This window comes from Abrus precatorius, unplaced genomic scaffold (genome assembly GCF_003935025.1).
Source record: "Abrus precatorius isolate BTA unplaced genomic scaffold, Abrus_2018 Scaffold2, whole genome shotgun sequence".
NCBI lineage: Eukaryota > Viridiplantae > Streptophyta > Magnoliopsida > Fabales > Fabaceae > Abrus > Abrus precatorius.
Window position 1 is genome coordinate 25,779,181 of NW_020874362.1, and position 144,179 is coordinate 25,923,359.

Consider the following 144,179-nt stretch of genomic DNA (forward strand, 5'->3'; position numbering starts at 1 on the left):
AGTGATGAAATTGTTATTGGTGTGAGGATAATCTATTACGTAGATGTGACTTGAAAATGATGTGTTGGTTCTAAACAATAGCGACTGGTTTTGATTATGTTGCAGTTTACAATGGGTTAGGACAACAATAAAAGTTTCAGTATGACTTTTCTAGCATTTGATGAGTATAAGAATTCTAATCCCTCTTATCTTCCCTTCCCCTTCTTACAAAGCCACCAAACATCTTGCAAATGCAGCTCTACATAAACTTTTTCTATCATCTCCTCCACTAGATCGTTTTTCAATAGAACCTCTACCACCCTTCTTTTTTTTCTCTCTCTTAAGGACTAAAATGTTTGTCGGTGATAATCTCAGGTACTAAAATGCTCGTAAGTGACAATCTCAAAAACTAAAATGCTTGTCAGTGATAATATCAGGGGCTAAAATATCTGACGAGTTATAATTTTAAAGACTAAAATAAAACGAAAAAATATACTATACCATGTACGACGTCATTTTTGCCATATAATTAATGACATGTGTCACTTGACGTGACACGTCAGCGTCGTTTTGTCACGTAAACAACGGCGCATGTCAATTAACATGACATATCAGCATTCTGTTACTGTGTATTAATAACGTCTTGGTTTATGGACTTAAATGTCCGACGGAGATAAAAATCATGAACTAACGTGACATTTTAAAATTTTCAAGGATTAAAGTAAAAATTGCAAACTCTCTTAGAAACCAAAATGACAGTTTAGTCTTCAGTTAATGTTATTATAAAATATTTAATATGCATGTGTAAATATAAGTATATTTTAATTAATATATATTGTCATATCTGTATATTAATATTTTAAAATTTTATCATATTTACGTATTGAGTATTACCCAATACTTATATCCGGGCAATATAATACTTTATCTTCAACAATTTATATAACAGACAAACATAGAAGGAAATATTTTCTTACATCTTCATCGTAATCGTACTTATTATTATTATTATTATTATTATATTTTATTTTTTTCTGAGAAGGGGGAGCCGTGATAATACAAGCACAACTCACAAAATGTAACACTTAATTTTTCCTTTGTCATCTCATTATTATATTATACTGAATTATCCTTATGAGTATTGTCATATTTTTCAAGTGTAGTTCAAAGTGTTAAGTTCATCTTTCTTAGCAATACTAGACAGTAAATCTCTCCCTACTAAGGTACCCCTCTTGTCCACACTGTTAAGAATGCCCCAAAATATCCCCAATTTCCGTAATTCTGGACCATCTATTAGAGATCAAAGACAGGCTAATGTAAAATTCTGCCTAGTCCTACTAAAAATTGATACACCATTGTCAACCTTACTACCTATATTTTCTCTTTGGTTTTGAATGGAATGGCTTTCTTTACATGCTTTGGGCCAAATTTGCAATTCAAATTTAAGTAATCTTCCTATATTGCCATTGCTTCACACTATTAAGTATCCCTGTATATGCTCACCAAATTTGCCCCATAACTAGAATTGATGTAATCTATAGGGCTATAATACCAAATGCAAAAAGGACAAAAGATGATGCTTTGGATTTCAGCCATAACCAAGATTTAGTTTTAATGAGATCCATTATTCCTTCCTTTTCAATCTTTTAGAGTTGAAAAGTGCTTGATTCCCTGCCATTAACCATATGGACTGAATTAAGGACAATGAACCAAATAGATTCCCATATGTTTTGCTTTTGTTTTCTACAAATGAAAAGGCCTCTAAATTGACGTATATGGCGATAGTAGTCATTGGATAAAGCTGCAAAGAAAGATTGCACCGTGAGAGGCAATCCCTCCAAATGCTTACAAGGCTACACTCTTGGAAATTATGGCATAATTGAGCTACTGGCCCCATTCTTGGTTGCTTTAGGCCTATTTCTCTAACTATTATCAACTCACAAGCCCGTGAAGGAAGCCGAGAAGAAACTTCAAAATACAAGACAGTTTTTTTACGCTAAGCATTTTTCCTTGGCATCATAATTATATTGTGCCAAAATATCTTTATGCGCCTTTGCTAGTAAGGTACCCGCCTTACAAAAATTGTCGCATATTTATTGAAAACTACACATTGTTAGGAATCTCCCAAAATATCTGTTATTCTAATTATTATAGACCATGTAGTAGCATTCAAAAACACGTTACTGTCAAATCACCAACATGGTACAAAGTGAAGTGTTGCCTTAATCCCCCATAAAATGTACACTATTGTACACCCCTTCCTTTTCTTTTTCTTTTTTTTTTGTTGATTCTGGACCTAATGACTTTTATCACTTGCTTTGTTGCAAATCGTCATAGCAATTAACATAAGTCTTCCCATTACCTCAAATCAGCTTATATCTACAACTATCTAAGGCATTACTATATCTACTCCAAGGAAGTGTTACCCCACAACAAGCACTGATGCAATCCATAGGGTAATAATACCACAAAAAAAAAAAAAAAAACTGAAAAGAAGGTGCTTTGGATATCAGCCATAACCAAGATCTACATCTGATTAGATCCAATTTTCCCTTCCCTTTTCAATCTTTAAAGCTGAAAGTTGCTTGATCCCTAGCCAACCATGACAACCAAAGGATAAGAAACCAAATATATCACATGTCTTGCCTTTCTTTTGTGTGAATACCTAAATTAAAGACAATTGTGGTAGTAGTCATTAGAGAAAGCTAAGGAATGACCCACCATGAGAGAATCCATCCAAATGCTATTAAGGCTGCTGCGTTGAAAAGGGTTGTGGTGTAATTGTAACTCACTTGCCCCACTCTTCTTTGTGTCAAAGCCCATTTAACCAATAATATTATAAGCACATTTCACAAGTCAGCAAAGGAAGCCAAGAAGAAATTAACTCCGAAATGCATGACAATCTTGCTATAATTGGCATATTCCCCTTTGATCTTATAATTATATTAAGCTGAATTATCTTTTCTATGATTACTTTTATACTGAGTCGTGTTCAAGGTAATAAATTACCTTTCCTAAAATGTGTTCATCGCAGGCTATTAAAAGTCTAATCACGTGCTGCATGAAAGTTAATTTTGGCAGTCATGTTTTAAACTAATTATAAATGACATCTCTTAAAAAAAATATTTATTTCTATTCATTATAAATAATGAAGTGACACTTTTAAAGATAAATCCACTTTTTTTTTTCCATGTTACTTGAATTTTTTTTTCCTTGTATTGTTAATATCATGTAGGCGTGGCGTGACTTTCACCAAACAAAGTCTGTTTTTTTTTAGCATTAAATTACATCAAGCGTGATTTAACTTAGCCCGATCTTGGCCTTGCACTCGATCGGTTATACGAATTTTTTGGATTTAGTCCCAGTTATGACTGCTTATAAAGTAAATGAATGACCAATAGGCGATTGATTTAGATGATATGTGTTTGATTCTATTTAAGTATTATTTCGAGTTCAAATTTTGTCTGCGAAAATATTGTGTCTAAGAAGAATTAATTCTATGGTATACCGAATATTTCTGGTCAATATTTCTGACTAGAGACATTTAATGAATGTTATGTTATTGGACTAAGGAGAATGAAGTAATATTTTTATTTATGAACAACTTTTATTTACACAAATTTAACTTTCCTCTCAACTCGATAAGTAACTTACAATTAATAAAAAATCATTTTAAGAAAATATAAACATTATTATCCAACCACAAACAGAAAAGCAGTTAATATAAAAAATGACCATGATAATAGTCCCGATACATTGCAACATGCCTGGTCAGAAACCTAGGTAGGCAGCACAGCAGAACAAAGCCCAGTTCCAAAATTCAAATATCAATTACAGTACCTTTCCCAAGGTAGGCCCATTTAGTTTGCAGGACAGTAGTACAAAGCCCATTTCTAAATTCGAAAAACTAAATTGACAAAATAAAAAATACTAACTGCTGTGATCATATAATTTGTAATATGGTGCTCTCTCTTTCAATTGGCTTGCATCTCGTGTTTTCCTGCTTCACCTTTATAGCTGCACGCATAACTAATTGCAAACTACCATTTCACCCATCTTTTCTTTTCTTTTCAATAATTAATGTACCGTACCATTAGTTCAATTAATCAGTGTAGAATATGACCTAGATAGGAAATGATAGCTCTTTATAATTTTTAATAACTGGGTATTATGCCTTTTGAAATAATGGTATCATGCTACCTGAGTGCAAAGAGGTGTAGCTCAAGGGTGTTTAGCAAATTGTTTCTTGCCAGAAGGCTTACAATTCAAACATAATTCCTTTGATCCGTTAGCTCCACATTAATTCCCTCCTTCCAACTTTTTTCAGAAGAAAACTTCCTGTGGTGACAATCCAATTGTGACTTGTGCACTTCAAGTTTCAACCTACCATTTCACGGAATTGAGGTCTTAGTGTTGGACAGAAGGGTACCACTCAAATAGAACACAATAATGTGTCCACCTTAGCTTTCCCGGGGGAATTAAATAAGACAAAAATACAGTTCTCTTTCATGTCAATATGCATAGGGGGCACGGCCACATGCCCTGCTAGCCTACCATCTGTTCTATTTTAAACTTCATCATGCTAACCTCCTATAACTAGATTTGCTTTGAGGCCTGATCCCGAAGATAGTTTAGAATTACGACGGCCTAGAATCCAGACTTTAAAGAAGCTTAAAGTAAAAGTTATATTTTTGTTTCATGCAAAAAAAAAAATTTAACTTTTAATTATAGTTTATAGTAAAAAAAATAAAAAAGTAGAAAAATCTTTTAATTTTTTGTATCTTATTTGTCATAAATATAATTAATTTCTTGACTTTTTTAAATTCAAAATTTCATTTAATTCTTAAATTTTATTTTTTTAGCATTAAAATTTATAAAAAAATTTAGTTTTTTTTTAAATTAAACAGTTCTTGAGTTTATCAAATCTGCAGATTGTTATTTTAATATTTTAATTGCTTATAAATATTTTTTTTTATAATCCCAAAGACTATAGTATTAATTGAAAGAATTTTTTTAAAACTAAAGTTAATTAAAACCTACTTAAATTCATCAATGGTATAAAAATGGTTGAACAATCTCATAATTTTATCAACGAGAAAGATTTGTTTAGAAAATATTAATATTAATGTTATCATTAATAATTTTACATCTCAAAATACTCATAAAACTTATTTTTTATGATTTTTTATGTTTTTATAGTTAATTATAACATATGAGTAATTTGAATGAAATTTTTTTTTGTAATTTTATTAATAAAGAATTATATTCACTTAAAAAAATATTTTTTAATAAAATTATTAACATATGCTTTTATTTTATTTTATTATATTTTATAATTTTTTTGAAATGGACCTAATTTTCTATTTTATCTAAGTTCCTAAAAAATAAAAAACGGACCTGTTTGTTTTGCACATTTTTTGGTTATTTTTAGCATAACTTATTGAAAAATTAAGCCTAACTTACATGAAGTTTGCAAGATTGATCGAACTTTTAAGTGTGACTAAGATTTGATTCAATTTACTCTCAAAAGTTAGTTATAAGAGAGGATTGTGTAAAGCTTAATTATAAAATATATTTTAGACATTTGAACAACAGATGACCCAACGTTTAAACTAAAAAAGTTTTAATACTATATTAGTAAATTAAAATTATTCACTTTTAAAAGTTATTTCATAGGAAGAAGATTTTCAAAACCTTATAAACGTTGCACATCTTTGAAATTAGACACAACCAATTGAAGTAAATGGTCCTGATGCATTTTCCGTACATCATGCATGGAAAACATTGCAGCTGTGCAAATCATGTAATTATGCAGAGAATTGTGTCCCTGTAGCTGGCTGGCGCAAACTTTATCAACATCGAGTTCTGTGGGCCAAGTAAAAGATGCAGTTAAGTAAACAATAGAACATTCGTAATAATAGTTATCCTAGTATTAGATAATAAAAATTCTCCTACCCCAGATTAACAAAAATAAGAATTAAAAATTAAATGGTATATAAAAAGAGAGTCATGAATTTAAGTTGTTCAAACAAATAAGTTATTCAAATTTAAATCTCAATTTCTATTCTAATACTAAATTGGGTCTTTTTCTCACATAAAAATGAAAATAAAAATGGAGTTTTCTTATTCTCTGAATTATTGTATATGTTCTCAGCGTAGAGTTGAACGCTTGTACCCATCAGAAAATGGTTATGTTGATTGGTATTATCATTGGTTGTTATTTCATGGTAAGCAGATGCCATACTTCCACATTCAATCACTTAACCCATCTTCCTGTGATACCAAATTTTCAGCCAAACATACAAGATAAGGAAGAATAGTAATTAGATTAAGTACTGTTTAATTGTTACATCTTGGACGATCAATGAAACGGCCAGTTAAATTTATACTTAAACAACAGATGTTACCATTGTCTTCAAAATTGATTAGAAAATTACAAGAGCCAATTGTGGGTGCCAAGATTCTTTGCCATTAGTAAGCAGTTGATGTCACTGTCATTATGCACGCACAAAGCAAAAATCCAAGAAAGAAAGACCCCAGCTTAATAATTTTTGCCATCCTGCTGCCTAATTTTTTTATTTTTAAAAGTTTTCTTTTCAATTAATTTTCATCATACAAAATTGAAAGGCTGAATTTCTTGATTGCATTTACAAATTTTGCACTTGTGATCTTGTTCCATCCTTTGTGTTCAAACCCTTTAGTCTCACAATGATGTTGAGAAACCTTGAAATATTAAAAGCTCTTAAATTCAAGGTTCCGTGTTTGTAGGAGAAGAAACAAAGTAAGCGTGAGCAGTATTTGGAGCTAAAAGTTGAACTTGCAGATTGTAACGATAGATTTGCACAAATTTTCTTCGTGTACGGTTGATATCATTTAAATACTTAGCACGAAAGCCTTCTTATGCGTGTGGATGTCACTGTCATTAACAATCTCATTTCGCTGATAGTACATAACAGTGATTAAAACAATAAAATTGAGATATACAAATTGAGAATAATAGCAAATAAGGAGAACATGTTTTTAATATAATAAATATTTAAAATTTTAATTAAAAAATCGTTAGTTATTAATTATTTAATTGAATTATTAAAGTTGAAATTAAGAAGATGATGAAGTAAATGAAGAAGAGGATGTAGATCTGAATTGGAGATATATTCTTGGGATGAAAGTGGAATGGGTGATTCCGAATTCCTAACAGTTGCAATGTTTAGTACCTAAGCAAAGGACATAAAGGGAATTGAGTTGAGTGATGGAAAGTGGGGACACGTGTGGAGTTTGAAAGAGAGAAGCACGCGCGAAGGAGACAGCCAGGAATTGGGACCACACGGAGTCAACTCTTTCTCGTTTCAATGTTCCCCCTTTTCCGGCGGCTACTTCTACTTTCCCCGTTTCTTATTGCGTACCAATCACACAGTCACACATCACAACAACACTTTTCTTTTCTTTTTTCTTACAATTTTAGAAGCTCACTTCAAATTTGATCAAATTACTTTACCATCATATTCTGTAAAATTCAAATTTAAAGCTCTTTAATTTTGTGCTTTGTCAACCAATTTTAGATTAAAGTAAAACTGTTTTTTTTTACCTAATCTTCTCTCTTTTGAATCATAATGAACTATTAAGTTATTCTTTATTAATCTTTTTGTAAGTTGGGTGAAATATAAATTTCTTACCAAAAATATTTTAATTAAGGTTGATAGACTTACCCATTAATTATAATTCGAGTTTAGCTTTTTGTAGGGTTATACGATTCTATAAATTTAAAGGAATTAAATGCTATTTGGTAGTGTAAAAATATGAATCTTGCTAATATGATAGACAAAGTTTAAAGAAATAATAAATAATTTTTTATTTGAAAATTATGTTCAGAGTGCATTAAAATTCATAATAAGTTATATTGATTATATTTTTTAATAAAAATATTTTTTTATAGTGTTCTTTGAATATTTGTTTTCTTTTTTATGAAACACATTTTAGAAGTTTAGTCTTTTTATTAATATATTTTATAAATTTTATGAAATATTTATTATATTTTATATTTATTTAAATAATATTTTAGTCTTTAAAAATATCATGCCTTTTAATTTTATTTTTTTGTAAATATTTTCTTCATTTTTAATTTATATATTTAATAAGAAAACACATTATTTTAGTCATTCATTAAAGATTAAAATCAAAATTTTTTTATTTTTAGAGAGTAAAATCAATTAAAAATTTTATAAGATTTAAAATCAAAAGATATAATATTTTTAGAAATTAATTCAAGTTTTATTTATTTATTCTTAATAGAAGTGAAATTTTAAATTAAAATTAAGAAATGTAAAAGTTGACAATTGAATTAAGTTTAATAGTATTAAATAAAAATTTTATTATATTATAATATTTTTAAAAATTTATTTATTTTTAATTACTTTTACTAATCTGTGTAATTTAGTTAAAGATGCTTATAAAGAATGTTAGTAAGTATTTTTCAATTTTTTTATTTGTTCATCTTGTTTGAGAAATTGTTCAATTGAAAATAAACTTATGCCGGCAAGTTTAAGAAAATAATTATAGACAAATCTACGCCACGTTTACTATAGAAAAGAATAGTGTAGTATAATTTCCTTCCTAAGCTACAGTTTAATGAAACCATATGTATTATGAGATTCATCAATATTGCTGGAATAGCAAAGAATTTTATTTTTTAATAATGAATATTTCAAGTTCAATATCTTCTTAAAATTATATCGTAGCTTCATAAACTAACTTTATTTAAATATATTTTTTATCAATAAAATAATGCTGAAGCTGAATGTAACTTCCAAAATGAATTTAAAGTTGAAATAAGTTAAATAAAATACATCACATTTAAAAAATATTAAATTATCTGTAAATGAAGGTACTCAAATTCAAGAGTATTCAGCACGCCACTTATATATCATAATAAGTTCACTTGTAAATAGAAAAAAAAGTAAAGTTGAGTATAATTATTTTTAAAATATATTAAAACTCATAAAATATAATATATTGTTAAATAAATTTAAATATTAATTAAAATAATTAAGGAAACTGGAAATTTCCTGACTTATTGATATGGCGTGTTAAAATGAAGGAAATTTTAGTGGCCTTTCTGTGGATAATATGAAGCTGAAATCGGTATACATTTATAATTAAATAAAAAAATAAAAAATCTTACTCCAACATTTAAAACTTTAAAAACCATTATTGATCTTATCCCTTACTATTGAAAGACGTGCAAGTAATAAACAATCATACCTCTCCATAATATCATGCAAATACATTAAAGTTCGTATCTCAGATCCTGTCCTGTATCCATATTTATCCAACCTCAAAACTCCACATCATTTTGTTTTATTATAAAATTTCCGTACATATTAATAATTAATTTATAAATAGTTTAAAAAATTTAAAACTCATTTTACTTTAATCCTAGCTCTTCCTCTATATATATATTGTAAGTGTTTTCTAGCACAAGTTTAATTTCTTTATAATTAGAACTAACGCCAGTTTGTGCATATAATTATATTTAAATTTAAAAAGTTAACTAATTTTAAACATCCTAGGTAATAAGTAGACGTGTGGAGTACATAAAAATATATATAAAAAAAAATTGAACTTACTAAATAAGTGTATATATAAAAACCAAAAGCTAGGGATGGAGACAGTGAAGTAACCCATCACTGAGTGGGAGAGTGGGATGTGCATAATCATGATGGCTGCTCGAAGATAATTGAGCAACTAAAAATTCAACTTTGATTGTGGAGCCAGGTGCCAATTAAAGGCTTCATCTTCATCATATCGCAATGTTGATTGAAAAAGTAAATTACATTCATTTCATTCTGTGCATGCAGGTGTCGAATGAATTGGATTGTTAGGCAATTAGAGTGACTCATAAGTCTTTTAGGAAAAAGCAAACTCACTTTAGAAGCATGCCACCTCTCTGTTCTATTTCACCAATAAGTTTTTTCTACATATAGAAATATGCATCGCATTTGTCATTTTCTCTAAATATTTTGTAAAAGATAACACGTCTCCTATACTACACTATCATTCCAAACTCCCCGGAATAATTCAACTGATATATATCTCAAACGTTTCCAAATTACTTAATGATTTATCACTTTACATTAGAAACTATGTCGGCTCTTTAACATGAACTTGTTTTCACAGTGAGTGTAATGGTTCCCTCAATTCAATTCCTACCAGCAAAGTATAAATATGTAGAAAGCATATAAAAGAAGAATTTCTCTAATTAATTAATATTAGAAAGAAAGAAAAGTCAAAAATAAAGAGATTCACCCAAAATCTACCTACCCCTAAAACTCTTTGTCTACTACATGTATTATTATTAATTGTCTCTAAACTGCAAAGTAATCTGTGTTACATGTTTACTATGTCTAACCGCATTATTCTGCCCACTATCTTTCACCATAGCAGTGAGCAAATTATGATATCTTCACTTTTGATTTTATTTAAATTGTATATTAATTTTAACCTACTAAAAATTAATGTTGCTTTATGAGATTTTGAAACCCGAAAGAGAAAATTTAATTTACATGGATGTTAAGTAAATTTTATCCTCCCTCGTGTGTGATTACTATTATAACCTGAAGATGTATATCGATCAATATTTCGTAAGATAAATTGAGATAAATCTACTTATATTTTCTAATGTGCCAAAAGTTACTCTTCTATTTTTACACACAAAATAAAAAAGAAAGATAATTTTTAGTGTTTACATTTTTTCACAATTTTTAAAATTGCGTCTATTTTTCATTATTTTTAAATTAAAATATAATTAATTAATCGATTAAATTATAAAAATAAAATATCACATAAAAAATTGAAAATTAGTTATCTTCTAAGAACTTTGTTTTTTTCCCCCTTTTTTTTACGATAAAGCTAAGACAAGCTATTATTCTTTGCAAGAATTATGAGTGATAATGTATATTCATTAGTTTTCTAGCTTTTATGTTCTCTTTATGTTCTTGATTGTTATACATCATTTGCACTGAAATTTTTATTTTGAAAATTTACATGAAGAATTATCGAACTACTTGCAAAATTCAAAAAGCATCACAAAAATGTAAGTACCAAGGAATTTTCCCTTTTTATTGAAATAATTAAAATAAAAATAAAGTTCCCATATCTCAAGAAATAAGACGTCCATGTTATTACAAATTTCAGTAAAAATTGACGATTATTTATTTTACTTATAAATTTGTTATTCACGACTAGAACATAACATTACATATAATATTTATATAATTATATTTTATCGCTTAATTTTAATTTCTTGTATACACAAATTTTAAAAACTTATAAAAAAGAAATAAAAAAATTCCTCAAAAAATATTTTTCTATCACTTATATATTAACTAAAAAAAGTTAGAATTAGGAGTACATAAATCAACCACAGATGCCCCCGTTAAATTAGTCTATGAAATAAGATTATATTTTGTTGGTAAATTGATGTTTTTTCAAATGTAAAATTTATATATTTAATATTTTCTAAGATGAAGGCGGTGAAGTAGAAAGTTGTGCATGGCCGGTGAAGTAGAAAGTTGTGCATGGCCGTAGAAGTAGAATGAAGTTAGGGAAGTAGAATGAAGTTAGGGAAGTAGATGTCGTTTTGCAAACAAGCGGCGGAGTACATGCACGCGTGTATCCATTTCTGGAATTTGCATCTCTTGTTTTCCTCTTTTCTTCACTTTTTTCCCCCTCATTTTCCCCTTCACCCATTAACAGCACAAAAACATTTTTATTCAATGCAACTCAATAAAAAAAATCTATACAATTACAAGAGATATTTAAAAAGACCACATATAGAAAAAATTATCAAATGTAAAAATTAAAAATAATATTGTAAAATATGTTATACGAATATTATTTTTAAAATATAAGAAAATTTTCCTTTTCCTTGAAATAACCTTAATTTCTTTAACTTTGTAATAGCCATAATTCAAAACCTAGAGTTAGCTTTCCCCTTCCTACCTAATAAGAAAATTTAATCTTATACCTCAAATGTTAGGAATATAGTACCGTTGATGTGATGTATATGGAAGTGGAAAGATGGTTGATATTTTTTTTTATGAGAGATGAAAACAATTATGATAAATGATGTAAGATTAAAAATATAAAAGATAAAAATATTCCATAAAAAAATATGCTATATAGTCATGACATATATGAATAGAGATTTATTATGTCATTTTAACAAATATTTTATTCAATTAGATAAATTTTAATTTTAATTAAGAAAATAACGGTTGCTCTAATTTGTTGATATGAAAAATTTAACCCTACCCCTCGTACGAACCTTCTTGAATATGGCATTTTTAAGTTTACTGTTTCATCTTTTAATTTATTTTGATGGACTGTCATGCTTTGTTTGGAATGAAATAATTTAAGAAAACTGAGAAATTTTTTTTTTTTGTAGAAAGATATTTTTTATTTGTTTAAATATTATATATTTTTTAGCAAGAAGAAAAGAAAAATAAAAAAAAGATTATATTTATAATTATTTTTCCTTTGTTACCTGTAAAATGAACAGTATTAATGGATGATGAATGACTGAATTTTCTTTCCTTTTTTATTTTAATCTTTTAATATTGAATAATTTTTAAAATAATATAACATACTAAAAAAATAATTTAATAGAAAAATATACTTTGAAAATTTTATTAATTTTACCAAATTAATTTTTTATTACCTTAAAGTATTTTTGATATAATTTATTTATTATTTTACGTATCCAAATAAATAAAAAAAATACTTTTCCTTTTCTTTTTTATTGCTCTTCCAAACATACTCTCAACTCTCAACTCTCAACTCTCAAGTCACAAGTCACCACCTTCGCTTTCTCCCTATATATGTCCTTTCTATTGGATTTGCTTTCCAACCCACTACTCCTCCAAGTCCAAATTCCAAAGTCAGCTCTCCACTACAATATTCTTGCCTATTAATTCAATTTCAATTCCATTTCCAATTCCCATAAACAACATTACACACTTAGTTATCATTACACACTCATATATCTTATCTATAGCCATGCCTGAGGCTCCAAACCACTACCATCTATGCAGCAAGCCAAATGGACAGCTTGATGATGATGGTAGTAATACTAACGTCATCAAGGACAACAACACTAAAGCACTGAAATACATTGAGGACGTTACCAGCAACACTGATGAAATTCAAGAAAGGGTCCTTGCCGAGATCCTTTCTTCCAGTGCACACGTTGAGTACCTTCAACGTCATGGCTTAGATGGGCACACAGACAGAGACACGTTCAAGAAGATCATGCCTTTGGTGACCTACGAGGATTTAAAACCAGATATTGATCGCATAGCAAATGGTGATACCTCCCCAATTTTATGTTCCAAACCAATATCTGAGTTCCTCACTAGGTCAGTATCTAATTATATTATAAATAATTATTATATTTTTTATGTATATAGTTTTACCTCTATTTATTTACCACCTTTTTTCTTGTTATATCTCTTTCTTTCTTTTTTTCCCTCCACCTAAGTCACGTTCATTTACATTGAGTGTGAAAATATTACAAACTTTAATTTTCAACCTCAATTTCTTTCATCATCATCATCATACACTTGAAAATCATACACTCGACCTACATTTTGTAGTAACAAAAATATTTTTCATCCCAAGGAATGTATACAAACGGAAAGATAAATAAAGAAAAGTGTAAAGTAAATACAAAAATTGAGATATAAAAAAACTGCATGTGATAATAATGATGCGGTGTTAATGCAAGCAAGAACCATAATAATATTACATATTTTTAAACAAATTAATTATTTTACATTCATTTATATATTTTTTTAAAAAAAGCTAGAGTTAACGTTAGACAGTGAAAGAGCACAAGAGAGCATTTTTCTGTACGAATGTGAAAGAAACGTAAAAGAAAAAAGTAAAGTGAAAAAAGTTATGTTTGGAATATGCATGATATATTGTGAAATTAAGAGTAACCGATGTATGATAGATCACTGATGATATATTAATTTAATGTATATAGCTCTGGAACATCTGGTGGGGAGAGAAAATTGATGCCAACCATAGAAGATGAGCTAAAGAGGAGGTCATTACTTTATAGCCTCTTGATGCCAGTGATGGATCAATTTGTACCCAATTTGGACAAGGGCAAAGGCATGTACTTTTTGTTCATAAAATCAGAAGCCAAGACCCCAGGGGGACTCCTAGCTCGTCCAGTTTTAACAAGCTACTACAAAAGTTCACACTTCAAGAATCGCACACATGGTCATGATCCTTACACAAACTACACTAGCCCCATTGAGACCATTCTCTGCTTAGATTCTTATCAAAGCATGTATTCTCAGTTGCTTTGTGGCCTTTATCAAAACCACCAAGTTCTTCGTGTTGGTGCTGTTTTTGCTTCCGGTTTCATCCGTGCCATCAAGTTCCTCGAAAAGCATTGGCTTTGTTTGTGTAATGACATTAGAAATGGGAACATAAACCCTGAAATCACTGACTCATCCGTGAGAGATGCCATCATGGAAATACTCAAGCCAAATCCAAAGCTTGCGGATTTCATAGAAGCTGAATGCAAGAAGGGTTCTTGGAAGGGGATTATTACTAGGTTATGGCCCAACACTAAGTATGTTGATGTTATTGTCACTGGAACTATGTCTCAGTATATTCCAACATTGGATTACTATAGCAATGGTCTCCCTCTTGTGTGTACCATGTATGCTTCCTCTGAGTGTTATTTTGGCCTCAACTTAAACCCTTTATGTGAACCAAGTGAGGTGTCTTACACCCTCATTCCCACCATGGCCTACTTTGAGTTCTTGCCCCTTAATGAGATAAATGGACACACCAATTCAGTTTCTCACTCAGAGCAAGAACATTTGGTTGATCTCGTAGATGTAGAGTTGGGTCAGGAATATGAGCTTGTGGTCACCACTTATGCAGGTAAAGTTCCAATTCTGTTTAATTTCAGAAAAGACTATTATTGTTTTTAGAAAAATGCTGATTGGCATGAAAACGAAATCAGTTTTATGTCAGACACACGAAAGTCAAGTTTTTCTTTTCTAAAATAACTTTATTATTCCTCTCCACTAATGTACTGATCACTTTCAGGATAGTGATAGATTTAAGAATCATTAACTTCAAAGACAAAGCATTTTTACTAAATAACATTGCTATTTTTTTAAATTAATGGCCTAATTTGCTTAAACTTTTAGATAAGTATTGAAAAACTAGTCCAAAATGTAAATTTTATTTGATTTCATTATTAACTTCTAATAGTTAACTATTCTACCGTGCATGATCCAAACACAGGCCTTTATAGGTACCGGGTTGGTGATATACTCCGTGTAGCAGGATTCAAGAATAAGGCTCCTCAATTTAACTTTATATGCCGCAAGAATGTGATTTTGAGCATTGATTCTGACAAGACAGATGAAGTTGAGCTACAAAATGCTGTGAAGAATGGAGCTAACCATCTAGCACAATTTGGAGCATCCCTCACAGAATACACAAGCTGTGTCAACACATCCACTATCCCAGGCCACTACGTATTGTACTGGGAGATTAGCATGATTGATAATGGCCAAACCCTAATTCCTGCTTCAGTCTTTGAAGAGTGTTGTTTTGTGGTTGAAGGGTCTCTCAATAGCGTGTATCGCCAAGGTAGGGTATCAGAGTCCATTGGACCATTGGAAATCAAGATAGTTGAGAATGGAACATTTGACAAGCTTATGGATTTCGCTCTTAGCCAGGGTGCTTCCATAAATCAGTATAAAACACCTCGTTGCGTGAAATATTTTCCCATTGTTGATCTTCTTAATTCCAAGACAGTTTCCAATTACTTCAGTCCAAAATGTCCAAAGTGGGTTCCTGCTCATAAGAAGTGGTACCCTTGATTTAAAATAATAATACTAGTAGTCAACCACTAGTATAGTTTGAGAGGAATTAGCTTTAACTGTGATTTATTAGATTAACTCGTATAGGAAAGCCATCAAGATCCATTGTAATCTTTGAAGCTTTTATTTATCCAATCTAGTGTGAGATCTTTTATATAAGGAGTCTTAATAAGCTACTTTGCAATTAATTACTTGTGGACAAAATATCTGCCTAGTAATCAAGCTTTAGAAGAATCATCATTATGTAGTATCTTATAATATATTGCATGGGGGAATAGCAAGTCACTTTGAATCACCTCAATTCAGTAACAAAATGATGAGGTGCAATTTGGAAAATTGAATTATAAATTAAAAGGCTTAAGCAGAATTCTAGTTGAAATGTCACAGTTCCCAATGTCGGGGGGGGGACTTTACTCGACGTTGATGGGCCATAGTAAATATGCAGATGAGTAATGAAAGACTACAATTTGGGTTTGCCAAGTAGGCTCAGTTCTTTTCTTTTCTTTTTCTTTTCCGCAACTTTTTCCCCTCACCATTCTCCCAATATAAGGCACAATACATGTACCAAATCAAAATTCTATGCGTCTCGATCTTAAACACTAATTTTGTGAAAGGAACTTATCATTATCTTAATATACATTTTTTTAAAACAGACTCAGAATTTTTATCTATCCACGTCCTTATTACAACCGAGTCAGGGTTTGTAAGTTAGTGAGAGATGTTATTATTATTATTATTATTATTATTATTATTCACGTTAGAGAGTGAGAAAAACAAGCTTTGATTATTATGTTCATCATAAATGATCATAATTAAAACATATAAATTAATGCATTTTTTATGTTATTTTTCAAATGCTATAATTATGAAAAATCATACATTATCATATGATCTTGATTAATATTTTTTATTTATATAAATTTTTTTTCGCTAGATAGATACATACATTATTATTATTTTTTAAATATTAACCTCAGCCCAACCTAAGTTTAACTATCTAACATACTAAGCATTTATTTTAAAACATTTATTTATTTATTTATAATTTTAATGCAAAAAAGTGAAGTTAAAAAAAAACTTAATTTCGCTAGATATCTTAATTATTGAATAATTTAAAATTAATTTATTTAACTTAAAAAAAAAAAAAAACAAGTCTTTTAGTCAACTGTTGCACGCTTAGTGCCTGGAACGTATTATCAATTTATCACACTCTGATGGCAAAGTTCAGTGCATATAAATGATGATTGGGTTGGCACCTAATTTTGTCCTGCTTATGTTTGCCAGCTATGTTCTTTTGCTCTGATGCCAGCTCTCTCTCTCTCTCTCTCTCTCTCTCTCTCTATATATATATATATATATATATATATATATATATATATATAGACTTGTTGAAGTGGTATATATGTTCTATTTTTTTAATTAGTGGCTTAAATTTAAATTGAATTTATTATAACATTTTTTTTTCTTGAAGTACTAATTTATCATAATGCGAATATTATCGATTTAAATACATCTCCTATAAAATATACTTACACTTAATCTAAACTAAAAAATAAAAAAATTAAGTGTATTGTATATATAATTAATATTAAGGGTTTGAATATTAAAATAATCATTTAAAAAATATTCAATTGATATCCCTATCTTAAGGGATTACTATCTCAATTATGGGATATTCAGTCAAAAGCTAATTAAAATTATCAAAATATTATAACTATTAATTTTCTGACTCATTATTTATTGGGAATACCGTATCATAAAAATAAATTACAAATAATTAATACATTTTGCAAAGTAAATCATCAAATGTAACAAATTAATTCCTTAGAAGTATATAATACATAGAAAAATAAGCATTCAAAAATAAAGGGGTTATTAATATTGCTAACAAATTAAGTATTTTTTTTTAATCTTGGTAAAAGAGTGACCAAATATAATTGTTAACCTAAATATATTTTTATTAAAACTTTGTTTCTTATGTATGTTACAGGGTTATCTCAAAAAATTTAAAAAACAATTGTGAGGATTTTAGCAAACGATAAATACAAAAATAAATTACGAACGCTGCATGTGTTGTAATGTATAAGACGATAAATTTACCGTACTAGTGTAATTTCAAAGCAATTTTATAAGATTGGTATAACTTTTGATTATTTTTTTTTATAAAAATAAGACAAATTGTATGTCTTATATATGACTATTTGTTTTAATTAAAAGGTGAAAGAAGTATATTTTGCACTTGCCATTTTAATGAATCCTGTAATGTGAAAGATCCTGTTGCTACAGTCCTCTTAATTATAATTCAGGAAGGATGATCAGAATAAGTATAAGAAAAATACATATGAGTTTGCTCAAAGTATTAGAAAGTGCTGATAGTTTTATATATATATATATATATATATATATATATATTATAAAGTAAAATGATTAAAATTTTATTTTTTTAAAAATGTCCTCATTAACATTTAGTTTTAATATTTTTAAAAATAAAATAATTGAAAATCAAATAAAATAATTGGATAGATGAGTTACAAATAAGTTATTTATTGTGTAAAATATTTTATATGTGGGATAACATGTAAAACGTCCATTAGAAATAAAAGTGTCATTTTTTAATTTATTTATATTATTATATTAATGATTAAACAAACATTTTTATTTTAAATAATACCAAAAATATTTAAAAATATTATATTGAATAGTTTGACAAAGAAATCTAATTTGCAAATTAAAATTGTTAAATAGAAAGGTATATTACAAAATTAGGTAACAATGTTAAGTTTTCACTGGAGTCGTGTTCTTGCTGGTTGAATTCTCTTTTCTTTGACTGTTGTTGTGTTTGTACATACACATATAGCTATTATGTGAGGTGTAATCAACTAGAGATGTGGGAGATGAGAGAAAAAACAGGAAAAAAAGGGGTAAAAGATTGTGATAAAATAGGGATGTAAAAAATTTATGATTAAGAAAAATTTATACTAAAGTAAGTTTGCGTTTGTTTTTGGTGATGAAAATAGTTAATGCCATTAAATTTCTATCGATGTATTAAATAAAAAAAATAACAGCTTTATCCATAAATATAAGATTCTATTATTGGAAAAGTAAAGTTTTTCCTTCTATCTTTTGGTCAATAAAAGTAAAGTTTTTCTGAGAACATATATGCTGTTGACAAGCCTATTGAAATGCCACTTTTGCATTAGAAGAAGCCCAAGAAAATCCCATCATTTGCGACCTTATTTTTTGTCGCCTTAGGGTATCTCTTGCATTGCAATGTCCAGCATATAATATCATTTCTTCTAAGGCCTTCCCATACTTGAGGAGAAACTTTGCTAGTGCAACTTCATTTTCATAATCAAGAAACCCATGAATTTTCACCACTTTCAAGTGTTGTAGAAAAGATTCCAGAGTTCGACTCTGAGATTCCCAATACAGCTCTCCCTCGGTGATAGTCATGTCCCATAAGTCCCTATTCCATTCCTAAAGTGGATGAAGAGGGAAATCAGAAAGTGTGTTTTGGTGAGCATGCTTAAAATAATAGTAAATAAAATCATTTTATAGCTTACTTTTCTTTCAATCCTAAATTCGTTAAGGATCTTGAGAATCAGACTGTTGAGAGTGGGGGAGTTCTTGAATAGGCATGCCAATCCCGGAACATTACTTTTGTTGAATCCAGTATGCAGCTCTAATGATTTAAGATTATAGAATGGCTGAAAAAGGAGGTGATTATTTGATAGAATCTGCAGCCAAAGGAGGGGAGGAAGGTTATAAATCTATTTTAATTTCACATTGAAAAGGCAAAATATAAAAGAGATTGAAGAAATTATTAATTATTAGCATACATCTCCTGGTTGCGTAACGTCTTCTAAGAATCTATCGTTAAAATAACATTACTCAAACTTTTTTGTTCAGTAACTGCGAAGTAAAATGTTGATATCCTTTAATAAATTAATTAGAATAATTTTACTTATTCTAAAAATATTTTTACACACTGAATAAAAAAATTTAGATGCCTTGATATTTTTAAATGTTACTTTCTACAACTCTTAAGATTAAATACTTTTCCCCCCATATTAGAGCAGCATATACACATGCATTTATAGACTAAGAGCGCCAATTATAATATTAGCCTATTGGAAGAGTTACAATAAGACAGGTTCACAATTATTCCTACCTAATTAATGGCAATAAATTGATCATTACTCTATAAATTTGTTTCTGAACAAGACAGTAGAATATTGAGAAGTTTCATATGTGATTGACAACCATTTCAATGCATTCTTAAAGAGAACATGAACTTTACCTCAATAGTTTGCCTTTCAAGAGTCAAGGAACGAACATGAGACAATCCAGACAAAAAATTAGTGGCACTTTGAAGCTTACCCGTATTTCTATCTCTATCCAGTATAAAGAAACCAACGGAGACCTCATGCAAGAAATTTGAATGCTCAAAAACAGTCTTGTCAGTGACGGCATTATGTTGCCAAAACAAATGTTGAAGCTTGGGTGCATTGATTCTTACCCAACTCTTGTCACTATAGGCATCAAAACACTTTACTAATCTCATTCTTTCAAGTTTAACACATGAGATATCCAAAACTTCTAACTGATAACATTTTTCTAAGCTCAAATCTTCAAGAGCTCGACATCCAACATGAAGATATTTCAACCCATAGCACATATCAAGGTGCAAAATTCTCAAAAGAGGAAAGGATGATTCAGAGAACAAATCAGGGAGAGAAGGTTGTTTGGTCAAAATGACTAGGGAAAGAGACAATGTTTGTAAAGATTGGAACCCACTTCTCATAACTGAAGATGGAGGCAAACGAAAACCTGATTTCAATTTCAAAACCCTTAAAGATTCACTTCCAATAACACATCTGGGAAAGTTGAAATAATCATCCGTGAACACGTCTTCTGTGGCCACTTCAATATCAAGTTCTCTAACATTATGCCTAATGGCACTACGCATCAAACTATTTAACCGTGAAAAACTCAAACGTGCACGAAAACAAAGAACCCTAATGTCTGATTGCTTTTCGCGGATAGAGAGAACTTGGGTAATGAAATCCATTCGTGTAGAATCCAAAGGGTGTCTTGGTTTTTCAAAGTTGGAAAATTTAACATTTTTGGAAGAAGTTTCAAATGGGTTAAGAGTTGTGAAGTCAAGGTCAGGAAAAGTGGTCCACAGAAATTTCCATCTCTTAGAAAGAATGCTCATTCGTGCAACACATTTTATGGGAAGTAAGAAAAGGATATGATGAAGAATATCATCAGGGAGATCACTGATCCGATCCGTGGCTGCTTTAGCTTCATTCTCTACTATTTGGGCAATCTTCTTGCGTTTTGCAGATCTTGTTTCCATTGCACAATCTCTCCCTTTGGTTGCTTCTTCATCAGTTATGTGACGATATCAGTGATTTTTCTGGGGTATGTTTCCAACTCTGTTGTTGATTAATTAGATTTTGAACTTTTCAAAGGTAAACACATCTAAATAGGAGAGTTTGTTTTGGATTTGAAAAACATTCTGTTGTCAAGAGAAACACTAAACCAATTAAAATAGTCTAAAAACTCGGATCTAAACTCATTAAAAATATGAAATATTAACGTGTAATTTTCCTGAACTTTTTTTTACATAGGGGCAGGAATCCATTTAGCATTTAAGTCTTGTCAATTTTTATGTTTATTATTTTTAGATATTAAAATTTTAGTAATTATGATGAATTGCGAATTTTTAATAACTAAATTTCGTGCATTGTATTGTTAATTTAAATAATATTTGTAAAATATATTATATAAATTTAATAAAATTTAGAAATTTAAAAATGAATAAAAATAAACAATAAATATTTTATTATGTTAATAAGATTAAATTAAAGAGATACGACTTTTGGAATTAAAAAATTTGTTATATAATTTTAAAATATAAATTAAAATTAAAATTTAAAAAAGTGAGAAAAATTTAAGTAACTAATACTTAAACTTAGTCTCATTTAATGAGATTTTTAAAAATATTCTCTTTTAAGAATTATGATTACATATTTTATATAGAGGTGGATTAGATTAGTTCTATAAAATTTTAATATTTAAAAATGAATCAGTATTTATTAGCCAGCTTTATTCAACATAAAAAATATATATATTTTATAACATAAAAAAATATTAATTATAAAACATTATATGATTTAATGATTAAATTTACATTATATAAAAAGCTGCTAGGTGGAACAAGTTTTTAAAATAAGTTAATCTTTCTGCTCAATTTGTTCACAATCACTCCACACTACCAAATATTGTAAATCATAATTTAGTCTCGAAACTAAATTAATCCCCTCAACCAGAATTTTCATTTATCGTCAATCAATTCACTCATTTAAAATTATTATTACTATACTTGTTTATTAAAAAAATAGCACAAAAAATATTATCTAGATCTCTAAGTTGTATTCATATAACAAAGGTTGATTTATCCGTACTGTAAAGGAGTACAACATATACATCTAAACCAGAAGGTGCAATCTAAATGCTTCAAAATCTATCCCTATTACTAATACACCAAAGGAAAATATATCCACTTATTAAAGCCATCAGCATAATTGAACAATAAACAATATGTGCATCAAATTTTATATGCTTCACCTTTTATACGATTAGATTAACGATATGCCCCACCTCCGTTCTAAGTGGCAGAAACAATTGTGAAAGATACCAAACTTAAATACAATTTTTTAAATACTGTGTATTAATTAAATATTAAATGTGAATATTTTATTGAAATAAATTTTAATTTTAATTACTAAATAGGAAAAAAAGTCTTTAAAAAATACACTCAAACTGGTTTTTTGGGGTCAACAAATAGAGTCAAAATGGTGTCCTTGTAAAAGTTGCACACACCGCTGCTAGTAAATACATTCATGTGATTTGTGGCATTGCACCTCTTGGACCCAAAAATAAAAAAATTAGAAAGGTGTGAAAACTAACAATGATTTTGAGCCTTTGGGCCTGGGGCCCAAATACACACCTTGAAACAACAAAAAATAAAGCTCTTCTTAGTAAGATAATAGTCATAAGAAAAATGTAGAAAAATTTAAAAATGGATGAAATAATAACTGAATAGAAAGATCAGATTGAGAAGAGAAAAGAAGAAGGAAGAAGATGAGAAGAACAGGGAAACATGAAGAAGAAGCATCAACAGTTTTGGTAGATGAAAATATAAAAATGGATAGAGAAATAGAAAGGTTCCTGAATAGGCTATCGTGCGCGGCCATAGCAATAGCATCCCTCACACTCCTCTTCCTCTTCCTTCAAATCCCTGACACGTGCGTTCCCCCAGACGCACCTTCCAAGCCTCATCTCCGCTTCCCCAAGTCCACGTGCGACTTCTCCACGCGCACTCACGTCCCCGCCGAGAAGAAGAGCCTCCGCCTCTGGTCCACGCGCGACTGGAACAACAAGGTTAATTCATTCTCTCTCCTCTTCCGTCATCTCTCTCTCCTCCGCAACCACTCCAAGGTCCTCTGCGTCTCCGCCGGCGCCGGCCACGAGGTCGCCGCTCTCTCCTCCCTCGGCGTAGACGACGTCACCGGCGTCGAGCTTCTCGACTCACCACCCCTCGTCAGTCGCGCCGATCCGCACAACCTTCCCTTCTTCGACGCCGCCTTCGATCTCGCCTTCACCGCGCGCTTCGACGAGGCTTTGTTCCCGGCGCGTTTTGCTTCCGAGATGGAGCGCGTGGTCAGGCCTGGCGGCGCGTGCTTTGTTCTCGTCGCGGAGTGTGGAGTTGATGAGGTGAGAGAGGTCGTCGATTTGTTTAGGAATTCGAGGCTTGTTAGTTCTAGCAATGTTACTGTAGTTGGAATGAGAATGACTAGTATTCTTATGAGAACTAGAAAAAATTCAACATGATTGATTGTACCTTAGATCTTCAATTTTGTTTCTATTTATTATTTTTTATGTATGTAAATTTGTTTTTTTGATTTCTTGTATAGATTTTGTGCACATTTTTGTTGCCTTTTGGTTTTGTTCACTGCAGCATCATCTGATTCCAATGTCTGTTTTGTTTCACTTGAAAGTGTTAGAAAAGTTTTGCTATGTGAATGAGTGTTGTAATCAACACTTGAATCTGTGTTGTATGGGCTCTGCTAGATGTATAATAGTTGATCTTGAGGTAAAATAGATGAAAGTGTCTTTTATTAACTATAGCTGATTCTGATTGAGATTGATTTTGTACTTAAACTTCTGTTAATTTCTTTTGCAAGTTATAAGAATGATGTTCTTAGTTTTTCTTTTCTTCATCATCTATTTTATTATCAAAGTTGTATGCATTAGGGAACTTCGCTTAAGAAAAAAATGTTATTGCTATGATTTTTTCATTGCATCCTTAAGTAGTTGTAGCATATGAATTGTTGGTGCATCATACTCGATTCTGTTGTTATATAGATTGTTCTAATCCCAATTGGTTTGTGGTATGCATCAAAAGTTCCAGTTTTGTAATTTAGTTATGAGCCTCTGGTGTGACCTTGTGGTTTATGTGCGAGACAAGCTCCTTTTTGTGGATGGAATTTTTTGATGTGGTAATTGCCAAATCTTTTTTTCGTATGTTACACTAGAATAAAATGATGATTCAATCAATCCATTTTCAGTATGTTCCAGTTGCATTTTAAAGAATTAATCCCGAGTTATAGCCAAATGTCATGGATATTTGATCAAAGTGTGGTCTGAACTTTGAGGTGTCATTTTGAGACTTTTAAGTCAATTACTACTTATTTGGTATTGTAAAAATTCCCATGCATTATACGGTTGAAAGGCTTCGTGAATGAATCGTGCTTGAGCTTTTCAACACGATGGCACGATTTATGTGGTCATGACTGATGATTAATCCTGAGTGGCAAGGGCAAGTACTATCATTTGAAAGATCCAGAAGTTTTGTGCTTTACAGAAGCTTGACGTGTGGTTTTCTTTTGATGGAACCCCAATCGTAATGTGCATGGGGTCCAGATTTTATGAGGATATCGCTGGATATGTCTTCTTTTGCAGATGTTCTTAGTTTCCTAGTGTGTCGATTTTTTCATTCCCATTTTATTCGCATTTGGTTACTAAAGTGCGGCTGCTAATAAACTCTTTAATACTCTTTTTAACACACATTAACTTTTGATTTGAAAATTATAAAAATATGAAAGAGAAATATTAATTTAAGGGTAAGAAAGAGTGAAATTTAAATGATTATACATTAAAAAGAGTTTGTAGCATCTCTAATGTGGGAATGCCTTTTCTCCAGAAAGAAGAATTGCACATTGATATGCTCTGGGAGATAAAATAAAATAAAATTGTTTGCATATGTCTTTGGCGTGGGTAAGTGGCCAAGTTATCCATTACTTGATGCTTTCTTGATTTTGGAGGTGGCATGTAGGTTAGGCTTCAGGCTTGACAGTGGACACGTTGCCCAGTTTTTACCATAAGATCCATAATCGATACATAATAATTGTGCACAATGTACAATCGACGAATGAAAAAAAATCTGCCAGGTTATACGTGACAATGGGTAAGATGGTACATGTCAGGTTTTATATTCACATTTTAAAAACATATCCTTATTCTCGCGTGAATAACATCAATATACGCATCCTTCCTTACGTGTTCAGTGTACTTGTCCTCGGATTTATTACTTATATTTTGGTTAATTTAAATATCATCTGTTATTTTATATTTGTTTGACAAATTAATAAGACCTGAATACTTTTAAAATACTAATATTAATGATAAAAAATTAATAGAATGAGTATTAACTAAAAGTAAAATATTTAATTTAATTAAAGAAATTATGCACAGATTATTTAAGTCCTAATTATATAGTATTATAAACAAACGTTTTTAACTTAACTAGAAAAAAGCGATATTCATATATGTACTCGTAAGTCCTAATTCTATTTTATAAGAAAATTTTTTAATTTCCTTATACTTTGTGCCTATAATTCTTCTTAATTATTAAATAAAAAATATTAAATATTTTTAAGATAATACATCCATGTACTTTTCATTCAATACTTAATTTATAAAGTAATATAAAAATTATTTAAAAAAATAACAAAACAAAGCTCATTTGATGAGTAAACATGTTATACTAGTGCTTTTTTATTTGATAATTACTTTATTAAGTTTTATGAATATCCGCTGGGACATATATAATTTTCATCCCTCGTCAAGGTGGCAGAATAAGAGTGAAGAAAAACAATAAATGAATTAAAATTAATACTAATTAAATGATAAAATTACCTGTAAGGGTGTGTATAATAACTATTAGTTAGTTCATACTCTCTTTTTCCTTTTTGGACCGATTGAAACTGGCAACATCATGAGGCTGGGTTTCTGTATGGTTTGACGAGGGTAGTTAAAGAGTAGTGTTTTTCAATCAATTAAATTAAAAGTGCGATCACTTACTGCAGCACATGCCACCTAGCCAGTCACACTCAAATTTAAATTCATGATCAATTTGACATACGCAAAGTTGTAATCATGATAAAATAGCGCACACATTTTAAACCTTTTTTTTTTTGTATGCATACCAAATAATCATTTAAGTGATTAAGAAATGACAAGATGATACGGTAGACTATGCCTAACTAAACTTCTCCAAATTGTGAAGCATTTGGTAGCTCTTCTTTTGCTAATCTATTTTAAGCTACTAGCTAGCATCTTCTTGTATACTTCCCAAAAGAAAAATCAAACCAGCAAGTGCTCACATTGCAAGGTTTTAGATCCACCGACCTTTGCTAGAAAGTAGAAATGGATACTTGCCCATCATCTTGAACAACTAAAACAATTCATGAAAATCAAAGGGAACAAATAATCTATTGTATGCAGAGGACAACGCCTTTTTCTCTTTTTTAAATTCGGCTTTGCTAAAATTAATTTCTGTACACCGTTAAAAAAACGAGAGAAAAAGGAAAATAGTTTTCTACACGTCAAGATCATCATATTATTCTCTGCTTTCTTTTAATATGAGATAGTTCTCTCCTTCATTACTTATCTAAGGCATGAAATCCTACTGGACAACACTCCTCAACAAGGAGATTACTATATGAACATCATTACAAATGGACCATGTTGATTATAAAAGTAAAACCTCCATTTACCAAATATCATAAAGCTACATTCAAAAGTTTTATTTTTATAACTCAATTATACACCTGGACATCATCTCAAGCTTAATATACATATTTAATAAGTTATTTCTTGTAAATGTTATTAGGGATCGTCTGATTAGAATTTTTTATTTTTATTTTTAATTATAAAATGTGATCTTATATTTGTTATTTCCTAAACAGTGAAACCAGAACAGGAAACACAGTAGAGAGAGATGAAAGAGCTTATATTCTTACAGGAGTTAGATTCTTATACTCACAATACATATTTATATAAACAATTACCCCACAAATATCTGTCACTGAATTTTTGCCAATATCTGTGTTCCAATATCATTCACTATTTACTTCCCACACTAATTGTAAGGAAGAAAAAAAAAAAGAATTGAAAAGAATAAAAAGATATTTTGAAAGTAAGGAAAGAGATATTAGATTAGATTAGTAACGAGTGTCCCTTTTCCGTGTAACCCGAATGTAGCAAAAAACAGCAGCAAATATGGCAGTAACAAGGCCACCAATGATGACACCTCCACCTGCTACTGACTTGTCCTTTGAATGATGCTTTCCATTTCCAAGCCTTCGAATTTGTGGAGCCTCAGCAGCTTTAGATTCTCCATCTTCCTCTAATGGTGATTCAGTAGCCCCAGAAACTTTATGATGATCTTCAACTTCATCATTCATTTGATCATGAAGCTGAAATCCTATTTGAGTTTTATGCTCAAAAGGGTTTAACACTGGGAGTGGTGCCCGTGCCTCAGACTCTTGGGCTATGGCTTTAAGCACTAAGATCTGAGCAAGTAGAAGAACAGCCAAGCCAAGATTGTTCATTCTGAAAAGAAAATTGTGTATTTGGTGCAACTACTTTTGATATGTTAATAAACTGAGACTAAGGGTTTTAGAGAAGAGACTATGTAGACTAGAGTGAGGGTTAAAGAGAGCAAGTCCAAAGTGAATCTATGGTTACATATATTCTGACGGAAAAGCACACGGGGTGGAGGGGTTTTAAATAGAAGGGTATGAGGTTGAACAAAGATCCATGTACAAGGGAATGGATGGCTATGATATGATCTTCTATGGGTGAACGTGTGGCCCATGAAAATGGGTCCTTTGCATTATAAATTATTATCTGTGAAATGGGGAGTTTGGCTTTAGCATTGAAGATAGATAGCTGGCCGTCTTTTAATTCAATTTAAGATCACAAGCATTTACTTTCTAAAAACAAGTAATATGGACCAAAACTCTAATTTTAGTACATTTATTTTAGTAGCAAAAACACAATAATTTCATGGCCGTAGGTATTGTCACTCATCACCGATTCATTATTGGATTATATGGACTATTATTAAAAATGTTATAATACTAATGTATTTTCAAAAGACTTGTACCTGATTATCTGAACATTTTGCCATAATTTTATTTGTATAAATTTCATTTTTCTGTTAATCCAGTGATATGGTGGCCCACAGCTAAAAGCTTCATTCAATTTAACTTAGTCCAATCGAAAATACCTTTAGGATAGGACAGGCATGCTTGTCTTGTAAAACCACTCATGACCCCTTCTATTTCAACTCCAGATTCAAAAAGTTATTTAATTTACAGTTTCAAACTACTAAAAATTAAAATTGTTATGATATTATATGCTATTATTCTTATATTTTTACTTGCTTTTTTTTAATCTTTTTTATATACACATTCCAAAACTATACTTAAAAAATTAACATACAAAAAGACAGCTAAAAATTAATATCTTCTTAAATTGATACTTTAAACATTTTTCTTTATTTTGTGTGTATCAGGTTTGAAAAATGAATATTAATAATAAATTATATAAATAGTCAAGATTAATTTTACTGAAGAGATAATTAATCTTAATCTTTTATATTAAATCAAATTACCAAAGTTTTTTTTTTTGCGTGTGTGTTATCACACTTACATAGCATGCTTCATATGCCATGCAATTACTAGCGGCTGAAAAGTGACAAGAAACACTGGTGTAGGGGATGCCTGCTAGCTAGGATTGGAATAACGTACAAATTGAATATTTTATTTTTGACATGCATTTTTGTCAAACTCCGATATAGTGGAATAGTTATGCATGGAAGGTCCCTCTGTCCTAATTTCCCTTTCAGGGGTTTGGAAGAAAATGAAAGGAGCAGTTGGCATGGCACTGTATGAGTATATATGGCTGGAAATTAGCAGGTGACAGACAGGTGCATCCGTGCATGCATGGATTGATCTCCTATCGCTATCATCATATCGATTATCAATTCAATTCTTTAGGCATTACATTAAACCCTCCAATGGTTCTTAGGCTGTGGACCTTATATTAATAATAAGTCAGAGTTACATGTAACTACTCATTAGTCATTTTGGCCTGCGTAAAGGAAATCCTTCACTAATCACTATAGAATGCTTAGAGAATGTAGTTTGCAGTTGAAATAATACATAAAATATTAGCACAATGAAGTTTTTTCAAGAAATGGTAAGTCGTGTTTTTCATTTTTCTAATTTTCTTGTCGACATAATTGTCTTTGTTTTTCCTAATATGCTTTTTTCACTAATCAAACTTACAATATCAGATATAAAAAACAATTTCTTGACCAACTTTCATAATTCACCGATGCCCCCACCTCCCCCTCCCAAATTTTCAAACAAATGGGGTGGTGAGATTTCCCTTTTAAAAACAAAATGCCATGGTTTCAACCAAGAAAAATTGTAAAAAAAGAAGACACATAATCCCATGGCGGTAGGATACGAAACCATATCCATACATGCCTTACACAGTCTATGACCAATTGATGCCGGTTGTTGGGATATATCGAAATGACGTAAACTGAATTATGTGCTGTTAGACACTTAGATTATTATACTATTTTATGATAATTTATCGTTTCATACATATAATGTTTATGAAATTATGTTATAATGACAATTTTCTTTTCAAGAGAGTATGAATATTATATTTGATAATATTTAGTCACTGAATAGATCATTGGAGTAAAAGTACACAGTATAAAATTCCTTTAAATGGAATTGATTTTTTGTTAAATTAAGGCGGCAGGGGAGTTACTTTCTTATCTTATGATACATGGTCCCAAGATTCAAGATTTCTTGGACTTCGATCAGAGTTCCAAAGAGTTTATGTTAATTATTATCTGTATATGACTATTATTTATTTTTTAATCATATCATTCTATACTTAATCTTTAAACAGTTCAAATACTTATTATAAATAAAAATACTAATAATAAATGTATTTAAAAGTAGGAAAAGTAAATTTTAATAAAATATATGAAAATTTATATTCTCCCTTTCAAAGTAAATTGATTAAAAGAAGTACAGCAAGTAATAATAAATGCAGCTCATATATGACTGGATTACATTTAGTTTAGTTAGAAGTCGGCGGTGAACATTGACTGGTTATGCATTTCTAGGCTTTTCCACATACCCAGCAATTTATATTGTGCACCGAAAATCACATCCACATACCCAAAATTTATATAAAAAAATTAAATAAATAACTGTTACTAAATTTTATTTTATTTTTTCTTACTCATAGTTCCTGGCATTGAAATTTTTGGCATTTTTTAGCTCATTGATGCATGGTCTTGGTGGCTGTGACATGAATTAGTAAATATTATATCATCTCACAACATCTTTCCAATCCATATCTTAATCCTATATTAATTAGAAGGATTATTCATATCTTTTCATATTATTATTAGAAGGATTATTAAAAAGATATTATAAAATGATTTTCAGATATTCAATGAATTATGATTCCTTTTGATCAATTCTTGGGATGCTAGCTGCTCCACATGTTTTGGGCTTGTGACTGAAGTAGAAGACATGTTACTTCAAGCAAAATGCACTCACGTTCTCTACCACATTAGATTCGAGTGGGCCGTCACTGACTGGGCCCTGTCGTGTTTGTTTGTCAGTTGCAGCCCAAGCAAGGTACTGCAAGAGTATCATTTCAGGGCCATGACACATTGGGCTTTGTGTTGGGTGGTGGTTGTGGTGTCTTATGAGACTCTGATGTGTCCTCTTTGTGTTGCGTGACTTGGATATTGGTTTCTCATCGGTAGTTGAAGAGGCAGGTTCAAGTTGTAACTCTTACAAGTAGTTATGAGAGATAAAAATAATTATGAAGTTAATTAGATCGGTCTCAAAAGAAAATAATATGATAGATTAAATAAATAGATAATAACTATTAAGTTAATAACTTCAACATTTATTTATTTATTTTCTATATGCTATACTTTTTTTTGGCACGTTTTTATTTTAATTTAGTTAGATGATGATTTTTGTTTTAAATAAAGGTTGGTGATTATTTATCAAAATATAAGTATGGTAGAGATTTTTTTTTTTTTTTTGTCAAGAATATGGTAGAGACATCTAGAATTGATACTGTCGAGTAGGCAAAGCAAAATTACAAGGTTCCATTGAAACGATTCATGTCAAGGGCTAGATTGTCGAGGATGATTGAGAAGTTAAATTGAGTGTTTGAAAAAAAATGTTAATTATATCTCTTAGAACTAATTTTAAGGAATTAATAATAAGATTTTATTAAAATAAAATTATTTATTATATTTTTAGTGAAAGTAATTATTATATTTTTTATAATTTTTATTTATTTATAATACAAGTATTTTTTTTCAGTGGAGATAGTACTCTGAGTTAAATAAGATTATTATGGCCGGTAGGTATTTATTTGTATTTATAAATTTAAATTAAAATAAATCTCTAAAATTTAATAATTTAAATCATTTTATTATATATTATGTATATTTATTTTTAAAAAATATCTGTATATTTCACGGTGATTGAAGTTTCCAGGTGCAAAAAATTGAAAACAATCATGCATAGTGACTGATTAAAGAGGGTGAACATCAAAAGAAAAGCAGTCAACTTCTTGGTTCAAATTTGAAATAAATCTACTTTTCTTTAATTTCAAATTTCTCTCAGAGAAGACAGATTAAAACATTTGCTAAACATAAGACTTATATTACTTTTTATAATAATAAATTTCTCTCTATCCCAGTATCATATCACTCATCTACTCTCTCTTTCTCTTTTTCTCTTCTCTTCTCTTTCTATCTCTCTTTAAGTGATAAAAGAACACTTTTTTATTGTAAAAATAATATTTATATACACGATCATCAATTCAAATAAATGAATGATTTAACTTAAATCACGATAAAAATAATAAAATAACAATTTTGACCTTGATCCATTTCTCACCACCTTACTACTACCATCACTATATTTCATGAACTTTTGCTTTTCCGATCACATGGTTGGCTAGCTACCTCTCTCTATTTTTGCTATTGCAGAATATTTTCGGATTTAGATGATCTTCAATGACAGCAAGAACTGTACATTCAATCACAAAGTAAAAATGAAAAAAATAATAAAAAAATTATTTAAAATTCCTTTAAGCAAATTTGAGCAATTTAAGTGAATTTTATATTTTCTTTCTTGACTTTTTATTTATCCTATCTATCATGTAAATATATTCTCCTCTTTCCATGTATATATATATATATATAATTAAGTAAACTTTTACATAAAATTTGTATTGTAATAAGAAAGAATTTGAATCTAATATATTCATATATAATTCTTATGATGCTTTCACCAGTCTTATTATTCACCGAACTTATATATATTATAGAAGTTACTCACAGTATTAATGTAGTGTGTATCGAGGCATCACGATCTAACTTCTTGTCTCTTTACCACGGAACATTGGTACACGTACAAATCCTATTTGTGATGATTGTAAGGATTGTTAATTGCTATTTGTGGTACGAGTGATTTATTCGAAATATTTTATACTTATTAAATTAACTAGAATAGAAAGTAACGAAATATTTGACACTCATCATGAATGAAGGGGAAGAAAAAAAAAATCCACCGTAAGAAATGAAGGTTTGGTCCCAGTGAAAGAAAAACCGATAATGATAACCAATGCGCAAGGCGAAACAGATAACACAAGGTAGAAGCCGACAAAGGGCATTTTCATTGATGAACTCACATCAAACTAATAATGAGGATATTTTGGTGAAGAGAGGACCCGAGTAAAAGCAGTGTACGGTGCTTTTAAAAAAGTTAGAAAATTGATGAGATAGGAAGACAAGAAAAATATATATATGAAAAAAATAAAAATAAAAGTAAAACAAGTAAGTTGCCACTTTAACTGATAAAATGAATTACCGACCGATTCTTTAGTCGACGAAGTTCAGTAAGTTGAGTAAACAAATTTAGATTCATAAAAATATGCTATAGACAGGTAAAGTTTAGTTTTTCATATATAATCATTTAATTGAATTGCGTTAAAATAACTCAAATTTAATCTCAATTTAAAATTAAAAATTCAAACTCCAAACTTAAATTCAAGAATTTAAAGTCTTATAAATTTATATTGAAATTTATTATAGATCGAAGCAAGTCTTATTCCTTATAATTGTACTTTAACAAAAATTATTAATTATCATATTTGGTGAAATAATAAAAACTAATGTTTGCATAAATAGTTGATTTGCAAGTTTATATAATAATAATAATAATAACTAAGTTGAAATTCCAAGCCAATATTGTCCTTCTTGAGAGTAAGTTTCTCATAAATGTAATTCTTCGATCAAGAGTTCGACAAAGGAAGAGAGGCAAAACCCTATATCATATTGTGAACCCAAGCCATGGTGTGACATTTTATTTTCTTAATAAGAATTGACTATTTTCTATTGCGCAGTTAATCGTTCTTATTATATAGTGCCATTTATAAACTATAAGGTTTTCTGAATATCTCATGTTGGCCATAGAGTGAAAAAGACAGAAGCAATTTGGTTCGTTCTTTAAGTTAATTAAGGTGTCCATATTTTCTTTTCTTACTATATAAGGAGAGATTTTTTCGATCTTTCATGCTGGATAGGCGTTGTACCTGATTTGATAAAAAGTAGATATAAGATTTGAGGATGACAATTGACAAGTGAACCGAAGGAGCAAGAGATGAGGTTACCATAATAGATAATAGGCAGTGCAATTAAACACTCTAAGGATTAATCTTAAAAATAGGCATATAGTTTTTATACACAACTAATATTAGCAATTTCATAGTCAAATTTTTAATTCTTCTTTTAAAATATTAAAATAAAGGAAAATATTTTTTAAAACATAGATTATAAAAATATATATTAATTTAAACAGCTTAAGTAAGTTGAATTTAATAAAAAAAGACAATTTTAAGATGTTACTGAAAAGAATTAATATAATAATATAAATGGTGATTTGATATGAAAAAAACTAATATACAAAATTCAATATAATGATTATATATATATATATATATATATATTATTAAAAAAATTTATATTTTACTTGAATTAAATTAATATGCATATTTCTTTATAATTTTAAAATTTATCTTGAATATGTTCTTTTATTTATACTTGTAATTTTTATTTCAATTTAAGAATTTCCATTCAATGTATAAAATACTAGTTAAAATAAAATTGTGGGAATAGCATTGTTGTAAATATTGTCAAAAAGAAGAATTAAAAAAAATGTCAAGATCTGTCGGCTCTTCACTTGAATAGATTTGTTGCTGAAAAGAAAAATTGAAGAAGAAGCAATCGATCGACGGAGTTAATATGCAGTTAATCTTAAAATTAAAGTGATAAAATTAAATTAATTATAAGTAAATCTAGCAACTAATGTGATCCTATGATCTTATCTTATATTGATGGCGTAGTATTAAAGTTGACACTATGGTTCGCTTATTATTAACACGATTAATACTACTTCCGTGTAAAGTGATTACTAAGCTTATTCTTCTTAGGCTTATAAAATATACCTAAAAAAATGAATAAAACATCTAGAAAGTTGTCAATAATCAAGCTTCAAAGCTGTGAGTCTTTATTTTTAAAAAATTATTGCGTATTCATAAGCACGTAATAAAATCACATACCTATTAATTTTTTAAAAATTATATAAAAATAATATCAAATTGTTAAAAAACTTTGTGTTGAACATGATGAGAAAGAATTTATAATAATAGTTTCAAGTCACAAAATCAATAGCTATCTTTATAAAGATATTTGTTTCTACACGAAGTTGCTATGGGTTGATAACGATGCTTCCCTAAGATATAATGAAACACTACGTCTAAAAAGAATTGTGAGAGTGATTCCATTTTAAATTAGAGAGCATTTAAAAATGTTCTAAAATCTTGTGTTATCTAATGTGTTGCATTTAAGAGAGTGGTTGTTTAAACCACTCTCAAAAGTTAATATTAGAGAGTGGTTATATGCGGAACTGCTATTCAAAGTATAGATGTTAAGATTAGGGAGCGGTTCCATGCGGAACTGCATGCTCTCCAAATTATAGGTGTAAACTACGAATTTAAAATTTAAAATTTATTTCTTTGTGAGTTTTTTAGATCTGTTGCAAATTAAAATTAATTTATTATTATATTTAAATTTTAATTTATAAGTCTGACATTTAAAATTTTTTTTTATCACAAATTAAAATTAAATCTTGAGTTTATACAGTGTGTTAACCAAACAGTTCACATCTGCATAAACTAAACACAAGTAAGCAGAGAAAAAAAGAACAAATTAATAGGACAATTCATCGTTAATAAAGAAAAAAAGAAAGAATGAATGATTCATCGTTAATAAAAAAAAATAGAATGAATTGTGAAAAATGTACCTGTAGATGAGAAAAAAGAACAATTTTTTAGCGCACAAGAGATGAAGAAAACATAAAATACAAAGAGAACCTACATACATAAAAGATATGAAAAAAACTTATAAAAGTAAAAGAGACCAACTTTGTTAGTAAGACGAAGCGCCAAGAGATTCATGAGTTAAGCAAACTTTACTTATAAAAGTTAAAGACTTTGAAGAAAAATTGATAGAGAATCACTATTAAAAATACAGATTTGAGAGCTATTTAACGCTAACTGTTATCTAAAGTATAACTTTGGAGAGCAATTAAATGAGAGCGGCGTTGAACCGCTCTCAAAAGTTTATAAAAGTTAAGCGAGCTTTATTTATAAAAGTTAAAGATTTTGGAGAGTAACTCTCTAAAACTAACTTTAGAGATAAGCTAATAGAGAACAGAAGTACAAATTTGAATTTGAGAAGTTACCACTCTTCAAAAGTGACTTTACAGAGCAGTCAATAGAGAACTGCTCTTAGAAATATATATCTGATAGCGATTTAATGCTAACTGCTCTTTAAGGTATAACTTTGAAAAGCAATTAACAGATAACAACTTTTAGAAGTATAGATTTGAAAGCAGTTCAACGCTAACCACTATATAAATGTATTGTTATAGAGCGGTTTCTATTAACTCCTATCTAAATTAGGTGCTTCAAAAATTCGTTTCTAGTGACCTTTAAATCTCTTGTCTAGCCATAACAAGAAATTTTCTTTCTTAAACTTGAAATTTAAGAATATTCAAACTCATAAGTTATACACAGTAAAAGTTCGTTACGTGTTCAATAACAAGGATTATTTATAGTTAATGATTTAAAATCAAGAGATACTATTGAAAGTCATATCATTTTACTTGAAAATCATGTTTTTAAAACCAAAAGATATCTTTAAAAGCTATATCCTTTCACTTGAAAGTCACTTATTTAAAACCAAAAAATATCTTACAACATTGTACATGAACCAAGACACTTATTCATAATTAATAACTATTTCATCTTTCTTAATTATTTAAATTATTTACTTTTAAACTTGTAAATATATTTCATAAATTATTTTAATAATAAATATATTTAAATTATTATTTTTTATTATACGTCCATAGTAAAATATTTTATTTATTTTATTATATGTGCACTCCACGCAATGCACGGACACTGTCATTTTGATACTTTGATACACAGCTTGTTTTGCTTATGGTATTCGCACCATTTATATTTATATATATCACTCGTAAAGAAAGTGTGTAAGCAACTCAGTTGGATATAAAACTCCCCAAAAAATCAAAGTTTCTTTTTAATGATCATTGAAAGGAATGATAATTAAAATCGTACATAAAATATACCTAGAATTTTTTTTATAACGAATGAAAAATATTAAAAATGTATGAGTACCTTATTCTCGGGTGTGCATATATAATTTTTAAATATTTTATTATTTAATGTAAAAATTAAGATAAAAGAGAGAATGTATTCTATTTATTTATTACGTGAGTCACGAATCTTAATTTTTTTAATACAGAAATAGCTAATAAAATTAATTATATTCTCCTCTTTCATTTAATTAATCAATGTATAATTTTTGTCCCTTAATAAATTTTACTTAGTTTTAGTTTCTTTAATTTCACAATTATTATAATAAAGCCTAATTTTGAAATATGACTATAATTTAATATTTTTATTATAATCTTATATTATCACAATGAAGATTTTTTTTAAAAAAATCTTCTTTAAAAGAAGTCAAAAAATTAAAAATTATATATTTTCTAAAGTTAAGAAATAAAGTATAAAGGGATAGCCAATGATTAAAAATTACAAGTTCCTATAATTATATAATTTATTATAAATATACATGTATTTAACCATAATTTATAAATCATTTTTAATTAATGAATCTAATTTTTTATTTTATAAGCGTTATATTATAAAATGATAATTTTAAAAAAAAATTATCCTCAATAAAATATTTTAAAAAATTAAAAAAGTCCAATCTCACCACTTTGTATGAAAAAATTTAAATGGTAAATCCCACATAATAGATTTTTTTATTCATGTAAGGCAAAACATCTAATCAAATATAAATTTTATTTTTATACACTTTTCTTTCTACATTTTATCATTTCTATTAAAAAAAAAACAAACAAAACATAAAAGAAAAGGTAAGAAAAAAACATGAAATTTGCTGGCACCATAAAACTTCTTTAGTTTAGTTGACAATGTCAAAATATTTATTAACAGCAAGAACCAAAACAGTATATATATATATATAGAGAGAGAGAGAGAAAGATTTTCATATAAGAACTAAATTAAAAATTAGTATAACATATAAGAATAAAAAATATATTCAAACCTTAAAAATATAAACAAAAGCGTAAAAAAGTAAGATAAACCAATAGTTATGCTTAGATGATAAAAACTTAGTAGCAAAAGATAATGCATTCGATAATATATGTTTAAGTATACTCATCCATCATTGTCTATAAACGTGCTAAAATTGATGTGACCTACTTAATGACCATAGTGATAATTAATTAATTACTAAAAAGCAACAAATAATATAAAGTTAAATGATCACCATCCTGATAAGGTAAGGAATTTTCAAATTTTGATCACAAGAATCCTCATAGGCCCACAGTGTCAAACTTTGTCATTGCGCCAAGGCAAAAAATGCAGCCAGCGACAGCAAATTCTGTTACTCAATATATATATATATATATATATATATATATATATATGGAACGGAATTTTCTTATAATGATGTAAGTTTAAAAACTCTTACATTTAATTTAAACTTTTTATTTAATTTAAATTTAATGAGTTATAATTTATTAATTTATTTATTATTATTTTTAAATTAAATAAAATACTCAGATTGAATGTATAAATACTGGTGTAAAAAGATCATTCTCTTATATATATATATTTGTATTATTCATTATATTTTTATTTCTTTCATTTTTCTGCTCATTTTAATTTCACACCGTAGATAATAATTTTCTTAATCTTTTGTTTCTCTCTCTCTCTTTTATGAACAGTGATATTTTCACATTCTTTGTTGGAGTGTAAAATAGGTCAAAAAAGATAAAGATGTCGACGAAAGTTAGTTTAATTAGTAAGAATTAGATTCGTATATCCTAAGAACTTGAGTTCAAATTTCATTTTGGAGGTGAAGACTCTCTTGATAGGTGATCTATAAATAACTCTCTAAACATTATTTAAACCTTAAACAATGCCTGACTCAAGCGAGTCTGTGAAACCTAACTCATCTAAATTTTATGTAAAAAGAGAAGGATAGGAAGTAAAGAAAATAATAATAAAGATGTGATAAATAATGTGACAAGACAAAATTTTAAAATAAATATAAAAAAATATTTGAGATTTTTTTAATTGCGAGTGTAACTATTCATTCTTTTTTCTTCTATAAAAGCCACCCTTGTGTCGTGGCTTCAAACAAGCAGGAAGTACGTAGCAGCATCTCCTTTTTCGCTTTCATAGATATCAGAGAACTTTGGAACTCGTTAAGGTCTTTTAAAGAAAACAACGGCAGTAGCAAGATGACCACTTCCAGCAAAAACATGTTACTAAACTATGTTCCAGCTTATGTGATGCTCCCAGTAAGTCATGCACATAACTAGTGTGTTTCCATGATACCATTTTATGTACATATGAAACAATCAAATAACAACGATGCACATAAACAAACACATGCTAATTAACATGTTTTATTGCTTTTGTTTCATACAACTTTAGCTTGGAGTGATTTCTGCTGAGAATGTCTTTGAAGACCCAGATGGGCTCAAAGAAGGACTCTTGAAGCTACGAGGAGCAGGTGTTGATGGGGTTATGGTTGATGTGTGGTGGGGTATCATAGAACTGAAGGGGCCTAAGCAATATGACTGGAGTGCCTATAGGCGCTTGTTTCAACTGGTTCAGGAATGTGGCTTGAAACTGCAAGCCATCATGTCATTCCATCAATGTGGAGGGAACGTAGGAGATGTTGTTAACATCCCAATTCCTCCTTGGGTACTTAACATTGGAGAATCAGATCCTGATATCTTCTACACCAACCGATCGGGTACCAGGAACATAGAATATCTAACCCTTGGTGTAGACAAGCAGCCTATTTTCCATGGAAGAACAGCCATTGAGGTGAAATGTGTGAATTAAAATTACCTTTCTAATAACTAGCATTCATGCTGTCAATTCATGCATTACAACAAAGAAGTATAATAATAATAACATGGCTTACTAAAAAACTAGAGAAACTGATTGATTGAGTCTTTGACTGGCATAATCCTACCCCACAAGATGCTAACACTATCAGCCTTGTTAATCCTTTTTTCACCAATATTACGTGTATATGAAGTAAAAGATCACAAAATAAAACAACAGAAATAAAATGAGTAACATACGACAAAGAAAGAGAAACAGATTCGATCTATTTGGTTCAGTTCAAGTTATTAAATAAACATTTATTGTGTAATAAGATATATTGCAGACAACTTCTAAATGTATGGCTATATGAATAATTATCTTGGTTATTACAGCATGTTTAAACTTGCTGCTGTATGCAGATATACAGTGACTACATGAAGAGTTTCCGAGAAAACATGTCAGATTTTCTTGCATCTGGGCTTATTGTAGATGTTGAAGTTGGACTTGGCCCAGCAGGAGAGCTCAGGTACCCCTCTTATCCAGAAAGTCAAGGATGGAAATTTCCTGGTATTGGAGAATTTCAGGTGAGTCCGCCCTCAGATTTCAAGCAAAATAGTTTCAGACCCAAACTGGGATTTTAGCACTTGAAAACATCATCATAAATATGAAATTCTGCAGTGCTATGACAAATATTTGAAGGCAGATTTTAAAGCAGCTGCAGCAACGGCTGGCCATCCTGAATGGGATCTGCCAGATGATGCAGGGAAGTATAACGACGTACCAGAATCTACTGGGTTCTTCAAATCAAATGGCACATATGTCACTGAGAAAGGGAAGTTCTTCTTAACTTGGTATTCTACCAAATTGCTGAATCATGGAGATGAAATTCTAGAACAAGCCAACAAAGCTTTCCTGGGCTGTAAAGTCAACTTAGCGATCAAAGTAAATTTCATAACACCTCAATTAACAGTCCACAACATTTTCTGCCAAATAATTATTAACCGCTACGCGGTAACAGGTATCTGGAATCCACTGGTGGTACAAAGTTGAAAATCATGCTGCTGAGCTTACTGCTGGATATTACAATCTTCATGATAGAGATGGATACCGTCCCATTGCAAGAATGCTGTCTCGTCATCATGCCATCCTTAACTTTACATGTCTTGAGATGAAGGACTCAGAACAAAGCGCTGATGCCAAAAGTGGACCACAGGAACTTGTCCAGCAGGTAATTCATTACATTTTTCGTTAGTTTCATGTTTGCTCTTCTTGTTAAAGATGATGCCTGGCCAAGTGTAATTTCTGTATTGTAGTGGTTAAATTGCCAAACATGAATACATGCACAGGTCTTTAGTGGAGGTTGGAAAGAAAATATCCAAGTTGCTGGAGAAAATGCACTTCCAAGGTATGATGCCACTGCTTACAACCAGATCATACTGAATGCAAGGCCACAAGGTGTCAACAAAAATGGCCCTCCAAAACTAAAGATGATCGGATTCACGTACCTTCGTCTTTCAGATGACCTACTACAACAATCAAATTTTGCTATATTCAAAAAATTTGTGCTGAAGCTTCATGCAGATCAGGTGAGAAGCTGTTATGCATGCACTTAAAAGATAATACTTTTGAAATTTCTTCAGTTTCATAATTACCATACTGCCAGCTAATCCTCTCCCATCAAATTGCAGGATTACTGTGCAGACCCTCAAAAGTACAATCAGGCCATAACACCATTGAAGCCACCAGAACCAAAGATTCCCATTGAGGTTCTTCTTGAAGCAACTAAACCAACAGCCCCGTTCCCCTGGCTTTCAGAGACAGACATGAAAGTTGATGGTTGATTTGCCAATTTGACGTGAGGAGTAATTAAAAAAATCTGCTGGAAATAATATCTACTGTTCAGATATAAATAAATCACCCAGTCCCCCACGTCTGCGATGCTAATAATAATGCAATAATGTTGCAATGTCTAAACATCTAGATATTGCTCGGGTGTACTTTTATGTGTGCTTTCCTATCCACGAGTTTAATAAATTATGTTATCAAACTTCCATCTACTCTGATTATCACAACATGAACATCCATAGTGCTGTATGAAGTGAAAACAAATTCTTAATATTTTTAATATTATATGGCTCAAATGACTGTAAAATATATAAACCTTGAGTAGGGGAGAAACCCAATCACACGTCAGCTTTCAAAGACATAGTTTTAGAAATAATGAAATGCCTAACATATGATATGAGGAGAATGAACAAGTTAGAAAACATGAATAATTAACCTTTTTGAGACATATCTAACTAAAGGAAAGCCAAAATTTATTACACATAATAGCAATGCTTCTTGGGCATACTTAAGCTACAATTCATGTTAAGTTTTATGACATTTGGGCTTATAATATAACAATTATTCCATTGCTAAGTATTTAAACTCTAAAAGACATTATTTTCTTAAATTCCCTGTCTTTCTCAAGTTTTTTTTTTCTCTAAAAACTAAAATCATATTGCAAGTTAACATAAAACCTTCATATTCATTTTCAGAACACAATTCAGTATTTTCCAGGTATGGGGACAAAATGATTTTTACCTGCAAGATCATTGAAGTGTAGCCGGCATGATTTACTCATGTTCAATGGCAATTCATTATTTCCGCTTATCTCATACATGGATGAATTTCTTAGCTGCATTTTGGTCCAGTGTTTCATCGTTTTATTTCAATTCTCTATTCGCTCCATCCATTAACCCTATAACATTCTTCTTATTTATCTCCTCCATTCCAACACGTCTCTTGTATTCTAAATCCTTCCAATCTTTGGTCTTTTCATCTCAATTGTTACCATAATAAGGTACTAAGGATGCATTCGGTTTGTGAAAAAATTTCCTATTTTCATTTTCTGTTTCACAAATAGTTAGAAAAACGTCACCTTATTTCACTTTGTTATCTGTTAAAATAGAATGGCGCATAAAAAGGAAAATAAGTTCACATGGAAAAACAATATAACAAGTATTAGAGAAATTACTTGGTAGTGGCTACTATGATGCAAGAGAAGAACATCTAGAAAATGATATAGTAAATGAATCTATATTTATCCATCTATTTGAGCACAAGACAAAGTGGCTGGTATGTTAAGGCAGGGTGTCTGGTTGAATGAGAGTTTGGCAAGCTTGGTACAGCAGCCAGGAAGGACCTGACTTCTTGTGTATAGGTATGGATAAGTTGGGGCTTCTCGTATATAATGTGAAATATTCCATCCAACAAAAGAATTGCATTCTCCTTATTTTGAATTCTATCTACTACTTCATCAGACTTCCATAAACTCACCAATATCCACCACATGAGCATAAGCCATCTCTAAAATGATGAAACCTATAAATATCTCGCATGATAATCTCCCGACTCGTGATCTTAGAAATCATTTTTATTACTGTGTGGCAATCGCCACACACACGAAGATTCTTGGTTATTCTGATTGTGGTTCCTGGACAAGTATTAATAAGTGCAAAAGCAAGTGCCAATCTCTCGCTATGATCCCACAGCATCCTCTCCTTTATTTCTTCCTCAACATCATAGAGAACTGAACTAGTGTCGGGCTTGTACCCAGCTTTCTTGAGCTGCTCATTCAAATCTTTCAATTTTGCATAAATATTGTCGGACTGTTGATGGGTTGTATCTCCAACAAAAAATTGATGAACAGACTTATTTAACTCGACAAAGCTGAAACTAGGTGGTTTCCTCAATCTCTTTTTTTTCACCAATTCCCTAACCTTTTCAACGTCCTTCCACTGTCTCTCAGCAGCATAGATGTTGGAAAGGCAAACATAGCCACTCACTCCATTAGGATTCATTTCAAAAAGCTTCTGAGCTGAGATCTCTGCTAACTTGACATTCCTATGTAATCTGCAAGCAGAAAGAAGAGCAGTCCATACATCTTCATTAGGTTTCCATTTCATATTTTCTATAACTGCATATGCCTCATCTATGTACCCTGCTCTGCCAAGTAGATCCACTAAACATGAATAATGAGTGGGTCCAGGCTCCACATTATAGTCTCTGGTCATACTATAGAAAATTTGTTTACCCTCATCCACTAATCCAGAATGACTACAAGCCGATAAAACTGAAGTGAAAATGCCCTCATCTGGAGCAATATTTTTATCTAGCATTTCATAAAATATGGTGATGGCCTCTCTTCCCCTCCCATGAATTCCAAATCCTGTAACCATTACTGTCCATGAAGCCAATTGTTTTTCGGGCATCTCGTAAAAAGCACAACGGGCAGAAAATAAACTTCCACAGTTTGCATACATGCTAATAAGGGCAGTTCCCACAGCAGTATTCACTCCATAACCCTTTTTAACAACATATGAGTGAACAGATGAACCCAATAGCAAGGCTGAGATTTGATTACAAGCTCCAAGCATAGAAATCACACTCACTTCATCAGGAATTGCACCTCCTATAATCATTTGACTAAAAAGTTCAAGAACTTTAAAAGCATCCCCACGCTTTGCATAGCCAGAAATCAAAGAATTCCAGGACACGGTATCCTTCACTTTCAAATTTTGAAATAACGTCTTCGCACCAGACAAGGTATCACATTTGCAGTACATGTCAATCAGAGAATTCATCAGAAACTCATTACACACTTTACCACTATTCCTAACAACATATCCATGAACCACTTTTCCCATCCTTAAATCCATAAGATCACCACAAGCACAGAGAAGGGCAAGCAAGGTGGTCCCATCTCCAACAACACCAGCCCTTCTCATGCGACCAAAAACTGCAAAAGCATCCCTTGCCTCACCATTCTTCACATGCCCCGAAATTACAGTGTTCCAAGAAGTTAAATCCCTCACAGGCATTTTATCAAACAGCAACTTCGCAGTTGCCATGTCACCAAACTTGGAATACATCGAAAGCATTGAATTACTCACATAAATATCCAACCCCAACCCACCAACCAGCACCAAAGCATGAACCTTTCTACCAATTTCCCGAACCAAAAGGTCACCACAAGCCTTTAGAACAAAAGGGTAGGTGAAATTATCAGGCTTTTGTCCAAAACTGAACATTTCACGGTACAAAAAAAGGGACTCTGAAGGACACCCATTACAAGCATAGCCCCTGATCATGAAATTCCATAAAAATGAACTCTTTAAGATTATTTGGTCGAAGATGAGTTGGGCCTGAGGCATGTGGCCGCAAGAAGCGTAGCAAGCAGAGAGCTTGGTGGCAAGGTAGGTGTTGTGGAGGAGTGTGCCGCAGGTGGTGACGTGGGCATGGAGTTGTTGTGTTTGTGTGAAGGATTTTGAGTTGGCGAGTGATTGCAGCAAGGTTCCACATTGTAGGGAAGAGAGAGGAAATGGAAGTAGAAGAGTGGTGGGGTAAGAAGGTTTGGAAAGAAGGGTTGTTGTCTTGAGTTTTAGAGCGACACTCACGGTCTCTTTCATGAATCATGAAAGAGCAGGAGGGCAAACACAACCTTAGTAGAACAAGTACCAGGAGTGAAATAAAAATGTTGTTTAAAGAAAATGAAAACATAAAAGTGGAGATGCGGGGTATCGATCCCCGTACCTCTCGCATGCTAAGCGAGCGCTCTACCATCTGAGCTACATCCCCATGATATTTACCAATGGAACATTATTCTACTCTACATTTCTGAAATTTTAACAAAATATTACTTAGTGTGTCTGATTAATGAGAATATAGGATAAATGCACAAAGTATGAATGTAAAATTAAGAAAAAATAATTAAGTGAAAATGAGAAGTCAATTAATTATTTGTGTGTGTAGGTATGAAAGTTTGGTTAGAATTGGATCTTTTAAAAAGCAGATCTGAAATTTAATGTAATCTAATAAAATTGTTTGATTTTACAATGTTTTAATTTTCATTTAAATTCAAATGTTCTGTAGTTTAATATATCATATGAATACTTCTATTTTTAAGAAAGTGAAATAATAGTCAAACATATTTTAAATATCTTTTAGAAAAATCTATTTTTGAAAATTTTATTTCTTGCAAAAGAATTTAGTTGAAAATTAAAAATTTCCGACACCAAACATCACCTAGGTTGTTATGAGTTTAGAAAGAAGAAAAAATTAGGAGTCAAGAAAGGCATATAAATATGGAGTAATAACTAATAAGGCATAAGAAAATAATTATATCCAGTGAGATAGATTCTATTTTGAGTTTTTGTTACGCAACTAAAAAGCTTAGGATTTTTCATTAATCTAGATTTTCTCCCTCTATATCTCAGCCGTTTATTTCATGTGCCCAATACTCGGAACACTCTTCTTCCCCGAGTTCTAGAATTTTGTCCCAAAAATTAAGTTAAAGTGGTTTATACAGATTCTTTCATTGATGTATCATCGATATCTTCTTGTTCTAAATGCTCCCCTAAACGTGAGAACTGCCTACACATAACATAAACATATAATAAATATATTCGAGAATGGGGCTGAAATTAATTTATAGTTGTCACAGTTGTTGCCATACCTGTCAATTGTTAAACATGCTTAAAATACGATCATATGTATTCCTAGTTTTCAGGAATTAATATTCCAAACAATAAATTTGCTACTCACAAAATGAGACAAATTTCTACTACTTCAAAAAATAAAATAAAATTTGACGCCTAAATTATTCTTGTAAATAAATAACCTGAATTGACAGAGTCGAGACGATTCTTCGAAAAAAAAAATCCCTAAAGTAATTAATTCCTCAAAGCAATTGCATAATAATAAACGAAAAACTCATTTTGAAAAAATAAAAAGATATTATTTCCATTCATGACGATGGCAAGTCAAGTTTTATGATTCAAATCAGTTTATGTTGACGTTTTAATTAAATAACTACGTGAATGACCATCTCTCTTTGGGTGAAATTAGTTGGACGCATGTTTTCAACTCTTAAAATAATAATCGATAATGTGTTATTGATATTTGATATTTTAAAACATAATTTCCCCCTATAGTTTAGAGAGAGAAAATTAGATAGCAAGGGAAAAAAAAATATCTGTACATAGAATAACTAATAATAAATGTAAATTATCTTCTATTTTCCCCCACAATACACATTTTGCCCATCTAACAATTGTTCTTTCATATTACAATTTACAAGTCTCAATACAAAAAGTTAATGTAAAATCATTAATTGAACCGGATTTAAATTAATAACAAACAAAAGTACATTGATCATAGCTGGGGCAATATCGTGTAATTATATAAAGTCGTGGTGATTGACAATAAATAAGGAAAGTAGAAGGGTAATATAATGAGAAACAAATTAGTGTGGTGGAAGCATCTAAAAAAGTAAAAACATAAATGTTGGAGGGTACGAAAGAAAAAGAAGCATCCGATACATGACATCATGGGTGTCCCACATTGTTCTCCCCACGTCCCTTTTAGGACTTTCAATGCATCGTTGTCTTTCTCTCTCTCCTCTGACGCCCCCTCCCACCCAGCACAGGAAAGAAGCTTTCGAATGATCAAAATTCTCAGCGACACAAATTCTTGCATTGGTATTCCAATTCAATAATATTTCAACGGAACAAAAAATCAACATATCAAGCTCAAATTTTAAACGTATATTCAACCCCCCCGTTTCGTTAATTTTACCTTTGCATGAATTGGGTTCTGCTCTCACGTACGTAACGTTCATTTGATTGGTTCTTTGCCAACGTTGCATTGTATACATATCTTATCAATATCAATCCATTGTTCTGCTTCATCAAATTTTCACATGTTCTGATTCTCTCTCAATATATTGCCACATTAAATCCAACCCGATTCTTGAGTTTCTAAGATCCTGTGGAATTTCCAATCTTCGTGGGTTTGTGGAAATATTGAGCGATCTGCGAAGTTTGGATAATAATATTGGAAGATAAAAGCTCTGAGAAGGTGCAGAGTCTGAGCTTCGTGTCTCTTTTTTTTTGTGGTTGGGTTTATAATTAAGTTAGAGACTTGAAAGGAATTTTCATGTTCAATGAGAGATGAAAAATTGCGTTTGGGTTGGTGAAGTTGAAAGCAATGGAATTGACAAGACCCAGTTATGCGGTTGCTTATGTCATTCTCCTTTGTGCGTTGGCCCAAGGGGGCTCAGAGGGGAAGAGGGGGAAGGAAGAGGAGATTTTTAGAGATGGTGGGGCTTTGTCATCATCCATTTATGTACATGGAATTCAGGTATAAGAATTCTATCATTTTGTCTTTTCTTTGGAATTTCTCAGCTGGTTTTTTGTTTGTTCATGATCATGCTCAGTTTCTTCTTTCAATTCTCAATAATCTCTTACCAAAATTGTGGTTTTTAATTTGACTCTCATATTCTTCTGTTTGGTTTGATATATAGTGATTGGCTAATTAATTCCCAACCAAGTCTTTGGTGGGTAATTTTGTGTTTTTTGTTACCTGTTTGTATGTCAAATACAAGGTCTAGGATCACTTAATTCTGAATTTTGTTAAATCTGCTTTAATTTACCATTTAATATGTTATTATTGCTGAAGCATATTTATAGAGAATTTGCGTCTATTTATCTTTTCAAAGAAGGAACTCATAACAAATTACACACTGATCAGGTTCAATAACTTCAAAATCCTTTCATTTTTATTGCATGGCTAAACAGTAGTGTCATACTATCATACAAGAAGGATCTCTGCATCTTCTTTTTTTTTTTGGAGAAAAATATGCATATATGTTTCTATGTAGCTAAAGTCTAAAGAATTGTAAAAATAACGATAGTGTTTGCACTCTTTTACTTTAATACGAAAACTAAATATGTAAGATGATACAATCATATATAAAACAAAGGTCTTGTCTTTGTTGTTGATACATTGATTAAAAAGGACCGTGCCTCTACCTGTTGCCCCCACATTTTGATCAAGCGTGACACTGACAGTGAAAAATTTCAAGTGATGAAACTATATATGGCTTTGTAAATTATATAACTAGACTATTAAAATTATGGAACATGTATTTAATATTTTCATTGCACTGAATGGTGCTTTTATATCATTTGGTTGATACAGGTAGAAAATGCGTGGAAACATTGCAGGAAAGAATTGATAGAGAGAAACAATGATGTCAAAGATTTTGACTTCCATTCACTGGAAGGGAGCAGTGACATGAGGTCTATTCTTTCAATACAAAATAGCATATACCAAGCAACTAAGTCTCTCCCTCCCGTCATGAAAAATAAATTTTTGGACTGCATAAAAACAGGAACAACTCCTTCTGCTCCTGTTTCTAAAGAAAAGGGTAGCTCTAGATATTTGTTAACAAAGCATTCTAGATCAACCTTAGGTGTGCAAAGTGGTCATGGAAGAAATTTGATTGCTGATTCACCAAGCCCTTCTGCTACTCCAAGTCATAATCCAACATCACCAACTCCTAGTCCACAAGCTAGGGATATACCACTCCCTCCAGATATGTTTGTACCATTTCCACCACCATCACGTGTACCACGTCCTCGTCCTCATCCTCCTCAAAATTTTCGACCTATAATATATGCTCCTATTTCTTCACCACCTAGCAATGATGCCAAAAAGCAACATAAAGTTCTCATAGGTTGCATTATATCAGCAGTTATAATATTGATAGGCTTGGCTCTCTGCTATCGTGAGGTCAGAAAAACCAAAGTTGACAAAGATGACAGGCCTTTGCTTGTATTAACCTCAAGTGATTATTCTGGTGGTATGCTTATGTGTTCTGCTCTCTACTTCAATTATTTATTTATCATCAACTTTTCTGAACTCTATCACACGTAATAAGAACTCAATAAATAGTAATTTTCTATTGAAAATTATAATATTTAATAGTATCAATGCATTAAATTCTATAATTTTCAATGAAAATTTATTATATACAAATTCATATTATAAGCAATTTTTCACAGAATAATAGAAAAATTTATTTATAATATATAACACTTAAAAAGACAAAACTCTTGAGTAACTGCATCAATTTCTTGAACTTAAATCTTTTAGCCACATCAAAAAATATTTCTTGAACTTATATCTTTTAGCCGCGTCAAAAATATTTCTTGAACTTATATTTTATAGACACATCAAAAAATACTCAGCATTCTTACTTCCAACTCTCTTATTTTTCCTTTACATTTAACTTACAAATAATCAATGAATTCTCATGCTTTCTTTATTGTTTTTAGCATCAATGATTTCTTAAACTACTACAAGTTTCAATATATTATTCTTCTATAAGATACACTTCTAATAAATAATCAATTCCTCTTAAAATGTTCAATCATCTCTGGGCATATGATTGTAAAACATTACACAATTTACACTTGGTCCTTCAATCTATGCTTCAATGTAATTTTTTTTTCTTCAGGTTCACAGAAGATTGTTCGTTTGGGAGATGATGACAAGGAAGAATCTTGCATTGACAATGAAAAGAAACTTTCTAATGTTACAAACTTATCCACTAAGGATGGAGATAACAATGCTTCACAGGTTGAGACAAAACCATCAGAAGGTACAGGACAAGTACCAGCCCCTCCTAGTGGAAAACCAGCCCCTTCACCTCCTAGCGGAAAATCAGCCCCTCCACCTCCTGGACCGCCGCCGCCGCCTGCTGCTCCACGACCACCACCACCTCCAAGAGCTGCTCCTCCACCTGCTCCTCCCAAACCAATGGGAGGTAGAAATCAAGGACCACTTCGAGCTAAAGAAGGAAGTTCTAGTCAGAGTGATGCTACAAAACCAAAACTAAAGCCATTTTTCTGGGATAAGGTTTCTGCAACACCTGATCAATCAATGGTGTGGCATGAAATCAATGCAGGGTCATTTGTGTAAGAATATTAACTCTTGGAAAAGATGAAACTTTCATTGAATTAGCAAAGTAAAACAAATATAACAATGAGATTGCTTTCACTAATTTATGTCTATGACAACTTAATTACCAGAATCAATGAGGAAATGATGGAGTCTTTGTTTGGATGCACCAATCAGAACAGAAATCAACGCAAGAAGGATTCATCTTTAGATAATACAGTGCAGTACATTAAGATTATTGACCCTAAGAAAGCACAGAACTTATCAATTCTTTTGCGAGCTCTGAATGTGACAACAGACGAAGTTGTTGATGCTCTGATAGAAGGTAATTCTCTTTCTCTCTCTCTCTTGGATGTAAGGGAACGGCCATTAGTTTCTACTGAAATTTTTAGCCTCCTTCATAATCCATATTCGGATTTCTAATTTTTAGCCTGTTTACATTGGCAGAAAAATCACTCAAATAAGTATCCATTTGTTACGACCTATAATTTTTATGTTAAAATGCGATAAAAAAAAAGATAAACTTTACATGAAATTTTTTAACTAATATACATGTTTAAATAATAAATTTATTTAATAATAAATTATTATATTTATTATATTTAAATAAATTAAAAAATATTTAAGTCTTTAAATAGAATTAAGACACAATTGAAGTTAAACAAATTAAAATTGAAAAATAAATAATAATATTATATTATAATTCTTTTTATTTATAATAAATAAAAATTACTTAAATATGAATTATATTTTATTTAAAATTAAAAAATTATAAAAAATGTAAAAAAAGTAAAATAAAAAATTTAATATACAATATATATATATATATAAAATAGAAATATGTAGTAAATAATATAAATAATATAATTTTAAATAAATTATATAATAATATTTTTAAAACTTGTCACGTATCTTTTTTTATTGGTATAAATTTTTTTGGTAAAGTATCCATTAAAATTTTTTTAGAGTACTACAGCACATAACTAAAAAAAATTATTTTATGAATTTTTAATATGCACTTATTAATTTTCTTGACATAAAGTTGATATTTCTCTAGTTTTAAGAAAGGTCTTATGTCACTGTAAGGACGCTAAGTATTGTTTATTAATTATTAACATTATATGCTTTCAATTTGACATAATGCATGTTCTATGGTTTTTCATTTATATACTTCAGGAAGTGATATAATTTTACTGTGCTAATGGTTTGTTGAATGTGCTAGGACTCACATATTGAAGTTAGATTTGAAAGGGTCCTTCCTTTCATTATAATTTGCTTCATTAGTTTTAGTATTAAAAAATGTTAACTTCAGTCATATAAGGCCTGAGGATAGATAATAACTAAAAGTAATAAATGATAATATTTTACTAAAAATATATTTATTATCTTCAGAGTATAACAGTATAATAACTTTTATACTTTATAATAAAAAAATATTACCTTTATGATTAAATTCTGCATTAAAGATTAAGATTAATAAAATCATTAAAAAGACATCAAAAACGTTTTACATGTTACAGAAATTATCCAAGATTAATATATATTTGCATTTCACAGCATGAACTACAATATGTTGATTGAATCAGGTAATGAGCTTCCTGCGGAGCTCACCCAGACGTTGTTGAAGATGGCACCTACGGCAGAAGAGGAACTGAAGCTTAGGTTGTTTACTGGAGAACTGTCGGAACTAGGCCCAGCAGAGAGGTTCCTCAAAGTGTTGGTTGACATTCCATTCGCTTTCAAACGTCTTGAATGTTTGATGTTCATGTTTATCCTTCAAGACGAGTTCTCAAGCATTAAAGATTCCTTTGCAACATTAGAGGTGAGACTGAGGTTATTGAATTCATTGAACTAGAGCGAAATGGGATGATTTTAATTTTCGTTGTTTGAATTCTTAAAACAATAATAGAATGAAATAGGACATCACGTATTGCATTTGTTTTCATTTAATATCTCCTTTTTCTTACCTTCTGGCCTCTAATTACGGTATTGTATGAAATGGCACTGTTTTTATTAACATTTTATTATGAAAATATTTAAACTATTAAATGATAATTTTAATTCATTTATTTCATTTCATTCTAATTCATTTTTAGACACTTATCATTAATGACAAAACTAAAAAATCGTTTAAAATAGAGTGACCAAATAAAAAGGACACCATTAAAGAATAAATTAAATTAAAATATTTAAATTTTTCTATAAAATATAGAAAATTAAAAATTTAGGAAGCAAAATCCCCCGTAAAGATATTAACTTTGCTCCTTTTTATTATTAAATATCTAAATACTACCTTGAGATTCTTAAATTCACCTTGACTCAGTTTTTGTAATCTTATAACTAAATAATGATTATAAGTATACTTAAAGTGTAATTATTATTTTTTGAATACATATTTTGTTACGTTGTATTTATATTTAATTTTTCTTATTTTCTATCATTTATTTTTAGTTTGGTTATCTCTCTTTATTTGCACTCGTATCATAAGTTGCAAGCATTTATAAGACAAGGTTAACAAATTAAGCTCTGCATGCTTATGACTGATGAGTTTTTTGGCAGGTTGCTTGCGATGAGCTCAGAAAAAGTAGGCTATTCTTAAAACTACTTGAAGCAGTTCTGAAAACTGGGAACCGCATGAACGATGGAACCTATCGTGGTGGTGCCCAAGCATTCAGGCTTGACACACTTCTAAAACTTTCAGATGTAAAAGGAACAGATGGAAAAATAACACTCTTACACTTTGTGGTTCAAGAGATCATACGCTCTGAGGGTATAAGAGCTGTTCGAACTGAGAGAGCAAGCAGAAGCATTTCAAGTGTGGGAACAGATGATTCTGATGAAGGTAGTGAAGAATCTATTGAACACTATCGAAGCCTTGGCCTTCAAGTAGTTTCAGGTTTAAGCGCTGAACTTGAAGAGGTGAAAAAAGCAGCACTTATAGATGGTGATGCACTCACTTCTGCAGTGTCAAAACTAGGTTATTCATTTGTAAAGAGTCAAGAGTTTTTGAACACTGACTTGAAAAACATTGATGAAGAAAGTGAGTTCCAACGTTGCATGGAGAAGTTTTTGGAGAAAGCAAAGGAGAATGTGACATGGCTGGTGGAGGAAGAGAAGAGAATAATGGCTTTGGTTAAGAGTACTGCAGATTACTTTCATGGGAATGCAGGGAAAGATGAAGGTTTGCGTTTGTTTTCTATTGTCCGTGATTTCTTGATAATATTGGATAAGGTATGCAAAGAGGTGAAGGACACAACTATGAAGCCAGTGAAGGCTTCTAACAGTAAGAAAGAGGCTACATCAGTGCCATCTTCTCCTGACACACGCCAACAGTCACCACCACCAGCTTCTGACTTACATAGAAGATTGTTTCCTGCAATTGCAGAACGGAGAATGGATTACTCTAGCTCTGATGATGATGATGATGATGATGACGAGTTTTCAACATAGCTTTGCTATTTAGATGTGGTTTGAAATCACCTAGCTCCATTTCATAACTCTTTTTTGTTTCTCTAATTAAAAAATAACAAGAAAATTAAAAGATTTGTCAGCCTTTTTTTGTTGGGTTTGTCTAAGTTACTGGATAAGATAAATAGCTTTATCTTAAGTAGGTTAATGGAATTTTCTTTATAAAAAATTAAAAATAATAATAATATAACTTTTAATATAATGTCTTAACTTTATTAATATACTTAAGATGATAAAATTTATCTTATTTTTGGGTAACCTAGACAAACCCTTCTTTATTGAAGTGTTATCTTTTAATTGGAGGAACAAAAAAGGGAAGATAGGTGATTTGGTTCGATGGTTATTTAACTGCTTTTGAAAACGTGTTGTTCTACTTCATCAGATGGCAAGTGTGGCTGCCTGCAGAGTTAAGGAAACAAAAGCCTAGCTTGGCAAAAAATTTCATGTGTGATATAAGTTGCCTTTGCTTTTGTGAAGGGAAATGTATATTATAATAGCCTATCTGAGTGGACTCCTGATTAATGTTAGTTATCCAATGTCTAGTATGGTGTTCCTTATCAAACTATTGAATTTCTTAACCTTATTTGGAACCCCGGAAACAAAGATTACAAGAACATATGAGGAAGGGGGAGTACAGATATGAATTTCTTGTATGTTTTATTTCTCTACTTATTTGATTGATGTTGTTTTTGTGTGGGGTTGATGTCGGAACTTTGAACATTAATGAGGAAGTGAAATAAATAGTTCATGACATCAAATCACGTCACTGTGCAAATTTCCTTCCATGTTCATTTATTTTAAATTAGCATGTCAACCAAATAAAAATAACAATTGAAAGGGAGAATGTTGTTACTTAAAAGAGAAAACTTTTGGGTGTGATGTGTCAATTTTCAATTGATGAAATGGAAAGAGATGTCTAAGGAATTAAGAGGTTGTTTAGTTTTAAATTTTAAATTTGCTTTTGTTATCAGCAATGTTGCTTTTTTTTTTTCATACCTATGGGATGCAAGCACCTTGGAAAGAAATAATAGAAATTAAAAAAAAAGGAGAGAAAATAGTTAGACATGTGACAAGAAAGAAGGTAGAGTTATGTGTGTAAAACGAGTGTAAAAATTATGATGTAAAAAAGTTAAGATTTTTTTTTTTTTGTTTCTATTAGAAAATTGTAATCATTTCCTAAATTTACTATTGGAATAAAAGGAAAAAAATACAAAATAATTTTTTTTTTCTGCAGACTATGTTTGCTAAAACAGATTAGTACTGAGTTAGTGAATATGAGGAAAGAGTTGTCATCAAGAATATTTTTACGCAAAGAAACATTTAAAATTTTCTTTATTTAGAAAACCAACCCTTTTAAATATGGATCTATTTGAGAATTAATTACGAACAGGGAAGTGGTTAATACCTGTACCTTTCATTTAAAAATGATTATCTTAAATTGATTATATAAATTTAAAATTATTTATATACTTTTTTTAAATAATTAAAAATTTATTACATCATCTTTATGATTATATATATCAAATTTTATATAATTTAATTATTTGTAAGTATATCATTAAAATTTGATGCTTTAAAAATATAATATTCATTTAAATAAAATAATGCATAAAAATTATTAATTTTATTTTTTTGTAGAATTTTATAAAATTGATTTACTTCATAAAAAAATTAAATTAAAAATTAAATGGATTAATTTTGTATTTTATAAAACGTTATTACTATTATATATAAATTAATAATAACTTTTTCTTAATATGTATATATCATAATATAGTACAAGATATATACATATTAAGAAAAAGTTATTTTTTTCAGATATTCTAGTTGTGGATTGAACTCTTCAAAAGCCTTGTACCAATCTTGAAGACTAACATAATAAGTTAGTTGGCTACAACTGCTGTAAGGAGCATTCAACAAAAGTAAGGATACACCCTTTTGGTGATTAGTGAGGAATCAATCAAAGAGAATTACTAAGCATGAAATGTTGCTTTTGCTCATCCTATCAGAGCTTCTTTTGCCAAGCACTCTGCTTCTTGTGGATCCTTTATGTGCCTTATAAGAAAAAGTTATTATTATCACTATTATTATTTATAAATTACTTAAATAAAAAAAATTAATAAGAAACTAGTGCTCACTAAGATGGCCCACATTCAAAAGCCCACAAGTTTCAAATAAACAGTACCCACTAGAAAGAAAGCCTACGTTTTTTTTTTTATTTTCTTTTTTGTTTTTAAGAAAGCCAACGTTGAAACATCAGTTCTTTCCGCTAGCTTAATCGCTAAAGTAGCCCATTTTGGCCCAAAAGAGAACCCAAACTCAATTTTATTCTCAGCATCTTTTACCTTTTTTAAAAAAAAAAGTTATTTCATTAGATTCAAGTAAAATAAAAAATATATTTATTACATTAAATTCATAAAAATATAATAAGTAATTATATTTCACTAAAATTTTACACGTTCCATAAAATTAAAAATACAAAGCATAAAGGCTGTGCCAGGAAGAAGGCAGTGATGATACGGGCATCGATCGTTTGTGCTCTCAATTGTGTTCTGACAGCGTGTTTCCTCCGACGATAGAAATGAGTTGAGTTTAAGAATTATTTAAGTTTCACTTGTTAAATATTTAGTTAAATTTATTTATTTAATTAACTAAATAAACAAGCTTTTATATATATTAACATTTTAACGAATGTAAATTTAAAAATTATTAATCAAATTAAAATTAAAATTTAATTATTTATATATATTTTTTTATAAGTAAAATTTTAGCTTTAAATATTCGATCTAATTCAACTCATTTATACTTTTAGTGAGTTCTACTTCTGCTTGTAACTCTATTTTTTCTCTCTATTTTTTTTTTTATCTCCATGTAATGTCTTATTTTTTAAAAGTTGCTTAAATTTTATTTTATTATTTTTTATGAGTCCTATAAAAGATCACTTCTTTTTATTTTGCTACTTAAGTAGCTCTTGACTCTAATCATACAAATAGTTAAGCGCCTCTTGTTAGACGCGGTAAGTCACTCCGCTTCCTCACTTTCAGGCGCAAATTGTGTGCTGGAAGCGGTGCAGGTCACCATTTTTTTTTCTGATTTTTTTTATTTCAGTTCTTTTATTTTACATTTGATTGGATTAAAAAGAGAAAAATTAAAAATAAATTACAATAAATAAACACGGTACTAACTTAAAATAATATTCGCAAAATGACAATAAATTAAGTATCCGCAAAAATAACATAAAAGCAAAAGTTAAAAAGATTTACATTGCTAGCTTCAATGAAAAAAAAAAAAAGAAAAAGAAAAGTAAAAGACCCCTATACATATTCCTCCTAGCTGGATAGGGTAGTTTGGTCTTCTGAAAACTAATCCCATTTGTTGCCCTTTTTCAGCACAAGAAGCATGAAAGTCTTCTCGCAAAGCCACATTTTTTTAAAAACTCCAAAAGCACTAAAGCAGATACCTTACTCATTAATCCATAGGAGCAGTGGCAGAAACGTAATATGCAATACAGAATAGGCCATGAACAAAGCAACAAATCCCACCAATGGAAAGAAAGTGATGGTGTGAGAAACCACAGGAACCATCTGACCTATTGTTTGACATGGTCCCTATCACCAGCATGGACAATCCAATGGCCAACACCACCCTGATCAACAATAACACAATCAAAAGAAGAAAAGAAAAACAATAGGTTATATATTCAGAGTGCATTTAGATGCATAATTTATTTAATTATTTTTTAAATATTTTTTTATATGATGACTTATGCGATAAAATTTATTAAAATAAAAAAAATAACTTATGAAAATTATAAGCTATTTTTTATAAACAATTTCAAACTTATAGTAGAGAGAAAGATATCACACTACCAAGTTAAAATAAGGCAAGCCACTGAGAGTTGCTTATTGGGGGGAGCCTTATCAAACTCTTGTTGAGAACAAATGCAAGTGCAGCCACCTAGCAAATTGGCTATAGCATGGGCTAGTCCCAAAAGCACTGCTGCAGCCAACCCCAACATGAAGGCTTGATGACTTGGCTCTTTACACTCAAATATCCACAATCTTAAGTGCTTAACCTGTTTGTTAAGAATAATTATTGGAGCTTAACATAGAAGTCACATAATGAAAGTTGTCCTTATACACATATCTTAAATGCACTTCAAAAGTAGTTAACTTTAAGCATACCTTATTTTGTGCTACTTCAGCCTCGAAGCCAAGAATCCCAGCTGCAACATCCATGATTAATATCAGGACACACAGAAAAATGCCCACTACTCTAGCCATTTGTTGGAGAAGTGCTCTTCTTCTGGTTCTGGCTTTCTTGTTACTAAGTTTAAGATCAGAAGAATGGGAAAATAGATGTAGTGGGGGTATTTATATTATGTAGTTATAATATAAAGATTAAAAGAGAAAGTGTACAGAATGAGATTGGAAGGAGGTGGGTTAAATGAGTAAAAGCTCCTTTTGTCCCCACTGTGCAAACTTTCAATTTGCTTTATTGTATACTTTCTCTTCTTTTTCTTCACTCTTGGATTCTTTAGACGGAGATGCTAGTAAAGCATAGTAGAAACCAGCTCATACTTGGCTATAGGCATTTACTTAAATGTGAATTGGTGTGTGAGTTTCTTGACTTGTTTGAATCACACAAATCGAAAAGCATTTGATTTAATTTGAGTTATAAAACAATCAACATTTGACGACTAGAAGGATTAGTTGCTGTGAAGGTACTTTCTCAAAAATCAAATAATTATATTATAAGTTAATTGTCTATTCAAACAATGAAAGTTACAGTAAAATTAACTGCATTCATAACTAATTAAATAGAAGTAGATTTCTCAATATATACATAATAATTTAAAAATAAAATCAAATTGATTCTTATTTTAGACATTTCAAACAACAATAAAATTTTATGTTAAATAAAGTCATTTACATAAATCATATGATATTATTAGTTTCAATTAAAATTTACATTTAAAGAAATTAATTATTTATTATGATATCCCATTAATAATTTCTTTAAAGTATTTTTATTCTCTATTCTTTTATAGAAAATTAAAGACCACACATTCATCTTAACATTCTTAATTTTACTATTCTTGTTTAATACCTGTCACTTAAACTGAATTATTTGTTATAATTAGTGATTTCCAAATTATAAGCCTACACAGTATGTAGATAAATCATTTATTTCTACAAATATAATCACAAAATTTGATCAATTCTAATCCTAATCTAACACATTACATGAGGAAGGGTTTTAACTATCATGCTACATGATAAGTTACATCATTATATGCATTTTTTTTATTTTTCATTAAACTGGTTTCTTTCATTATTTTTTAAATATGTTATTTATTTTTCCATTTTTCATATTTTACCAAAACGGATCTATGTATCCTAATTAATATAAATACTAAGCAACTATTTTAAATGTTATCGAGTTTAAATATATTCAAGCATTGATATATTCTATAATAGAGAACATCATATCAGGAAAAATATAGTTGTAAATATTATTGTTGTTGTTTTGTATTATAAAAAATTAAATATATAATTTAAAAAGATAATAATAAAATATAATTAATGTTAACAATACTTATTGTGTTTAATTTTAGTGCAAATATTTTTACACTGTCAATCAATTAAAATATACTATGCATATAATTTTTATATTAATTATTACAAATATAACAACATTTTATTGGGTGACACTGTAAAAAAACTTTTATACTATAAGTATATTTAAATTAAATTTATACTTATATAAATATGTTATATAATAATTTTATAAATAAAATATTATAATCATAAAATATAATTTAAATTTTATTTTTATATATACATAAATATTTGTTAATATTCATTATATTCTTTATTATATATTTAATAATTGATGTATTTATTATTGAAATTTAGATAAAGAGAAGTTATTAATCAAATAATGATTAAACTATAGTTTTACTTATTTAGATACAATGAATACAATTTATTTTTAGCAGGTTTAAATAAGACAAATTATACTAATAGACACCTGTCTTGACATAATTAATTCAATTAACTAATTTTAAAAAGTATGCATATCTATTCAGTTAACTGATATTATGGTAAAATAATTATGCACTCAATAATTTTACACAAACATAAAATTATTTTATTAACAAATTAGATTACTGCGGTAATAAAATTCAATAACTCCACTAGCAAAAAAAAAGTTCAATAACTCCATCAATAATACGGATTCAAATTTTTTTAAAAAAAGTACTATTAAAAGTTATTAATTTTTTTACATGAATTAAAAAAATCTCTATTATTTTTTTTCCCCAATCGTACGTCTCCTTAATTAGTCCAATGCTCCAAGAATATTGAGAACACCTGTACCTAAAACAAGATAAATTATAGACCATGCATATATAAAATAATAGACACGATATCTCATGTTATAAAAAGATAAAAAAAAATGAATTTAAATCTATGATGTAAAAAGATTTAGTATGGTATGAAAGAGAAAATAAATTGTTTTTTTTTTTCGAAACAGATATCAGCTAAAACGACAATTTTTGTCGTTGGATTGGTGTTGAGTTAGTGATGAGGAAGCATGCATGCATGAAGTATAAATAAAACAAAGTAACTCAAAAGCAGACTTAAAAAAGATCTACAATGCTTGCTCCAATTAAAAAAAAAGAGAAAAAGAAACAGATCCACGTATAAGTAGCATATTTAACTTGAAATTTGTGGTGACCAAAATTTTTTGCCAAAAATTGTGACACTAAATAAAAACAACTTGAACTATGGTAGAGATACATCATAACATTCATATGGAGAGGGTAATTTGGTCGTTTAAAAAATGATAATGTTCTTCTTTTTTATCGTATAAGAAGCAGGGAAGTCTCTGACACATTTTGCAAATCAATATTTTAGAAAAAGGTCCAAAAATACTATAGAAGAAATGAGTGAATTTCAAGTATATATCTTACTCGAACCAGTAGCAGAAAGTAAGTAATACACAATACAGAACGGGCCATGCAGAAAACAACAAATCCCACCAATGAACAGCAAGCGATTTTTTGAAAAAGCACAGGAACCATTTGACCTGTTGTTTGATTTACTCACTGTCAACAGCAAGAATATTCCAATGCCCCACACAATCCTGGAAGACAACATAATCAAAAGGATGAAAGAAAGAAAGAAAAAAAAGGGTATAAATAATTTATTGAAATATCAACGGTAATGATGTTCCTTTGATTTGCAAACTAGCAGTAGAGAAAGAGATACACTACCAAGTTAAGATAAAGCAAGCCAATAAGAATAGCCTAAAAAATAAAAACTTGCGAATGCAATTGTAGAGACCCATCAAATTGGTTACAACATGGGTTAGTCCTAAAAGCAATGCTGCACGCGTCCCCAACACGAAGGCTTGATGGCTTGGCTCACGACACTCAAATATCAATAATCTTAGGCTCCTAACCTGTTTGTTAATTAAGACAAATGTTAGAGTTTATCATAGATTTCACATCATTAATCAAAATTGTCTTTGTATACATATCCTAAATGCACTTTAGAAATAGAGTTAGCTTCAAGCTTACCTTGTTTTGTGCCATTTCACCTTCCAACCCAAGAATTCCAGCTACAACATCCAAGACTAAAATTAGGAGGCACACAATAATACCTACTTTTTTACGCATTTGTGGCCAAAATGCTCTTCTATCTGTTCTAACTTGCTTGTTAGTAAATTTTAGACAGAGTATACACTGGAGAAATAGATGTAGTGAGAATATATGTACTGTATAATTACTATAGATAAATATTAAAATAAAAGTGATGATATATTGAAATTGGGGGAAGGCAGGATAACTGAGTAAAGGAAAATATTTTATGAATAACTAAAATTGATAGCCAAAAGTTGTTTTTAATTTGCAAAATATTTATGAAATTTGTGTATATTTAAAAAAAAAATTAGGAGAAAAATAAAAAATATTATATATAATAATACCTATAATATGAATTTGGAGAATATTTATAAGATTTGTGTACATTGCAAAAATATAAATCAGGAGAAAAATAAAATTGATATAATAATAATAATAATAATAATTGAACATTATTTTATATCATTTGCATTATAAATTAGTCAACATTTGACGATTAGAAGGGTAAGTTGCTGAAAAGACACTTTTTTCAAAACCAACTAGTTATGTAATAATTTAATTGTGTAGTTAAAAATTTATTGTTAAAAAGTGTACATATACATTAGTGAAATCAAGTTTTAAATTTGCAAAACCTTCAAATGATCAATGAATTTTATCTGGTTTTAATAATTTATTTCTTATCCTTAAGAAAACTAAATTGAATATTAAATAATAAAAGAAAGTTAAAACCAAAAAGCAAAAATAAAATCAAATTAGTTACACAGAATAATTTGAAAAATAAAACCAATTCCTGTTTAAAAACGTTTCAATCAAAGAATTTTATTTATACACTGAATTATTTGCTAAATTTAGTGTTTTCCTAATTCCAAACATACACTGTGAAGGCGTAATCACGTATTTCTAAAAATATAGTCTCAAAAATAGTATCCTTCTGAAAATAACGATTTAATCAAATCTAATCGTAATCTAGCATATTATATGACGAAGAAGGGTTTTAAATATCAAGCTACATGATATGTTATATCATTATATTCATTTTATTTTTCTATAGCTGCTTTCGTAAGATTTCCTTTTAAATGTGTTTTTATTTAGAAGAGTCCTAATTAATAGAAATACTAAGCAATTAAGATAATAATTATTATCATCATATTAGAACATAACTATAAACCAATTAATTGTTTATTTATTTGGATACAATAAATTCAATTTTATTTTAGAAGTTTATGATACGAATTTATAGCACATACTTGTTTGGATATAATCAATTTAATTAACTAATTATAAACCAAATAAAAGGTATTGATACACCCTTATTTTTTTATAATACACCTAAGTTTTAGTATCGAAATCGGTATCATCAACAAACTAATCATTTTAGTCCTAATTAATGCAACTATTAAGCAATTAATATAATTATTAATATCATATAATTTACATATTTATCAAGCAATCACGTATACATTTACTTATTTTAATTCAATCAATGTAATTTAATTTTAGGAGAATATAAATAAGAAATAATATAACATATACTTATTTGGACATAGTCAATGCAATTAATTTATTTAAGAAAGGTATACAATGCATAAGTATTTGATTAACTAATATTATGGTAAAATATTATTACCCTCAATATTTATTTATTTGTGAAAAACGAGAAGCAATAAGTTCACTGTAGGCTTCTACCAAAAAAAACAAAAAAGAAAGAACACCAAGTATTCTTTGCAAAGATTCACCATCTGCTTAATATTATAGATTACAGTTTAGGGTTTAAAACACAAGAAAATATTCTTGAGGGGTGAGAATAATACTTTAAGAAGGCTAGTAACACACTCTTTAAAATACTTATTAAAATTTATTAAAAATTTAAAAAGTATAAGAGAAAAATATTAATTTAAGAAAAAAAATGAGATTCATATAAATTTTGTAGACTTTAATAAATTCTAATAATAGTAAAATAATATGTTATAAAATACGTGTTAAATAATGTGATTCTAATATTACTCTATTACTTTTAAGAGATAAATAAAGATGATATTGGGCAAGTTGAGATTGTCTCTCTCCCAACAGTTTTTATTATTTTCATTACACTTCACTTCTATTCTTATTGATTTTATAAAACACTTGCCCCATTAAATTTTAAATCTCTCTTAAAAATAAATAATAAATTTTAAATGATAAATTGGATATTTTTTTTGTCAAACTTGGATTAAGATAAAATATTTTTTTTTCTCTTACAACTTTTTCTGCAAAATTTTTTCCAAACTAAATGAATGTAAATAATTGTATATTAATATTTTTACAAGAAGATTTAAAAAACTGAATTACCATACTTATAAAAAAAGAACTATTAAAATTTACATAGGTAAAACTGTGAATGTCATTACACAATATATTATTTCAAACTACTTTTTTAGATTTTTAATTTTTCAGCGACGCTATTTTTGTCAGTGGAGTAAAGTTAACCAACAACGCCTGAAAGTAATAGGCTCAAGCATAAAAAGGATGAGATGATCAAGCCCAATAACTATTCAAGTTCTTCGACGCTACAAAAGCTACAAAGCCCAATTCACCAAAACAAACATTACCCAAGCCTGGGATGATCTAAATTCTAATGTTACAGACTAGGCCGATATGCTTGACCCAGAAAAGACTGGGCCGAAATGGAAGTGCAATAAGTGCATCAAGTCTTGTACAAATCACCATCACCATCACCATTTTTTACCAAAAAATGATAGTTGCCAGAGGACAATGTTTGTAATTGTTATATACCAAAAAGAGTGAAAACATCATCAGTCAAATAATAGAAAAAGTCTGGAGAAGTTAGAAAAATATCCCATAGAATAACAAAATAAAAAAGTTACTTTTCTCTTCCATTTTGCAATGAAATGACTACTAGGAAACGGCTTTGCTTGATGGGAGTGGGAGGGTGGGATCTCACATGAAGCGATGGAATTAAAGGAAACAACCTTGGCTATTTGTCACTGCTTGGTGTCCCTAATAAATATACATTATACATGTCTTGTTAACTAATACCTTCAAGTTATTGATTAAGAGATCAATAAATAATTTTAAAATTATGGCAGCGTTTATCCGAGAATATGATAAGAATGCATTAGTAACTTTTATTTTTAACTTGTGATTATTTAACTTGTGCTCTACATGCATTTAATAACACTACCTAATTATATAACATCAAAAGAGCTGGAGTTTTCTTATCATATACTTGATATGTAACTTACAAGGTATGGAAGAGGAGACAAGGAGATTATATTAACATGGTTACGTTACTATCCACAACTTAGTGAAAAAGATGCAAATGGCTTTGCAAGAGGCAATAAGAAGATAGGAAGAATAATATATTCATGACAATTTCAGTAATATCGAAAAAAACATCTTTGGGATCGCATGAAAAGAAGGCAAAAGGATAAATGTGCAAATCTATTGACCTTTTGTATAAGACATAGCAATATATCCGTACACTGTAATAATAATAATAATAATACAAATTCAATGGCAAAACGTAATATCCGATCTGCCGGATTCGAACCAGCGACCTAAGGATATCTATGGTGAACCACTACAGTCCTCCGCTCTACCAACTGAGCTAAGGTCAGTTTGAAAATGGGCTGGCAGCACTAAATTATTCACGTATAGATGACTCATTTGACCAATTAGTAACGCCCAATATTAGAATAACGACAGCTAATAATACTCAACATTATATTTTATTTTTAAAAAAGTACTTTAATAACAGTAATATTATATCTATTTCCACAAATAAAATAAAAAATGCGTAACCAGATATACATACACCATATGATATTAGAATAACGACAGCAACTTTACATATTTGAGCTTCATTTGAATCGATAGCAGATGAAAACTCCCCATATTTAAACCAGGGGACGTTAGAATACACAGTTTAATTAAAAAATTAATAAATTTTTTATATGATAATTTATACCGTAAATTTAACTGCAAAATTTATTAGAAATATTTTATTTTAATAGATTATATTAAAAAATAATCAAAATTAATTAGAAATTAATAATAAAAATCCTAATTTTACGTTACGGGTTGTATTTTTCATAAGAAAAGGGTGAAAAAAGTTGGATAAAACCTGAAAGATTGAGACTAATCTTAATAGTAAAAGTAAATTAGTAAAGATTCTGACTCAGTACGACCTTAATGGCGAAGTGTGACTGTCTTCATCTTCATTGTTCTCTCTCTCGTCTGAACTTTTTATCCTTAATCTTTGTCAACCCCCTCGTCTCGTCGCCGTCACATCCAACCCTTTTTTTTAACCTAAAATTAAAAAATCTATGCAACTCCTTTTTCATATCTTTAAGGATTTTTTTGCGTCGACAAGACATTAGATATTCAACCAAGATATGTTAGTTAATATTTATAATTTTTTAATAATACTTATACCGCTTCAGACCTTTGTTTTGACTAACATCAAAGTGTAGTCTTAGTTGTAATACCAATCTAATCGTATTTATATTATTCTGTCAATCTTTCGAGATTTTAATCAAAATTGTGCTTAACACGGATTAGAACTTTTCTTTCACACGAGCTTTATGTTAGTTGTTAGATACAATCTAAGTTGGAAACCGTCACAAATTTTTCCCTCAACTAAATCCCCGTAAGCATTCTCACGAAGATTAAAGTAACAAACTAGCAATCATATATTTATTCACTTGGAAACCAAACACCTGAAATTCATGAAGTTTGATTTGTGAAAAAAATTATATATTTTAATTTTATCGATTTCTTTAAATGAATTAAATTAAAAGAATTTAATCTTAATAAGTATTTTTAAAAATTAAAGACTTATCTTATTTAGGACTTCATCATTATTCACTCTACTAATATATACATATTAAAAAAATAAAGAGTTGAGATACTTGTTTAAAAATATAAAATATAACTTTATATTCATAATTTATTATATAAAAATTTCATGACTGGACAATGAAAAAACACATTTTAATATAAAAAATAATTTTAAGTAAAATATTATCAAAATCTAACATTGAACGTCGACAGCAGGATTCGAACCTGCGCAGGCATAGCCCAACAGATTTCGAGTCTGTCTCCTTAACCACTCGGACATATCGACGCATTCAAATCTGTAAATATTGGTTAACAATATTATATAGTAGCCAGCACGACGTGTCATTGAACTGGCGGGTGGCTTGGTGGGGCAACGATTTGTATTGGTCCCGAAAGAAGCACATGCCAAGAAAAAGGTTTACATGGTAAATTTGGTCAATTACTTGATAGTTGACACACAAAGAAAAAGAAAAGAAAGAGAGATGTGGGGGCACCAAGGCCACTAAAATATTGAACTCTGATGGTAGCAATGCACATAAATAAAACACTTGGCAGCAATGGAAATGGAACAAGCCAGATATAAAGCTTAAGTTCTAAGTTTTATTTATTTTATAAAAAAAATATGACTTGAAGAAAATAAATTAGAATTATTCATAAACTAAGTTGTTATTCAATAAGCTAATAGTAATATTTTTGCAGGAATGTCAGAAGGTTCGGTGCTATATTATGCTGTAATAATATGCTATACACAACAAAAAATAAAATAAAACATTAATTAATTTTGTTTTGCTTCTTACTTGCGTTGTGTTGTGTGCTCTTTCTGACTCACGACCCGTCCACATATATTATATATGTTAGTCTTCTGTCTTTACATGGCTTGTTGCTTCTCATTCACTTCGAGCTTTGTCTTTGTTGTATATCTGTGGAGAACCACATTACTTATGCACCAATTGACTAACACCCCATTACAAGGACCTGTGTTTGTGTCCACTTTTGGTTTGTCTTCTTGTTAGTCTCAGAATATGATCTTTGCATCAGTGTTATTCCTTCTTCCTCTTCCCTACCCAGTTTGGCCTTCTCATGTCTCTCCCTTCCTTGGATTATCTTTTGTGTAAGATAAGTTCCAGAAAGTCAATTAAAGACATTTTAGTGATTTGTTTTGTGTTTCAGTTTTTTCATTTATTTGTTTTAAGTTATGGAAGCTTGTTGCTGCAATCTTGAAGTGGATGTAAATGGAGAAGAGACCTTCATGGTGGACAAGGTAATAAACCTCCTCACTCTATTCTTTCATGATTGTTTCAAAACTCTTGTTTTTGAAGTTCTTGTCATTTGTTTCAAAACTTTGTTGGACAGTGATTCACTTTTTCTTTTTTCTTTTCAGTTTTGCTTTGTTTCCACTACTTTTGATGTAAATTCTCAATCTTTTTAGAACCCTCTTTTGTCTTGTGTTTGTTTATAGGATCTACACTATAGCATAGTTGTTGAAAACTTTTCATTGTTTTGGTTCATGGCTTCAGTTCATGCTAAATGTTGCTCTCTCATGAATTTAGAATGATTATGGTTCAATGATTTATGCTTTGTAATTTTTAATTTCTCTTTCTCGATTCTGCTTTCTAGCTTGTAGTAGCTAGCTACCCTTGGTGGTAACTTTATGATTGTGTAGCTTTCCGCCCATCATTAATTTGCACCTACATAGCAGTGAGGTGGGGCAACTTCTGTTTCCCTTTGTCCATCCTGGCAATAATTTCCATCGCCATTTTCACAAAGCCACAAGCATGAGTCATTCCTTTTCATCTCTTGATTTTGTTTTATTTTTTTATGTTGCATGTCACATTAAATGCTCCTGCTATGGTCGTCTGAGCCTTTAATGTTGTTACCTTCATTTTGTTTGTTTTATTCACATTTTTTCAGAGGGACCAAGGGTTGCTTTCAAGCTATTTATTTCTTTTCTATATCCTTCCATGCTAGATGATTAGTAGATAGAGATCTTTCTGCTCACCCTTATTTACAATTTATTGTCTTTAACGACTCCAATCCATTCTTTTGGTTTCTGAGCTTTAATTAGTGTAGAACTTTGCTTTCATTCTCCACATTTTCCCATTTTGTTTTTTTACTCAGTTTCTTTCCTTGTCTATGTGCTCTAGTGATTCCATGTTTTTGGTGGGTTATTTTGGTGCTCCATTTAACCATTTGTCACTGTAGCTTTCTCCACAATAAAAAATTTAACTTTACAGTTGTTGGAATTTCTTTGTTATCTAGTTGTTCCTAGAGAATTGTACATTACTTCTAAAATCATCTTTGTTTTACGTGGGTACTTTTGCAGACAGTTATTACTCAGTACTCAAGCAAATTTGCTAAATTATTTGGAAAATCTAGTAGTGGTTGCACTGGAAAGCTTAAAGTGATATTCCATGATTTTCCAGGAGGTGCAGAAGGTTTTGAGCTTATGTTAAAATTCTGTTATAACAATGGAACAACCAATATAAGTCCCTCCAATTTGTTTCTTGCGCGTAGTGCTGCTGAATACATGGACATGAAGGAACCTGTTGCTGATGTTTCTAACTTATTGGAACAAACAGAAAAGTCACTCCAAGAGATTAGCTATTGGACATGGTCAGAACTTTTAATTGCTTTGAAGCAGTGCCAGAATTTACTGGTGGCAGATTCTTCTGTGATGGTAGAAAGATGCTTGGACTCTGTAGTGGGAAGGCTGGTTTTGGCTAGTGAAGCAAGTCCATGTCCATCTACTTCTTCCACAGATAGTTCTTGGATTCGGTTTTCGTGTGATTCTAAAAGTACTGAGAGTATAAAGACAAATTTCTCTCGTTCAATATGGTGGTTTGAAGATCTCCTATTTTTGAGTCCGTTGTTGGTTGTAATGTTGGTTAAGTCAATGCTTTCGCGTAAGTTGGATCATGTTGTCATTGGCAGGTTTTTGCTCTATTATCAGAAGGCAAAATTTCCCACTTCTACTATGGATGAGAAGAGCAAGATAATAGAAATGGTGATAGATATGCATTATGAAATGGATCAAAGTTCTGTTTCTTGCAAGATTTTATTTGGGATTCTTCGGGTTACTTTGGGTTTGAACATAAGCAAATATAGCAGGAATAAGTTGGAGACTATGATTGGTTCCCAATTGGATCAAGCAACCTTGGACAATTTGCTTGTTCCTTCTCCTTATGGAATAAGCTACTTATATGATGTGAACCTTGTTTTGAGATTTTTGAAAGCATTCCTGCATCAGGGAAATGGTCTAGTCACCCCAATTCAGATGAGAAAAGTTGCTAGCTTAATAGATTTGTATATAGCAGAAATAGCCCCTGATCCTTGTTTGAAAACTTCGAAGTTCTTGGCCCTTGCCACGGCACTCCCAGATTCTGCTAGAGATTCTTATGATGAGCTCTACCATGCAATGGACATGTATCTTGAGGTAGAGTAATTATTTCTAATTAAAATTTTTAAGTCTATAACTTGAGTAATATGGCTAACTACTTGATTAAGAAAGAGACCTAAATCTTTTTATTATATTCATTGGAAACGCTACTATGATATGGGTAACAGTCTCAAAAATTTACCATAAACCTGTCTAAAAACTGAATTTGACTATGTATTGTTGTAGGTACATACTCAATTGTCACAAGAAGAAAGGCTGAAGATATGCTGTGGTTTAAATTATGAGAAGCTTTCCCCTCAAACTTGCTCACACCTTTCTCAGAACACAAAATTTCCTTCAAAAACTACAGTTCAAGCTCTCATCTCTAAGCAATCTAAGCTAAAAAATTTACTCCATGTTACTCCTAGCACAACTCCGTGCAATGATTCACCATGCAGCTCCAGTGGTGCTGCTCAAAAGGGAAAGAAAGACAAAATCAATGAACAGGTGGTGTTGTATGCTGACAATTTTGATCTTTCAGCTGATAATGAGAAACTGAGAGCACATTTGCGAGGAATGCAGTGGAGGGTAATGGAATTAGAAAAATTCTGTAGGAAAATGCAAGTACAGATGGCAAAGATTACGAAATCAAAAGGATCAGGCCATAGCTATGCAAAGTCTTTGCCCAAGTTCTGTTCATGACACTTCTTTTTTTGGATTTTATTTATTTTTCCTTCGTAATTTTCATATCTGTACAGCACAGGAATGAGTTTTGTGTGTCATGTAGTTTTTAATCTTTTCTGAGTAACTAAGGTTGATCCGGTAAGAACAGTAATATTGATTGTACAGTCATTAAATAATGGAAAAGACTGCAAAGAATTTCACGTTACAGTGTGGACCTAGTTACCTGATTTTCTCAATAACCCTTTATCTTGAATAATCCACCATGCACTTCTTAGATTACTTTAAAAAATGTCTTATGATTAATAATACTATAAAATGTGATAAACCACGTACTTGTATGAGCCGCATGCTGACCACATTTTTTATAAGAGGAATTCTATTCCTACTTAATATTTTTACAACCTTTTATACACTTGAGAGGTAGGAGGAAAAGATAGAAGTCAAGATCAAACGAGCAATCTAACATAAAGATTAGAGAAATAAATAAATAAATTGTAAAATATATATCAACTCTTCATCATTAAATTTCCAAGTATCCCTCTTAATTTAGAAACATGATCTTTGAAAGATCACTATTCACTGTGTTTTGATTTCGTTGTAACTTGTGAATCAAAGTTGACCCGTCACTTGTAAATAGAAGTATGGCCTGCCAGATGGTTTCACATCAAGTTTTTCAACCAATAAAATTATGGTTTGTTCGCTTGCCTCTAGATGAAGACAACATAGTAGTTGACACACATAAGATACAAAGTATAAAGGTTAAAGTCGATGACCAGAGGGGACCACATAGTTACAGTTATCACCAGCCACCACTACCTGAAAATGCAAGCGTGCATGATGACTTTTAAGAAAAATCTTATAAGCTGATTAGTAAGTATTGTAATAGTTGAGTACACTCTTGAATCTTTAAATACTATTTTGGGTGAGATATCTTTTTAGACTTAATATTTAGGATGAATATATAATTTCTTTATGTTGACTCATTATTTAGGATGAATAATTTCTTTATGTTGACTCATATTATTCTAGAGCAATCACGCAGATTAGTTGTAAGATGTGCATGGAGGTCCCATGCGTTGCAAATTAGTAATAATGCAATTGATAGCTCAATAGAAGGGTGGTGCTGGCCACCCTCTCGTCTGCTCCATGCCATGCTTGTCTTTATCAGGCGTAACAAAAATGACCCACATAAACTAGCCCAAAGTACATTAGCATCGTCACAAAATAAAGCTACTAAAGCTATGCTACATAGTGAATTAAGGTTTAAAATTCCGGTTGTAGTCGTTGCACTTATCATATATAGTCTTATGCAATTATTGCAACAAAAAATGCCACTCTTGCATCTATAATTTAACATGTAGACATAAAACAAATATACGTTCAATTCAGTTGATTTTTTAAAAATAGTTACTTTTATTTTACATGGAACTATAAAAAACGGTTTGTTTGTCTCAAAATAACCAAATAAAAGTATGCAAGCATAATAAGTTATATATCGTTTGGCCTCATGTGAAGTGAAACATTGTCTCAACAAATGAATATAAATATATAATATAATGTCTTTTCGTCTAACGATCGAATATTCGTACAGGGAGGGCATGGGAGTGTCAAAGACAGCACATGTTTTTGTGGGGCTAAGTATAGAAGCAACTGAAATCCCATTTAATACATTGGACCATTGGTGAATGTTTTCTTCCTTTTTCTATAGTTAATTTTGCATAAAGCTGAAATGCCCCGCGTGGGTGATAAAGGAACACATGTTAACAACCGTCCTTCTCTTAGATTAGAGGTACAATTAGAGGCCATTCGTGTTGGTGGGTCTCAAATCCCACCGCCATAATGGATATTGCACCACCCTTTTTCTTCTGCATGCAATTCATTTGGAAGTTCCATAGTGAAGTCCAATTTGGTGGTCATCTCCATTATATTGGGTGCATGATGAACCTATAAAGGTTGAAATTATTGGAAAAGAAATTCTTTCATTCTCTGCTTTGTGTTTTTGTGCAAGGGGATGATACAATAATGTGTCAAAGTTATCAACCTCAAATCTGCAAATAATGAGTAAACCCTTGTGGCAGGTATACTCATCGATTCCACCTATTGGGCCACTCCCTCCTTTGTTATCAAATGTAACATTCAAATTCAATAGTCTCTAATCTATTGACTAAAAATAATTCAATACTCTTTTAATTATAAACAACGTAAATTTTAAATATTTAAATAAAAATATCACCAATTTTATATTCCATGGATGCTCTAGCCAGATTTTCCTACAGAAGAAGATGCAAGCTATGTCATTTTCTGGTCACCCTGTCCCCTTGGCCTTATTATAAATCTATAATGAAGAGGGTGAGGGTTGCTAGCTAGCTAGCGTAAAATTCAGGTTTGTTTCCCTCTGCAGTGTCATTGTGTCAACGTCCTAAAAGTCATCTACATGTGCCGTAACGAAGAAGACACACACAGATTAAGAAAACCAAGTTGGAGGTTAGATGAAACTAGTTAATATAAACCTAGTTCATTATGCACCTGTAGTTTTCTTTATTGAACATTGCGTATTTGCATGTGTCATGAGATCATATGTATAGTATATATGATATGATATGACTAGTATCATAATATTGTGGCAACCAAGAATCCCTGGCGAAGAGATAAGAGTAGTACATTGTGTTATGTTTCCCTTAAACGCTACTCTTCTCCCTCTTTCGAGGTCTCTACAACATGTACATTGATTTTGTTAACCCAACAACTACTACCATCTGACAATAGAAAAATGTAAAAAAAGATGACTTGGAAATTTCGAATTCAACGTGGAAGGCTTATTATGTTGTTGACTCTCCATGAAGTCTCACATTAAGCCATTAGTCAATACTGCCAAATTTTATGCATGGATCACGGGCAGTCAATGCATATATTTAGGACTAAAGTAAATTTAAAGACGACTTTATTTTAATAAAAATAAAATTTTAATTTTGATACACTATTAATATAAATTTTTATACGGTTAATCAATTAAAATATTCTATGAATAGAATTTTAATATTAATTATTATAAAAATAATTTTTTATTAATATAATATTTTATTATTAAGTAACACAGTATAAAACATTGTTATTGTTATTGTTAGTGCGTTTAAAATAAATTTTAAAAAATAATCTTGTAAAGCTAAATTGTAATTAATTTTATTAAGTGTTCGTTCTACCAAATTTGGTTTGAAATTAAGAATCTAAATTGGAATTGGACCTACAATTTTGTAACAATAATATTTAGAAGTTTTTGTTAGAATTGAAATTATAATTCAAAAGTTTAATTCCATAATGCAATAATTTAAACTAACTTTTCTTTTAATTCTTATCTTTTATCTTCAAAATTATAATTTTTAACTTTTAAATTATATCACGATTGTCATTACTAACATCGTTGTCATAATTATTAATCCTAACTATCGTTATTACTATTATTACTATCATAATTATTTGTCAATTATTATCACCATTTTTTAATAGTATCATTTATGCATGTATCTATCATTGTTATTACTCTCTTCTTTCTTCACTAACATTATCATTATTATCAACATTATGTCCTTATTTTATCATTGCTATTACTCATGATGTTAGACAATTACAAAACCTCTATCTTATCTTTTATTATCATTCTTATTAATTAATTAAATATTTTTATTTACATATATCTAACACAATCTTACTTAAGACTACCTTTAAATTAAGATGTCAAAATAGAATTGAAATTCAACTTAAAATATAATAAATCATACAACCTATGATTCCAAGACAATTTTCATTTTGATTATCTTTTACCATTGCGACGGAGAACAGTAGATCTAATTCTCCATGCCCTCCTCTACTTATTTTAAAATGGATTTAAGATCTTTAATAAATTCTGTGTAGTTTAAAATTTGTTTGAATTTAATTAAAAAGTATTGACAATGTAAAACTTTTATACTGTTATTTAATTATAAACTATCTTATAAAGATTAGTAACTTTTATAATAATTAATTTGAAAATTATATTAATAAAATATTTTGAATGATTGATAAGATAAAATTTTTTATATTAACAACAATAATTCATTAACATTAAAACTTTTTAGGCCCGTTTGGTACTAAATTATGCTTTTGTTACTAGTAGTATACTAAAGGTCCAATGGCCCATGGACTACCGCCTCTACTGTGAACTAATCCACAACTTTGTACGTTATCGTACAATCTGGAAGGAAGAGGGCTTGTCATGCGAAGAGAGTGGCCATGGCCCATTAAACAGAGGCAGTTGCTATTAGCATCACCCTTCTTAGCTTCAAATATGATCCAATTACGTGTTGGGTGTTAACAATCCAAGAGATCTGAATTTGGGCCTTCTTAAACTAAGCTACACCACAAACAATAATTTGGCAAACGGAAAAGGTTCAATTTTACCTTTCGTCTCCAGCAAAGGTTTACAGCTCAAATTCACTTTGATCTTGCCAAAACATGCTAAAAATTGATGAGCAATGCTATTTAGTACGAACAGTTCTGTTTCCAAATTTTATAAATTTAATGTTAACTAAATGATTAATCGCAAGAGAATGTTTGTTAATATTATCAAAATTAAAACAAGTGAATCAAGGATATTTAAACAACACAAATGTGACCTTGCAATTTGGCTTTTTCTTCTTGGAGTGGACATTTGCATAAATTGCAAGGAATAATATTTGTCGACCTCAAGAAAAAAAGAAGGGAGTAATATTTACAAGTGAGACTGTTAGCTTGTAGGATATGTTAGAGAAATTTGAAATTAGTTTAAAAATTTTCAAGTATGATTATACGATACAACTTTTTAATTTAATTATTTATTTTAAAATAAATTCATTTGATAAAAATATTAAATGATGTGTAAAAATATAACTCATACTAGGTGTAAGTTGAACCTTTATATGCATATGTATGTATATTTTTTAGTCTTTTATTGTATATTTTCTTTTTTATTTTAAAATAATTTTAAAATAACTAGAGAACGGAAAGGAAAATGGGAAGAAAATTATCCTGTGATAAAAAATTATATTTCGTGTTTTTATTGAAGAGGAATCAAATTAAAGAAAAAAAAAACATGAAAAAAAGAAAAAAGTAAACCGATTGCGATAAAAGTAAGAAAAAAAATTATCTGAAACCATATTAGAAAAAACTTTGCTCTCATTGGGAAGAAATTTGTTTGGGAGAGAAGAGTAAATTTTATTTTTTAAAGAAAAGTACTAAAAATATATGGATAAGATAAACTTATATATATATATATATATATATATATATAATTTATATGTTTTAGTTAAATAAAAGGTTTATATATATATATATATATATTATTTTTTTTACTCTCTTCTATATATTCACCTAAATAAATAGATTTGTATTTTCATTTTTTATTTTTATCTATTAAAATAATTTTAATTAATTATTATTTATTTTATTCAAATCAAGTGCTAAAAATAAAGATGAGGAGTCTCTATTAAAAAAATATTTAGAATCTAAATAAAAAAAATGAAAAAGAAAAATGGATAGATAACTCTCATACACATGTCGTGACTAAAATATTATATTAATGCTGTTTTAACACATTATTTGTGTGTTTAAGTAATTATACTATAATAAAGTAAGGTATTTACTATTTAGTCCAAACACGCATGTTAAAAGTATCATTGCTCATAATATTAAATTTAAACCAATTCAAATTTGCACGATTTTGTTATTGTTAGGTAAAGACGTAACAGGATATGTCGTATTCTCGTATCACATTTCGTGTCCGAGTAGTTAAAAATTGTGTATTTATATTTATTATCAATTAAATTCATTTTCTATAATATTTTTAATTTAATTTGTATATTGCAAAATAGCCATGTATATTACGTGAAATACTTACTAATGTCGTATTAAAAGAAAGAGTGATATAAATATGAAATTAATAGAATTTTTATTACAAAATTATAAATTTTGTGATAATTATTTTTTCATAACATGACAAAAATTAATGTAAGATAATCTTGTTTTCAGTTATGACAAAATGAATTGGTAAATTTAAGATATATTTGAGATAAAGTTTTCAGAAAAAAAAAAAAGATGGGAAGATATTTTTTAATTTTAAATTAAAAAAATTATATATTATTTATGATGACAAATATATTATTAATATATCAAATTTTTGTTAATATATTAATTTATATTTTTAAATTTTAAATATATTTATTTAAAATATAAATTTATGTCTTTTTCTTCTTTTTTTCTCTCTTCCAAAATTTTCTTTCTTAAAGTATTTTTGAGAAGAAGGATAGAAATATGATATTTTCGTGTAGCAACCGGACAATTGCAAAGATACAGCGAAAAACGTTTTTAAGAAAAATAAGTAGAATTGCTACCAAGGTTTATCAAAGAAAACTTCAAAAAAACTTAAAATTTTAATCTTTAAAAACAAAAGTAGATTCGGGAGTCATTCACGTGTAAGGGAGGTATTAGCACCCAACAACATTTGTTTAAATAACAGTTACCTCAAATTAATTATACAAATTTATTATAATTTTGAAAAGTATTTATTTAACCCTTAATATGCAATACGTACATAAAGTAACCAGGAACATTTCATTCCTTTTGAGCTTTTGCCTATTTTTTATAATTTGAAAGAAGAATGGTGCATTACATTCATGGATGAAAGAAAAGAAACGGGTCTTCGAGTCATGTCATGTCATATACACAAGTAATAACGCAAATGAACAGCAAATAAACAGTAGGATGAGCTATATATCTTCCCGTGAATCCTACATACATCTAAAAGTCACAATCTTATATCCTCTTTCGAACTAAGGAATTCGACAAGCTAAAAGCAGCAAAAAGAAAAAATAAAGGGTATAACATCAAAGAAAAAGAGTATTACCAGGATAAGTATATGGTATCTGAAGGTTTGGAGAAGTTGAACTGTGAATCTCTACTTATGAATCGAGTAAATTTTTGTATGAGATGAAAGAAGAGGAAGCAACTTTCAAAATCTTTCGCCCTTTATTTTTTTCGGTTCCACTTTTCTCCTTTTTCTTCCTTCCTCCTCTTCTAAAAAAAGAAAAACCCTTTTGAAGATTAAGCGCCTTCTTAACCAAGGCCAACGTAGGAAACTTCCCATTTTTCTCCTGCAGACCAACCTCTTTTATGCAGCTTAATTTTTAGTTTCCTTAAAATTAAGCATTGTTCTTCCATTTTTAGCATTTTTTCCTTTTTTTTCTTTTCCGTGTCACTCAAAGAACTCATAGGGAAAGGGAGTGTTCGCATGCAGTACGTTCCTTACCCAGTCAACTTTCGCTGCTAACATCTCCACAAAATCAGGTTTTTTTGTCCTTTTGGGGTTATTTTAAAAAAAATTACCAAATTAGGACTGCATAGAAACAAATTTCCGGTCTGGAGTGGGGAAGCCACGTGGCAAAAGAGTTGTCCAGATGCCAAACGATACCAATTAAATGAATTTTTTTTTGAAATAATTTAAAACGAATCAATAGGCGGGGAAGAAAGAAGACACGTGTGCAAATTCTAGAGTGTTAGCTAGTTCAGAGGTGCCTTCAGTATCAGCTGGTGCAGAGCCGCCTTCAAGATAACCCTTCTTTGAAACACTTTGGTAGTGCTCTTAAATTGTAATCCAAATAAAAAATGAGAGCACAAGGAATCATATCTTTATTCTTTCTGTCAAGAAAAAAGATAGTGGACTAACTGTTATTTCTATCAGTTATTGAAAAAGCCCAACACAAGAAAAAAATGCATGTTGGGTTTTTAAAACAATTTAAATCATTTCAATAATAATCAATTTGATTTGTTTTATCAAGAAGGTCTACCGTTCAAGTCCGTATAGGCCTAATATTTCTACGAATACTAATAATATTTAGTCTCCAATATCTCTCGTTACTGATACTATTACTAAATATTACTAGTAGTATTAGAAATAGAATAGAAAGAATTCTTAAATTTCTATTAAGAATATATTAATATTTGATAAAATAATACTAATATTAATATATTCGAATACTAATCCCATTTTTTTTGGAAATAATTTAATTTTTTTATTTATTTTAGAAAAAAAATTTCTATTTAGAATATATTTCATATTTATTATTTTATAAATATTCATTACTATAATAATCATTAATAGAATAATCATTCTCAAATTTTCATTCAAATCGACTAATAATTAATACTAACCCAGTATATTTTTCACATTTATAGGAGTCATTTATGTTTCTGCTTTAGAATATGATTTTTTTCGGCATTTCTAATAATATCAAGCAATTAGTAATTTTCTTCCATTTATTTTGAATTATATTTATTTACCATTTATTCCACGAGGGGCCACGATACATTTCGATGGAATCGTGGGTTTTCTTATTAATTTTTTTTGTGGGCCGCGATTATTTTGGATGTGGATGGTGGCTATGATATCTTCCAAAAAGAAGAGAAAATGGTTTATTTTTTTGGTTGGGGATTTGGATTTCTTGGAGAAAAGCATCGTCAAATTTTCAAAGTACCTATGAAAGATATTGGTGCATCAAAATAATGCCAGAAGTTCAAAGGGATATTTTGACTCTTACCCCTACTTTTTATCGTATTGTCTGATAATGAGCAAGGAATAAGCGATATCGAGTCAAGAGCATGTCAATTTCTATATACTAGAAAAAAAGATGGTGGATGTAAGAATTCATATCTAATCGAATCATGTCTTTCAAGTCGCACGTTGGTTTTTACCACATCATTTCAAACGAAGTTTTATCATATCGACCTGGACGTTTTCGGGATGCCCCTAATAACCAACGAATGGCAAGTGCTTTTCCTTGTGTGGATCCTATTTCAATGGGAACTTGATGAGTCGATCCGCCTATGCATCTTGCTTTTACTGCTATATCGGGAGTTACTCCACGTATTGCTTGACGTAAAACAGATAGTCAATATGTTTTTGTCTTTTGTTGAATCTTTTTCATAGCTCGATAGATAATTTGATAAGCCAATGATTTTTTTTCCATATTTCAGAATATGGTTAACCAACATGTTAACTAATCGATTACGATAAATTGGATCAGATTTTGCTATTTTTTCTTCTGCAGTACCTCACTGTGACATAAGCGTGAAAGGGGGAATCCATTTTTTTTTATAACTTATAAGCTCAAATAATTTATTTTGGCTTTTTGGCCCTATATTGTAGGTTAGATCTCGAAAGATATAAAAGATCTCCCTCCAAGCCGTACATACGACTTTTATCGAATACGGCTTTCCACAGAATTCTATATGTATCTATGATATCGAGTATGGAATTCTGTTTACTCACTTGAAATTGAGTATCCGTTTCCCTCCTTTTCTTGCTAGGATTGAAAATCCTGTATTTTACATATCCATACAATTGAGTCCTTGGGTTTTCAAAATATTCTAAAGTGCTTCGAATCATTGCTATTTGACTTGGACCTATTCTAAAAAAGTTGAGGCATTTCGAATTGTTTGTTAACATGGACAAAGTTAAGCAAAACCTCTGAGATGAAATCTCTTAGTATATGAAAGAGTGAAAAAGTGCTTTCGTTGTTGCAAAATAAGAAGACTTCGTAGCTTAATGCATGTATTTAATTTATTCGGAGCTATTAGAGCGGGATCTACTTTTGGGGAATATGAGTCAAAGCAATAACAAGAATATTTCTAGTGGAACATCTTTCACAATCCCTGGAGAGATAGTTCACTAATATACTGAGGGATAAGTATTTCGATTCATTCACATCTAGATCATGAATGGTTGGAATTCATATTATGCAAGGAGACATTGCTTTTGCTAATTCAAATTGAAAGGTGATATAAAATCGGTCTATTTTCGGCATCATAGCCATAGTTAGCGTATTCATCATAGTTAGAAGCTTCAGCTCCATATCAAGGTCACGGTCAATATCGTCACTATCATCAATATTGTCACTATCATCACTATCATCAATAAGAAAACCTTTAGGCTTGTTATCCAGGAACTTTTTCAGAAATACTGTAATGAAAGGAACATAGGAGTTTGTCGCTAGGCATTTGACCAAATAGGATCGTCCAGTTCCTATAGAACCTATCACTAAAATACCCCTAGGGGGTAGGGCTAAGCGGAGCAAAAAGAGTTTTCCATGAGATGGAAAATGAAAACTATTAGCCCCCACAGGATTTGTGAATAAGTAATTGTCTCATAATGAGCAAGGAATATCTGTCTTTCTGCTAAACAAGATGTATTGAACTTATAATGCATTAGATACTTTTTATGAATGTCAACTAAGTATCATAAGTAAATTGCTCTCGGTTGTTCAATCATTTGATAACCAAAGTTATTTTTTGATAAATGATCATTATGCCTCTAGAAGTTGAAAGAATTACAATCCCCATGCCTCCTAAAATTTTAGGGATTCGTTGATAATTAGAATATATTCGCAGACAAGGTGTACTGATCCGTTTTAAATTTAAAAAACTTTTATATGATCATTTTTTATTTATTCTATACTGTAGGGTTAAAACTAAATAATATTTATCGTTTTTCCTATGTTTTCTGACGTTTTCAACAAAACTCTCTTGTAAAAGTATTTTCACAGTGTTTTCGGTGATGTTAGTAAATGGTATTTGAACCATTTCTTTTCTATTCATATCAACATTTCGTATATAGGTTATTATGTTAACAATGGTGTCCTTACTCATGATAAACGAAAATGATTATTGCTCCTTACTTTTAATATAATCAACATGCTCGTTTTTTTAATTTTATTTTTTATTATTTCATTTAGATCATTCGATATTAATATGAAATAGATAAAAATTGTTATTTCTAATACTTAGAATAATTACTACAAAAGGGATATGTGTGAGATAGAATATATTAATTAATCCATTTCATTACAAAACAAATATAACCATATCACGGTTTTGCCTTATAATTTTATAATACCTCGAGTGCAATGAAACTATTTTAGTGAAATTTAATTGTCTCAATTCTAGTACGATTGCACAAAAGATTCGAGTTCCTTTTGGATTTCCTTCTTGATCAATGACAACTACAGCATTATCATTATAATGAATTAGTATACCATTTCTAAGGTCATATTTGGTACTGCTTCCCCATCTTAACTCGTTTTTATAGTTTGCATACTTTTGTATTACCTCTTCTTACTGCTGTATTTATGTTAATGCACTTTCCAATGATATGTAAGCAAGGCATTTCTGGTCCTTTATAGTAAATATGAATGATAGATATGTGTAATTAATCATTTTTTATTTGGGGGAGGAATATATTTCATTGCTACAAATATGGATTATTTAAAAGAATAAGACATGTATTTGGATATTTTCCTTGAATTTAACAAAATTGGATTATTATTATTTTTTACATACACGAATAGTTGAAGGGAATTCTATAAAGATCAGAAGTGATCAGAGCTGTAATTGGTCCACGTGGCATAGGAATTTGACCATTTAGGGCGCGACTTCGTCTTCCTTTCCCCCCTTCTTTCTTCTTCTCCGTTACCGTCTCACATTGCAGAAGTTTCAGACTGCCGGAGAAAAATAATAGAGCATTATTAGGCACATTTGTTGGCTTCTGGTATTCAAATTTTTGAGAAAAAATTATTATAAGGTAAAAGAAATAATAGATCGAATATATTTTAGTTTTTAAATATGAAATTGTATGCATGTAATATGAGATTGTGGTGTAGGTGAAGACTTTATGGGTGAGTGGGTGGAGCTCGTGAAGAAGATGGTTGAAATTCATAACAGTAGCAGCGGAGGTGCACAATTTATTTTTTGTTTTTAAATATTTTAAAAATTAATTTCTGTATTCTATAGCAAATAAAATTTTAGATAAATTGTATTAGAAATTATATAATATAATTTTTGTTGTTATATAATTAGTTGTTTAAAAATGTGTTATATAAAAATTATAGTACTCCATAATATGTATTAATTATTAAATAATAAGAAAAATTCTGATTGTAATAAATTGGTAAATCAAGAGAAAAGAAAAAAAAATATAAATATATATAGTTTAAAAAAAATAAAAAACATGATAATGAAAAAATATATATGGAATATAGTGAAAATATTAAATCATGAATATAGGAGAAATAATAAATTTTGACATTTTGATGATAGATTGATATATACAAAAATTTGTGAAATAAAAAAATAGTTAGTAATAAAAATAATATTTAGTTTTTGAAAAAGACTAAATACAATAATTTTTATTAAAATTATTGATAAAAATAATATATACAATTATATTTTAAAAAATAAATTTATTAAAAATTAGCAATAAAATAGAATAAGTATGTCATCAAATTTATTTAAAACATTACATATTTACTTGAAAGTTTATGATTTAAAATTCTAGATAAATTGTATTAGAAATTATATAATATAATATTAAATATTTATAATTTTTTAGTTAAAGAATGTTTTCAATTTAAATTTTAGTAAGTAAATAATATATTTTAATTATTAAATATTAAGATAAATTGTTATAGTAATTAATTATTAAATTAAGAGGAAAGAAAATTTGCTATTAAGATATACGGTTCAGAAAAAAAGCAATAAAAATCATGGTAATGAATAAAAAGTATATGCAATGCAATAGAATGGCCGAAATAATTGAACTGGAGAAAGAATAAATTTTTTATATTTTGATGGTAGATTAAGATATAATAAAGAATTTGTGACACAAAAAAATTAGATGTAGTAAAAATAATAATTAGTTTTTGAAAAAACTAAATAGAATATTTTTATTAAATTTATTGAGAAAAAGAACATATACAATTATATTATGAAAAGAAAATAATTATAAACATATGTAAAATATCATATTCATAAAAAATAGTAATAAAATATAATAATGATGCCATCAAATTTATTTAAAAAATTACATATTTATAAATAAATTTATGATTTAATTATTTATTATAATTATAAATAATATTTAAAAGTTGTTAAATTATTAAAAAAAATATTTAATATAATAATTAAATGAAATCATTTTTTAAGTTAATTTAAAAATTTGAAATTGTTATAGTTAAATAATTGTAATAAAAATTAGGTAATAATGAAAAAGAAGATGATAAACTTGATAGAATTTTTAATTTATTAATTTTAATGTACATAATTTCAGTTTAAGTTGACAAATTTCATTTTAGATGGCATCATCTTTATTGCGGAGTAGGGTTTTAAATCCTGGCTCTGAGGATAGTTCATTATTGAGGTATATCAGTTTGTTCACGTATCGGAGCATATTTGGGATAAACGTTAGCACCCAATTTTGAAGGTGAGAAGGAGTCACTTCATATCGGCTGGCATTGAGGGATTCCAGTGGAGATGCTTCCTCATCTTACCTTAGCTGGATTTACTAGAATAGCTCAGTTGACATTCTTTCCTATTAACCGACATCTTATTACAGCCTTGGTAGAAAGATGGAGGCCAGAAACCCATACCTTCCACATGCCTCTTAGAGAGTGTACTATTACTCTTCAAGACATTGTTATTCAAATAGGGCTTCGTATAGATGGAAAGACAATGATTGCAGTTGTAGGAGGTAATAGGGCACAAATTGTGGAGGACTTGCTTGGTATAAGACCACCTGCTAATGCATTTCTGTGAGTAGTTTGAAGTTGAGTTGGTTGGACCAACACTTTACACATGTTGCAATGCATAATCATAATAAACTTCAACTTACTCATTTTGCTAGAGCTTATATTCTGAGGTTGATAGGTGGGTTCATGTTGGCTGATCATTCCTCTAGCAGGGTCCCAGTTAGGTACCTTTCATTGCTAGAGGATTTTAGTATCACAGGAGAGTATAGTTGGGGAGCTGCAGCATTGACACTCCTATACCAAGAGTTATGCATGTTGACCAATATTGAGTGTTTTGGTATTGGAGGATCAACCCCATTACTTATGATGTGAGCATGAGATAGGTTTCCATTTTTACACTCTAATAATCTTGTCCACACACAACTAGATCTTCCTTATGGTGCACGGTATTTTCTGAATGATTGTATTTGTAATTTATGAATGACTTTTCAAACTCATGTCACCCTGATTTTGATTTATATGTATGTCTTACAGGTGGTTAGTAAGTCAAAGTTTTGTGAGACAGAAGAGAGATCTCGCTTACTACAGATATAAGTTTAATCATCTAAAACGTGATGAGGTATTTTGTTAATATACATTGATAGAACATTTTCACAATTGGTTAATTAATATTCACAACAAATTTACTATTTTGCACGAATTTGAAAATGCAGATTGTATGGCAATCGTATAGTATGAAGTTGATGAATTCTTTGCCTGCCATATGCACTGAATGAGCGAATATTTGGAGGTTAGTTGTGCCACTTATATGTTTTCAAATTTGTGAGTGGCACCAACCTGACCATGTAATGCGGCAATTTGGGATGGTTCAACATATTGCTCGTGCTCCATACCAACCTGACCAACTACACAATATTACTTTAAGAGGAAAAACTGGTGAGAATTGGTCGACCAAGTTCAGAGGCATAGTGGAGCTATGGGACATGCGACTGGCTTGGGTCATGACTAATGATCTGCAGATTGGTTTATTAAGTTCTAACTCTGAATATATGCGGTGGTCACTTCCCCTTTTGCTAGAATGCAGAGACAACATTTATTATGTCCTACCACAGTTTCCCTTCCACCCTTCCCAAGCCACTCAAACATCTTATTTTCACTCATCACAATACACTTCACAACCTCCTGCATCTCTATTTGACGGTGGTCAATATTATGTCCCCGAGGATAGCCTCTACATGACACCTCCTCCATATAAGCCATCATACTTTACACCTGATGCACTGACTATAGGAGGTCATCAGAGTGGGCAAGGATGGGAAACATCATCAATAAAAGTAGGTGCGAACCATGGCATTGATCTTAATGCAAAATTTATTGTTGCCACTAATGCGGAGGTACAAGATGTGTGTCGTAACTCTCATCGTGAAGCATGAGATCGTCGTCGACAGTGCATACTCACACCTCATGAGGTAGGGTATCTAGACCAATCCTTGGATTCATATTGATGTCTTATTATTTATTTATTTATATTTCTTTATGTTGCACTTTTTATTAAAATTACTTGTGGACGAACTCTATCTATAATCGATGTTGCTATATTAATGGAAGAAGTGTTATTTAAAACATTAACAAAGAAATATGTGCTAATACTTCAATAACATTCAATAACAAGGTACGTTAATACTTTAATAACACTTCAATAACATTAACAACAACAATTTGTCGTGGAATGCAACATACTCTTACATCTAGTGATGATTAGGATCATCATGTTGAGGACATTGACGTTGGTTGTGACCAGGTTGTCAACACAACCTACATCTTTGTCGTGGTTGTGACTCGACCCAATCCATTTTATTCCTAATTCGAGTAGCTTTTGGTCTTTCTTTATCTCGTGCTTTTTCTACATCTGGTACTAACTTCTACTCATTATTTTGTAAAATATTATTTTCATTACCAAGAGCCACCATTGAGATGAATATGCGTTCACAATATACTGTAAAGTACAAACAGGATCCATAAATTGCCAAAAGTCTATACTCATATGAGCACAAACAACTATGACATGTGAGCATAGATATCAAAATGCCTTAAATTTCCCGCATTCACAATAACGTGTGGATAATATGACTGTCCACTTATGACCACCCCTTTATGTCACTGGATTAAAAGCCTCCTTAACCTCAAATCTTGTTCTTTGTATGTCATACCGCCGAACTGGATGTGAAGATGCTTCTTGTTGATTTTTTTTTTCCATAACTTCCATTAATTTTCGACAGTATCTTCCTCCATTGTTAACCTCATTCATTGCGGTTTCACAACGCTTCTCAAAATACTCTACCAATCGTGCATACATAGCTTTAACCAAGGCAGTAATAGGGAGGTTTCTTGCCCCTTTCAAAACTTTATTTACAAACTCAGACAAATTAGTAGTCATGTGTCCATAACAACATCCTTCATCATCATAAGCCAAGCTCCACTTTTCCTTTAATATATTATCTATCCAAGTCTGAATTTCAGGTGATTGTGATCGAAATGTACTAAGCTTAGATTCACATATTTGTTTCGATGGTGTATATCCTGCATTTAACAGAAAAAGGTAGAATGAATTAAGGTTAAATATTCAAAATACATTAAAACATAAATGAATTAAATGTTTAAATACGTACCTAATTGAATTAGTTTTTTTCTTTAACATGGTATTTTTGAATCATCGATTGAAATTGCTTGCAATGTGAGGAATGCAATAAACATGATAAGCATTTAGAGGTTGCCAACCAATATATAAGTTAGAGACTGCACCTTTATACTTTGATGTCAATCTGAGATCAAACAAAGCCTTGCCTTATTTGTCACATTTATACGAATCATGGCTAAGAACCATTCCTATGCATATAAGGTTTCTTCTTCCACAGTGGTAAACGCAATGGGAAGCAAACAGTTATTTCCATCTTGAGTTGTAGTAATTAGCAAAGTTTGTCGGTACTTACCGTACAAAAATGTTCCGTCAACCTGTATTATAGGCTTACAAAAGTTGAAAGCTTCATGACATTGCTTGAACGACCAATACAACCGATGAAAAACTCGATATCTATTATCCACGATGTGACCTTCAATATAATTATTTGTTTCAATTTTGTATACAGATCCAGGAGCATGTAATTCCATGTACTCTAACCACCTTGATAATGCAGCATAAGATTCCTCTCAATCACCAAATACAATAACTATTGCTTTTTGTTTTGCTTTCCATGCCTTCTTGTACGAAATTGAATATCCAAATTGACCACTAATTCTCTCTTGAATTAACGAAATAGGCACTGATGGTTCTTCTCTCATCATACCTGCATGTATGATTGTAACAATAGGGGAGTTTTTCAATTTGTTGGGATGTAATAGTACAAAAATTAGTATATTTTTTCTATTTCAAAATAATAAATTTAATATAAGATTTGACATACCAAGAATGCATGAGCAAATAAATTTGGAATCCAACTTTTGGTGGTCTTGAGAGATTGAAGCATGTACGCACGTATGGGCACCACCTCACTTTGTAATTTTTCACTTGTCTGCATTTTTTGGTAACGATGCTCGAACTCTCCAGGGACATCCACTATTATAATTGACACACTTCACAATATATGTTGTTGGTTTTGACTCCAACACAAAAAAATTTTGATGTTTCCTTATGGCATAATGTTTTATAGTCATTCTTATATCTTTTTTAGTGTCAAATAGTTGTCCAACATATAATGCATCTCTTTTCTTCCATGATTTCGCGTCATTCATACCAAGAAAATGTAATTCTTGATCAAGTTGTTCCCAATTAATATGACTGTAATCTAAGGTTATATTCCAAAAAGGCAATGTAGTTTCTGCATTACAATAATTCATTCGTCAAATTTATACCCTCATTAACAATTTATATATTATTACAGACGTAAGTTATGAAAATCTATCTTTTAAATCACTATCTAAAATCATACCTCTATGTTGTTGTTGCGTTAAACTCTTACAATACTCTCCATATTAATCATTGAATCACAATCATCATCTGTCTCAGTATCAGAAAAATTATTTAATGAAATATCTTCATATTCATCTGTAGATCGTACATTGTAAACTTATATTATTACTAGTATTTACAGTATCAATTTTAAAAATTTAAAATTATCAACTTCATATTACCTTCTCTTGTTGCATAATCATCATCATCATCACTTCCATGATTGAGTGAGAGTGATAAATTCACTTCTAATGGACATGCCACAACAGAAGATGTTTCACCGACTGCAACATCGACATATATCTCAACTACATTCCTATGATGTGGTTGTTGACACGCACTTATCATGCAATCTATGTCTTCATCGTCACATACATCTAAAGTTGTATAGTATCGATCATTTGTCCAAACTAAAATTTGTGAAATTAATCTAGAAATTACGTGACAGCTAGACAATTTTAATTTTGTGTAGATCTTCATTTTAAACATCTCAAGTGTGATCCCTCGTTCTATCTTAATCATCTTTTTCTCTCCTTCAAAAATTATACTCTCATTTCTTTCATATATTCTACCATTTGAATATAATATAACAACATTTTCATTCATCCTACATTAAAAATAATTCAAGCTTATTTAAAAATTAATTTATAATATAATAAAATCATATTTAAAAATTCATTTGTAATTACAAATATTTAAATATTTAATTTTTAACAATATATTTTATCTGTCTTATTTTCAAACATAACAAAAAAATTAAATTACAACATTAACACTTAAAATATTATCCAAATATAAATTAAATATTATTATTCAAAAAAAAATTCTTAATAGCAATTAAAAATAAATTATATATTTATAATGCTTAAAATCTAACCTTATTGCTCTATGATTGCTATTTTTTGCCGAGCTCCACACTTGCTATTCGTTCCCAGCTCCACGGTTATTGTGTGAAGGTTTCATATTTATACACATTTAAATTTGAATAAAAGAATATATCAAAATTTTTATCCATCGGTCACACTAGAGTCGTTTCTGTTTTGGATACTACTAAACTCATCCCAAACATGGATGACACAAGTTCCTAAGACTACATGTGTCAACATGTCATGAATGTCGACTACTAATGAGATAATACTCTCACATTTGGCCACGTCATCACATATGTCGTGGACGATTTTGTTGCCATGTTATCCATCAATCCCATACCAGGAATTTATTTTCAGGCAACCCTAATTTGATAATTTTTTTTTTAAAATGACTCTAAAAAAGTAAAAAATCCCACAAAATCAGCCTTAATTAAAATGTGCTAGCCGTAATACACAGCAAGGCACCATCTTATCACACACTTATTTTTCTTAATTTTTGTTAATTGTTTTGTTTTATTTTAATTTCTAAAATAAAATTCAAGTAAAATTTAAGTATTCACATTTCGTAATAATATTTAAATAATAATTCTTACATTTCATCTCCTTCTACTTTGATCATTAAAATATCAGCTAAGCTATAATAAAGTTTAACATCGTACTGATCGTTTGGCAGATACATTTATACAAAGTTGGAAAGGGAAATTTCGTTGGTTGATTTGGACGGATTGCTGCCCATGATTTTCTTTTTTAAAATAATTTCTTCCCATCAATTTCTGGTTCCATAGATATGTTCATAACTATCTGGACGATAAAAAAAATTTATAAACAAAATCACATACCTGCATATAAATTTGTAAATAGCTGATAAATATTTTTAAAATAAATATTAAATAAAAAGTTGAAAAATCCCTTTATATATATGCATACAAGAATTTAAACTATTAAAATCTTTTAGGATGGCAAAAGAGATAAGTTGAAGCTAAGTTTATGGAGGATATTGATGCCGTCGTAATGCAAAATATGTCCTGGTGACCACTTACAGTTCACCAACTACGAGTTTTTAGTTATTCATGTGTTTTTATTTGTTTTGGGTCACAGTATATTGATGTCTTGATATAGACATTTAAAACCTTTGTAAAAGCTGAAAAGAGAAAAAAAAAACGTTTTGTTAACGAAAGAGATGAGTGACAGTTAAGTTTACGGCAGATGCCACGTTAAATACAAACGTTTGACGCTATAACACCGAAAACGAATTTAGGTACATGATGTCGACATTATATGAGAATGATCCCTCTCATGTTTTTCTCCCCATATACAATGTATTGAATGAGACACCCTTTGCTATGTTAGAATAGAAGAAGTAATTTTTTATTATTAAATTTTATCATAAATAATTAAAATATATAAATTGTGAGTTATTTAAAAAGACATATAACTTTTTAAAAATAATTATAGATTTTTTTTAATTTTAATCATTATGTATGATTATTTAATTTATGTTAACTTTCTCTCTCTCAAATAAAAAACTCTTTTCACTAGATACAATTATTTTTCTTCTCCATGTGTATATACAACCACACGCCCACCTTCTAACTAGTCCCTTTCACTGAATGAAGATAATTTGAATAGTAATACGTCGATTATATAGCTTGTACGATAAACTATGTTGGTTAACTTATCTTCTAGAACTATATGTTGAATTTAAAAAGTGAATCTGTTTGTTATAGTTATGAACATATAATTACTTGCACACACAATTTTTAGGTTTGATTTGTAAAGTTAATTACAGAAAAATAAATGATTTACCATGGTAAATTGTTGTAATTTCTTTAATTTATTTTATAAGACATATTTTTAAAATACTTTAATAGTTTCTATTATAATATATTATATATTTTTTATAAAATATAATGATGATAAAATAAGTTTATACCATGAAAAAAAATATCAAAGAATAATTTTGAGTAGTTCAAATTGTTCTAATAAGTTTTGCTATACAAAATAAATGTATTTGGAATGCAAGTATTACTTAAAATATAATGTATACACTAATAGAAGTTAGTTTGAGTGGTAAGCAACTTGATATTACTTAAGTAAAGTGTTTAATATTATTTAAATAAAGTTTCAGGTTTGAGTCTTTGTATATGTAAAAAAATTTAATAAAAAAAAAGAAAAAAAAGTTATCATACATTGTTATCTAAAGTTTATTTATTTAAAGAGTGGCTATCTAAAGTATAAACTATAAATTTAAAATTTATTCTTTTGTGAATTTTTTATTATAAAATAAAATTTATTTATTATTATCTTTAAACTTAAGTTTTATGTTTAATATTTAAAAAATATGTGAATTTTTTTATTATAATTCAAAACTGAATTTATTTTTATTTTTTTGTTGAAACTCAATTTTGTATACTATGTTAACCAAACAGTGTATAGTGTATGTAATAAAACACGGGTAAACTAAAAAAATTAAAATAATAAAATGTTTCATTATCAATAAAAAGAAGAAAAAAAAGACGAAAAAATAGTATATTTAATTATGAAAGAAATAAACTATTAGTAGAGAAAACATAATGTGAGTTATCCTTATATGATTTTATAAATTATAAATTATTAGTTTTTTAAAATTTTAATTTATGAGAGAATAATAATTACTTTCTAAAATTATCTTCAAATAACGATTATATTATTACGCTCGTAATAAAAAAATACATTAATTCTAGTGGCTATCAAGCTATTACTTGTATGAACAAAATATTGTAATTAATTGAGTTACTCTACTACTTATCATGTTAGAAGAAAGATAAAAAGATGTTAACATATTAGTGGATTATTTTTTTCTATGTAAAGAATTATATATGTTGCAAGTTTCTCTATTTTTATTTTTATTTGTATAAAAATTTAATTTAAATAAAAAAAACTACACATGCAATCGGCTGACTTGGAAGAGACGAAAAATTGAATTTAAAATTTAAAAAAAGTACATACACGTATAAAACAATTATAAATTTATTAAACTCTTAATTATAACTTGTAATTATTTGTGTTACTCTACTGCCTATGATGTTAGAGGAAAGAGAAAAAAAAAAATTTGTCTTAGTTATGTGATGTATTATATATATTGCGAGTTTTTTTTTTCACTTGTATAAAAAATTAATTCAAATAAAAAACAACTATACATGCGATTGACTGATTTGGAGGAGATGAAAATTTAAATTTAAAATAAAAAAGCATACAAAAACGTGTAAAACAATAATAAATTTGTTAAACTCTTAATTATTATTATTTTCAAATGACGATGATTATACATACCATACTTTAACCTCTACATCTCACACTTTAGAGGAATAAAATCATGAAAAAATTCTATCAAATAATATGCCTATAAAAAAAAAATATTTTGGCTTCCAAGATACAGTTTTTAGTTCCGTCTCTTTGCTATTAAATTAATGTCATCTTTGACACTATAAATAACTAAATCTTCATAATTATTAATTGAGATCCCTGTGTCTTTGAGGGCAATGGGTTCAATTATCAAGGACCGTATGCGATTCTTCGCGGAGCTATCTGGGGCTCCATGCCCATCTCCATGCTGATATGTGCATTGAGAAATTCTTGCAAGGTTCATAGCTATTTCCACGAAAGGTTTTGGAAAAGGAGAATGTGTGATTCCATCTTTGTTCATCTTCTTCCATGTTTCATTAAGCAAATTGTGGATGTGTTTATAAGCACTCTCTTCGCTAACACCACTTTCACGCATGTAACACAGAATCGAGCTTGCTGCTTCACCTCTGTTTAATTCCGCCTACAAAGTTACAACACAAGCAATTATCTACTTAGAGTCTCTCCTATCTCAGTTGCACCTCTAATTTTAAATTATTAACTATCCGTTTAATATAAAGTTAGATAAAAATTAATTTTAAAGTATTTATTATGATAAAAAATGTGTTTAAATAATTTAATTAAAATATGTGTAAAAAAGTTTCATTGTCATTCAATAATAAATTACATGGTAGGAAGAATCATTGATTTTTATAATAACTAATCTGAAAATATTTATAATGACAATTTATTAAAATTAAGCTCATGTTTAAATTAATTTAAAGCACACATTTTTTTTGTTAAAATATATTTATTTATTTTAAAAAAGTAAAGTTTAATTTTACAAATTTAAAACAAATGGGACCATGCATGGGCATATTGTAACAAATTAAAAATGGCAAGGTTATGCAAATCACCTTTGAAGTACCCAAATCATTGCAAAGTCGAAAAATAATGGATGGTGTCTTCAAGAGGGCATGGTAATTGTCCAAGGATTCAAGTGCCTCTTTTGTTATGTTGTGATTCAGCAAGAAATAGGCATGGGTTAGTATAACAACACCTGAGACTGATACCCACGCATTCTTCAGGTAATCGTCAAAGTTTGGCAAGTGCTTGTCCCGGCACCACTTGGCTTCTTGCAGGAACGCTTTCAACATTACAGTCCACTACACAATTGCCAAAAACAAATATTAGCATGGCGCTAACTTGTAGACATGATTAATGAAATTAATAATTATGATAATGGATTTCATCCATTCGTTCTAATAATTTCATTTGAAAAATGTTTAGTGGGTGTGTGCACTTTGAAGAGATAAGAATAAAAGAGAAAAATATATATAATGGGTGATGTAATATGACATTAAAAAATAAAAAGATATAAAAGATAAAGTTTAATTTAGTGCACTATTAATTAATTTATGTGAATGTAACTTTAAACTCAATTATTACAAAAGTTAATGATTTTTGTTGATATGTTAATTCAAATTGAATGAAAGAGTGCGGTGTTAATTTGCACATACTGCTTTGGTGAGGTAGGGAAGGATATCTTGTTCTTGCTCTTTAAGCGCGTCATAAGCAAATTCATTGACAGTGTTGTAGAGTGCCAGAAAGCATATCTTCATGTAATCCGGCAGAACATGAACTGCTTTAACATCCCAACTGAGAAAGAGAAATTAAATAATAAGAACATCAATTAATAGTACAATGAACATTATGATGAAGAAAATAATAATCTAATTTAAAACGGTGTTAATGAACAAACAAAATTACCTTTCAACGGCGGCTGTGAAAAGCTCTAACTCGTCTAAGGTGCCGTACACATCATAAACGTCATCGATCGTAGTTATTAGGGAAGTGATTTTGGTTAAACCTTTGCGGAGATCACTGAACTGAGGTTCAAAAACCATTCCAACCGTCCAAAAGAAGCATTCCATTAACCTATCTCGGCTAAAGCTTAACTTTGAGGCCAGTCCCATCCCTTTCCACCACCTTCAATTCATTAGTATGGAGTTATTAATTAAACTAGAGTTCATGTACAATCATGAAAATATACATTAATTTGTTTTTATTTAATAAATTGTTGGAAAATATTCAAAACTAAAGACCTTATGATATATATAAAAATTAACCAAAGGTTGGAAATTTAACAATTCGTGATTACAAGAGTGATTAATGTTTGATGTTACTGCTTTTTATTTTATTTTATTTTTTTCTTTGATAGGTGTCCCTATAAGTGGAAACGTAGTTAAATTGTGATGTAACTGTGTCCATACCTGTAGTTAAAAGAAAAAGACTTGTTAATTCAGTCAAATATACTTGTTTTTTATATTTTTAATATAAATGATAAAACATGCATAGTTTAAGGGATTAATTTGGTTAACCTCCTCAAAATAGTAGATTAACTGAGATTTTTATATTTATTAACGACTAATTCGCTTGACTTTTCATCAAAATGTGGATCAGATTTCAATATAAAATTGAGACAGATTCGCTTATCAAACTATATGTTTTAAAAACTAAAATAATTGAAATGTAGATACTTAAGTTATTTATTATTATTAGTCTAATTAAAAGTTTTTAAAATAACTTTTTGTAAGGTGGACCCGCCAACCCGATAATTTACTTTTCATTTTTGGTGAGTAGCTTGTGCTTTATAGACACACTCCTAAAAAGTTGAGTTTATAAATTTGAGCGCATTTTAAAAAACAACACCACTAGCATTTTTAAGTAGAGCCGGTAAAATGGGCTAGGGTTGGGCCCAAAAAATCTATTAAATGGGTAAGTTTGAGTTTTAGAAAATAAAGCTCAAAATTACCTTCAACCATTTTAGTTCGGTCTAAATAAATCCAGTACTTGATAGGGTTTTAATCAAGTTGTCTCATGCGAGTTCGAGCAGCCCGTATATATATATTGAGATTAAATCTTAAATTTTAAAGAATTTGAAAAAGAATATATTTTAGTTTTAAAATCTTAAAATTACAAATTTAAATTATATACTTTTGCAGCGCTATAAAAACAATTAAAAAAAAGAAACCAGTGGTCTTTTACAACTTAAAAAAAATAGTATAATACAAAAATTAGACATAAAAAATAAGTGATCTATTAAGTTTTTGTAAAAATAGCTTAACATGATATATTATAAACACTAAAAATAACAATAAAAATAATAATTTGTTGTTATAAAAATAATAAAAAAATGACATATTATAAAAATAAAAATTATTTGAATTGTCGAATCAACCTGCATAAGCTTGTAGCCCGTATAAAATAAAGTTTGAGCAATAAAAATATATTTGAGTCCGCTATCCGTATCAGGCTGGACCGGGCCGGCTGCCCTTTTTACAGCTCTATTTTTAAGGGCTATGCGCACGTGACGACCCTTAAAACATGCAACATAAAGTTACCTTGACATTTCTTGGAGATCATTTTGCAGTGTTGACTGCACAATGTTAAAATCCAATTTGGCAGCTTCAAGCAGCACCCCGTTTGCGTTCTTTCTTTTAGCATAAGATTCAACATACCATCGTGCTTCAAGCCTTTGGATTCTAAGATGCAATGGAAGCTCCAATGCATGATTCACTTCCTCTACGAGGATACTGCTGCTTCTACCTTGGTCGAGGTTCTTAAGGTGAAAGCTAGTGAAGGCCTTAGCCTCATCCAGAATCTGTTCTCCTTCGTAACCCAGAAACGATGCCTCGTACAAACTCAACATGCCTTTTACATCTTTGCTAAGACTTGCCTTGAAATTACCCTCGTCGTCCTTGAACCTCTCAAATATATCTGCATGATTAAATAATCAATTGGAAACTCAATTTTGTTAAAAAATATTTATACTTTTCAACAACAAAAATTATTCGTTAATTTCTTTACGAGTCTTATTTTAAACGTCTATATTTTCTTGGTTGACATCTTAAAAATAATTAAACTATTCTCACTTTTTCTATTTACTTTTTCATCCTTTTAATTTTTCTATTGTTTTTTTTTTTCACACCATTGAATGAATCATGACTCTTACCCGCAAGAAATGATTGCATGATCGAAAATCATATGGTCTCAAAGTATATGACGCATATAAATTGTAAAATTTAGACATGGGAAGTTGAACAGCAGACCATATGTTCCAATCGTACAAAAATTTATCATTTTTTAACCTCTCTCTTCCCTACAGCCACCCACACCACCCCAAAGATAAGACTATCACAGCACAATTATTCCACAGTCCCCATGAGCTGGGGAAATGTACGGAACCATCTTTCACCCTTCCTGGTCCTGCCATCAAACATGGCTATTGATGTAATCGTAATTTAATTTAGTTGGCATTTTATATTAAAAAAATTATTTGAAATAAACATAAAAATAATATATAATTCAATTTAATTTAAATATATTAAATTGAATTAAATTAAATTATTTTTTATAAATCAATTTGATCAATTACTTAATTTTCATTTTTAATTAACTTATTCATATGTTAAATTTAATTTTATTAATCTGGTACGATTTAATTTAGGTATTTTATTCATTTTAAAATTTTTATATTATTTTTATTCGCATATAACTTTTCACATAATAATAAGTGATTTAGTCATGTTAAAGATCCAAGTGAATTTATTAAAAATAAATAAATAAATTTTCAATATTTTAATATTAGTTTAATAGTTTAAAATGATTTGATTGGGTTTATAACATCTTTAAATTATTTATAATATACGCATATACCTGTTGTGACATCATAGCCATATTCTCTGAGGAGCCTGAAGCTTAAAGCAGTTTCATGCAGGCTTCTGCGAACAATTGTAGTATTACATCTTTCGAAAGAGAGAAACCTATCGAGTGCTTCTCCTATTTCCTTTTCAAAGCGGTAGCTAAGGCCTAGTCGTTTCACATCATCAATCAGCTCTAATTTGGCCCACATCTCTGCATTTTCATCCATAATCATTGCCCTCACTTCCTCATGCAGCTTCCTGGCCTTGTCTTCATATCTTACATCCTATTTATTATTTATATAAAAGAGCAAGTCAGGTGAGTAACATAGAAAAGGGTCAATAAGTCAAATATATATCTAGACTCAGAGACACAAAATATATATAATAAGATGATTTAATCACCGCATAGTCAGGCTTCAAAGACTGCAAAAATTCGTAATTCCATAGGTTAGGCTGGTAATTGGCTGATTTTCTTTGAGAAACGCTTGTGGTTGCGTCACATCGGAGGGGGGAAATAATTCTCTGTGGGAGAAGATTAGGCCCTTTGGGTTTCTCAAGTTTGCCAAAACAAGCATGTGAAATGAAGCACGAATTGAGCAACATGGGACTGACGTGGGTCATTTTCTTAGATTGCTGATGCTTGCAACTTGCAATTGATGTTGGGGGTGATAACACACGTATATATAGCCACTATAGACCTATAATTTAATTTGTTTCACGTTTTATGTGTGTCACTGTTTTATATACAAATGTCAAATTCCACTAAATTCGCATCCGTGGACGTTTAATCTAAATATCATCATCCGCTTCACGACGGTACCTGTCAATTAAAACAAAGAAATAAAAAAACTTTCCTAATCCACGTGGCTGTCAAGAAATATACGGAGTATAAACAAACAAAAAATGTTTTGGTATTATCTCTCGTTTTATTTATAAAATAATAATTATCAATATTTTTTGTATTCAGACTATGAAAAAACAAAAATTTCATTTCAAATTTATTATTTACATATTCTCTTTATATGTTTATTTATCGATTGTACCATTTGTGTTATTAAAGTAATTATTCTTTATTTGTATAAATTAATAAATTTATTTAATACATAAAACACTAAGTTATATTATATTCTTAAAATAAAATATAATTTTATGATATATGATTATTTTTTATTAATTTTATAAATTATAATTTTTTTAAAAAAATATAACACAAAAATTGAATTTAAATATTTACATCATTTCATAATTTTTATAAAATACGAGATTAATTAATTTTATTGTTAAATTTTTTAATTATCTTTATAATATGTATATTAAATTTTATATAATTTATATATTTATAAATATATTATTTAAAATTTGATACTTATTTATATTTTAAAATATATATAGATTGAAATTATGTAATATAATAGATATTTATTTATTTTATTCTTATATAAAATTTAATAAAGTTAGATTACTTGATAATAATTATTAAATTTATATTTTTAAAAAATTATTAAATAATATAAGTATTTAAAGAGTAACATGGTAGGTACATCCCACACTTCCAAACTAAATCCTCTATAAATTCGTTTATAGAGGATAATCTCCGTTATTTATGACCGGTCATGTTCTCAGTGTGCTGGCATGTCTCATCGTTTCTCTTATGCCTATTACCTTTTTGAGCTTCTATCATTTTTGGCTGGCAAAGCAAAACTATCGATGATTTTGTTTGGTTTTGGTAACTTTTTTTAAAAACAAAAGGTGTGTTGCATGTAATGTCCTAACAGAACGACAAAATTAATTAAGAAAAATATATTTTAATTTTTTACAGATAAAATATTTTTTAAATAAGTTATAGGAGTCAAAATTAATTTTTTTAAAAAAATCTTTAAAATAAAAAATAAATTCAAAAATATTTTAAAAAATATTAACACTTCCAACATAAGTTTAAATAACAGTTGTTTTAGATTAATTAGATAAGTTTATTATAATTTTAAAAATATTTATTTAATTTTTAAACAATAATTTTTGTTATTTTTATCTTTAAAAAAAGATAATTTATTTATTAAAATATTAATTATTTAATAAAAGAAAATTTTAATTTTAATTTTTTTACTTAATGGTTCAGTTTCACAATTACCTATTTTTAAATGTGAATGTGAAATTCAAAACTATGTAATTCTATTAAAAAAATTTAAATTAATTGATTAAATTAAATTTAATAAAAAAATTATTTTAAAATTAAATTTATTTTTCATAAAATTATAATATTTGAGATACAAAATAATGCAATTAAACATATATTTTATGATAAATAATATAAGTACAAAGGAAGATCACAACAAATTGTTAAAAATATTTTTTAGTTTAATGAACAAAAATTTTAAATTATACTTAAATTTAAAGATTTATACTAAAAAGAATTTAACACAGTGTAAAATACATATAATCCCTTGTGACTTAATTGTTAACCGAAGATAATGTAAATTATATATTGATATCATAAAAATAATATAAATAAATAAATTTAAGTAATTAGATATCTAATTATTTAATTTTCAAGCTATTTAAATATAGAATTAATTATATTTAATGAGAAAATAAATATTTAAAATAAAAATAAAAATCATATTTAAAGTGATTAGTAAAAATAATTATTTAATTAAAATAAATTAAATATTATTTGATAAATTCATATTACATGAAATCATATAAACATTTTAACAATTTAAAATGCTAAAAATTAAAAATACTACATAATAACGTTACAAATCACTGTATTAAAATAATTATTAACTTAATTCAATGAATTGATTAATAATTAAAAATCTCTAAACCAATATATTTTAATTAGTTAAAAATAATTATTTAACTGATTTATCTCAATTCAATGAATCAATTTTGATATGCTTTAGGCTACTTATGACCTAAAAAATTATTTTTTTTAAAGCTTCTTATTTGGTATATTTTGGATCATTAAATAGCTCAAAAAAATTAGAAAAAAATTGTTGATTTAGTGCATTTTAGGCCACTAAACGTTTAACAAAAATTCAGAAAAAAAAGAGTAAAAATGCTCATAATTAAAAAAGTTCAGATTTTAGAAGTTTTTAGGGCATATATTTCAAAGAAAAATGAGGATGGAAGAAAAAAAGGTAAGGAAAAGTTTTTATGGTTGGAATGATAGGTTGAGGGAAAGAAGGTTTTATGGTGGTTCTAAGAGAATTAGGAGAGAGAAAGAAAAGAGAAAATGTAGAGAGGAAAGGAGCAGGGGAGGATGATGACTAGAGGAAGGGAAAAAAAAAAAAAAGATAAAGAGAAAAAAGGAAAGGATCTTTAATGATGATTTGGAGTGATGGGATAAGAGCTTAAAAAAAAGAAAAGAAAGAGATCTACTCTAAAAATATTAATGACAATGATTTAAAAGTGACTAACTCTATAATTTTAGTTATAGCAAACCCAACATAGCAGTTTATAATTTTTATTTATATATTTTTAATTATATTTATACTTTCTAAGATTACAATTTTCTTGCATGAAACTTACATTAATGATGTATATTTATTAAAAATTCACAGAATACTAAAATACATAAGAGAAAACTTACTTGTAGTTCTTAAATTTTTTTCTTTATATCTTTTGTTTTTAGAATTAGAAAAAAGTTAAAAATCTGATCAAAGTCTCATTTTAATGTTAAAAGTGATTTCTTAATTTTTGATATATTTCCTGTGATATTTTTATTTATAATTTTGAATCAAATCTGAATTTTCATATTTTTTAAGATAAAATTTATTTTTCTTAAAATACTTTTGTTTCTATTTTACTTTCATAAGATTATATTTTAGATTTTCAACAAATAAAATATAAAAGTTTTTAAATAAAATTTAAGTATTTGTACGTTCTTATGAAAAAAGAGTTATTTTCTAATAATCTTATATCGCAACAAACATTGTAAAATGTTAGAAATTTAATTATTTATCAAATACTTAAATAAATATATTGTTTTTTTTTTCAAAATACAACATAATTTGAATTAAAAAAAAAGAAATAAATAAACTGAGTTATATAGTTTTTTTTATAACATCAAGAAAATAAACAAATAGAAGAAAAAGAACTAACTATAACGGTGATCTAAGATCAATTCTCAAAAGTACCAAAACAAATTTTGGAGGACTCTTTTATACTATATTTGCACTTAAATACTTAGCTCCCTAAGTAGCCAAATTATACGCAACTAAATTGATTTCTCTAGAAATGCATATGAAGTCTACATCCCAATTTCAAGTTCTCATTTCTTTGATTCTCCAAATAACATCCTTATGCTTATGAGTATTATCGCTATCTACCCAAAGACCTTGAATTGTTTTCATCACCTCTAGATAGTCTGATTTACAAATAACCTTGCAAAACTCTTCCTGCCAACAAAGATGTAATCATTCCTCAATAGTCAGTAACTCGGCTCGTAAAGAGTCATCGGACCTGCCACAACTGGAAAAATCGCCCTTCCAGCACCCTACTGCATCACGGACTACTCCACCCATACCCATGACATTCAAATTACAAATCCAACTCCCATCAACATTTACTTTCACCCAAAGAGACTTTGGGGACACCATTGTACATTAGCCAATTAGATCTTGTTCTTTTCATGATACACCTTTTGTTGGGTATGATTCACAGCTATCATCCTACAAACATGATGAAGAGGCCATCTATTATTTGAAAAGACCATATAATTCCTTAATCTCCATATCCACCATAGGACTATCACCAGTCAACTAGCTTCCCAATGAAGTACAATTGAGCGAAACCATGCAACAAAATCCAACGTGAAAAATGAAACTCCATATGCATGCCAAACCTTATGAGAGTAAGGGCAGTCCTGCAATGCATGCAAAATGGTCTCCTGCACACATGAAAAATGTGAGCATGCACCATTTGATGCTAAATGATGTATAAACCATACTTGATTAATAGATACAGTCCTATGGAGACCTTGCCATAACAAAAGCTTAACCTTTTTAGGAACTTTCTGTAACGCCCTAAATTTTGTAATATAGTTTGATTATTAATATAAATGTTTACGTGAATTTTCATGCGTTATGTATTTATTTTATATATATATATATATATATATATAATTATATGTTGTAATGAGGATATATATGTGGTGATGTAGGCTAGCATCAGTGTGTGTGGATGGTTGGAATTGGATTGAAAAATTTGGCTGAATACCCTGCACCGAGAGATGTCTCGTTGTAGCGAGAAGGTCCTGAGAGGAAGGCATGAAATTGTCGCCTTGTCACCTCGCTGTAACTACAAAGCAACAATTTGGGATGCATTTTTTGGTACAGTTTTATTGTAGCGAGAGAGTCTCGCTGTAGCGAGAATCTACAGAAACTAGGATATAGTTTTCTTTGATATTTTTGCTGTAGAGACAGGGAGCGTTGCTACCGCGAGAGTGTCATGAGCAGAAGGGTATTTGAAGAGGTTAGTATTAAGAAAATTAATTTTCCATCTTCCTTCTTCAAAATCTCTTAGATTCTCTCGACCCAAAACCCTTTTTCACCGATTAAATTACCTCCAAAGCTGTTCGTGAGTTAGATTGAAGGTTGGATTCATGTTAAAAATGCTTGGAGGTAAGTTTCCACGGTTAGGGTTTACGATTTCTCATCCTCATTTGCTGTTTTCTCAGTTCTCCTTGAGTTCTCATGGGGTTTTCATGTGTTTTAAAGACGAAATTCGTGCGGGTATTCCTTTTCATCGTTGATTCATGTGTCTTTAATCTGAGGTAAGGGAGGATTCTACTTATCTTATTATGTTTTGATTATCATTTATTTTGTGAAATAGGTGGCTGAAATAAAGAGTAGGGAGTGTGTGATTGATGAAAATTATTGCATGGTCTGATTGTGGGGTTGACATACCCTTGATTGAGAATATAAATGTGAATGTTGTTGAAAATAATGTGCAATAGAATATGGGCACTTGTGTCGTGTGTTATAAATGAATGTGAGTCTATGTGCCATGTAATATGAATGAATATGGGTCATGTGCCATGTACTGTAAATACATGTGGGCAATGTGTGTGCCGTATGCGAATATGAAAATGTGAGTGCTATGGATGATTTAGTGATACACTGGAGGTATGGAAGATGAGGACGGTAGAAATACATTGGGGAAGAGAGAGTGGTGGTGACACCAACAGTGAGCGTGAGCGCACCACAGGCTACACACTTTACTCCTGACCAGACCTCTGACCACTGCCTTTATAGAGCGACTCGTGACTGTCCACATGGTATCCGTGAGGCGAGAGTAACCAGCGACCATTCATGGTGTGAATCTGTGATCACAGGGCCACAGTGAGCATGGCTGCATGCAGTGAGTGCACGTGTGTAAAATGTTTTGGTGCCGTGAGTGCATCGGTTGTGAATTGAAATGAATTGCTGAACTTTGTTATTTGAAATTATACTTGTGTAAGGTGTATTATGAATAATGTGAAGCATGTGTGATGTGAGACTCTATGTTAATTATGTGTGTGTTGGGTAGTGTAAAGTATTCACCCTTACATTTATTTTTCAGGTAACCAAGACGATCAGCACCGGACTCAGTGAATGATGGATGAAACTGCTATAAGACTTAGGAATTTATTTTGAAAATTTTGATGTACTCATTAAGTCCTGTAGCAATGATTTGATGCAAGTTGTAACCATCCTTATTTTAAAATATTTTAATAAACCATGTATAGGAAAAACTATCTTGAAAGAAATTTTATTTTCTCCCATTTTCTAAAATTTGATATTTAATGAAATTAAATTTTTAAGGTGTTACACTTTTAGCTTCTAAATCAATTTCCACACCCAATCTTGTGGAGTAGTCATAGAAGATATAAGATACTGGTAACCTAATGCCACGGTGTACGTGCCCGAAACATCACCATCCTAAGCAAAGGAATCATGTCCAATCCAAGAAGAAGACCACTACAACCTGTTGATACGATCCACAATTTCTAGAGAAAGATAAGTATGTAATGAATTAAATTGCCATGAATTATCCAACTAACAGTGAGCAATTCTCTTATCATAGTCACTTATGTGGACATATGGCACATGACGACATAACAGTCCAACACCCAGCCAATCCTCATACCACAAAGATGAATTACTTGAAGCAAGATGTGGGTTAATCCTTCCCAAAGATATGACACAGCCTTGACAAGACTCAACCAAACCTGTGAAGCTCCACGCATTCTCTTGGCACAAAATATGGATTCACGATCAATCCTATTGCACACTAATTGAGGGACCCATAAGGATTGTATGCATTACACAGGCAAGAAAGTGATAGAGGACTTGATAAGACATAACTTCCTGGCTTTGTTGAGCAGCTTACCCTTCTAGGAGGCAAGCCAATTGGTAACCTTGTCCACAATATGGTAAAAATCAAAAGTCCAAACTCGTCCTTTAATCATGCGAACACCCAAATCTTAGGAGTTAGTCACACTTCTGAGTTGCAAGTTACCAGTGCAGTGATACATTTTACTACCAATACTCTTGTAAAAATAACTTACAAAAAGGTTCTATTAAGAGAAGTAAAAAAGGGAGAAAAAAGTAACAATTAAATGAATGATGCAATAAAAAATTTTTTATTAAAATTTATTATATCTATAAAACACTTTTTATTGCATTTATATATTTGTATCAGTTGGGAAAAAATCATATAAAAAGAAAATAAAAATCTAAAAATTCAGCTAAGAAAAATAAAAAGTTTTGCTTAAAAGCAAGAGAAGCGAGAAAGAGTGCGTGGGAAACAACTACGTTTTTGTTTAAACGAATGTATGTTGGAAGAATGGAACAAAAATGTACTATATTTAGATGACTAAACTAGCATTTTAGTCATTGAGAGAGTTTGAGTCCAACATTTTAATTCTTGAGACATTTAAAATATCACGTTAGTTCGCAACTTCTTTCTCTGTCATGTATTTTAGTCCCTGACGTTAGACCCTATTAAAAAACTGTCACAGAAGGCTGAGTTGTCATGTTAAGTGCTACGTTAGAATCCCAGTTGGCAGCAACGACGTCGTTTTGGAAGCTGGCGTGGTACAAATAATTGCAAAACGATGTCGTTCATTGAAGTCCCTTTTGCCCAAATTGAATCACATATTTCCTCATTGTTGTCGAAGAACTCTACCCTAAGTCCATGTAAAATCTCACCCAAATGCTTGTTCATAGTTGTGTTTAGGGGTGAAATATTTAAAGATTGAAGCTTGTTGCAATGGAAGAAGGGTCAACAGATGGAGAATTCAGTAAAAAAAAAAAATTCTTAATTCATTGAGTCATTTTTTTGGTTTGGGAATGAAGAACTCTAACTGTTCAATTTTAGATTGATGAGAATGTGGCTCGCAAGATTATCAACCACACGTTTCTTCGTCACCCCAATATAATTTGTTTCAAGGAGGCAAGGACTTTATTTGCTTACCTATTGGATCACTTTGTATTAAATACTCTATATAACTAATTATTTGATCACATTTCAATGGGGCTTTGATTTTGCAGGTGGTTTAGCAATAGTAATGGAGTATGCAGCTGGAAGAGAGTTATTTGAAAGGATATGCAATGCTGGAAGGTTCAGTGAAGATGAGGTTGATCTTTGAATTTTCTGGTTTATCTCACTCTTTCGGTTTTAGTGCTATTAATATTGTAGCCATATCTCACTTATTTTCCCCTTTGATTGTTCAAGCTAGATATTTCTTTCAGCAGCTGATTTATGGTGTCCATTATTATCATGCCATGGTATAATCATGCTTAAGTTCTTGAAAAATTATTGGACTTTCTATAGTCAAAACTGTACAAAGTGAGAACTTATGCTTTTACTCTTCTTTTGCAGCAAATATGCCACAGAGATTTGAAGCTAGAAAATACCCTCTTAAATGGAAGCCCTGCACCCAAGGTATTGGATTGAATAACATCTAGTTTCTATGTTATAATAATATGTTCTTTAGCCTTTATATTTCTGAATGTTTGTTATTTGTGGTTTAATCGTCTTTGCTTCATTCACGACCCAAATCAATTGTTGGAACTCCAGCTTATATAGCACCAGAGGTTCTTTCCAAGAGGTTAAACATCTACGTATAATGAAGTTACTCATTACTTAGAATTGACAGGGACTTAATTGCATGAATAATAAATCAGTTAGGGATTTTGACTTAATTGCAATTATTTGTGCCACGCCAGCTTCCAAAACAACGTCGTTGCTGCCAACTAAGATTCTGACGTAATACTTAATGTGACAACTCAACCTTATGTGACGGTTTCTTAATGGAGTCTAACACCAAAGACTAAAATGCATGATGGAGAAAGAAGTTACAAACTATCGTGATATTTTAAATGTCTTAGGGACTAAAATGCTGGATTCAAACTTTTCCAAGGACTAAAATGCTAGTTTAGTCATATTTAAATGGAGGGAGGCTAAAAATGGGCGGTGCGTTGGAATGAAAAAGACGCGTGAAAGAAACGACGTTTACTACTACTCTCCAAATGTCAAGACATTATTCAAATGTTGTTATCCTTTAACTAGCTATCTTTAAACAGACAATTCAATAATATCAACCACAAAATACAATAAAAATATTTTTCATTTTAATTGACTATATTTTGTCAAAACTGAATCTTTTTATGAATTATAACAAGCTTTATATTCACTTTTAAAAATTCTTTCAATTTAATCCAAATTAAAATTATTTAAAAAATAATAATTTCTCATTTATTCGTACCGATTCACATATTTATGAAATTAAAACTATTCAATTATTTTTAAAGAATTTTCTTTTAAAACTATTTTTTAAGAATTTATTTATTATTTAAAATTGCTTATAAGTTTATTTATTTTATATTAATTAAGGTTTCTTTTGTATATCATATCTTTTCATATAAGTTTTATGTTTTATATGAAAAATAAATTTTAATTAAAAATAGTACAGGTGACAAAATAATTTTTCTATTATCTTCTAATTAAATTTTTCAATAAAATATATATTCAATTTAATTAATTTAATAGCTCATACAATACATATATATAATTTTAAAATAATTATAATTTAATAATTAAAAAATAAATTTATATTTTATAAATAATTATATATAATAATAAAAAATTTAAAAAATAATTCTTAGAAATTTGTTTATTACGTAGTTTTAAGTTCAAATTTCATAAAATATAATTATATTAAATACTTTAAAGAAAATTCTAAAGAACATCTGTAGTGTAGATAAAAAAAAAGATTAATATTATATTTTAATGATTTTATTTTATAAAATCGCGATGATAATATAATTTTGTTAAATCCTCTTTAACAGCACGTGGTGTTATTACTTTCAAATGAAATGAGTGTTATAGTAATTTTTTAATGTTTTTTATGCATTCTTTTATCATTTTAATAAAAAATTATACATTATAATTTAATTAAATAAACTTATATTTTGTGAATATTAAGAAAAACGTTATTCTTTATAAATTTATTTTTTATGAACGAAAATCAAATAATTTATAAGAAATTAAAATAATGAAAAAATTAAAATAAATATTACAATATTAAAATATCAATTCTTAAAGTAGTATTTCATAATAACAAGAAAAAATAAAAATAAATAAAAGCTAATAAATTTGAACACTACTTCAAGTGACATTTTTTAAAAAAGCTAGTAGCTAAAATTACATCTACAAGTTCCTAAAATAATTCAATCTTATCAAATGGATTTATTTTGATCAAACAAACACTTAAGCTTGTAAAATAAGCTATTAACTAATTTGAAATGGTACTAAAAGTTTTACTCAATGCGTTCTTGATTATTAAATGGGGACAAACACTCGTCCCACCAACACTTAGTTTCTTGCACGAGTGCCTTTAATGTCTTGATGCTTAAAATTGAATTAATATATATATATATATATATAATACAATGTTAACATATAATCGAGGAAACATTTAATGGTAAAGTATATTTTAAAATTTTAAAAATATGGTTAAATTAAATTATGATTTTTATTTTTTTTAGTTTTAATTTTCATAAATTTGATTCTTTTTAAATTATCATTATTTGTTAATAATATAACATGTATTTATATTTATCGCACAATATGTCGTTTTAAAAAGTACTCTAAGGTGTCATGTCACGTTACCACCATAAAATAATAAAGTTTAAAAATAAATAAATTTTATAAGTATCAAAATTAACAAACTTAATGCATTAAAATTTTAGTCATATTTTAAGAATAAAAAGTATATTCAAGTCAATAATTAAGTGCTAGCTATGCATTAACTTGGTGTATTTAAAAAAAAAACGTTGTGCATGTTTTAATTAAATTTGACGTGGGTTTATATGCATTTGAGTTTTAAAAAAATAAATTTAAACTATATAACCAATAAATTAAGTAAAAATTGATAAAATTTGAAAATTTTTATAAAATGCAATGTTAGAATTTAAAGGAGAAAATTTAATACTTTTTTTTAGGTGTAACTTAATAAAAGTAGTGTATGCTGTGGTAACACTTGTACAAAAATAGAAAATAAATAAACTAAATTTCTCTTAAAATTTAAAATCAATTTATAAGCATCAACTTTTGAAAAGTTAAATAAAATAAAAATATATAAATTAATTTTAACTAATAATTATCTTGTTTTTATTTTTATTTTATAAATATTTATTGATAATTTTATTCGAATTGAACATAATGAATAATATAATGTGATTAAAAAATTTTAAAAAATAAAATAAAAGATAGCTAAAAATAGTGTATAAAATTGAAAAATCAGAATATTCAAGATACATGGTTCTCCCTTAGTGAAATGGGTTCAATTATCAAGGAGCGAATGCGATCGTTGGCCGCACTATCTGGGGCTCCATGCCCATCTCCATTTAGGTATGTGCATTGAGAAATTCTAGCAAGATTCATTGCAGTTTCCACGAATGACTTTGGAAATGGAGAATATGTGACTCGATCTTTGTTCATCTTCTTCCAAGTTTCATCAAGCAAACCTTGGATATTGATGTAAGCACTCTCCTCACTAACTCCACTTTCACGCATGCAGAACAAAATCGAGCTTGCTCCTTCACCTCTATGTAACTCCGCCTACAAAATTACTTACAACATCAATTAATTGCTTAGATGTTCATGACCTTAATTTGTTTTAATTAATCCTACAAAATCACCTTCGAAGTACCCAAATCGTTGCAAAGCCGAAAAATAATGGATGGCCTACGCAACAGGTCATGGTAATTTTCTAGGGAATCAAGTGCCTCCTTAGTGATGTTGGGATTCAACAAGAAATATGCATGGATCAGTATTACTACACCAGACACTGACACCCAGGCATTGTTAAGGTAGTTGTCGAATGTTGGCAAATACTTATCCCGACACCACTTGGCTTCTAGGAGGAATGCTTTCAACATTACCGACCACTACAATTGAATTAGGAAATACATTAAATCGAAATTAATTAATAATTACTCACTTATATAAGGGTTTATCTTTAATTATATATTAATACCTAAATGATTCATGTTATTCTAGTTAATTTTAATTATATGGTTGAAATTTCTTTGTTTCACAAACTCTCATCTCGTTCTAATGGAAGTAGATGTTACCGCCTTGGTGAGGTATGGAAGGATATCATGTCCTTGGTTTTTAATTGCGTCATAAGCCAATCCGTTGACAGTGTTGTAGAGAGCTAGGAAGCATATTTTCATATACTCTGGCAGGACTTGAACAGCTTTAATATCCCAACTGAAAGAAGCACCATTATTTAATTAGTGTACTAACAAATTAATAATTAAGTTTATGAAGAATTGATACAATTTTCGAACAAATTAAATAGTTAATTACCTTTCTACAGCTTCCGTGAAAAGTTCTAGTTCATCCAAGGTGCCATAAACATCATAGACATCATCAATTGTAGTTATTAGAGAGGTAACTTTGGTTAAACCTTTACGAAGATCACTGAACTGAGGCTCAAAGGCCATTCCCATGCTCCAAAAGAAACACTCCACTAGCCTGTCCCTGCTAAAGCTTAATTTTGGAGCTAGTCCCATCCGGTTCCACCACCTTTCATAAATTGGTTTTTAGTAACAATGTGATCAAATTATTCAAACATGTAGAATTTAGCTTTCCTATAATAAATTGTTGAAAAGTTATTATATCAATAATGATGTGTCACTTATTATCTTTATAAAAAGAATAACTTTTAATAAATGCTCAGTTTCTTGTCACCCTAGAAAGGTGAGAATAATGTTTATCAGTTTCTTGTCTTTTAGTTTGCAGCTTTAAGTGAAGTTTCTTTTATTTGCTGTGTTGGCCACGAATGCAGTCCTGTACAACATCCAAGGCTCAATTGCACTAACTATTGTTATTATCAGATTTCTTTAACCATCTTCAATAATGTCAAATAATTTATTCTTTTAACCCGCAATTTAGTCCCATCTTTTAATATTAATACAAAATTATAAGTTAGAACTTTTAAGACTCTGCCTTGTGGGGAATATAAAATAGAATGTTGTAGCAATAAACCATATTAATTAATTAGAATTAAATATAGCTTAATTCAGTAATTAATTTCTAAAAATATCAGTTTTTTAGTTTTTATAAAAGTTTTATTCAGATAATTGATCAAAATCACATTTTTTAAACATATGAATTAAAAATGAATAAATTTTTTTATAAAAACTCAAACAAAAATTTGACGATAGTCTTAAAAATTAATTGCTTAATTAAGCTAAAAAATATTTATATGCTCACTAAAAAAATGCATGGTATACATATAGTCATTTTTAAAGATGTTAATTTCTCACCAAACTCAAAAGTCCAAGAGGAATGTTATATTTAAGGTCTCAAAGTTGGAGAGTTTTTCATTGTACATGTGGGAATGGGGTTAAATATCCCTATAAATAGATTTGGAAACTTCATACTCCCCCTTTTATGGAGGCTCATCTCCGATAAAATGTTAGAATAGTTTTATTTATATAAACATATTTGTAAATTTTAATAATTTTTAAAAAAAATACATTACATTTAAAATAAAATTTAATGGTTTCAATCTTTTATTATTTTTAGTAATTTAAGTAAAATATCAAAGAAAATAATTTAGAAAGCCCTTCCCACGGTTCCAAATACTACTGAATTTGGAGATTCCCGCAAAAAACGCATAAAAACGAAGAATGAGAATGGGGAAATAAATAGCCTAATGTTGAATTAGCTTTCGTTAGTAAGTATATAATTTTTAAAAAACTTATTAGTATAAATATTTTAATTTTTTATTAATAATATACTATTATATTTATATTATAAATAATTTTAACTAATACAAAATATTAATATATACCATCAATACACAAATAATAATTTAGTTCAATCTTTATTAGTATAAGCTTTCAATTTATTTAGTAAAAATTTAATTTTATTAACAAAAATTTTCTTAACACAATAATTTTTTGTCTGCTAACGAGTGACATTTTTTTATTGTACGTTTGAAAAATGGGGGTAGATCTTAGCATGTCTGGATGAGTGGTTTTATAATAAAATAAATATTTTTTAATATTTTCTCATTAAAACAAAGCAATTTTTTTAAAAATAAGATAAACCAAGCATACATTAAGTTTAAAGAATAAAAACGTGCTTTTTTGGGGGAAGAATGAATGTTTTCTGAGTTTCTATTTATATGTTTATCGAACAGTAAAAAAAAATTGTGACTTTTATGTAAATAAAAATTTAGACATCCGATATTTTATAACTATATTGTTTATAATATAAACTTGATTTTAATTAATATCATTTTTATGTAATTAAAATTATCTAAAACCATATATCTATAACTTCTCACTCAAATAGACCATTAATTTAGTCCATATACTTGCAATTTAAGGAAATTTAAAACTTTGTTAATAATTTAATAAATACTTACATACATTTCCGGCACAAACTTACCCTGACATTTCTTGAAGATCCCTTTGCAACTTTGACTGCACAACATTGAAATCCAGTTTGGCCGCTTCAAGCACTACCTGGTTTGCATCCCTTCTTTTATCATATGCCTCAATGTACCACCGAGCTTCAAGCCTTTGGATTCTACGATGCAGTGGAAGCTCCAAGGCATGTTTCACTTGTTCCAAAACAATACTACTGATTCTATATTTGTCAAGGTTCCTTAGATGGAAGCTAGTGAAAGCCTTGGCCTCATCCATAATATGTTCTCCTTCATAACTTAGAAAAGATGCCTCATACAAACTTAGCATTCCCTTCACATCTCTTCTAAGGCTTGCCTTGAAGTTACCCTTGTGGTCCTTGAAGCTCTTAAATATATCTACATCATTATAAACATGAATGAATTCATTGGTCGATTTTACATTCTACTTACCTGACCTAAAGGATTTAACTTTTCTAAAGTGAATAGACTTGTAAAAAAAATTGACTTATATACTGCTGATTTAGATTCAGAATATCTTATAACTATAACTAACTTTATATCAGTGATAAACAAGTTCTCACTCTTTATCTTTACATTTTTCTACTTTAAGAATTAATTAAGTTCACCTCCTAAATATGTATTTAATGTCTATAGTGTGTCTATATAATATACCTTCTGAGACATCATAGCCATATTCTCTAAGGAGCCTGAAGCTTAAAGCAGTTTCATGCAGGGTTCTATGAATAATTGTGCCATTACATCTTTCCAAAGAGAGAAACCTATGAAGGGCTTCTCTTATCTCCTTGTGAAAATGGTAGCTCAGGCCCAAGCGTTTCACATCTTCAATCAGCTCCAGTGCTGTCCAAATCTCTGCATTTTCATCCCTAATCATGCTCCTAACTTCCTCTTGCATCTTCCTCGCCATGTCCTCATATTTTACATCCTATTCATATATGCACAAAGAGCAAATCACGTGTGAGTACAATACATATTGGAAAGTGAAAGGGAGAAAATTAACTATCTATTAATTACCGCATAGTCATGCTTCAATGATTGCAAAAAATCGTAATTCCACAGGTTTGGTTGGTAATTGGCTGATTTTCTTTGAGAAACGTTTGTGCTTGCCATGCAGCAGAGGGTGGAACTAAATCTACACACAAAAAGATTAGTCCCTCTTGGTTTTCGATGTAGGCCAAAATTAACAAGTGAGATGGATGGAAACTCGATCAACATGGGGCTGATTAGGGCCATCGTGTGTCTACGGTTGGCTCACCCTTGCAAAAGTGAATTAATGCATATGATGGTGGGGTGATCACATTTATTTATAGCAGCCAAGTATTAATTAGTTCCGATCAAGCATCAATTAGATCACGTTTATTTGTGTTTGGTATTTTATATATGGAATGGCTACTCCAGTTTCAATTTTTTTTTATTTTTTGTTTTGTCTTGAGAGAGGGGAATGGGGTGAGGGTTAGTGCATTTTACGGGATATGGAGATCGAATCTCAAAGCCGATGCATGTGTCCATGTAGCTTTAACAACCGAAGTATTATAAAATAATGTTAATTTCAAATTAATGGCTATAACCAGTGCAATACACTTTTTACTTTTATAATAAAGTAGAATGGAATTAATGCAAGCCACAATATTATATAAACTCACCTTAACAACGTACTAGTTATTACTCACTCCAACCGCATTTCCTCACCTTAACATACTTATGATGTTCCACAAAAACATGACATTCTCTGCCTTTGAACCACCATTCATCAAACCGCACACAATACCACCCGCCTGTTTCCACCTCAGTCGCGCCTCAGAACTCCGGCCGCCATGGACTCCCCGCGCCATTGCACAAAAACCATCAAGATTCCGTTACAATCGTCTTAAGAGATATGTTCACAGTACACTGTTTTAATTGACGTGCTGTTTCATCCACTTTTTAGAATTTTAAAACATTTAATTTTATCATTTATTTTTTTTAAAAATAAAATAAGTGTATTAAAATATACATTATTCGCATTTCTTATTATCTTGCCGAGAAATATTTTTTTAGTTTATTTTAATTTCAATTTATATTATTTTCCTATCTTGTTTATTACATTAATAGCATTATTTATTTAAAAAATATTTAGTTATAATATTTTATAGATTTTATTATAGTGATTGCTTGTCATTTGAATATTATATGCACTTTATTATTTTGATAATATTTTCTTTTTGTGTAAACTTAAAATAAGAATATTTTTATCACTTTGACACGTAAGATAATAGTCAATTATTGACTAAAACTTTTATTAAATGCAGTATTAAAATCAGACTAAATTATAATATGTTTTTAAAATAATAATATTGACTATATGTAGTGTTCTTTTTGTAATATTTGTAATGCCTGAGTGAGTGGTGTGGTTGTTGGAATCTCGCAGACAACATGTGCGAATCGAAAGAAAAATGGGGCATTGTTATAAATGTGCGTGAAATTAATGACTATAAATAAAGTCTAAAAAGATTCCTTTCCACTTGGAAAAAAATGATCAATGATTTTTAGGCAAGAACGAATTTTCCTTTTAGCGTACAAGTTCAGTAAACAATTCAACAAGAACTTCGTATGCTGTGTGGATAATTTACAAACCAAGTAATTTATTACATATGGGGGTGAGTGAGGCACTAATTATCATATCTATTAACAGAGAAGAACAAAATTGAAAATGAAAATGGTTGTCTTTGGGGTGTAAGATCCTATTTGTTTCCCAAGTCATTAGGGCTTCGATTTTTCTTTGAAGATACATATCCTTCCTCAACAATGTTTAAATTTTCTAAAATTTTATTCAAGGATCAAATACAAAATTTTGCATGGAGACAAACATTACCAAATAATGGTAAAGAACCCCAGCTATTTCTTAATTTAAAGGTAAATCTCGTGCTCAAAACATTATAATATATTCATGGATCATTTAATAACTTACCATAAATAACATATCATTGAGTTAATATTTTTTAATGATTTTTTTCATATATTTTTTAAAAATGTTCTATTCTCTTTTAACGTGTGTGTATGTGTATACATATATATATATATATATATATAATGATATAAAATAATGTTTTTTTATAAGTAAAACTTAAGTTACTGTAAGAATTACTATAAAAATAATACTTTATTAAATAATTTTTTATAAATATTAATATATATTATCAATATATGAATATCACTCTACTACATTAGTTGTAATTATCAATCTTAAAAAAAAATTCAATAATTTAACTTTTATATGACATAAACTGTATTAAAAACTCATTTTAGCATTAAATAATTTCTTCTTGATAATAAATGATAATTTATTTTGTAGTGTCAAGTCATACTCATATAAATACCCTCTAGGACTTAAAGTATAATTCATTCAAGTAGTAATAAGGGAATAGTCTAGGTTTCGTTCAATGAAAATAATATAAAAGAAGAAAAAATAACAATGAAATTTAAAAGAAAAATTGTAGTTTATTTTTAATTCTCATTTTTTTAATAAAAATATTATATAATTTCTTCTACCTTTCTTTTTTCTCATCTAAAGTCGAACTCCGCGGTACATACAAATAAGCCCTATGGGGTGCGGGTTGCAGAGCAGGTAAGGGCCTCGTTTGCTGACCCAAACAATAGGGCCTTGTTTGGCATGAAAAGTGAATGTCTTTTTGTTTTTGGTCCAAACATGAATGTCTCAAGGGTTAGTTTGAAAGAAAATAATGCTTACTTCTCGCAACATACATAGACATACATAAAACTAAATAATATAATTAATAAAACGATGACGTAAGAAGGAACCAAACTTATAAATTATAATAGTGAGAATTATTTAGTGTTAAATGTATTTAAATTAATTATTTGTTGGTTGAATAGCCGTATTTTGAATCATACATTTCCCAGTGTTTACTTCTCATCAATGCAGTCTAAGATGAATGGTGGTTGATAAGTATGGCTACTGAGAAACGTCTCTTTTCTTTTACTTACATACACAAACATGCATGTAAACGAAAAATCAATGACACTGTTACTACTTGGAGAGTCCTAAGAATCTTTGGGGGAGGTTGAAGAAAAGAAGACAAGGGAGCAAGTAGCAACATCCAAAAATCTTAATTGACCATTTGCTTTTCAATTGTCATTTATTTGTGTCCGTGACTTATGATTGCGTTTGCTTCGACACGGGTATTTGTCTGCATTTGAGGTTTTAGACGAGGTAGATTCTGCATGCTTATTGCTTAGGCACCAAAATTCAACTCGCCTCCTGTTACCTTTTTTTTGTTATGTATCTTATTCGCAGTTTTATAAACGTGTCTTTAAAGTTAATGAAAAGTTATTTTATTTCTCATAATTTTTTTTAAAATATATAATTTATGGAACTTTTTATTAATTTTGTATTTATTACTTTAAAAAATTATACAACAATGTATCAGAGTTAAATACGTCAAACGATAAGACCATTTAACTTTTCTTAAATATAATTTCAAACTAAAACTGTGACCAATTGAAAAATACAGAGTTGAGTCTAATTCATTTGAAATATTTCCCTAGAAAGAGAGAAAAATTAATTATTTTTATATAATTAATATAATTATATATTAATTTAACACTAACTTTATTAATATAATTAAAATATTATTTATTTTAATAAATTTTATTAAAATAAATTAACGATTTTAAACTATAAATAAATTCTTCTAAATATATCTTAAAGATGTATATGTTATTCTTTCTTTTATATAAACATAATCTTTTATCTCTTTCCCTCTGGTATTTTAATTCATTTAAGTAATAAATAATTAAAATGTTATTTTTTTAATCTTTATTCCTCTGTTTCATGTTATATAAATATAGGGCGTGAACCTCTGCGAAACCCTGGTGGACAAGACATGTTGACGTCAACAAGCATGCGCTCGATCTCATTTTCAATGTTTCATCTTCTTTCTTTCTCTCTCTGCTCAGTTCATGGATTCCGCACAGACTCATGCATATACAAACATTTTTCTTTTTTCTATTTGTTTTTATTTCAAAGAAGGTTAGTAACATGTTTATTTTAATATATTTTTATTAAAAAATATTAAATATAAAAAATATAAATATAAAAATAATTTTTCATTAATAATAAAAAATATATTAAAAATAAGGGTAGTAGAAAACATGTTATTCTTTTTCTTTCTTTTTTTTTCTAGTTGGTGTACTGGGTCGTAGCTGTACGATCAGGATCAGATGCTGCGTCATGCAAACCTACAATGATGTCATTCACTGTTCTAGTATTGATCATTTTTATTCGTTTTTCAGTATTTAAATAATTAAATATTAACAATATACTTGTTTTTATCTCTGTTTTCTTTTCATTTTTTACATATAGAACTTAAAACTATATTTTAAAAATAAAAAATAAAAATTATCTCTTAAAAATCTTGCAAAAACATTTTTAAATTTTAACCTCTTGTGCAAGTAAAATATTGAATTAAGTATAAATTGTGTCTTTGATGTAACTTTTATGTTTTGTTTAAAGTTTTAAATATTTTTATGAGAGATAGTTTTATTTAAATTAAAAAATTATAATATTATTTTTAATATGAAATTTAATATGTGTTTTAAATCTATTTATTTTTAAAAGTTAAATATAGTTATTGAAACTAATAAGAAAACTATTATTTAATATTAAATAGTAATAAGATTCTCATTTAATGAAAATTTTAAAATTAATTATGTAAGTTGTTATTAGATAAAAGAAATATTAAGATTTCATATATAAGTTATTATCTACATCTATATTTATATGTAAATTTGACTATGTTTACTTATTATTTTATATATTTATAATAAAATTTATTACTATTAAACTTTAAAATGTTTATAGTCATATATAACGCTGATAATATAAGTGAATAAAATTAATATTAGTAGATGTTAAAAATAGAAATAATAAATTGATCATAAATTTTATTTAATAAAATATTATTAAAATGATCAAGATGAATGGCGGTGCATGTTAAAAATAGAAACAAAAAATTAGTTATAAATTGAATTTTATAAAAGTTTATTGAAAATTTTAAAATGCTTAGAGTAATGTATAATGTTAGTAACACACATGATTAAAAATGGATGCTAATACATTTAAAAAATAAAAATAATAAATTAACTATAAATTATATTTAAAAAAAAATTATTAAAATTTTTAGAATACTTAAAGTTACATATAATATTAGTAACAAGAATGATAAAAATAATGTTGTCACATAAACTATCATATAATATAAGATTCAACTTCTGTTTTTATTATCCTTATGTTTTATTCTAGTAAATTTGGTATAGATATAAGTTGAGTTCTGATATTATACAAACAAAATATAAGATTGTATACTGATTCTTTTAACATACGTGTGAAGGTAGTGGTTTGAAATATACTTTATATTTAACTAAGTTTTATTATTTTTGAAATGACAACTTGTTAATCATGTATGTTACACTATGTAGTTATAAATAGACTAATATGAATAAAATTATGAAATTAAGCATGCAGGTCCTAATTTTTAAGACAAAAAAGTTTATTTAAGCTATTAATTTTAAATTTAACAATTAAAATTTTATTATGTTTATTTTTTATGCAAATGTGGCAACTTTGGTTGGAGTTAACATGAATGCAATAACACAATAACACGTGAAACTCATGTTTTATAAAAAGAGTAAATAATATCTTCTTTTGCACTGAGTTATAGAGTGTTACGTTGGATACGGAATATATAAAAAAAAAAATTGTTTACATTGTTTTCATATTTTTATTGCTTAATTTTATGGATTGGTTTTCAGAAATTTGTTTGTTTTTTTAGTGTTTTCTTTATTAAAGTGTAACATGGTTTTTCTTTTATGCAAATTAATTAATTAATAGATAAATTTAACTTTAAAATTGTTTAATTCAAGAAATATATTTTATACAGCATACTAAATAAACGATCTTTTGTTACATTTAAAAACAATTATTTCTAATTTCCTTTCAAATGGAGCATAAACGTTTCTAAACAAGTGGCAATAATTGAATGGGCATTAATAAGTGAAAGTAAAATAAATAATTTAGACATTTGGAGCATACAAGGCCTAAAGATAGGAGGAAGTAAATGATGGGATTGAAGGACTGGTAATCTTCTGCAGAAGAAACCAAATGAAATAATGGAATGGTGGCGTGATGGGAAGATAGTGAATGCTGAAAAAGAGGAACCCTATTTTCACAAGTAAAAGCTTCCCTTCTGACGCTTATGTCACACAATTTTGCAAATTTTGGCATTCAGTGTGTTGCATCAAAAGGCCCCATATGCTATTGCCTTCGTATCATTACATCACCCTAATAATTTTACCTCTATTCCCACACTTCCATAAAACTACTGCAACATGCTACAATAAACCATCAATGCAAGGTTAGATTGTCATTTGTCATGGTGAAAACTCAAGACACAGTTCGTATTAAATAAAAAAATATTTGATTATTTTTATTTTATAAACAAAATCAAAGTAGTACTATGCAACTTATTATTTCATGACATTATATTTTGTTTGCTAAGTTATAATATGCTAAAAAAAAAATTTAGTTCATTTAATTTAGATTTATATAAAAAATTTATCTTAAAAAATTTCAAATTAATTAATTAAAATTGAAATAAAAAGACTTAGTTCAATTGCTTTTTAATTAAACCTATAAAACTTTATATTTTTACTCAAAATCCTTATAAATTGAATTAGTAACTTATTTAATCTTCTAATATGTACATTACTTTTCAAATCATTAAATTTTCTGAAATTCAAGAGTTTTATCTTTTAAAAGATATTTTCCTGTCTTATAAAATTTTGTTAATTTATTTTTTATATTTTAAAATGTTAACATTTTCAAGTACGATTTTAAGTTTAAAATTTATATATAAAAAATTATTATTAAAATTAACTTATTTTGATATTAATATTTTTTTTAATAAATGGAATTAAAAATCAAAACAATAAAAGTTACGGAACTCTACTAAGAATCTAACTGCCAATAAGACTAAAAAAAATTTAAAGACAAAAGAACTTCTTAAAAATAGAAAAGGAATAAATTCTTATAATCTTAATTTTGCTAACTCCTTAAATAAAATTATTCCTTGTATAATATATTTATAATTTAAAAAATAATGTTTTACCCATAACAAAGATTTATGTCATGTATAATGAGTTTGTATTTTTAAGAAAATTATTTTTTAATTTTTTTCTTTGTTATAGATATACGTCAGAGTTGATAAATATCTATGGTATGATATTTTGCAGAGTTACAACTGGGTAACATTGAAATGACGACTGTGCATTCTCGATTACAGTTATTGTACAATACGGCAAAAATCAAAGCACGTACAAATTTACGATATTACCAAATTGACGGAAAACAAAGATCAAAACAATATATTTTTAAAAATAAAAATTCATTTTTTATTTGTGCTATAAAATTTTGAATTGGACTCTCATAATTAGTTATGTATTGTAAATAATAAAAAAATTAAAAAGTCAGATTAATTTCGTTTACTTTAAAGAAATTAGATAGTATTTTTGCATTATACATGTATCATTAAATTAAAATAATTAATTTTAAACATATTATTCAATTATTTTGAATTTAATAGATTAAATATTAAAAAGTGTCTCTTTATTTAAATTAAAAAAATATAAAATTTTAATTAATACTGAAATAAAAAAAAATGACATGAAATAATATTTTTGTGAAAAATTAGTTAGCATGGCCACTTTGAGTAACTGCGTTGGTACAGTCCAGCTGGAAACGCCGTCAGCAAAACCAAAATCGAGATACAAACAAAAGTATGCCGTGAAAAACTGAACCCCTAACGTTCCTCATTTCAAAATTTTAACCACATCCTAGTTGTTCATATTTTTTATTATTAAATAAATTTCACGAATCATGACAAACAAAAATGAATTTATCTAACAATAAATTATTTTAGGGTTCTAACATTTTATCAATTCTTAAAGATTATTGTGAAACATGGAACCGAGATGCAAGAGATGCGCATGAGCGAACAGTATTCTTACGCACGGTGATGACATGAATTGTTGGCAGGAAAAAAGGATGGAAGGCTTGCCAACAAAGGCAGAGCTTTTCATTCCAACTTGGACAAGTACACCAATCACAACTCTATTGCCACCTTCACTTTCTCTATCCTTCCAACAATGCATCTTTTTTATGTCACCCCATTTCCCATAACAAAATATTTTCAAATATATAAATATTATTAAGATTTTGATACGGTCCCATTCAACAGTGAAAACGAGTGTATGAACTTAACTTAAGAGGGCTGAATCCATTTGAATGTTAAGATGGGGATGATTTTGATGTAAACATTAATGAGAATTTGATGACAAGTATGTGCTAATCCTAATGAACTGAAACTGTAGTGGGTGACCACACTCACGGTAGCTTGGGAGCATCAGCAATTGAGAAGAGGGAAATAGTGAACAGCTTTGGCCAGCTGTTACCGGCTCCATTTGCTTATTCTACGCAAGACGCACCACATCATCTCTACTTTACGTCCTTTTCTTGGTATTTGAATTCCATCCTGGCATCTGACGTGGCACACTCCTCCATTATGTGTAAACCACCTTCTTTCACAAGCCATTCTAAATACAATTCAAAATTATTTCTTTTTTTTCGCTATAAAACCCCCAACCTGTGTCACTTCTCCACTCAGCACCGCACTTCAGTTGCTCAGAGTAGAAGTGTAGAACCTTCACTCTTCTCACTGCTTACTTCCCTCTCTCTTTTCTGCCACAAATGTCTAAAATAATGTCTGGGTTTTTGGGTTTCTTTGTGGGTCTTTTGTTGTTGGTGGGTGCGGCTGTTGCTACCTCTGCCAAGTTTGATCAACTCTTCCAACCAAGTTGGGCTTTGGACCATTTCATTCATGAAGGAGACCTTCTTAAACTCAAACTTGACAATTATTCTGGTAAAACCCCCCTTTTCTGATTACCAACTTCAAAATGGCAACTTTGAACCTTATTTATGCCTTTTATACACTTTTCAGTGATGTTCAGAGACCCTTTTTTATTCAAAGTTCAAACTTCTTTTGCTTGTAATTTAACACCCCCCTCCCACCATGATAATGTTGTGTTTCTGTTACTGTAAAATTGCTTGTTTTATGTTAGTTGTGGATATTGATACTGGCTGGAACATATTCAGGTGCGGGTTTTGGATCTAAAAGCAAGTATATGTTTGGGAAAGTCACCATCCAGCTCAAGCTGGTGGAGGGTGACTCTGCTGGAACTGTCACTGCTTTCTATGTAAGCGAATGAAAATTATTATTCTAAATTAAATCATCTATTAAGGTGTATTATATTTAATCAAGAAAGTATAAAATATTGAATAATCATATTTTAATTTAATGTTTCTTAACAAATATTATGTCTAGTTATGAAGGTGATATTTTGTGGGATATAACCAAAATTAGTTGAATATCAATGCTATCTGGCATGTCAACGTGGAGTTAACCATTCACTCATTAGTCATCTGTGGAGATGCTCTACCTCTGGGACCTTATTCAATGCATATAGTTCAGATGTCCAAGGCGTCCTTCATTTGCCAAGTGCAACGATTTTTTTTCCGTGGAAAGGCTAATAATACGGCTATTAGTGGCAGCTACCTACTACTTTTACCCCGTCAATTACTTTACATCCAATTAAGTTTTGCATTTATTTCTATTGTCCCAGATTTTCCAATCCACGGACCAAGGCCTAATTAAATTCAATTGGGAACTTTATTTTCACTATGATCAACGTAATACAGTGCTGGGGGATTATATTGTTCTGTAGTTTATTTGACTTTTTACCTTTTTAATTTTCTGTTTCAATTATTGTGGAATCTAAATGAGTCTGACACGGTGATTTATTGATGTGACGTAGATGTCAACGGATGGTCCAAACCACAACGAGTTTGATTTTGAGTTTTTGGGCAACACTTCAGGGGAACCTTACTCAGTTCAAACCAATGTGTACGTGAATGGAGTGGGTAACAGGGAGCAAAGGCTCGACCTTTGGTTCGACCCCACCCAGGATTTCCATACATATTCTATATTCTGGAATCAACGGCAAGTTGTGTAAGCACCCATTGTCCTTCTTAATTGATATACTGCATGAATAAAAGGCTAAACGTAAATTTAGAGTTTATTTAAAACCAATGAAATTTAGTAACGAAAATAGATAAAAGAAAAGAAGGGTGTAAAGAAAACACATTTCTGAAAAGCTGTAAAGGAACACAAAATTGCCTGCTTTTTCCGAGTAGTGGTTGAGTTATCATTGGATTGGTTCTATTGTGTCCCCGTTGGGTCACACAAAAATAAACCCATAGATAAAGAGATGGAATCTTGCACAATTCATGCCAATACTCGTAATGGGTCTTTTGCAGAATACGTAGGTACATTTATGTCTTCTGCTCCTGGCGATAGTTTTGGTCCTGTTGACATCATTTTAAAAAAAATAATTATATGGTGCTTGTATTACTTTATTTATTTATTAATTTTAACTATTTTCCCTTATAGGGGTAGTACTCAAGTGCACCAAAATCAATCAATTGTACAAATATTCACATAAAATAAAAATTTATATAGGATATTTAATTTTCAAGTTTATGTATTAGTGGATCAAATTATGATGTTTGAAATCATGATCAGGTTTCTAGTGGATGAAACGCCAATAAGGGTGCACTCAAACATGGAACACAAGGGAATTCCTTTTCCTAAAGACCAACCCATGGGTGTATACAGTTCTATATGGAATGCAGACGATTGGGCCACACAGGGTGGTCGTGTGAAGACGGATTGGAGCCATGCACCCTTCATTGCCACCTACAAGGCCTTCGAAATCAATGCCTGTGAGTGTCCTGTGTCAGTGGCTGCGGTGGATAATGCTAAGAGGTGTAGTAGTAGTGAGGATAAGAAGTATTGGTGGGATGAGCCTAATTTGTCTGAACTCAGCTTGCATCAGAGCCATCAGCTTATGTGGGTTAAGGCCAAACATATCTTCTATGACTATTGCGCTGACACTGCTAGGTTCCCTGTCACTCCTGCTGAGTGTGTCCATCACCGTCACAATTGATCATGTCTTTTGTTTTAGATAAGGGAAGTAATGAAAATAGGATTGGGGGATAAATAGTGGTTGTTAAAAAGTTATGGAACATGTCCTTCATGTTTCAGATTGTAATATATTTGCCGCATCATAATGTGAAGTTTTAGTCTTTCTTCCTGTACAATTTAGTTCAACCTAATCCTAATCGGTGTGTATAAGTTATTTTATACTATAAATAATCTTATTTTAGGCAGATTAATAAGATTTTGTCTGTAAATTTAGGAAGTTATATAATTTTTAATAAATTTTCTAATTTTATTAATCTAGCTGAGGTAGAATTATTTATCCTTTTAAATAATTCATACACAGGGGACAAGTTTAATGGGTATTGAATTGGGTGAGGTAAATACAATAATATATAATTTCTACTTAAGGATATTGAATTGTCTTGGGACACAATTTAGTGTCTTAATCGTACTAAAGGGTGAGTATGGAAAATTGTGTATGAAGAGATAATATCGAAGAGAAGGGAATAAAAAAGATAAGATATATAGAATGGGGTGTGTCAAGAGAGCACAAAAACGGGTGTCCAAATTGGAACCATTTTAACAGGTTCTATTACATTAGATTTATTGAGGATTGGAGTGGCATTCATATTTCAAAGACTCCACATTGGCTTCGACTTGGCAATGGGACCACAAGCTCACGGGTTGGATACAGATTGACTTGCGGGGACCAAGAGAAAAGCATAGGGTTTGTTGAGAAGGAAGTAGGGAGTGGAGACAGGATTGTATTACTACTATGTTTGGAGGCAAGCAAATAATAGTTAAAAAGATTAAACGGAGCATTGTGTTGTGGACCAAAAAAATTTAAGGATAGAGAGGACTTTGCTTTGTGGGTTTGTTCGTATTTTGCAACCATTTTTCTTTGAAAATTTCTCTTCCTATCCAAGGTTTTTGCAACTATTTTTTAATAATTAAGAGAGGTAGAAGGAAAAGAGGAAAATGTGAGATAAGATAAATACTATGATGAAGAAATAAAGAGAAAAAATTTATACGAAAATGTTGTCAAAATATTTTGCTGGAATCGAATAACTTTTTTTGGGGGGAAACAATTGATCTCTTACTGAATTCTCAGCAATTTTGTAGCAGAAAAATACTCAAAAGCAAGGAGGAATTCCTGGCTCTACTGTTGTATAGTTCCTGTGGCTACTTGTCTGGGACAATGCAAAAAGGAATCAGATTCAATGATCAACAAAAGCAGAGCGGAAAAATCAGATGCATAAACAAATCTAAAAGCAAGGGGATAAGAATTTTTAACAGTGGCATTTAGAAAAGGGTTTAACGGGTATGATAATAATTTTCAAAGTCATCTTTTGTGAGGAATATGTTATGATAGGGTGGGATATGATTGTAATGCTTTTGAAGAAAAGACACAATAATTATGTGCATGACAATTTCTTTTGTAGAACTTTATAAATTAGGAACAGAAGTTAATTTTATTATATTTGTTTTCATTTGACTAAACGTGGCATTACAATTATAATAATGCTAAAATTCTTTCTTTTCATTGATAGAAATAGAGACAAATATTTAATCATGGGTCTTTACTTGGTAGGTGCATTCAAAATGAGCTATATGAAGTGTTGCAACTTGACAACAAACATGTGAAACCCATGCTGTAATTAAAGTGATTAACACCTTGTTAATATGCTGGGCCCTTGTGTGAGTGGACAATTAAAGTTTGTCTTTAAGAGGATAGAGGCTCGAAAGGTTATGATGGTTTCTTCGTTTGAAAAGGATACTTATGGGCCATCTTCAATGAAGTATGACAGAAAAGTTTAGGGGTCATTTTTTTCAACTCAAATTATTCAATTGAGGGTCCTATTTGGTTAAATGGCATGTCAACTTTTGGAGGTAAGAAAACGAGGACCGTATCTGTATTTCATTCGTATTCAATTGTTTTGTACAATGATCACCTGAAAGTGTAAATTTTTCATTATGATGGAGATAATTCATAGAGCATATCCAATCGTATCGATGTGACTTAACTTTTTTCTCACTACAATTATGTCACAGCTAATTTAAATTACTGTTAACAAATTAATTTCACATTTTATAAAAATTATAAAATAACATAAGTATTTAAATTTTGTCACATGCTATCACGACATAACTTTATCCATAGCACATATTTAATGCAACGCGAGATTAGTTTGTGTAGGTTTATGAAAATAGAAAGTTTTTTTTCAAAGAAGTAACACAGAATAATATGTCTGCATAAGAATCCTTAACATATATTTCACCGTAACCGATTTTGTAGTTGGGAGTTGCAATGGCTATTGGCACAAAGAGCCCTGTCCATTTGCAAGAACGAGTGCTTAAACCACATATCTTTTCAATATTAATTGCACTTATGATTCATAAGCTGTGATACCCAGGGTAAATCAAGGGGCGTCCCATTTCTTCCTTTGGTGTCTGCAAGTCATAATCTCTTTGTTATGTCTTGGTTTCAGTTCTTCTAAATTAAAAGGATTTAATTTTTTTAAAAGTGAACATGAAATCAAGTATGAAGAAAAAATAAAAAATTATCTACCTTTAAGCATTTAAATTTAATTTAATAATAGATAAATATTTACTTTCTCATTTTATATGTTTCTTTATTTTAGAAGAGTTAAATTTTAAATTAAAAAATATACTTTAAATGATAAGATATATTTACAACATTGATTAAAATATTAATAATTAAAAATATAGATAAATTAAACATACAAAATAGTTTTTTTTTTTATCAAACTTTAACATTAATTATAATATCAATTATTGATGATGTACTGATCTATCTTTTAAAAAGCATTTTTCTTATTTTAAACTAGTCAAATATTTGTCTCTTATCTAATTATCTGCCTTTACTAGAGAAAAAGGCTCCTCCCCAAGGCCAAGGACCATGGACTTGAGAAACAATAAAATGTGATAAATTGGAGAAAACAAATTGTGCATTGATTTGAAGACCAAATGATAGCCACCGACAACCTCCATATTTGATGACTCGACTTGGGGAAAATAAGACCAAAAACAAATGAAGCATCAACATCAATAATGACCATCGAGATAAGGATGGCAAAATGTTTTTTGGGGTTAAAAGTAAAACGAGGAAAGAGTTTCAAAGGATGGTGAAAAGAGAGCCAATGCAGTGAGTAATCAATTGAAATGGACATTGGACCCCTGACACCATGCATAACCAATTTTGATCACCCCATGAACAAATATTATTAGCACATACACTTAATCACTTAACTTCAAACTTTGTAACTTTATGCTGATAAACTTTTTTCGTGTGGCCATTATGTCCTAACCATCATTAGGTTCTGCAATTACAATAGCAAACATGAGCAATAAACAATAAAACTAATTTACATCATCTTCTAGTGCTTTGAGTAGCAAATTGGTGTTTGAATTAGAGGTAATGATAAAATGGCCCACGTACGTAACCTTAGGTTAGGAATACCATGATGCCAATGTAAATCAGTTATTCAGTTCCGAAGCTCCCTTTCAAATCCCATGTGTTAGAGAAGGAAAACGGGAAAAAGAAAAAGAAAGGAAAGTGCCCAATAGAGTTTATACTCGTTTATAACTGAGCATGGATTCCTGTAAATAGAGTCCCTAATATGAATAATATAAGAAAAAGTGGATGTGGAAATTTAATTATTGCAACGTTTGCCTACAGTTTATAAGCTTGCAGTGTTATTTTAAGTGATTCCTCAAAATCATACAAAGAAGTTTTACTAGGACTATTATGAGGTCATCTGGCCATCAATCCCGTTTGAATGGAAAAATTATTGAAAACTTTTGAAGTTGTAACCTTAGTGATTAAGATTGTTCCACATTCGAATTTTCATATCACAAAGATAACTTGTAGGAGTACCATTGAGCCAATGACTTATCCTTTTCAGCTTAATTGAGAAGGAAGAATTGTTACTTTACTTATAAAAGAGAAAATAATGGGGTAACATTCAAGATGTGTTCACCTTTTGATACTCTGCAAGGAAAATTAAAAACAATTTAAGATTAATCTAACTTTCTAAGCAATGATAGGCTTTTTATTTAAAAGAAAGAGAAATTATATAATCAGGCGACAAATTACTTTCGGTATGAAAAAGTAAATGCCATGCTAATGCTATGATGCTTTCATTCAAAAACTAGCTGATTCAATAGAAATTGGAAAAATAATTCCAATATAGGGTGAAATTATTATTATTTTTTAGAATGAAGTAATTTAGGCTCAATTTGGATGAATTTATGCATAAATATTTGTAAAAATAATACCATAAAGTAAAATAACTAAAATTCTTCTCATAAATTGAAATTAACTTAAATATATTAATTGTAAAAAATTATTGATTTAATTTTATAGTAAAATCATGATTTATTTTATTTTCTTATTTTTTTTCTCATAAATATTTATTAAAAAGTTAATTCAAACTAAATTTTAATCCTTTAATATTTCCTTATATAGTTTTATAAGTTATAATTGTGATATTGTTCTATACTTATTTCATGTGACAACCATAAAACACACGATGAAATAGAATATAATAACTTTCGTTATGAAGAGAATCAAACACTGAACTTGGATTAATTATTCCATCTTAGGCATTATATTCACATTCTTCTCTATTATGATTCCCCAACCCTAGAAAGCAAGTTTGTGCACTAAACAAACACTTTATATTAAGTCTTAATATCATGTTCAATAATTCCACAAAGTGTTGGTTTGGGTGGTGTTGTGATATAAAGTACCTAATAATGCCAACAAGAATTTTTCCTCACTTTTGGTAGCACCAAAGGAGGAATATTAATATTAACGAAAAGAAAAGGACAGATATATGATATTGATTTTCGAGATGGTATTTAGCTAAAGAAATGTCTACAAAATAAAGTTGGATCTTTTAAACATGTTGCATAAAATTTAATTTTATATATCCAAAAAGCTTTAAATACTTACTACAATATTTGAAAATTTGAGAGGATATTATATATTTTTTCTCTAAATTGACAGTTGTAATTTTTTAAAATTTATTAATATAAATTACTAATTATATTATTTATTAATATAAAATTAATATTGATAATTATTCTAATGCATGAGAGGATATAAAATACTCGTTTAATTTATAAATTACCTGTAAAAAATTCTAAAATTTTATTATAAAAGTTAAAAGTTCATGTTAATAATTTTTATATTAAAAAATAATTTTCAACTGTTGATAGAAATATTTTCAATATATAAAATAAATGCCGTATAATTAATACATTTAATGAAAATAATTTTAATTTAAATATAATTTTTGTATTTATATTTTTATGAAATTTTAATGCTATGATTTTTGTTTTCTATATTTTATAATTTATTTAAATTTAATATTTTGTTTTTAATGATAATCTGATTAACTAAAGATTATCATTTATTAAATTTTTTTATTGAATCACATTAGTAAGAGAGAGGAAATTAAAATATTAAATTTTTGAAAAATTAAAGATTAAAATAACATATTTTAAGTGATTAAAATTTTAAAAGATTAAAATATAAAGACTAAATAATGTTTTTATGAGCAAGGGCCAAAGGCCCAGAAAAACTACTCAACTAAAGATCAAGATTAGCTAAGTGCCCAACAAAAATATATTTTTAAGACTGTAATTGTTTTACTATTATTTTGAATTGTTGGGTTCGCAAAAAGCCTTTTTTTTGTCAAGGTCACAAAAAGCCTTGAATACTTGTAGTTTTGTTGCTGGTTTAGAAAAAAGCCACAAAGGGTCAAGATGCCTCGTGAACAATTAAAAGAAAAAAAAGAAGTAAAAGCCACAAATTATATATTTGGTTGAAGTGCATATTTATTGCTTAAGGTCTTTCTTATCCAATGAACGATTGACCAAAATACAAAAAGTGCATAATTTAAAATTTAAAAAAAAATGTTTTTTGAAAAAAAAAAAAGGCTCCAAAAGGAATTATTTCAACAAATCTACAAACACACTGTTATCTTCCATACAAATCTACAAACTCGAAAAACCATTCTTAAGTAAAAGCATCACATATTTCAACAAGACTTACCGTAATGTTTTAGATGACTCAATGTTCATTGTTATCATAAACACACTGTTGTGCTTTGAGGAATTAAAATGATAGAATTAAATTTAAGTACCCAAAAAATGACTCAGATAAATTAAAATATTTTATCCTAATAAATAAATTAAAATTGTATTATACATGGATTCACTTTTCATATTGATTGAGATTTTATATGGCTGGTAATTTCCTAGAAGAGTTGGCAGCTATTTTGATTGAGATTTTTTATTCACTATGCCGATGCTGTTCGAATAATTAATCTTTGGCACCAATGATTATTCAAACCATCCTTATATGGCAATGTCTTCTTCTCTGAGGTCAACCACTTGTTGCAGAATGAACACATGAATTGGAATGTCGAGTGTCCAACATGCACTCCACGAAGCTAATCAAGCAGTGGGGTATATTTTCATTGGAAGCACGTTCTAAACCTTTAAACGTTTCGTTTTTAATTATTTTCCCTCTTAAGTTATTGAAAAGGATCGTTTTATAGAAACAATAATAAATCTTACTATAATTTAATTTTCTTTCTTAAACATCACGCAATGGATGTGATGATACAAATCCAGTTACGATATCACTTTTTGCTAATTATATTATGAAATCAAAATATGAGAATTACATTTACTACCTCTATATTTCTTAAACTTTTCCATAGTAAACAACCACAGATAACAAACTTTTTGTCAGTGCTTTCATTTCTTGCTCAAGCATAAAATTATCAGATGTTGTTATAACATGTATATTTCCACAGTAAAAAGAATTAGTTCTACTGCAATAAAATCTAGTCCTCAGAACTGACACACTTAATTAGAGTACTATAGATAGTATAAACATACAACAACAACATTGATTATCAGAAATTGTTATCTAGTGTCACTAACTTACTATATATGGACACCATTTGACAATTATGGTCCAGATTGCAAAGAGAAAAAAGCATACCTGAAGGACTAGTTGAGTTGGTCATCACTAGTTAAATAGCATTATTTTAAATGTAGTAGTAAAAAGCATTGTCAATATGTTACACCACTATACAAATTCCCAATCCATTTGAATCCATAACAAAGCCAGTGGATGGGCTCTCATTCTTCAGAAGTCAGAAGATCATTTCATCTTTTATTTCATAAGGGTCACTGCAGAGATAATTTTCATACATTGAATAAACATGCATAATCTCCTGTCCTGAAATGATACCGTGAAAGAGTGCGAAGTTTAAAAAAGGAGTGAAGAAGAAATCCATCCATCAGGTGTCATGGTTTTCAATTGAAGGTTGCGACTATTGCAGAGAGTGGTGCTATTATATAGTCATAGTGAGTTGGGTTGTTTAAGATGTAAGAGGCACATTTCTTGAACAGTTTCTCTTTTTTCCCGAGTATGAGTTTTGTTTAACAATGTTAATTATAAGTTCTTAATTTCCCTAACTTTTCCTACCTTTCGATGAAGAGGATGGTTTTAAGATGAACAAATTACTTGTTAGCGAGTAATGTAGAAAACAATATATAGACTAATTTTATGTAGTTTACTTTTCGCAATATTTTTACAATCTGAGATACAAAAATTCAGGGCCAAAAGCTACAAGTTAATTATCACTGTAATTACATTCTCATCAACTAAATGACCTTACTGTCAATGCATGAAAACTAATTCTTCATCTTTGCATTCCCTGACTGCAATTTCCATTTGGTCATCGGCACTAGAGGGCAACACATCACAACAATGCCTTCTTGGAGCCTGCAACTAAATTCAAAAAGATAGTATATGAGTATTATCACTAATGTCAAGTCGTTTTCTTGATACTTTTCAAGGAATACTTGAATTTTCTATAATTACCTGCTTGATGTCCAGGTCTAGCTTATTTGTAATCACTTTGATCACTTCCAGTTTATTTGGGGATATCGCATTGTTTGAGCAATTTTGGAAAGATTTCTTGTAACTGCTTATGATGTCATCCTTGTTGGAAGACACATTGTCTAGGTAGAAAATAGTAGATCTCTTACAAGGGTCAGGGTGAAGTTCTCTTGTGTTAAAAGTATATGATTTTGCCAACATGTTTCCCTTCTTCCATTGCTTGAATGTTTCTTGCACTTTCAAGACATCTGACACAAACATACGGTTTGGAAATATTTGAACAGCATAGCCCCATGACACTGAAATTGTCCATGAAAACCATTTATCATAGCAAATTGCTTGTTGCAACATCCTCTCAGAATCAACATTTGCAGCTTCAAATAAATGATTCAAAGCTTGTGTAGTTGTCATGTTTGGAAAGATTGGATCTGTGTATTCCGGGTGATGCAGGGACAACAAGGGAGACATTGGATGTGCAGCCAATAGGCCAAAGGTGTTTCCTCGCAAATCAACCTAATCATATTTTATAATCACAAACATAAAAGATCAATTGTGTATTTGCTTCAACTTATTTTCAAAAAACAATCACTCTTTTTGTTAAATTGGCAGGAGAACTATTTAAAAAAAAAAAAAACAAGAATTACTTTCCAAGAAACAATCCTTCACCAAATATGCACTAATAAGGCTGAGAAGTGATTTTGGGTACCCAGTTTAATTAAGCACTTATTCAATAAGTTATTTTTAAATGATGACTTATACTATAGATTTAACCACAAAAATTATTGGGTTAACTAAAAAACTTATTCTGATAAGTTATACCAACAAAAAAAAATTTAAATACGTTACAAAAACGTGCATAGTTCAAACTATTTGTTACCTGGTGAAAACCCGGTTCATGTGTTAACCCGACTCCAAGCTCTGCCAAGCAAGAGTACACCCTGCCATCACTTCCATAAAGATGAGGGTACCTTTCTATACAAGAATCAAAAACCTTGACCAACACTTTAGCGAGAGAGGAGCTGATAGCAAAACCTGCACCACCAAAAGCCATTCCAAAACCAAACAACCGGTTCTGCTCATAAACCTCAGAGTGGGACCCAACATAGTACCAAAGCTCATGATCATATTTGGACAAAGTCTTCACCACATTCTCTGGGAAGAAAACCGTGTCATCATCTCCAAACACATACCACCTCACATCTGAATGATTATTCATTGCTATGGTCTCCACAACAACACGTGCCACGCGTATTGCTGATCTCAGTCCACCCTTGCAAGTGTAGCGGAACCTTGACGTGTCTTCAGAGACACAAAGAGGAGGAAGAGAAGTATCATTCTCATTCCCACCATGATCTTCATCTGGGATGCTATCCACAAACACACACCCCTTCATTGTTTTGTTGTTGTTCCACCACAACTTCACATACTCCTTCCTCTTTGGCCATGAACCTTTGCTTGAAGCAATCCCAAACACAAGATGATCAAGAGTGGTTGCTGTAGACACATCTTGTGATCCCTTATTCATATGAACTAGCTTTGCTGGCCCCAATAGTAGCACAGACACAACAACATAAAGGGCACAGAATGAAGAAGAGACTAAAATGAAGTTAACCAAAGACTTAGCTTTGGTGGGTTTGTGGAAAAACAACATGTTCACAAAGATGGATCAAGTCCTGTAGACCCAGATGATTTTTATCGGTTTTATACCTGAACAGGGTTCATGTGTTTTGTGTGACACAGGTTGTAGACATGTTTGAAGCATACAATTAAGCAAAGTGCAACCGCGATCCACGGCGAAAGAAAACTGCGAACTTTGACGGTTCAATTCAGTTAATATTCCATATGTGTAACATGGGTAGGTGTGTTAGAAGAAACTCAAGTGTCCCTTCCAATTAGATTTGCACGGTTGGCGGGTGAATATGGTTATTGGATTCAAGTAGTTGAATTAATATGCATTGACTATATGGTCTATAGACAAGAAAATGGAGAGAGAAATTGACGAGGAGAGTGAGGTAGGCCACCTGTCGTGTGAAGGTTCTATTGTTCCACTTTATGTTCTTTGGTTTGGCCAACGCATTCAGCTGTCACAGCAAAATGAATAGGTGGGCATGAAACAACCTTATGGTTCGCGTGTAACGTTAGTTTCACAATTTAGGCCTCAAACCACAATAATACTATTTATTGTTTTATGCTTTTACGCGTATGTTTCGGAAAATTTCCGAATTGTACGTTCATCAGTTTTTGTTTTCCTTTTTGCTTCTTGAAAATGATGGGTATATACTTCAGAAAAAGAACCTTTTTATATCTCCAACTCCGCAGTCATGCCAAGATTGACCAGTTCAAAATTGTCCGGACTATGCATTTGCTCTTATTTTTTACCATTATAGAAAGACCATGCATAGAGAAATATTAATATTAGCAATAGATGATTGTGTATATTCTGTCATTTTTCTAAAAAATCACGGAATGAAGCTGGAATTTCTAGTTTCTAATTATTTAAAAGGGAGAAAAGGACACATGAAATTGCTCGAGTGGGCATGTAATTTGCAAGGTACTGATGCAACGGCTTGGAACTTTGGAAGCCCCTGAGAACCACATTCTGCGAAAAAAAATGACTTTTCGCCACATAACTGGGAAAAAAATTTAACTTTATAATAGGAGACGTCCAGTTTCTCGCTCCAAAGTAAATCGCTTTCATACTTCATTCCATAAAAATATTGGAGAAAACGTGTAATATTATGTACAATTGCTGAGCAATAAACCGTTTGAAAAAGCAAATAAAACAAGCCTGGCAATTGAGGCAAATTGTGACAGATTGATCACTTTTCCAACGAAAAATCCGTCTGTGAGAGGTTGATCACCAGTAATATCTTGTCGCTATCTTCTGATCATTCTTCTTCTAGAAAAATGGAGAAGGATTTTTCTCTACTGCAAAGAGGACGGAGAAATACAAATTAGGAAAGGCAGGGCCTAAAATAAACACTTTGCTTAAATATATTTTTTCAACTCTACATTTTTATAGTTTTGATTTTAGCCCTCAACAAAAAAACAAAAAAGGTTTTAGTTCTTGATTTTCAAAATTCAACACTTTTAATCACTAGTGATAACATGGCCTAACAAAAGACAAACACATGACACAAAAAATTGACGTGGCAACTTAGTTAACCATGTTATCAAAAGTGACCAAAAGTTAAATTTTAAAAAATCAAGAACTAAAACATAAAAAAAAGGACTACAATCAAAATTCTGAAAAAAATATAAGAACCAAAGTCACATTTAAACATAAATATTTTAAGGTACACTTAGTGACATACTCTAGCTAGATGTCCTGTGGAGGCATTCCTTGTTCAATGATACAATTAAACTATATAAGAATTGAATTTTGCAAGGAAATTATTTACTTTCTATTCAACTTTCAAAGAAAGAAAATAATTCAAATTCCGAACAAAATTATCCTATCAAAACAATGAATAAGATCAACCTAAAAGAAGAAGTATCTGCCTCATATCAGCTTTAGCTTGGACATTCACAGCTCATGAAAATTTCAGTGCTTTGAAGGAAGGCCACTCCCTAAAGAATGCTACGATTGCATGGAGATCAGTTCGTCGATTTCACACTGTCTAATATGAAGACTGATTGTATCATTAGAAGATGGCAAAACATCGCAGCACTGACGACGTAGGGCTTTCATCTGTGATAAGGCAACATAAAGTTAGATAACTAAAATTAGAATGCAGATAGACCAGAGAAACAACAAATTTCAAATACACATTTCTAAGATTAATTAACAAAACATGTTCAACATCAACCTCCAGCTTCCTTGAAAATACTATGATCAGCTTGATCTGCGTAGCATTTGATTCAAAGCAGTTTCCAACATGCCTGCTGTAATTGCTCCAAATGCCCCCTTTATCAGATGTAACACTTTTCAGAAAAAATACAGAAGGCCTTTTGCAAGGATCTCTAGGATAGTCTCTTGTGTTAAACATAAAATTCGGATCAACTTTACTACCCCTCCTCCATGGCACAAAAGTTCTCTGCAGTGAAAGGAGGTCAGGTAAAAGTTCATTTCCTTGATAAACCTGGATAGCAAAACCCCAAGAAACCGAGAAAGTCAAAGAATTGGATCGATCATAGCAGACAGTTTGCTGCAGGATCCTGGCAGGATCTATATTTGCAGCTGCAATAAGATGTTCCAAAGCTTGTACTCTGTCCATGTTCGGAAAGAGGGGCTCCACCGCATCCAAGTGATGAAGGGACAGCAAAGGAGATAAAGGATGTGCAGCCAGCATCCCAAACAAATTCCCTCGCATATCTAACTGGCATTAAAAAATGACTAAATTATTTCCATGGAGTGTACCATTTTAACTGGATAAGTCAAAGGCTCGAACTGAAAGACAAAACTATGCTCCTTAACTATAGCAATCAAACAGCCTGAAGGAGATCCAGTTAAAGTAACCAAACTCAAAACCAAGAAAACACACTCAAGCACTGTCTATGATATTTATTAAAAACACTGACGAATTCATCATGATATTAAGCAGACAAACACTGAATGCACCTCCAATGTGCACGAGAGACAAAAGTAAAAAGTGAATATTAAGCAGACAAACACTGAATGCATCCAGCAAAGTTGAACACAATGTACATTAGCATGATCATTTTCATAAATCTCCAACATCGAAAAAGGAATGACCATCACAACGGCTGAGCCTTGCAGCACATTTTAACACTGCAGCTGAAAGAAAAATCACATCCCATAGCTAACCAAAGACCAACATAACACTAACCAAAAATTACACCCTATTTTCACTTCCCTCATCATTTCCCCCTTTTCCACCTACTCCATTAGGGAGAGTACAACTAGTCAGATATCTAATCAATCTATAAGCAACAGTGCATAAACATTGATTTTATTGTTTCCCATTACAAACATGCAAATAACTAACTAACGAACACAACCAACAGCGTATCCAACCATGCACGTGGATCAAAAGCACCGTTAACGCACAAAACATAACCAAAACGAACAGCAACATATACTAAGACAAAAATAAAATCCAAATTTATACCTGATGAAAACCAGGCTCATGGGTTAATCCAACACCAAGCTCAGCGAGGCAAGAATAAATCCTTGAATCGCTACCATACAAATGCCCATACCTCCTCAAACACGAATCCAAAACCCTAGCTAAAACCCTCGCGAGCGAGTAACTGATCGCGAAACCCCCACCTCCAAACGCCATCTCAAACGAGTACTTCACGTTCTGATCGTAGCTCTCCGAATTGCTCCCAACGTAGAACCACCGTTCGTGGTCGTACTTCGCCAGCATCCTCACCACGTTATCCACGAAGAACACGGTGTCATCATCTCCGAACACAAACCACCGCACGTGCGACTCATTCCGATCCACCACCTCCTTCACCACGCGCGCCACGCGTATCGCCGACCGGAGCCCTCCCCGGAACGTGTACGGAAACCCGGCGGTATCGCCGGAGATCACCACCGGCGGCGAAGAAGAACCGGAGGAGGAATTCAAAGGCAGCGCGTCGAGAAACGCGAAGGCGCGCGTGGTGTTGGGGGAGTACCAGAGGCGTAAGTAGGGTAAGCGACGCGGCCAGGAGAGTGAGGAGGACGCGATGGCGAAGATGACGTGGCGGCGCGTGGTTGGGGAGAGGCGTGAGATGAGAGTGGTTGGGGGTAACGTGGAAGAGGATGGGGCCCACAGGACGAGGAGGAGGTAAATATTAAGGAGAAGAGATAGAACGAAGAGGAAGGATTTGAAGGGTGGTGTTCGGTTTCTGAGGAAAGTTGAAGTGTAATTCGTAGGAGGCATTGTTGTTGGTGTTTCTGTGTTGTTGGAGAGTGGCAAGGTACTATGCTCCTTTTTTCTTCGGTGGAACATCGTCGTTGGTTACTTATATTTTTGTTACTATAATTTTACTAACTTCGATTTTAATTAAAGTTAGAGAGGGAGTGAGTGTGGAAGAGGAAGAGGGACAGTGACAACCGCCAAGTGACGGTTACTTTAAACTTGGGACGGAAGCAGGTGCTGGTGGTCCTTACTGTTCCTGTTACACACTCAGAAGTGCTTTCTAAAAGTACTTTTAAGGGTCCTTGTTCGAGTGTTAGACATTCAAGGCTTGTTTGAATGTAGACTCTTTCTTTTTAATGGGCCTTTTGGGCCAGCGATTTGTTGGGCTACACTAAACCCATAGCTTCCAATGCTATATATTTGTCATAAACAATCAAATCAATAAATATATATCTTATGATTTTCAAAAAAAATATATTGACTCGGTATAATGATCAAAATATCAATCCAACAAAAAAAATGTGAAATAGCTCCTTATGTATGTATCTTAATCCTTTATTTATTTTTTTTACAATTTTGGAGGATAATTTTTAGTTGTTCACTTCATCTTTTAGTATATTTTTTAGTTACGTGTATATGAAAAATGAAAAATAAAAAATAATTGTATACAATATTAATTTAAAATTGTTCAAATAATAAAATTAATTTTCTAACCCTTCTATCCCTCATCCCTTTTTCATGTAACTGACCTTTCGGACCTAACTCCTCAGTTTTTCCATAGTCCATCTAAGAAGGGAACAACAAGCCCATATGTCATTTATAGTACACAGTTAAAGCCACATCGCTCTTCTGATCGATAAAACAAACTGAATTTGTAGTTGATAAGTTAATTACAAATGATTAATTGAATTAGATTTATTTAATAAAAATAATTAAAACATATTAAATGACTAAAAAAGATATGCAACTTTATGTTAGTATAATATTGGAATTAAGTGAGGAGAGAGATTTTAAAATTTGTTTCTATGTATAATTTATTTAAAAAGCAAGAGTAAAAATAAGCCAACAATTAATAAATACATTTAAATTTTCATTTTACCTTTTGAAATGCTAAAATTAATAACAGAGGGATCAAATTTAGTTACTATTGACAATGATAGGTATAAAAAGATAAAATATAATTGAAAAACACGTTTATAATTATTCATTATTAATAGGTTTATTTATATTAAAAAAAGCTAAAGTGTAATTCATGATTATGTCAGAATCCAGAAAATTATACTTTAAATTAAGAAGAGATCTATTAGCAAAAAAATAAGAAGAGATCAGAGAGTATAATTAAAGCATATAAGGAGGAAAAAATAATTCACTTGTTTATTTATTCATTTAAAAATTGAAAAAAAATTAGGAGTTATTCGGTTTGAAAAATATTTTTTTATTTTTATTTTCATATTAAATTATAAAAAATACTTTTTTATTTTCAAATATTCATATAAAAATAATACATAAATATTTTCACTATTTATTGTATAAATGTTTAAAATTGAAAAATAAAATAAAAAACTATAATTAAAATATTATAAAAATAAAAATATTTTTTTAAAACTAAACGGATTATGTTTTCTGCGAAGGATATGCATACTTGGTGGTAGTTTGATAGCTGTATTCCTGTAACAATCTTCAATCTTATAAGCTTAAAATATTCCCATACACTAATATAGTGTCCAATACATAAAAGACATTCATTCTATTGCGTATAAAACATAATTTATACAATTAAAAATAATAATAAATCATAAAATTCCTTTATGCTAATGCTATCGATGAAGTTTAATTAATATGGAAAATTCTCCCTTTCATTTTTGGATAGTCACGTTAGTGGGTTCCATTTTTCTTTAATGTTTTTTCTATTTAACTTTTTCAGCTAAGACTTTTCAAATTTTAATCATTGTATATAAATCACAAGTCTCTGCTCCCCTAAACGGAATTATTTTCTACCCCAAATTTGCTAAATAACAAATAAGTTTTCCTCTACCTGTTCAATTACTTAGAATAAATATATAATTTTATTTATGAAATTTGTAATCTGTACGTGTTGATTTTATCTCTAAAAATTTATATATATTTAGGCGCAGTTTAATTAACATTAAAAGTAACTTTTTAAATAATTTTATTTAATAATTTTTATAAATATTAATTTATATTAATTCATTACTAAATTAAAAGTTCATTTTTTAAAATACAAGCAACCTTTGACTTCCAATCTATAAATATAAAATTTATTTAAATTTTGGCACGGATTATCAAATAAAATAATTTTATAAAAATTACTCTTGAAAAAAGATAATTTTCATTTATATATATATGTTAGTCAAAATTTGTAGGCACCGCTAATTTGTGGTTCAGTTTTTCAATTGGCACTAGCATGCATTTAATTTATGTAAGCACCGTCCGAAAATACATCGAATTGTCAAAATTCACTACAGTAAATTACTATAGCAATGTTGAAATTTTGAAAAATTATTGTAGCAGTTTTTTTGCTTATAAAAGGAAACAAATTAACGAAGGGAGCGATGTACATCATTCACGGATCCGTGAGAAAAAAAATACTGAAAGAAAATTGAGAGTGTTATTTTGTAATTCTTATTCCATTTTGAGAGAGTATTTATTGAGAGAAAAATAGAGTGATTTATTACTTTGTCCTCATAATTTTAGAGGACTTCTTGTACTCTTCCTTTTACATAGTGAAATTATTTTACTCGTCGTCGTCCGTCGATTTTTTCTCCGATTTGAAGTTTTTTCCACGTTAAAATCTTGTCTCTATTATTCTCTTTCTTCTCTTTATTTTTAATTAAATTTGATCCAGTCTTCCGCATTGCATTGATACCTCAACAAGTGGTATTAGAGCAGTTATTTAATTGGAAATATTAAAAATGTCTACCGTTACAAAATTTGACATTGAGAAGTTTGATGATAAGATTAGCTTTTCTATTTGAAAAGTCCAAATGAGAGCCGTTCTCACTCAGAACGGATTAAAGAAAGCTTTAGATGAAAAGTTAAAAAAATCGGCTTCCATGACCGATGAGCAATGGGACAAGTTGGATGTAAAGGCGCTTTCAACAATTCAACTTTGCTTGTCCAATGAGGTTTTACGTGAAGTGACTGACGTAACCACCGCTGCAAAATTGTGGTTAAAGTTGAAAACTTTGTGTATGACTAAAAGCCTCGCCAACAAGCTTCGTCTCAAGGAGCAATTATATACGTTCCATATGATAGAAGGTACTCTCATTCAATCTCATCTTGATGAGTTTAATTCTATTATTATGGATCTGCAAAATATCGATATTAAAATCGATGATGAAGATAAAGTTATTTTGTTGGTTGTCTCTTTACCTTCTACCTACAAACACTTCAAAGAAATTATGTTGTACGGTAACAATGACACCTTATCCTTTGAAGATGTTAAATCTAATTTATTGTCCAATGAAAAATTTGATCTTGAAATCCATTCTGAAGACAAGGGTGAGGGTCTAAGTGTTAGAGGTAGAACTCAAGTAAAAGGGAGTACTAGTTACAAAAAGAGTAGATCCAAATCTAGGGGACGAAAATCCAACACTACCTGTCGTTATTGCAAAAAATATGAGCATGACATTTCTGATTGTTTTATCTTAAAGAAAAAAGAAGAAAATAAACAAAAGAAAGAAAAAGGTAAACAACCTGTTGAAACTGCTAATATTGAGACTGATTCTGATGAAGATGTTATGGCATCTGTTGTCTCTTCTGACAAGAGAAGCAAAAATAAGTGGTTTCTTGACTCTGCATACACATACCACATGTGTGCTTATAGAGATTTATTTATCAGTTTTGAACCAGTTAATAATTGTACTGTCTTGATGGATAATGATACCCAATGCAAAGTTGAAGGAATATGTACTATTCAAATCAAGGCTCATGATGGTGTTGTCAGGACTCTGACTAATGTTTGCTTTATTCTTGAATTAAAGCGGAATCTCATCTCTCTTGGCACCATTGAATCTCTTGGGTGCAAGTATTCATCTGAAGGTAGAGTCCTAAAGGTATCAAAAGGTGTCCTTGTTTTGTTGAAAGGTAACTGAGTGGGTACTTTATATTTTTTGCAAGGTTCTATTGTGACAGGTTCAGCAGCTGTATCTTCTTCTATGCTTGATAATGATGTCACCAAATTATGGCACATGCGCCTGGGCCATATGAGTGAAAAAGGCATGCATCTTTTGAGCAAGCAAGGTTTTCTTGGTAATCAAGGTATCAGTAAGTTGGAGTTTTGTGAACATTGTGTCTTTGGAAAATAGAAAAAAGTAAGTTTCTCTACTGCAATTTACCGTACAAAGGGTATTCTTGATTATATTCATTTTGACCTCTGGGGGGCCTTCTAAAGTTCTCTCTTATGGAGGACGCCGTTATATGATAACTATTATTGATTATTTTTCTCGCAAAATTTGGGTTTATTTTCTCAGGTATAAAAATGAGACTTTCCTCACTTTTAAGAAGTGGTAAACTCTTGTTGAAACCCAGATAGGGAGAAAAGTCAAGAAGCTCAGAACGGATAATGGATTGGAGTTCTATGACGGTGAATTTATCGAGTTCTGTGCAAATCATGGAATTGCTAGACATAAAATCATTCCAAGAATACCCCAGCAAAATGGTGTTGCAGAACGAATGAACAGGACTCTACTTGAGAGAGCTCGTTGTATGCTCTCAAATTCTGGGTTATGACATCGACGTGAATTTTGGGCTAAAGCAGTATCAACTGCTTGTTACTTAGTTAATCGTTCTTCACTCTCATCACTTAATTTCAAAATTTCAGAAGAAATTTGGTCAGGTAATCCTGTTGATTATTCCAATTTAAGAATCTTTGGATGTCCTGCTTATGCGTATGTCAATGATGGCAAATTAGCTCCAAGAGCTGTAAGTGCATATTTCTTGGTTATGCATCTGAATCTAAAGGATATCGTTTACGGAATCCTAAGTCACAAAAATTAATTCTCAGTAGAGATGTGACTTTTAATGAGGATGCTTTATTATCTTCTGAAAAATAATCTTCTGTAATTTCTTCTACTAGTACTAATAATCTGCAGGATACTAGCGAGAAGGTGGAGTTGGAGTTGAAATCTGCAACTCCTAATGTTGATGTTCCATCTTCTTCTATCAATGAGTCTAGTACTGATATTTGTGGTGATAATGATGTTGATGAGATTACCACTTCTCCAATTCAGCCTTAGGAAGAGGAGTATTCCATTCCCCAAAACAGACCAAGAAGGACGATTACTAAGCTAGCTAGATATGCAAATTATGCTTATGATGATAATTTAATTGCATATGCATTATCTGTTGCATAAGAAATAAATAATGACATTGAACCAACCAGCTATACTAAGACTGTTTCTTGTGCTGATTCTTCAAAATGGCTAATGGCTATGAATGAAGAAATTGAAAGTCTTCATAAGAATGGTACATGGAGTTTAACAGAGCTTTCCAAAGGCAAACAACCTTTGAAATACAAATGGGTCTATAAGAAGAAAGACAACATTCCTGGGATTGAAGATCCTAGATGCAAGGCACAATTGGTTGTTAAAGGCTTCAGCCAAAAGGAAGGTGTTGACTTTAGTAAAATTTTCTCACCTGTTGTTCGTCATACCTCTATACGTGTTTTGCTTGCTTTTATTGTTTTATTTGACTTGGAATTGGAGCAACTTGATGTTAAGATAGCTTTTCTGCATGGAGAGCTGGAAGAGGAAATTTATATGGAGCAACCTAAGGGATTTATTGTTTTTGGTGAGGAGCATCTTGTCTGCCGATTGAAGAAATCTTTATATGGACTCAAATAAGCTCCAAGACAATGGTATAAAAGGTTTGATTCCTTTATGATTGGGCAAGGTTATTGCAGAAGTCAATATGATGACTTTATTTATTTTCAAATACTTCCTGATGGATCTTACATATACTTGTTACTATATGTTGATGATATGTTGATTGCATCACGTGACAAGTCTCTAATCGGGAAATTGAAAACTCAACTCAATAATGAGTTTGAGATGAAAGAATTGGGTGCAGCTAAGAAGATTCTTGGTATGGAGATTTGCAGGGATCGTCAAGCTAGTAAATTGTTCCTATCTCAAC

At 29.8% G+C, this 144,179-nt stretch overlaps 14 protein-coding genes and 3 non-coding genes across 21 annotated transcripts; 6 read left to right on the forward strand and 11 right to left on the reverse strand.

Annotated features, from left to right (window-relative positions):
- Positions 1–13,032: 13,032 nt before the first annotated feature.
- On the forward strand, positions 13,033–15,890 carry LOC113859707 (indole-3-acetic acid-amido synthetase GH3.6-like). The gene is made up of 3 exons (XM_027492414.1): positions 13,033–13,391; positions 14,021–14,937; positions 15,307–15,890. Exons 1-3 carry the CDS (start codon positions 13,033–13,035, stop codon positions 15,888–15,890), a joined length of 1,860 nt encoding a protein of 619 aa, XP_027348215.1.
- Positions 15,891–19,064: 3,174 nt separating this feature from the next.
- On the reverse strand, positions 19,065–21,252 carry LOC113860156 (putative F-box/FBD/LRR-repeat protein At4g03220). Its single transcript, XM_027492825.1, has 3 exons — positions 20,191–21,252; positions 19,454–19,627; positions 19,065–19,367 (listed from the first exon to the last, which is right to left on the reverse strand). Exons 1-3 carry the CDS (start codon positions 21,250–21,252, stop codon positions 19,065–19,067), a joined length of 1,539 nt encoding a protein of 512 aa, XP_027348626.1.
- A 1,738-nt stretch (positions 21,253–22,990) lies between these two features.
- Positions 22,991–24,157, forward strand: LOC113859090. Its single transcript, XM_027491906.1, has one exon. It carries the CDS (start codon positions 23,043–23,045, stop codon positions 23,790–23,792), a length of 750 nt encoding a protein of 249 aa, XP_027347707.1. The 5' UTR covers positions 22,991–23,042; the 3' UTR covers positions 23,793–24,157.
- A 15,173-nt stretch (positions 24,158–39,330) lies between these two features.
- On the forward strand, positions 39,331–41,955 carry LOC113857820 (beta-amylase). Of its 2 annotated transcripts, none has more exons than XM_027490040.1 (7): positions 39,331–39,361; positions 39,498–39,896; positions 40,322–40,486; positions 40,581–40,844; positions 40,921–41,130; positions 41,249–41,372; positions 41,591–41,667. In XM_027490040.1, exons 1-7 carry the CDS (start codon positions 39,353–39,355, stop codon positions 41,665–41,667), a joined length of 1,248 nt encoding a protein of 415 aa, XP_027345841.1. In that variant the 5' UTR covers positions 39,331–39,352. The 2 variants fall into 2 exon arrangements, with proteins under 2 accessions (XP_027345841.1, XP_027345840.1); XM_027490039.1 differs by having other exon boundaries at positions 39,332–39,361; positions 41,249–41,488; positions 41,591–41,955.
- LOC113857819 (putative pentatricopeptide repeat-containing protein At3g11460, mitochondrial) lies at positions 40,226–45,409 on the reverse strand. Its single transcript, XM_027490038.1, has 2 exons — positions 42,489–45,409; positions 40,226–41,778 (listed from the first exon to the last, which is right to left on the reverse strand). Exon 1 carries the CDS (start codon positions 45,353–45,355, stop codon positions 43,220–43,222), a length of 2,136 nt encoding a protein of 711 aa, XP_027345839.1. The 5' UTR covers positions 45,356–45,409; the 3' UTR covers positions 40,226–41,778; positions 42,489–43,219.
- A 42-nt stretch (positions 45,410–45,451) lies between these two features.
- Positions 45,452–45,524, reverse strand: TRNAA-AGC. Its single transcript has one exon. It is a non-coding gene; the product is annotated as a tRNA-Ala (tRNA).
- Positions 45,525–47,933: 2,409 nt separating this feature from the next.
- LOC113859708 (formin-like protein 3) lies at positions 47,934–54,140 on the forward strand. Its single transcript, XM_027492415.1, has 6 exons — positions 47,934–48,086; positions 48,927–49,590; positions 50,248–50,707; positions 50,822–51,015; positions 52,277–52,512; positions 53,250–54,140. Exons 1-6 carry the CDS (start codon positions 47,934–47,936, stop codon positions 54,138–54,140), a joined length of 2,598 nt encoding a protein of 865 aa, XP_027348216.1.
- A 3,486-nt stretch (positions 54,141–57,626) lies between these two features.
- LOC113859781 lies at positions 57,627–58,441 on the reverse strand. Its single transcript, XM_027492470.1, has 3 exons — positions 58,343–58,441; positions 58,028–58,233; positions 57,627–57,804 (listed from the first exon to the last, which is right to left on the reverse strand). Exons 1-3 carry the CDS (start codon positions 58,439–58,441, stop codon positions 57,627–57,629), a joined length of 483 nt encoding a protein of 160 aa, XP_027348271.1.
- A 2,676-nt stretch (positions 58,442–61,117) lies between these two features.
- On the reverse strand, positions 61,118–61,842 carry LOC113859710. Its single transcript, XM_027492416.1, has 3 exons — positions 61,744–61,842; positions 61,438–61,625; positions 61,118–61,307 (listed from the first exon to the last, which is right to left on the reverse strand). The coding sequence occupies exons 1-3, from the start codon at positions 61,840–61,842 to the stop codon at positions 61,118–61,120; spliced, it is 477 nt and encodes a 158-aa protein (XP_027348217.1).
- Positions 61,843–65,335: 3,493 nt separating this feature from the next.
- On the reverse strand, positions 65,336–65,423 carry TRNAY-GUA. The gene is given in 2 exon segments: positions 65,336–65,371; positions 65,387–65,423. It is a non-coding gene; the product is annotated as a tRNA-Tyr (tRNA).
- Positions 65,424–66,849: 1,426 nt separating this feature from the next.
- TRNAS-CGA lies at positions 66,850–66,931 on the reverse strand. The gene has a single exon. It is a non-coding gene; the product is annotated as a tRNA-Ser (tRNA).
- A 438-nt stretch (positions 66,932–67,369) lies between these two features.
- LOC113858702 (BTB/POZ domain-containing protein At3g22104) lies at positions 67,370–70,768 on the forward strand. Its single transcript, XM_027491438.1, has 3 exons — positions 67,370–67,906; positions 68,969–70,078; positions 70,268–70,768. Exons 1-3 carry the CDS (start codon positions 67,841–67,843, stop codon positions 70,721–70,723), a joined length of 1,632 nt encoding a protein of 543 aa, XP_027347239.1. The 5' UTR covers positions 67,370–67,840; the 3' UTR covers positions 70,724–70,768.
- A 21,816-nt stretch (positions 70,769–92,584) lies between these two features.
- Positions 92,585–97,793, reverse strand: LOC113859711 (tricyclene synthase EBOS, chloroplastic-like). The gene is made up of 7 exons (XM_027492417.1): positions 97,593–97,793; positions 97,204–97,474; positions 95,889–96,264; positions 94,255–94,473; positions 94,005–94,143; positions 93,402–93,650; positions 92,585–92,968 (listed from the first exon to the last, which is right to left on the reverse strand). Exons 1-7 carry the CDS (start codon positions 97,791–97,793, stop codon positions 92,585–92,587), a joined length of 1,839 nt encoding a protein of 612 aa, XP_027348218.1.
- An 11,196-nt stretch (positions 97,794–108,989) lies between these two features.
- Positions 108,990–113,978, reverse strand: LOC113859712 (tricyclene synthase EBOS, chloroplastic-like). The gene is made up of 8 exons (XM_027492418.1): positions 113,836–113,978; positions 113,161–113,278; positions 112,801–113,071; positions 112,149–112,524; positions 110,055–110,273; positions 109,817–109,955; positions 109,382–109,630; positions 108,990–109,301 (listed from the first exon to the last, which is right to left on the reverse strand). The coding sequence occupies exons 1-8, from the start codon at positions 113,976–113,978 to the stop codon at positions 108,990–108,992; spliced, it is 1,827 nt and encodes a 608-aa protein (XP_027348219.1).
- A 7,958-nt stretch (positions 113,979–121,936) lies between these two features.
- Positions 121,937–124,307, forward strand: LOC113857659 (xyloglucan endotransglucosylase/hydrolase protein 9-like). Of its 2 annotated transcripts, none has more exons than XM_027489761.1 (4): positions 121,937–122,126; positions 122,356–122,454; positions 123,073–123,266; positions 123,840–124,307. In XM_027489761.1, the coding sequence occupies exons 1-4, from the start codon at positions 122,079–122,081 to the stop codon at positions 124,261–124,263; spliced, it is 765 nt and encodes a 254-aa protein (XP_027345562.1). In that variant the 5' UTR covers positions 121,937–122,078; the 3' UTR covers positions 124,264–124,307. The 2 variants fall into 2 exon arrangements, with proteins under 2 accessions (XP_027345562.1, XP_027345561.1); XM_027489760.1 differs by having other exon boundaries at positions 121,937–122,120; positions 122,354–122,454.
- Positions 124,308–131,985: 7,678 nt separating this feature from the next.
- Positions 131,986–133,858, reverse strand: LOC113859713. Its single transcript, XM_027492419.1, has 3 exons — positions 133,085–133,858; positions 132,190–132,720; positions 131,986–132,090 (listed from the first exon to the last, which is right to left on the reverse strand). Exons 1-3 carry the CDS (start codon positions 133,856–133,858, stop codon positions 131,986–131,988), a joined length of 1,410 nt encoding a protein of 469 aa, XP_027348220.1.
- Positions 133,859–134,841: 983 nt separating this feature from the next.
- Positions 134,842–138,209, reverse strand: LOC113858990. 3 transcript variants are annotated; one of them, XM_027491806.1, is made up of 4 exons: positions 137,280–138,209; positions 136,017–136,526; positions 135,689–135,898; positions 134,842–135,135 (listed from the first exon to the last, which is right to left on the reverse strand). In XM_027491806.1, exons 1-3 carry the CDS (start codon positions 138,111–138,113, stop codon positions 135,788–135,790), a joined length of 1,455 nt encoding a protein of 484 aa, XP_027347607.1. In that variant the 5' UTR covers positions 138,114–138,209; the 3' UTR covers positions 134,842–135,135; positions 135,689–135,787. The 3 variants fall into 3 exon arrangements, with proteins under 3 accessions (XP_027347607.1, XP_027347609.1, XP_027347608.1); XM_027491808.1 differs by having other exon boundaries at positions 135,007–135,132; positions 136,002–136,526; positions 137,280–138,099; XM_027491807.1 differs by having other exon boundaries at positions 135,007–135,135; positions 136,002–136,526; positions 137,280–138,099.
- Between the last annotated feature and the right edge of the window lie 5,970 nt (positions 138,210–144,179).

Coding starts and splice junctions, on each gene's coding strand:
- LOC113859707 (XM_027492414.1), top strand. CDS start 13,033: ATGCCTGAGGCTCCAAACCACTACCATCTATGCAGCAAGCCAAATGGA. Junction 13,392..14,020: donor ATATCTGAGTTCCTCACTAG/GTCAGTATCTAA, acceptor TAATGTATATAG/CTCTGGAACATCTGGTGGGG. Junction 14,938..15,306: donor TGTGGTCACCACTTATGCAG/GTAAAGTTCCAA, acceptor ATCCAAACACAG/GCCTTTATAGGTACCGGGTT.
- LOC113860156 (XM_027492825.1), bottom strand. CDS start 21,252: ATGGAAACAAGATCTGCAAAACGCAAGAAGATTGCCCAAATAGTAGAG. Junction 19,628..20,190: donor TTGAAAGGCAAACTATTGAG/GTAAAGTTCATG, acceptor CTTTGGCTGCAG/ATTCTATCAAATAATCACCT. Junction 19,368..19,453: donor AATTTAGGATTGAAAGAAAA/GTAAGCTATAAA, acceptor CATCCACTTTAG/GAATGGAATAGGGACTTATG.
- LOC113859090 (XM_027491906.1), top strand. CDS start 23,043: ATGAGAAGAACAGGGAAACATGAAGAAGAAGCATCAACAGTTTTGGTA.
- LOC113857820 (XM_027490039.1), top strand. Junction 39,897..40,321: donor ATGGAAGAACAGCCATTGAG/GTGAAATGTGTG, acceptor TGCTGTATGCAG/ATATACAGTGACTACATGAA. Junction 40,845..40,920: donor AAGTCAACTTAGCGATCAAA/GTAAATTTCATA, acceptor ACGCGGTAACAG/GTATCTGGAATCCACTGGTG.
- LOC113857819 (XM_027490038.1), bottom strand. CDS start 45,355: ATGAAAGAGACCGTGAGTGTCGCTCTAAAACTCAAGACAACAACCCTT.
- LOC113859708 (XM_027492415.1), top strand. CDS start 47,934: ATGGAATTGACAAGACCCAGTTATGCGGTTGCTTATGTCATTCTCCTT. Junction 50,708..50,821: donor ATCAATGCAGGGTCATTTGT/GTAAGAATATTA, acceptor CTTAATTACCAG/AATCAATGAGGAAATGATGG. Junction 51,016..52,276: donor TGTTGATGCTCTGATAGAAG/GTAATTCTCTTT, acceptor TGATTGAATCAG/GTAATGAGCTTCCTGCGGAG.
- LOC113859781 (XM_027492470.1), bottom strand. CDS start 58,441: ATGGCTAGAGTAGTGGGCATTTTTCTGTGTGTCCTGATATTAATCATG. Junction 58,234..58,342: donor CTGAAGTAGCACAAAATAAG/GTATGCTTAAAG, acceptor CTTAACAAACAG/GTTAAGCACTTAAGATTGTG. Junction 57,805..58,027: donor GCTTGCCTTATTTTAACTTG/GTAGTGTGATAT, acceptor ATTGTTGATCAG/GGTGGTGTTGGCCATTGGAT.
- LOC113859710 (XM_027492416.1), bottom strand. CDS start 61,842: ATGCGTAAAAAAGTAGGTATTATTGTGTGCCTCCTAATTTTAGTCTTG. Junction 61,626..61,743: donor GTGAAATGGCACAAAACAAG/GTAAGCTTGAAG, acceptor ATTAACAAACAG/GTTAGGAGCCTAAGATTATT. Junction 61,308..61,437: donor GCTTGCTTTATCTTAACTTG/GTAGTGTATCTC, acceptor GTTGTCTTCCAG/GATTGTGTGGGGCATTGGAA.
- LOC113858702 (XM_027491438.1), top strand. CDS start 67,841: ATGGAAGCTTGTTGCTGCAATCTTGAAGTGGATGTAAATGGAGAAGAG. Junction 67,907..68,968: donor AGACCTTCATGGTGGACAAG/GTAATAAACCTC, acceptor GTACTTTTGCAG/ACAGTTATTACTCAGTACTC. Junction 70,079..70,267: donor CAATGGACATGTATCTTGAG/GTAGAGTAATTA, acceptor GTATTGTTGTAG/GTACATACTCAATTGTCACA.
- LOC113859711 (XM_027492417.1), bottom strand. CDS start 97,793: ATGTTGCTCAATTCGTGCTTCATTTCACATGCTTGTTTTGGCAAACTT. Junction 96,265..97,203: donor TGGCTATGATGTCACAACAG/GTATATGCGTAT, acceptor TTAATCATGCAG/ATATATTTGAGAGGTTCAAG. Junction 93,651..94,004: donor TTCCCTACCTCACCAAAGCA/GTATGTGCAAAT, acceptor GCAATTGTGTAG/TGGACTGTAATGTTGAAAGC.
- LOC113859712 (XM_027492418.1), bottom strand. CDS start 113,978: ATGGCGCGGGGAGTCCATGGCGGCCGGAGTTCTGAGGCGCGACTGAGG. Junction 113,072..113,160: donor CATTGAAGCATGACTATGCG/GTAATTAATAGA, acceptor ATATATGAATAG/GATGTAAAATATGAGGACAT. Junction 109,631..109,816: donor TTCCATACCTCACCAAGGCG/GTAACATCTACT, acceptor ATTCAATTGTAG/TGGTCGGTAATGTTGAAAGC.
- LOC113857659 (XM_027489760.1), top strand. CDS start 121,949: ATGTCTAAAATAATGTCTGGGTTTTTGGGTTTCTTTGTGGGTCTTTTG. Junction 122,455..123,072: donor GAACTGTCACTGCTTTCTAT/GTAAGCGAATGA, acceptor GATGTGACGTAG/ATGTCAACGGATGGTCCAAA. Junction 123,267..123,839: donor TGGAATCAACGGCAAGTTGT/GTAAGCACCCAT, acceptor AATCATGATCAG/GTTTCTAGTGGATGAAACGC.
- LOC113859713 (XM_027492419.1), bottom strand. CDS start 133,858: ATGTTGTTTTTCCACAAACCCACCAAAGCTAAGTCTTTGGTTAACTTC. Junction 132,721..133,084: donor ATGAACCGGGTTTTCACCAG/GTAACAAATAGT, acceptor AAATATGATTAG/GTTGATTTGCGAGGAAACAC. Junction 132,091..132,189: donor TAGACCTGGACATCAAGCAG/GTAATTATAGAA, acceptor ATTTAGTTGCAG/GCTCCAAGAAGGCATTGTTG.
- LOC113858990 (XM_027491806.1), bottom strand. CDS start 138,113: ATGTTCCACCGAAGAAAAAAGGAGCATAGTACCTTGCCACTCTCCAAC. Junction 136,527..137,279: donor ATGAGCCTGGTTTTCATCAG/GTATAAATTTGG, acceptor TTTTAATGCCAG/TTAGATATGCGAGGGAATTT. Junction 135,899..136,016: donor TATTTTCAAGGAAGCTGGAG/GTTGATGTTGAA, acceptor GCCTTATCACAG/ATGAAAGCCCTACGTCGTCA.